A 108,068-nucleotide genomic window follows, 5' to 3' on the forward strand; every position below is an offset into this window, starting at 1 on the left:
CAGGGGGAAGGAGGCCTCGGGAAACGCCACCCCAGAGGAGCCGCCGTTGCTGCCGGGAGCCTCAGCACTTGGGCCGCGTCTCCCCAGCGGGTCTGCCAAGCCACCGTCTCCCCCCGAGCCACGTTTCCAAGCTGTTTTTTCCTTGCCTCGATTTCACTGTCTAAATGTTTGCTTTTGCAGGACACTGTAGTTAGATTAATGTGTATTTCTTGAGAGCAGGTGGTGAGGGCATGAGAAGCTGCCCAAGGTATGGATGCCCGTGCCCCCTGTTTGCAGCTGCCCCATGGCCAGCGGTGTTTCCCCAGGCCTCATCTGGAGGGTTTTGCCTCCCGCACGCCCTGCCCTTGGCAGCAGGTCTGAGGGCAGGCTGGGGAGCGACGGGACGGAGGTGAGACAGCCCAGCGCCGATGTGACTCCTTGCCCAGGACCACATGATGTTTACGCTTGGCAGTGCACAGCTGCCTGCCAAACATGCCCTGGCCTCCAGGCCTGCCCTCCACGGCAACACGGGGTCGTGTTTTAACTCACATGCTTTGAGTGATAAAGAGCTGCCTGGGAAATGGATTTACCATCCTACAAAGATTTTGGGCCGGGAGAGGGCATCTGCATGAAGCAAGGTGCTGGGCACTTCGCGGAGGTGCTTCCCACCAGGCTTCCAGCTTGGCTGCAGCCCTTCTTCCTCTTTCTCTTCAGATCGGGTAAATGCATCTCAAGGAGTCGTTTTGCAATGAGGAAGTGTTGCACTCCAGAAATGCCGAAGCAGGCAGTTCTCACATGCAAAGCCCCTTCCTCACCCCGCACGGCGAGCAGGGCGGAAAGCAGGGCAGGCATCCGCTCGCCCGGTGGCAGCAAGCCCACGCGTGCCCCGCGGGCTCGGGAAAAGAGCCTCGGGGCTGGGGGGACACGTCTTCCCGGGCCCGCTGGCAAGCGCGAGATTGCTGCCACTCCCCTGGCTAAACACCGCGCCTCGGCTTTTAGAGAGGCAATCTTTGATGCTGTATTTTCCAGTTAAGCCTGCCAGAGCGGTTCTTGTCCTGCCGTCCCTGCTCTGATTTTACACCCAGATATTCTATCAGATTAGTGTCTCCCTTTTAATGCTGCATTACCGCCCGCAGTTGTTACGGCTCGGGGGTCCCCTGGGGGGGGGCAGTCTACGCGTTGCAGGATCCCTCATCCTGGGACACTGTCACACGGCATTACACATCACAGGACTTCTGACCGTCCTTCTCCCGTTCTCCCCCTCTCCATCCCAACCAGCTTATCGCCCCCTGCAACACCCGGGGCGCTTCCGTCCCCGTGCGCTGTTCATGCACCCCGCAGATGCCTGCAGGTACCAGCGTCGCAGAGTCCGGGCTGGACCAGCTTCTCTGGGAGCATCTATTTATGCTCTGCGGGTTGTCCCTTGTCACAGTGAGGGAGCTTTTGATGCCACACAGGAAAGGCAGCCTGCCTTCAGGGTCCCAGAGGGCAGGGGCCACACCAAGAGGAGCAAAAGCCCCTGCAGATGCCCTCACAAAAAAACGTGGGGAGAAAGGTGCCTTTGCGGAGCCCTGCTTGAAGGGCTTGTGGCTTGGACCACTACAGAAGGCACCTGCAAGCCTGAGCAAGGAGGAGAGAGCCACCAGGGCCCTGCTCCCACCTGGGCTTCCCATGCGCTGCACCGAGGATGGGGGTCACCTCTCAGCCAAATGTGTTGGAGGACATTTAAAAATTCTGATTTGGTCAAAAAAAGAAAAGAGAGAGGGAGAGAGAAATGATGAAGTGCTCAGCTGCAAAAACACCCACATGGAATATTTCCTTTTTTCTTTTTTTTTTTCTTTTTTTAATTTGAGGCAACAGAATTATCAGTTGCATTCAAAGGAAAATGTAAAGACTAGTGAAAAACCAGTAACATCCGAAAGCCTCCCTCATTTGGGATTCAAGAAAATGGTTTCTTGCATAATAGTAAATGACATTATTAATTTATTTGGAATTTTCTGAGCCACCGGAAAAGTCTGAAGAAGCACTATTTTGTGTTGACACTGACACAAATTAACCATGACAGGTCGTTCTTACTTTTCAAAATTGTCAGAGGACCAAAAATGCAGTGACTTGTTGATTTGTCCAATTCTGCACCCTGCACAGTGTTTTCCCAGCAAAACCAGGATTGTGCTGAGGCAGAGCCTTGGCCTGGATACTGCCTCTGGGTGGGGGCAAAGTACCTCTTTTAAAAGCAATTTTTACAGACAGCATTTATTCGGAACAAAGCAAAAAGCACTGGCTTTTAAACTTTGATTTTTTTTTTAATAGGAAAAAGGCTTATGGCTTTCTTTTCAAGAAAAGAAAATCTTTGAAAAAGCAGCATTTATTTTGCTGTAATATCTCCAGCAAGACCTTTTGGAGTTCAAGGTATCTGGCTGCCGGTAGACCCGGGCTGCTGAAGGGAGCTCCCATGAACCGGCGCTGCGCCGGCAATCTCGGCTCCACTCAAGGGAAGATGAACTCTACTGCAGGCAGCAGGGAAATCTTGAAGTGCAAGGGAAAAAAAAATACCCCAAAGATGCAAAAGCAAATCTCCATGAGTTAAAGCAAGAATTAAGAGCAAGTTTTCCCAGCCTGGCAGCATCCGTGGGGAAGAGGTGTTGCTGCTTGGCACCCCATCCAGAGGCACTGCACCACAGTGGGTGTCTTGGTTTCAGCATGCTGGCGGGTGTCATGACAGAAATGTCCCTTCTGACAGTGAAATGGGCTCCTGCCCAGCGCTGCAGCCAGCCTCCCTGCCCACCCATCCGTGCTCGTCCGCACGTCTGCTGCTCCTTTTGCTGCTTGCACCCGCTTTTCCCCTTCGAGGGTCAGCGCAGAAAGCAGAGCCACGGCGTATAAAATGCTCCCACGGTCATTAAGCGAAAATTAGTGTTACATAAACAGCTGCTGTTTAGAACAAGCAAACAGAGAAGTCAGGAAAATAATTGCTTTGAAGTGTCCCCGAGACGTTTTATGGAGCTATCATTGATGGAGAGCGCGCTTCACTATCCACTCGTGTAAACGCCCCATTTCGGCCATCAGGAATAATCAGGAGTGTGCCTAAGGAGCTGCCGGGCGTTGTGGGCTCCCCGGCTCCCCAACATGGGGGCTCGGAGCAATCCTGCTGGGCTGGTGGCAGTGGGGAGCTCCCTCCTCAGCTACCTTTGGGGCAAAAATGCTGTCCGCTCCTGTTTTCAGCCGTTCCACCCATCCAGCAGTGGAAACGTATCTCACTATGTCTCTCACCTGTAACAGCATACACCAAGTCCCATTCAGCTTTTTTTTTTTTTACAAAGTTCAAACACTCTCTATGAGCTTGACCTTTCCTAGGCCACAAAAAAAAAAAAAAAAAAAAAGAAAAAAGAATAGAATAGAATAGAATAGAATAGAATAGAATAGAATAGAATAGAAAGACCTTGATCTGTTGAAAAAAGCAGTGTTTGCAGATAAAACAGATGTAGTAAAGCAGGGTAGAGCTTCCTGGACACCTTTTGACATGGTAGTTTGCTCCGGGGCTCTGGAAAGCCGGCGTGCCAGCCGGCAGCTCGTGCCTCGCACCCGCTGCAACACGTGCTTTTCGCACTGAATGCGGCCGATACCAGCAGCGGGAGCGAGCGCTGAGCTTGCCCCAGCAGCACGGGCTGCTGCCATCTCGCTGAGGTTTCACAGCGCCCATTGGCGGCTCCCACCGGGTAGTAGTGCTCCGCTCTCTAATAACAACTTCCAGGAGATTGGGACTCTAGCTATGAAAAGTGCTATGAAATTCATATTTCGTTAGTATTTTGCTACTGAGTGTTTGGTCAGACACTGCCCAACACAGGGGCGGGGAGCACGGTGCCGGACCTGGCTACTCCCGGGGCTTGAGCCCCCCAGAAGCCGCTCGGATGCAGTGCTGTCACACTGGCACAGCCGCTGCCGAGGCTGGATAGCCTTTTCCCCTTTCTGACGGATCGCGGGGTGCTTTTTCTTTGGCTTGGAACAAGATGCACAAAGCTTGACAGATAGCGGGGAGAAAAATTTCTCACTCCAAAAAAAATCATTTTTTATTGCAATTCTTTGCTGCGCCCTAGAAGTCGCTGGGGGATAAACATCGCTCGATGGAGATTATAACAGGCGGAAAGCTTGGGCACGCTGCTGCACGAGAGGCAGCCGGGTGCAGGCGCGGGGCTGGCGGGCAGGTACAGCTCCACCAGCGCCTGAAACGGCTCAGATGCGAGAGCCGGAGAAAAGGCAGGTGCCTGCAGGCACTGAATAGCCGGGCTCCTTCCCACTGAGTGGCTGCGAATGTCCGCCCACGTGTTGCTGAAAATAACTTCGCGTAGTGCCCGTGCACCGGCGTCTGAAACACTTCCTGGGCTTTGCCCTCGGCTCTTGCAGAAGGGGACGGGGAAGCCACGTGGGGCTGTGACAACTCACATCATGCTACATCTCTGTCTGGGGGCGGGAGGGCTGGGGACGGCTGTGTCCCCTTCTGGAAAATGGCATTTTCTTCCTGAAATTTCTGCTGCAATTTCAAGGGGATGGAAACTTCCCCAGACGTCCCTCTGCGGAGCTGTGCAGCCCGGCTCGAGGCGCAGGACACCACCTTCCCTGTGTGCCGCATGGGGGTGATTTGTTAAAGCCTTTGCAGTGCTCTGGCGTTGGGAAGCATGCAGAAATAGCAGATACCATCAGTATTTTCGTGGTAGTTTATCACCGGGAAGTCCAAGGGACACTTCAGGTCATTAGAGAAGGCGAGAAATCGCTTAGTAAGAAAAGTCAGCCTGCTGCTCCTTTGGGCAATTATTCCCAGCCCTTTGGACGTGAAAAGTCAAGGACCAAGAGCGGAGGGCGGAGGCAGGTGAGCGGAGCGCAGAGGCGCCTCCCCGGCTCCAGGCAATGCTGTGCTGTTGCAGCGCTTTGGGGAGGCGGTGGGTGATTCCCGGAGCGGCAGGACCACCGGTGTCCGCGGCTCGTCCCTGCTCCTGGGGCCGGCGGTGGGTGCTCGCCGCGTGCAGGACCACGCGCAGCTTTGGCCTGCAGGAGCTCTGTTTTCGGAAGGGATGCGGGGTCCCATCTTCAAAGAGGCTGCAAGGCCCCTCCATGCCACCACGCTTCTAAGAGCCTCGTGGGCTCATGCCACCAGACAAGAGGAGGAGCAGCGAGGATTAATTAGAGCCGTGAAATCAGAGCTATCTTGGCGCGCGCCGTCAGCGGGACTTGCACGAGGACTGGCCGGAGGCCCCCAGGCACAGGCTGCTCTGGCGGGTGGTGCCGGAGGTGCTGTGCACGGGAGCCCACCTCCGAGCCCTCTGCCCGCGGCGTGGGGGACCTTGGAGGCCTCTGCTAGGTCTGGGGCAGAAGTGGGTGGTGACTTCCTGCTGACGGCAATCTCCAGAGGCATTTGCCTGGCCAATTTTTCTGCCTCTTAGCAGGGGTGTTATTGATGGTCAGCAGAGCTATTTTTTAAAACCAACATGTCATGTAATGCCCAATTCAAGCGTGGCACAGAAACCTGGGAGGCTAAATGCAGTTAATTTGCACAGTAACCTTCCCCAGCCAAGCCCAGTCAAAGACTGCAATCAAGCTGCAGCTGTGGCTTTGCTCAGCAGGGGAGCAGAGGGGGTTGGACTGTAGGTCCTTGGGGCAAAGAGACGCTCAGGGCCGTGGCAGCACTGAACAGCCCAAGCGCCACGGCACCGGAGCGATGCCGGCGCGTGGGACAAGTGTCCCTAGGGGAGGCCCGCGAGGGTGCTGCTGCAGGGCGGTCCCTAGCAGCGCTGGTCGGTAGGAAGGCAGCCGGGTAGTTTTGCGGGGTGCCCTGGGTGGGCAAGCCCTGGGAGGAAAGCAGCTCACCCCTCCCCGCGCGCAGCCGGGCGCTGCTGCCCGTCCCTCTGCTGCAGCCCAGCACTGTCCTGCCGCGGGCCGTTCGCAGCATCTCCTCCGCTCCGCTAATAGGATTTGGGAGCTTAGCTACCTCTGTGCGATAATGACAGTTCACCCCAGAGTCTTTCAGGCAGGGCTGCTTGGCTGCCTAAAAGCCTGTAAAACTGCTAATGAAAACTAATTCCTGCCCGGAGACCGAGGCACACCGCGCACCTCGGGAGGAGTGCTCATCGGCACGCACGGCCACCGCGCTGGCACGCGCTGCCTGCAGAGACCGTGCGCTGCACATGCCGGCGCCGTCCCACTCCTTCCCTGCGGCATGGGCTCCGGCAGGCCGCCCGCGCCAAGGCCGCCCGTCCACTGCGCAGCGCTTTCCCCCGCAGCGTGCCAAGGAGCTGCGGGAGAAGCGTCAGGATGACTGACTGCTGGCTGCAGATCCCGAGCGAGGAGGAGATTTCTAACGGCAGAGGGGTTTTTAATCTCATAGAAAAGGCTTAACAAAATTTAAAGGCTGGAGCATTTCATGCTGGAAATAAGGATGATATAGGCATGCAGATACCTTTGGCCCTCCTATGCCCAAGGCCTGGCATCCATCCTGACGCCCTTGCAGCCACCCATGGAAAAGCTCGCCTTTTGTTTAGCCCTCTTGGACTACTTCTGAAGCCAGTGTTTCCTCTGTCCCAGCTCCCTTCCCACCCGGCCGTTTCCTTGCTGTCTCCTTCGATGGTTCCCTGAGCGCCGAACTTGCCTGCTCTTCGCACCTCATCTCTCTGCTGCAGGCACGCGGGGCTACAGGCCTCCTATCTCTGCTGTGCAAACGCTGCCGGCTCTAGAGAGAGTGGATTTTTACAAAAAAAGATGATGAACTGTGCAATTATTATCCTAATGGATGCGACGCGTTCTCCCCGTACTGACATATAACATATGGCACAAGATTACATCCCTCTAAATGATTCATGCAGTTCATCACCGCTGCGACTATCTGCTCCTTTCCAGAGCACTGCCTTCCCATGCCGCCACGTCCCACGACCTGCCCCCCCACACCTCTCCCCAGCTCCAGCCGTGGGGGAATTTGGGCAGAACCTGGGGGGAACACAGAAGTTTCCAGCTCCTTTGGCCATTGCAGTCCTGGGTAGGGGCCAGGCAACTTTGTCTGTCCTACCAGTCACCTTCACCCCTGCTAATTCGGCAATGCCCCTGGCTCACAGAGCAGTTGGGTCATTTGTCTTCATTCCTTGCCTTTGGGCAGCACCCTTTGACCAGGCCAGAGAAAGTGGAAAAGAGGGTGCAGAGCTTAACCTGGAGGAATGGGCGAAGCTGGGAAGCTGTTAGACTAAGTCCCTGGGCTCTGGCCGGACGCCAACTTGGGACCCTGAGGAGCGCGGCGCTCCCGCACGGGTGCAAATCCCAGATCGGAAGGGTGCCTCTGGCCAGGGCTAAGCAGAGGGAGGCAGGGAGAGGTCATCTGCTCCTCAGCCCAGCAGAAGGGACCAATATGTCGAGAGGAGAGAAATGAGACTGTAGGGGAAGAGATGAGGTGGTTTCACTGAGCTAGGCTTTGCCTAAACAGAGAAGAAGCCAGGAGAATTTTAGACGAGGGAGAGCTTTGCACAAGTCAATGCAGCTCCCAGGAGTGCATCAGTCCCTCCCAATCTCTCCCCCTGAGGCCACCTTTCCCCCTGCGTTGGGGTGTCGTAGGTAGGACTGGAGAGGAAGCAGCTCTGTGCTACCACGCAAGAGCCCCCACTCCCTGGGGGTCCCTGCGTGCCAGGGTAAGCAGTAAAATCAGGCAGGGTTTCCCTGCCCCCAGCTCGGAGGCGGTGGAGAGGCCGTGAGGAGGGAGCCCTTGTGCCCCCACAGGTGAGATGCTTGGAGCAGTTTGCCCGGGAGAAGAATAGATTCGTCCTACAATGGAAAATTCCTTCCAGGAAAAAGTAGTCATTGAGATGCAAATTAACCGTCCTCTCCCTGCACAAAATAAACTCATTTTCCCTGCACAAAGCTCCAATAACCTATTTGTAAGAGCACTGCTCAACAGAGATATCTCCAGCTCCCCAGGAAAACTACCACACATTAGCAAGGAGCAGCGTATGGGAACAAAGAGCAGCATCCCGGGCTTGCTTATCCTTGGGACATTTGAGCAAGGAATTAATACAACCTAACTTTTTAAATTCACACATTTTGCTGGGGAACTTTAAATAGGCTTTTAATATAGGAGCCTGGTCTGCAGCATGTGAATCCAGAGCGCCTCTTGGGGCATATACCAGCAACTCTGCTTTAATAGAAAAGCCATACTATGATGACACACAAAACCTGGTGTTAGGGGAGACAAAGTCTCTATGTTATATACTGTTCAGTTATAACCAAGATCTAATTATCCCATGAATTCTGTGATAATAGAACTGATATCCAATTATACAAGAAACTATGGACAAAAAGCTCTGTTAAAAAGCTATTGCTCATGCTGCAAGTTAAGTACTCAAATGTTGGTAAAGGCCAGATTTGTGGTTCCTGTGCAACTTTAATTTTGCTCCATGTGCACCGAAATGAGAGAAGAGCCCCAGGAGAAAGGAGTAAGTGATCATTTAACTAAACACTGCATCATAATGTAAATGGGGGCAGAATGAAGGTCAAACAGACTACCATAAAACTAGCATTTCCTAATTCCTGAAGCTTGAGCTAGCAGCCTTTTAACGGAGACTTTGGGGAGATTTTCCATCCTTTTTGTCCCCCCCCCCCCCCCCGATGGCTCTAAAAGAGGAAAGGCACAAAGAGCCTTTCTGTGCCACTGTCCCGTCACGCTACAGGTCCCCCGTGCTGCTGAGCCCCTGCCGGCTCCTGCCCGGGCGGAGGAGCAAGGCTGGCAGCCCCAGCCCTTGATTACCTCGACAGCCTCAGCTGGGGTTTCTGATTAATAAACCTTAACTGACAGATCTACCTCCTCAGACAGAAGTTCTTGTTATCCAAATTGCTCCTCTGCCGCTCCGGGCCTGAATCATTTGTCTCTTTCTAAATCATCTCTAAAGGCCATCGGTTGCCTTCAGAGCCGTTTCTAGCCGGTTCGTCCTCTGGGGCGTGCTGCTGGCTGCAGCCCGCGTGCCACCCTAAATGCCACTGCCCTGTCCAGCGCTGTGCTCTGACACGTCTTGTGCTGCAGCCGCTGCGGGCTGCCTAACCTGCTCTTCCTCCCAGCCTTCGTCCCGCCTGGAGCAGCCACTCCTCCTCGCACGGCCGTCCCAGCAGAGGGGAGCAACCAGCACGAGCCCAGCTGCCTCCGAGAGGCCCCGCGGGTACCCATGTGCTGTCTGCAAAGAGCCCGCCAAGTACCCAAACGGCATTTCTGTTAGCTTCAGGCTCACGTGCTCCCAGGGATCAGCCGTGAATCATTTAGGTGCGTGAAATTAAATACAGCCCAGCCTTGCAGCTGCCTGGGCTTCTGCGGAGAGCTGCTGTCCAGCCTGCCTCGTCTCAAGCTGTGGATGTCTCATACCAGAGTTGGCCTCTAACCATGAACTGCACAGTGGGACCCAGGTCTCGCCTCAGCCCTGGTGAGTTTGGGTAGGAGAGAGAGTATTTCAGGCTATGGCCAGCTGCCAGCTGGAGCTACAAGCCGAAATGGCCGCCAGAAGCTCACAGTGCCCAGGGAAGGAGGGTGGAGGGAAGAGCTCCCCATCCGAGCCTGGGCATCTCATCTGCTCCACCGGGCTCCTCAGAGGAGGACCAGGACTTTGCAGGCATGCTTCAGCTCCTCCAAAAACACAGCTGGGCTCACCGCCTGCTTCTCCCTGCCAGGGAAACGTCTCTCTGCACCTCCCCAGGAGAGGAGCGGAGCTCGGGGAAGGGGTCTGCGTGGCGGGAGCCCCAGCCGCAGCCGAGGGGACCCCCCGTCTCATGCCGGCGCTGGGGGCCTGGAGCGCCCTCACCGCGGCTTAGGGGCCAGTTGGCCAACCCTCAGTCAATCTGGTGGGTGTTTTATTGATACCCATCGGGTCTTCCTGGCATCCAACAGGCATCCCGATCCCCACGAGGGCTTGCGCAGCCCCAGCAGAAACGCCTCGCAACCGGGGGGCTTCTCGCCACAGCTCAACACGGGAGCTGCTGGAGGAGGGTTATTTTCCATAATGCAGGCCAGACTTCTGCCAACTATACCACCGCCTGTAATCCTTTATTAATCATATCCCATACTGTGTTGTCAAGTGTTTTGTCCAGACCCATTGATTTAAAAATATTTATCTCCAGTAAATGTTGTTTAAAGTCTTTCTCAGTTAAAAACAAACTGGGAAGAATTTCCCCCAGCAGAGAAGTGAGAGGAGTAATTAGCAATAAAAAGCAAAATACAACAACAGCCAGAGTGGGAAAATAGACAGCAATCGATGTGAAACGTAGAAAATTGATCTGGGAAGGGAAAGCAACCAGCAGAAAAAACTCTCTGGTCCAAGGGGCAAGAAAACAGCAGAGAAGGGATTTTTCAAGCCTGCGGTGCTTCAGAGGAGCCCGAGCAATGGGATGTGCTCTTGGGAGCTAGAGGCAGTCGCCGAGAGCGACGTTGACTCAGAAGAGGCGGAGGCGGACAGTAACCATCGCTGTTTTGCTTGCAGGAAGCAGGCAGAGCGCCCAGGCCAGGCTGGACTCGCCGGCTCCCCAGTGCCAGCCCCAGCACCCGCAGCCGGCCCGGCCCCTCCACAGGCTTCCCGCAGCCCGCTGACCTGGCCCCGTTTGCTCCTTGGCAGCCAGCTTCACCTCCAGCCATCGCTCCGGATTCAACAGCACGTGAATCCTCCAGCAATACCTGGGGCAAACTGAGTTTCCACCCCAGGAGCAGGGGACACAACTGCTCGCGCGCCCTTTTGAATATCACTTTTTCCCCCCTGCCCCGAGCTGTGGCAGGAAAATAATCTAAGCCCGTCATGGCTGGCCGTCTCTCCCGTTTGCACCAATTAACATTCAGGAAAGTCTGCCCTGGGAACACGCCGAACGCGGCACTGCTGGCGCCTCCCCAGCCATTCCCCTGCCTGCTCCGGCGGGGCCGGCGTGCCATGGCTCCCAGGACCTCGCCGGCCACATCATTCCAGAAGTGGGGAAGCCTTCTCCGGAGGAAAGGACCCACCTGGTGGCCTTGCCATGAATGCGAAGCGCAGGGCTCACACCAAACCAGTGAAGCACCCTTCTCCTGCGGGGACCATCTCTGCGCACACCAGCACCCGCCAGCTCCTGCGCGCCACCCACGTGCAATTGGCTGTTCTTGGCACTATAAATAATCTTTCTCTCCACATATACCTTTCTCATTGCATTCCCCGGGATGCAGAGGCATCTTTGCTTCCCGATGACTCACCCCCGCAGCTGAGCTCCCGCACGCGCGGGTGATTCCTCGCTGTCCCTCGGGGCGCGGGAGTGACTCCGGCCGGGCCGGGCACGCCAGCCGAGCAGGGCATCGGGAGGCTTGAAACGCTCCGGCTTCCCTGGTGCCACGGGGTGCAGAGGGCCAAATTCCCCACGGCAGCTTGGGGCCGTTCGTGTCCCGTACGTGGCAAGAACCGTCCACCCAGGGCACAGTCACCGCCCGGAGAAGTGGAGATGGGTTTGGAGATGGGGAAGAAATTTCAGGCAGGGGGCTCTTTTTAGTAATTTTCTTTGCAAAGAGGAGAAAAGAGGAAAGAAACTAAAAAAAGAAAAAGAAAAAAAAGATAAGACAGAAGCACATTTTCTCTTCCCTCCTACCAACAGGAGAAAGGAAACCTTGCCGTGATTTATCTCCACATTTTACAAGTCCAGGAAGAAAGCACCAACATACTGCTGTGTTTTCACCAAACGCTTCCCTCCTTCCTCCTTAACCCCTTGCCATCTGAACGCATTACTCGGCTCAGAGCGTTTGTGTCCCTCGTACAGTGAAAAAGGCATTGGGAAACCCGTGCGCCCCTACCCATGAGGCCTGACGTCCCGTGGTGCCAGGAGCAGCACGGAGGAACCGGCTCCAGGGGTTTCACCAGCACGGATGTAGCACAGGCAGGCACCGGGAGCGTGAATAAAAGCATATTCCCAGCACTGAAGGCATCTTGGAAGCCAGGATAACGCAATCCTCCCCATTATCTGCTTATATAAATGCTATATATATATTTGTAGGTATATAATATACATAATTATATACATATCATATAGTATTTATTGTATGTATTTGGCTATTTATAATGACAGCCACTAGCAGGCACGAAGAAATGTCTTGATGGAAATATTGCACTCAGGAGAGCCACTCTTTCAGCAGCAGCCGTGAAATTCAGAGCCATTTTTTCCCATTCCATTTAAGGAGATACCAATAAAAAACAAGCACAAAAACACATTGTGGTCCCATTTTTCAGTTAGATGAAAGCAAGAATTACACCATTTCCTAGGAAAGTCACAATCCAAATGCCCAAGGTTTGAGAAAGAATTTTTCCCCTGAAACTGGCTTTTGGAAAACAACAATTTTCATCAGCATCACCTGGGGTTTTAAATGGGAGAAGAACATAAGTTTTTTCAACAAATTTTGGAAAAATCAGACTTGTAGATCATTCCCAGGCCTTCCCAACCTACCTGGGAGCACCAGCCCAGACACCCACCACCACCCCCAGGCCAGGGCCGCCCAAGCTGGCTGCTAATTGGGAGCTAATTGAATCCATCTGCAATTACCCTGTCCCTGGTTCTGCTTCCACCCTGGACGGCTGCGCTGCTTCAGGCCGAGAGCAGCATCCGAAATTATCAGCATTGATTCCCTACGGCTCTGTTTATGAGGCCAGAGGGCTTCCCCAGAGTAATCAAACCGAGCCAGAAATCGCATTAAACCCACAAAACAAACACTGGTGTTTGCAGCACAAAGCCCTTCCGGTCTCATTAAGATCAATTAGCCTGTCTTGAGCAAATTTCTCCCCTTCGTTCTGCTGCGCCTGGGCCGTTAAGCCCATCCTCCACCGAAACACGCTCACCAGAAGACGTGCAGGTGACAAATGCCAGTGCATCCTTGCGGCTGCTGCTGGGCAGGCAGACCGCTCTCGCCCAAGCTGCTCGCGAAGATGGCTGCAGCGGGAGAGGCGTCCCGGCCGCGGCCCTCGCCCCCTCCCCTCCCTGCCAGGGACGCGCACGCCTCTCCTCCTCCCGCCGCGCTGGGGCAGCTCGGCCCGCGCGGGCTGTGGGAGCCCCCTCGCCGGGGCTGCGTTAGCGCCGCGCCACGTCTGTCTGCAGCCGCAGCACGGCCTGCCAGGGCCACCAGTCCCAGCCGGAGCGGGGCAGCCCGGCTCGTCGCTGCTGCTGATTTACACCGGGCATCTGCTGCGAGTGCAGAGAGGAATACATTCAGGCAGCATAAATCCATGCAGCGAGGTGCCCCGGCAGCCAGCGCCGGCTCTCCAACCCGCCCTGGAGGGTGGGCAAGCTCGGGCACCAAGCCAGGAGGGCTGTGCGCGTCGCCGCTCTCCGGGCCATGAGGACCCTGTGCAAATTCCCAGCCGGACGTCAGCGCCCAGCGGCTGGTGGTAAAGCAGGCACTGCAACCATAGCTCTTGGGTCTGCAGCCTCCATCCCTTGCCTCCGTGCTGTTTAACACCGGCCTGCCTCCAGCCGTGGCTGAGCATCACGCAGAGCAGGGCAGACGTGGCTTTCCTGAGAGCCGGCAAGGAAAGGAAAGACGTAATTAAACTCCTGACTCCGGCTGCAACCGCTGCATAACGAGATTAGCCCCGGCCCCGGACTGCGAGCTTCCTGCAGGGCGGGCAGCGTGCCGGTCCTCTGCGGCCGCGGCAGCGCCGCCGGCTCCCCTCCGCAGGCGCTGCTCGGCCGCGGTCGGGGCTGAGCATCCTCTGAGCACGCTGCAAAACATCCCCTCCAAGGGGCGCGGGCCGCAGGTGAAATTTGTCAAGGCACAATTACTGGCAGAGAAAGGATGTGGAGGCCTGACTGCAGACAGGGCGTCCGAAGATGAGCCAAACCACCTTCGTGTGGCAGTGCAACCCTTCAGCGCCGGCGTCAGGGGACAGACGCTGTGGAGGAAGGACTCAGCGGACAAGCGCTTGCGTTTCCCCGCTCCACGCTGCTTGGGTGTCCCCCCACATTGGAGCCAGCAAGGCAACACATGCAGCAGCCTCTGAGCTGCAAGGCAGGCAGGTAACATAGCAGCGGGAAGCACTTTCGGCTTTGCCAGGTCTCCGTCCTGGCTCTCACGCCACAGGGATGCCCGGGTGCCGGCTGCGCGAGAGATGCCGAACTCCAGACATCATGGACCCCTGTGGATCCGCAAGACACAGCGGCTGCTGGCAAGCACCCGGCCCTTGGACCCAGCTCAGGGCGTTGGAGGCAGCACCCGTGGGACCCTGCAAGCACAGGGACCCTGCAAACAGCCCCACCGGGATGTTGGTCTTGCTGTACTGCAGCCAGCAGAGCTGGGAGGGAATCGCCCTGTCGGCTGCCAGAGCTGCCGGCAGCAGGAGACCCCCACTAAGCGCTCAGCCCGTGCAGAAGAGCTGCGCTAACGACCCATGCCTGCACCAGTCCCGGGAGAAACCCGCAGGGATCCACACTGGAGGGTGAGACGCGTGAGGCCTGTTTGCAAATGGACAAAACCATCAGCTGAAAAATTGAGCGTTTGCAACTAATTATTTTCAGTTACTGACCAGCTTTACGGATGGTTGAATAATATTCATCAGATAAATTATTCATGATTACTTTCCACTGATCAGCAAATCAATTAGCCACAAACCTTTCTTCAATTATTCATCCAGCTCCAGAGGGATAAATGGGTGGAATTACGACACGGGTAATGAACTAATGTGTATTTCCAAACAGGGACCCTTGAACTCCTTATGCCTCATTCTGGACTCGCTCAAATGACCCAGCACTTTGCTTAATAGTTGAACTCTCCTGCGTTCACATCCTATTGAAGGTGAAGATGAAGGCGCGAAAGCCATAGAAAAACAGAGGGCAGAGTGGGAAGACAGAGAAGATAGAATGAAAAATGGAGATTAGAGGGAAAGAAAGTCTCTGGTGAGCAGGAAATGCCACGTACTCCACGAGAGCACCAGCTCTGGAGGAGGCTGGGAGCGAGTAGGCTTGCCCACATCTGTCCTGGAGCACATCGCTTAGTGCCCCCGTACGACCCTGGCAGCACACACCTGCAGGCACGAGGCACGCGGCCATGCTGTCGGACACGCGCCTTGCCGGAGAGATTCTGCAGGGGTCACTGGGAACTGAAAGCTGGGACCGAGGCCAGGCCAGCTGAAACCAGCACCCAACCGTCGCGCTGCTGACAGACGCCGGTGCCCCTGCCGACGTCCGCTGCGGCCAGGCACGCTGCATCGCACGCGAGCTCTGGGCAGCAGTAACGGGGTGAGCAGCCTGCGGGGCGTTTGAGGTCAGACGTAGTGACCTGCAGATCTCTCTGGCTGTAAACTCCACGGATCTGGGCGTATCAGAAAGCTGTATTTCTGCAAATGAACCTCTACAGTTATAATTCACTGTGCAAGCACTCTTAAGCCAAAATTAAGGTGTGTTGACAATATTAAGCCGCACAGTAAATGCAAGTAAGAGTTATTAGACTAATGAATAGTCAGATTAGCATAAGAGCTGGCTTTGCCCGACTGGAGTAGTGTGGCATAATTCAGCGTGTGATGAGTGACCAGGAGGGCACAGAGAGATCTCTAAATTGCTTCGCACTGCAACACTTCACATCACAACTGTGCCGGTGCTCCAGCTCACAGACGTGAGGCCTACCTGTCACAGCTGGTGCGGTCATGAGCGCCTCACAGCAATCTGTGGTATTGCTCATTAATATAGCTGGAAATTAAGGTTATGGCCGGCCTGCAAAAGTAGAGCAGGTCCAGATGCAGGAGGGCATGCAGAGCTCCTTTTCCTGCAGGGTTGCAGGGACAGGTGCAGGAGCAGCAAGGCACCAGAGGGTCTCCTGGTGGGAGTCCCTGCCTCTATTGCCCCGGCTCTGGTGCTAGGCACTGGCACTGGTTCTCCTGCCAGGACTCTGTGCTCTTGCTTTAGTTTCACTGTGTGATAAACCTTATCCATAAACCGCATCCCCCAGAGATGCCCTTTCCCTGGTGGGACACTGCATCCTCTGTTAGCAGAGAGCAATCATCTCTGCCGTAAAGGCCACCAAAACACACACCACTAAATCCTAGTACCTTGGGCAGCACAATCAGTGCAAACTGTGGCTCAGGCTGCAAGTGCCATTCCCCCCGGCAGGCATTGCAGGGACGAGTGATACCCTGCCCTTTTCCTCGGAGCAGGTCAAATGCCTGGAAATAGCCCGTCCTGAAGCAAACTCCGTCCATCCGCGCAGCTCAGGGACCCAGCGCGCTGCTGCTCGGCAATCGATGCAGCGCCGAGGGCAAGCCGCTCGGCCGCCTCTGCTCAGCGCCGTGGGGAGGGCTGCCTTCAGCACTGTGTCTCTTCGCCACCTCTGCAAACACAATCTTTTCTGGGTCCCGCTAGAACCGGGAACCCACTTAACCGCTGGCGAAAGCTGCGGTTTGTAAGGATTGGGCGTCTGGCACTAAAGCAAGGCTGAGGAGTCGCATGTGATGCTGCTTTAGCGCTGCAGCAAGGCAGAGCTTCTGCTCGGGGTGTCATTACCCCGGGGACCACACAGGGGAGCGAGCAGCCTTGTCCAGCGCTGTGTGCTGGAGCCGCCCGCGAACAGCAGCAGCCCGGCCGGGGAGGGACGGAGGGAGGCGGGGGGATGCCCTCGGCCAGCCTTCGCACCCCACTGCCGGGTGTCATGGCCCCGGCAGCATGTTACTGCAGGGAAAGCAGGGGGTGCTGCGGGGAGGGCCAGACTCGAAGGGGTCGCTCCGAGGCAGCGGCCACGAGGCTTCCACGCTGCCCTTGCCTTGGGGCAATGCCCAGTCTCCACCCTCGCAGCGGAAAATAAAGGCGCTGCATACTTTCCTCGAGGTTTGTAATTCTATAAAGCCACCGCAAACACAGCTGAGCACCTTGCCTTCACACTTCAAGGCCAAAACTCTCCCTGGAAATGTTGTGAAGGAAGCAAGCTGTTTTGCAAAGTGATTAGAAGTTACGGAAAAGGAAAGATTAAACACAAAATGTCACTAGACATCACCACTGGGAATGGACGCATCTGTGTAAAATACCAGGAAACAAAACCTGCAAAGGTGAGCTCGTTCTGGAAACGCAGGGGCCTGCGAAGCTTGGCCTCAGGCAGCTGGGGTCTGGGGGCAGAGGGGCAGGAAGGTCTGTGCCCACATACTGCTGCAGCTGGGCACGTGAGCCACTATCGACAGGGAGTCGCATCTGCCAGGGGAACGGTGGGGCAAAAGTGCCTTCAACAAGCCATGAAATCAGGGCCCGGGGCAAACGCAGGTGGCTGAGTCTGCTGTCAGGGTGGTGAGAGTGTTAAAGGCCCTGCCGATGGTCCGGGTACATCTGAATCCCCTGCCTTCCCCGTGCCTGCTGCGGTCCTTCGCAGTGGCAGGGGAAATGCCTTGTAAAAAGAGACACAGACCAAAAAGACAGAAAGGGGTCTGGAAAAGGAGAAGGAACAAGGCACAGGTGGAGCTGTGAGGGGACATACGTGATGCTTCACATGGGTGGGTTTCACAGAGCTGAAGCGGGTGAGGAAAACTTGCACCCCAGGGTCCCCAAAGAGCTGTCCATCCACTGGGGCTCAGACCCTCTCCCAGGGAAACGGCGGTTACAGAGTCTCGTCCCCAGTGATGAAGGCAGCACGCTGACCTTGGGACCGGCTGCTTGTGGGTTACGGGGCTCCGCACTGCCGGAAACGCACAAACCAGGCCTGGTGTTTAGGATAGGACTCACTGCAGTTTAACCACTGCTGTCAAAAGCTGAGTTGTGCGGACTGAAGAGATGGTCTCATGGCATCAGTTATACAGGTGAACGCAGGTCAGGGATTCCTGCTGCCCCTGATGTCCGTATGAGTCTCCAAAAGGAGGTTCCACAGAAGGGCAATGGTGATGGGGGGTGAGGAAGAGTTTCAAGAGCAGGTACAGGACCAGCCAGGTGTGGAGGGGAGAGGAGGGAAAAGGAGGTAGTTTTATCCACGTGAAAATCTTGAAATGGGTCTAGATACAGTGAGGAGTCAGATGGGATCCAAAACCCATGCTGTCTGTGGCGGATGTGAGACTGTGCCGTGGAGCACAGCCTGGGAGAGGGACAGCATCCTACACTCTGGGGCTGATCACAGCTGCCCAGGATGGGGGTGAGCATGGGGGATGGGGGGTCCCAGACACCCGGGGTGATCTCGGCTCCCCAGGACTAAGGCAGGAGTGAGGGGTCCCAGATGCCAGGGATGATCTCGGCTCCCCAGGACTAAGGCAGGAGTGGGGGGTCCCAGATACCCGGGGTGATCTCGGCTCCCCAGGACTAAGGCAGGAGTGGGGGGTCCCAGATGCCCAGGTGATCTCGGCTCCCCAGGACTAAGGCAGGAGTGGGGGGTCCCAGATGCCAGGGATGATCTCGGCTCCCCAGGACTAAGGCAGGAGTGGGGGGTCCCAGATGCCCAGGTGATCTCGGCTCCCCAGGACTAAGGCAGGAGTGGGGGGTCCCAGATGCCAGGGATGATCTCGGCTCCCCAGGACTAAGGCAGGAGTGGGGGGTCCCAGATGCCCAGGTGATCTCGGCTCCCCAGGACTAAGGCAGGAGTGGGGGGTCCCAGATGCCAGGGATGATCTCGGCTCCCCAGGACTAAGGCAGGAGTGGGGGGTCCCAGATGCTAGGGGTTAGCTCAGCTCCTGGGGTTGGGGCTGGGGCCCGGGATCTGGGGCTGCTCTCGGCCCCGCGAAGGGGAAGGGGGGCAGAGACAGGACTCGCGGGCTCCGGGAGGCGTCCTAGCTCCTAGCAGTGGGGATCCCCACCGTGGGGGGGGCAGGCTCCGGGGCGATCCAGCCGGGGGGGCGAGGGACCGGGGCTCCGGGAGGCAGCGGGCCGGGGCGGGCGGCGGGGCGGGCAGCCCCCGCGCTCCCCCCGCTCCGGCGCGCCCGCCCCGCCGCCCGCCCCCAGCGCGCCTCCCGCGGACGCCGAGCGCGGCGCGGGGCCGCGGGGCGGCGGGCGGCGAGCGGCGGCGGCGGCCCGCAGCCCCCGACGGCAGCGGCGGCGATGCGGCGAGCGCGGGCGGCGGGCGGCGAGGCGGGGCGGCGGGCAGCGCGCCGGGGGCGGCGGGCGCCGCGGGGCTGAGCGGCGGGCGGGCGGCCGGGGCTCCGCCGCCGGCCCCGGGAGGGGGGCACCGGCCCCCCGCCCGCCCTGCGCACCGCTCGGCGCACGGATTCACGGCGCGGACCGCAGCCTCCCCCGCAGGTAAGGCACCGCCGCCCCCGCGCCGCGGCCCGGCCCGGCCCCGCCGCGGGGTGCTCCGGGCTCGGCCGCCCCTGCGTCAGCGCCTCCCCCGGCTCCCGACCCGGGACAAGTTTCCCCGTGGCGGCGGGGAGGCTCCGGTCCCGCCGGGCACTGCTGCCCCCCGCCCCCCCCCCCCGGCATCGGCTGCCGCAGGAACGGGGCTGCCCCCCTTGGGGCTCCGGGCGCTTCCCCCCCCTCCGCTCCCCCGGTCGGCGGCGACCGTGATGCCGGGGCTGCCCGCGGCTCCCCCGCGGCTTCCCTGCGCCGGGGCCGCTGCCCGCCACTGCGCTGCGGCGCCCGGCACCGCCGCCTCCGGCCGCGCGGGCCCGGGAGCGGGGAGCCGGGTCGGGGCGCCGCGGGGAGAGGCGCAGCCTCGGCGCCGGTGCTGGTGCGGGGTTGCTGAGCCGGGAGCAGCCGCTGTTGCTTTCGGACCAAACTTGGCTCCGGGAAGCCTGTGCGCGGCCGGGGAGCCCACGCGTGGGGCCGGCGGTGCCCGGGTCCCCGCCGGGCATGGCCCGAGCCGCCCGCGCCTCGGGGGCTGGCGCTGCCGGGGGCCGGGCGTCCCGGCCGGCAGCGGGCTCGGGCTAGGCCTCGGGCAGAGGATGCCGGAGCGCCCCGGCTCATCTCCTATCCCCCTGAGGGACTCTGAGCCCCTCCAGCCCTCCTCAGCCTGGCCTGGGCACCGGCGGCTGGCCGCGCTGGGAGGCGGCTGCTGCGGGAGGGATGCTGCAAGCCCGGTCAAAACCCTTCCCCTCTGCAGCCGGCCACCGAAAGTGAGCCGGGGAGAGGTCATACAGCCCAGCAGCTCCAGGCTCCCCGGGCATGGGGGAGCGAGGTTTCAGCCCTCCCTGGTGGATACCCAGTGTGCTGGGAGCGGGACTGCTCTCCGTCCCCTTTCCTAACCAACGGGCTGAGGTGCTACCCACTGAGACCTGGCTGTGCACATGACATGTGTGGGGACTGCTGCGGGTGGTGGGTCTGGGGAGAGCCTGAGCAGAGCAGCCCGAGGTGTGACAGTGCCCGGTTGTCACGTGCGGGTTTTACTCGGGGACTTCCCTGCTCCTGGAACATCCCTGTCTGCAGCCTTTCCCCCTCTGCCCTGCGTGGTGGCAGGCTGTCCCCGTGCATCGGGCAGCTGAGCCGTGCAATGGGGCTGTGCCTTCGTGTGGGCTGGGGCATCGCTCCACAGCTGCGCCGCGCCGCTGAGGAAGTCGTGCTCAGGCTGGCGCATTGGCAGGGGATCGTGATCCAGGGCTTTGGAGGAGGTCCAGTGCTGGCGTCCCCGCTCGGCACTTGCCCGAGGGGCAACAACCGCGGGAGGGGAGCCAGGAGCGCCTGCTAGAGCCGGGAGCTGCAGTCAGGCTCACGCTGTCCTCACGGCTCCTGGCAGTGAGGTGTGAGCGGAGAGAGGCCGGGTCCCCTTCCTATTAGGGGGCAAAGGGGAAAGGATGTAGACAGGACAGTTTGAAACCCCTGAGACAGATAACCTAGTGTCTGTCGGGCCGCGGGGATGCTGTCCTACGGTCCTGTGGCGCACCAGCTGCGAGAATCCAAGCGGCATCGTTTGGCGTAACGTGTGGGACCCGGCTGCTGTCCCTGCGGGAGGTCCTCCCCCAGAAATCCCCTTCTCTGGAGCGTCACAGATGTAAGATGAAGTAAGCACAGATCCTGCAGTTTTAGAGCTCTCTACAGGTTTTGCTGCAACCCACAGTAGACTGGGCTGAATATAAAATGGGTTTATCTCCGTTTCCCAATGCGAAGCTTTTGCCGTCAGAATGAAAACAGATGTTTGGCTGCCTGTTTAAGCCAGTTTTGCAGAAAATCGCCACTAGTTAAGACACTAGCGGCACTAGGGACTCGAGCCCTGTCCCGTTTAACTCCATGGCCTCAAAGGCTGCCTGAGCATAACTGTTCTTAAAATTCCTCTGAAATTTGGCAAAGCCAGGATTTCTGCTGAAATGGTTCTCCCCCCGTTAAAAAATACTAAGGGAAATAAATATAAGGCAGTACACAGCAGCGCAAGGGGGGTTTCACAGCCGTGGCGGAGGCTGCGAGCGTGGCTGGGCACCGCTCCGCGCTGGTGCTCCCGCCGGGAAGCGAGTGCCCTGGCAGCGTCCGTCCCGGTCCCTGCGCTGCTGTGCGCTGCCGGTGCTCCAAGGAGCTCTTCAAAGGGAGGCGGAGGAGGATCTGGGCCCTAGCTTCTCTGTCCTCCTGCTGTAGAAAGGCAGCGGTGGGATATCCCCTGGGAGCGCTGCGTACAAACACATGCCAACTTGGGGAGTAGCACTGGTTATTGAATTATTTAGCGCGTAGATCCAGAGAAAGAATATTTTCCTATTCCCGTTTTTCTACTCTAATAAATTGATAGATTGCTACTGATGGTTTGCTGTGTGCCCCTTCAGGGCACAGCCCTAGCGGTGCGTTGTGGCAGAGCTCATCCTTGTCTTGCTGGCTTCCCTTTTGCTGGTTGCACCGTGCTGGTGCCGCAGGGCTCCGGCCAGGACGGGGCCCCATTAGCCCACGGGCAGCGTTGCGGTCCTGCAGCAGGCTCACGGTGCCCCGCGTCGTGTGCAGGAGGAAGGGAGCCAGCTCGCGCCGTCCTGGAGAGCAGTGGCATTTGCTGAGTTTGTTGACTCAAAGCTATCTGGGTGCACTCGCTCTGCTTTCACAGTTTGCTGTTGTTGCTTTGACAAGTAGCTTTGTATGTAAATAGAGATTTCTGCAAAACTTCTGGGAGGAGCAGCTGGCAGTTGAATGGCCATGTGGCAAAAGTGCACGCGCATGTGTGTGTGTGCGCGTGTGTGTGTGTGCGGGCGTGCATATCAGTTGCAATCTAACAGAAACAGGAAAACATGCAGCGTTAGGGAAGTAAGGCAGATCTGGTTGGCTTTCATCTCTCCCCATCCTTTGTCAATAGATGTTTGCATTTCCCCTAAGGCAGTTCTTCCCTACCTGTCCCAAAAGCAAATCTGAGGCGGGAGAGCAGAGGGTGTCCTTCTCACAAAGCGTGGGGTGTCTCTGCAGGTCTGGAGAGAGGTCAATTCAAAATATTTGGGAGGGAAAGCTCTTATTTTGAGGTAGCAGCCGTGGGCCTCCGGAGGCATGCCCGTGCAGACCGTGGCATGTCCCGACTCCTGAGCGCGGGGATGGGGTCCCTCCGGCTCTGCCAGTGGGCCAGCCCGCGCGGGTTGTCCTTCTGGAAGGGCGGGCAGGAGGCGCTTGCAACCATCTCTGGTCGCACCAGGTTGTGCAAGCAGGTGCTTGAAAGCGGTCCAGCATCGCCCACGTTCGACGTGGTCAGGGACCCTCGTGGCTCCTGGCTACCAGCCACCCGAGTTTGGGGCCTGCGCATCCTTCTTCCCCCCTGCCCCGAGCTGGTGCGGGAGCTGCTAGCGCCTCGGATTTGCAAACAGCCCCCGGTGTGCAGCAGGGTGGAGGACTGCAACTGCTAAGGACGCCTCCAGCCCCGCGGAGACGCAAACAAAGCAGGATTTCACGAGCACTCTAGCAATAGCTATTAGCTGTGCTAAAGAGATTACCAACTCTGCAGGACTCATCAAGTGTTTAAAACATAACTCAGGCATCAAAGGCAGCTCTTACAGGCTCGCATTTTCACATCAAGTAACTGAAAATTCCTACCCAACTTAATTAAAACATCCACTAGGCTTCTTAAATGCAGAAAACAAAGGCTTTTCATTTTCCTTAAGCACCAAGCCATTTTAAGAGAGGAGTTTACAGAAAAGTATGCAGACTTCTTTGTTAGTGAATCACCTCTGCTGAAGTCTCACATCCCCAGACCACTGTGTCTGATTAATCTCAAGCTTTCCAAAAAGAAAATAAATATGTTTTTTTTCCTCCTGGCTAGAGACCACAGAAGAAAGATGAAAAAGTGAGAAGAGCTTTGTAGAGAAACTTAGACAAGAGGGTGGGGGAGTGTCAAAACCAGACCTATAATAGGAAACAAGTCACTGAAGAGCTGGTGAAAGTACCTTTCATCTTGAAGGATCCAAAGTGCTCTGCAGCGCATGAATGCACACAAGAGCTGGAAAATAATCAACAACAACTAGCATCATGAGATGAAGTCACCACCCTTCGTGGCAGCAGAATCACCGCAGGCAGGTCACCATCGCGTTGGTTTTGTTCTTTACCCACCACCATCCCTGATGGCCTTTCTGGTTGCTCTCCATGCTGGCTTTGTTGGCCAAGCTCTTCTGCAATACCGTGGCTGTCCTCTGCCCCTGCTGCGTGCTCGGTCTGTCCCTGAGAGCAGGGCAGTGCCATCATCACCTCCCATGGTGTCTTGATTTCATTCTCCTTCCCCGTGATGTGCCCAGGCTGGTTGCATGGTCCCCGGGCTTCAGCGTATATCCTGCCTGGACACTGTCCCCTGGCTTTCTGCCTCGGAGGTCTTACCTGTTTTGGATTCCCTTACCTATTTCAGGTTCCCTTACCTATTTCAGGTTTCCCTGGAGGCAAAGGAGCACTCTCTGCACAAGGTGTGACTGGGATAGTGATACTAGAGCTACGAGCACATTAAATACAGTATTTAAACTTTACTAAATGCTTTTATGGCATCTATAGAGGCCTTGAACATTTTAGGATTTTATCCCATTACGTTAATTTTGATGGTTTTGATCAATAATGAGTTAGCAGGGAAAAAAAGTATTCAATAGCTCATCTCTCTTCTAGTGTGTATGGGAGAGATCGATACCTGCCTTTGTCTATGTCCCGCGTGGTCGGAGGGTCTCCGGAAGGGCAGTGCTGAGAGGTGCCATCAGCAGCAGAGCTGCTTCAACTGCATCTCGCCAGGCGAGTTTGTTACACACCTGGCCTCTTTCGGCAAGTGGTTTGCATGTGGCGGGGAGGGGGCAACCCTGGCTGCGTTGGCCGTCCCGTGCCGGGAGCGTGCCCGGGAGGAGCGGGGAGCCGGCAGGGCCGGGGGCCGCGTGCGTGGGGGACTCTGCGAGCATGGACTTTATGCCTGTGCGTTCAGGGCATGGCTGGGATGCGAAACGCAGGAATTAGGAGGTAGGCAGGGTTTTTACATTAAATGTTTATAGCACCTTCCTCGCTTTGTGTCTAGACATAGCTATAAATGAGGGAGAGGGCTATTACCTAGGAATAAAACTGTTGAAACCAGCCCTGGAGAGCTTGTTGTTCTCTTTCCAAGGAACTGGGAGATTCCTTATGATTAATGTAACGGTATCGGGGGCTATAAACTCACCACAGTTGGGTACTGAGTCAGGGGACACGCTTACAATGTACCTGCCACTTGCAGCTGAGACTATGCATTAACTGCGGCCTCTCGCCAGCCCTCGGCAAGTCCTAGGGCTGCGGCTCGCTCACAGATCACTGGGTCAGTTCCTCCGACTCCACCACCAGCAACGGTGAAACAAAACAGGCCAGCAGTGGCCGAGGTATAATTTATCATTGCAGCGGTACGGAGGAAGAGAGGAGAGGGGGAGGCCGTGAGCAGAGCCCGGGCCGTGTAGCTCGGTAGGAGACTGCACCTCCACTCCCGCGGACTCCAGGAGCCCTCCTGCATGCGCAGACGGCCTGTGCCACCGCCGGTCGCGCGAGCGAGCCTGGGGTGCGGAGCTGCACGGCAGCTCCTGGGAACTGAATCCAGGCTCCCAACCCCTGTCCCAGGCCTGAATATCAAGAGTTCTCTTCATTCCCGGTAAATACAGGTGGGAGCGCTTAGACTATAGGAGTCTCTGCTCTTTTGGATGCAAATTCTTCTGCCCAGGTCCAGCACAGCGGGGTCTCTGTCTCTGCTTAAGGCTTTGCAGTACTGTCGTAATAGCAGCGAGAGTAATGAAGAGGATAGACTCGCTGGAAAGATAGCGTAGCAGCGACTCGCAGACAGGCTCCTGCCAGCGTCTGCAGCTTCAGCACAAAGCTGCCTGCAGCTTATCTTTTTTCTGGCTAGGAGAAACCTACCGACAGCAGGTCTGAGTGATGGAGTGTGGCAGCAGGGGATGTCTCTTCTGGGTCCTTTGACTGCAGGGCTGTCATTCGAGGATGCAAAAGGGAAGGAAAAGGGTCCCACCAGTAGCTGGGGTTTGTAACTCTGTGAGGAGAGGGGGCTGCAGTTGTGACCTACAAGCAAAGGACTCTCGCTTTGTATTAGCTGCTGGCGGCCTCCCCCCAGGGCCATTGCATTGCTCAACGTCTCTCTTTTTTCCAGTCCTTTGAACCACTTTTGACCTGGAAACTTTTTGTTTTTCTGAACGCTGACCTCTCAAGTCACAGAGGTTAGCTCTAGAAAAAGGACGTGGGTTCAAATCCCCCAGCGAGGGCCCGCTGGGAATGAAACCCCCAGACGTGGATCGAAGGAAGACCCTGGTGCAGGGACGGCTGCCACTCTGGAGGGCCGGCAGCAGCACTGGCTCTGCGCTGGGCTGGCGCTGCTTTCACGGAGGCCTCCCAGGAGCTGCCGCCAGGACTCTCAGTCGCCCTGCTGGAAAGGGCGTTTCTCCATACTGGGGAATGCAGAAAGACGGTGGTGAGTTTCTTTGATGTGAATTTAACAGCTTCCCATCTCCTCACCTCTCCTTGTGGAAACACGCCACAGGCTCCGTGCAGAGGGATGGTTTGGGGCAGGCTGTTGCAATCTGGATGGCCCTCCCAGTTGATCCCGCAAAAGCCCAGGGCACGTAAAGCTGTGGTAGGTGCCTCCTGACTGAGAAGCACTTCAGCATGGCCAGCGTGGCCTATTTTTTCCAGTTAAACGTGTGCACCTTACCAGCCCGCTGCAATTACAGTAGTTAAACCAATATAACACCACTATCTGGTCACCCTGAGGCTGGTATCATAGTGATTTGGGCTTAGTTCAGATTGCTTCTGGGCAGCATAAACTATCTGCAAAGAGACATAGAGTGTAGACACGGGCACAAAGCCACTGTAACCCAGGGGTTTTGAGTTCATCCTCCTCTTCCAGACAGACAACGCTTTGAAGGGGGAGCTGAGGCCCTTCCAGCAGGATCTTGAACCACTGGACATTGAAAGAGGGCTTTCCCTGTGTCTTAGACACCTCTTGGGATGTGGGAATTACCACTCAGAAGCGCCTGGTGCCACCAGCTATAGAGTCAGTGCGTACAACTGCCTTTTAGGTCACCAGCATCAGGGGTGATGGAACCCACCTGTCCCTGCCTGGAGTGTGGGGTCTGCATCCACTGCAGGGACCCCAGGGCAAAGGGTTCATTTTCAGAATTGTGGAGCTGTCAGAGAAGCCAAGAGGAGGGAGACTGAGCATGAAAGCACAAAGAAGCGAGCAAAGAGGTGTCAGAAACTGCGTGCAAACAGCAAATTTGCGTGGCAAACAAAAGCGAGCACAACTGTTGCTTAAGCGGTTTGATGGCATGACAGGAGTTCCCTGACGACCCCACAATCGTTTTGTTGTTGAAAGCCAGCGAGGATAACTACATGGTTGAAAATAAAATGGCTGTCCACTTGGAGCCACACTGCAAAAAAATTCTGAGCTGTACAGTCGGTGCTTGATGGACAGATAGACTGAGGGAAAAAAGGAGCGTTGGAAAGACAATGAACTGGCCCTACTCAGTATTAAGGGCACCTCTATTAATACCTCAGAAAACATTAATAAATGATTCATAGCTGTTTGCAATCACTCATTAAATGCAGAGTAATGACCCTTAAACATGACCTGTCGCGCCAGATGCCCGCAGCCCTCCTGGGAGGGCATGGAGCAGCATCTCGCCCTGCTCACAAGCCAAAGGGGAGATGCGCGGGGCAGCACGGAGGACAGCTGGCATGATGCAGGCTGCGCGGGGGCGAGCTGGGTGGTCAGCCACGGGCAGGGAGCCTGCGTCATGGATGGGACTGTTGACCCTGGGGAAGTTTTATTGTGCAACTGCCTGCTCTGAACTGTATGAGTGATCCTGAGGGCCGAGGGGAAGCGAGCCGAGTCCTCTAACCCAGAAGGTGACTTGTGCCTTTCTGTGGACCCAGGAGTCCTGAGCGTTTGAGGGTGCAGTGGCACCATCCCAGTAGGAAGGCAGAGGAGGATGCTGTGCTCACCCTGCTGATAAACCCCTCGGGTGATGGAAGCTGGAGCGAGGCCACCTGAGCACTCAGCGAGGTCAGGTGCTGTAGGCTCCTCTGGCCACATGCCATTGCAAAATTAGGTGTCTTCTTGTCAGAAACTCTAGGTGCCTGGGGGCACCTCATCTCAAGGCTTCAGGATTTGCTCCCCTTAGCAGAGTTGCCTCCGTCCCCACTGGCTGTATTTCGGGGCCACGGTGCCGTTTCGGATCTCCCTGTGCTCGTCCCTGCCCATAGCACGGGGTAGCACTTCTCCACGTGCTGTGCTCCAAGGAGAAACACTTTCGAGATTAGGAGGTGCTTGGGTCATGCGGGCCTCATGAGTACCTAAGAGCTATTAAAAGCTGCTCTCATTTGACTCCATAAAGAATGCCGCTAGGAATAGAGCAACACTTCTTGGATGTGAGTAAATATTGGCCTTGAATGAAGTTGCTGATAACAGAAGATAAGTTATCAACAGCTGTTTAACCTAATATTACTTCTATACAAGATAACACTGAGCTTTTGCAAGAGGTTAATAACCAGATGCAGAGTCCATCACTGCATACAAAGACACCTGACAAACTGTGGCCTTAATTTTTCCTCTGAAGCTTTATTACAGCCAAAGGAGTCCGTTCCAGGGAAATGCACTACTGGGTCAGTCTGGCCTCTGTCTCCAGCAATTGCCAAGGTGATGCTCTTGAGCATGCGGTTCTGCACAGTTGGCAGGAAGAGCATGTCTCCTTGTGGTTGCACCTCCTCAGATTGGAGTTGGGACAGCATCATGATGTGCAGAGCTCTTGCTGCTCTTTGGCTTGAATTCCTGTGCTGGGCACTGATAGAAAACTCTACATTGTGCATCTGAGCAATAGTAACCTCAACCCAGAGAGTGTAGGTTGTAGCTGGCTTTAATATAGACGTTTTAGAGGTGGCATCAAAACATGAAGTGTGCATCAGCTACAGATCACAGGATCCCCACTGAGGGGAATGCCACCTCAGGCAGGTGCTGATCTCTGGTATGTCTGTTACAGATTCCTGCAGGACCTGTAATTCCACAGGGTTTTTGGAAAGAATGGGTTGGCAAGGGCCAGAAGCATCTCTGCAAGGTGAATCGGGTAATTCCAGTGAAACAGCCTTCCTGCTGAAGGAAGCAGCTGGATGCAGAGCCAAGCATTGCTCACTTGCAGAGGCTTTCCAAAGTACACAGTTGAGGCAAAGGAGATGTCTCTGGTCATGTCCTCAGCAGCTGCGATGTAGGACTATGCTGGCTATTTTCATTAGGTTCTTCCTCACTTGATGTCTGCTCTGGGTGCCCTAGCCTTTCAGCCTCACAGAGCAGAGGCCAACTGCTAGGGAAAGAGATGAGAGCTGGACTGACGGTGCAGACCGCCTGCCTGATCTGCGCTGGCTAGGAGAACATGAAATGTTCTTAGTACTTTCCCCGGGCTCTGCCCCACCACAGCATCAAAGTATAGTCCGTAGATTTTTTTAAAAGCATGTATGTTTCTTAGCACTGTCTTGTCCGCCCTGCGAACTTTCTGCGTATTGGTAGAATACCAACTGACGATGCTTGTAAGGGAGTCTGCTGCTACAGCCTTCAAAACTTTTTGGCAAGATATTCCCTGCAGTCGCTGTGGGGTCATGTTGCGCTTTTTCAAAGACGCTGTCTGTAGACGTAGCAGTAAAAGACCTAGAGCAAGCTGTGTGCTGCAGACAAGCATAGCCCATAACGCATGCAAGGCACCTTGCAGGAGAATCGATCCTCACAAGAACTTGCACGTGCTGACTGATCTCTGCAGCACCAGGCAGACGTGGGATCGCTGGTGTCCGACCAGGACATGCGTTGGGTGTCTCTGAAGACGCTGCTCAGCTTGACCAAGCCCTCACCGGAGGTTGCTGGCAGGAACTGGGCTGGCTTTTCAGTGCTCCTGGCTTTCAGCGCTCCTGGCTCCCAGCCCCTGCTTTATCCAGCAGACCACACTGCTGCTCGGCGAAGCTGGCTGCAGTTGCTAGGACGGCAGCTGCAGTCCTATTGATCCCTGTGGGGATGATGAGCCGAAATGAAGACCCTTGGGAAATCAGCAGAGAATATAAAAACCTGGCTGCAAAGCAGAGGCTTGGGCTCTGACAGCTCTGCAGATAAACCAGTGCGCAGAGCCCAGCTGGGCAAAGTGTTCACAGGAAGCCTGCTTCAAACTCCGGTTTCATGCTCAGGCTGCATCAGGAAATTCTCATCTCCTCCCATGAGCCCATTGCGCCCTTCCCTTTTCCCAGATTGAGCATCTGGAAGCAGATCCACATGTGGAGGGGCCAAGTCCTTGCTTCCCCTGGGACCCAGCAGTTCCTCCTCAGGGTGCGAGGCAGGAGGTAGTGAACGGGTGAGCACCTTGCAAACATGCTGCCCCAAAACTCCTAAGGTCTTGAGCCCAGGAGGCAGATCAAGACATGTATATTCCAGGCCATATTGCACACCTGGATTTCAAATCTAGCACATTGGAATAGCAGGGCGTGGGAGCTGCGTGTGCCAGAAGGCTGTCTATCCTTGCACAGAAGTGTAGTAGAAAGCTGTGGTACCACCAGCACCCAGCTCCCAGTGTGTTACAAGAGCTGTGTAGTAACTTTTGGGCTAGCCACATTAAATAGTTCCTGATGCTACCTGTTTAGACAAGCCAGTTATCCACAACTTCGGGGTCTTGCCAGTAACTCCGGTTAAGAAGAAACCTACTATTACTAGTCCTTATGTGTGTCTGCGTTTTTACAACTCAAGCACTTTAGCTGAACTCTTCCCCCTGTACTGTTTGCCAGCCACGCAGCATGTGAGCATCCCCTCTCCCTTCCCACACACAAGACACAGAGCAAGATAGTGAAAACAAAAAAAGAAAGAGAAAACCCAGGGCCCCTGGCTGCCCTTAGCAATTACCACATAGCTCAGACTGAAGTCTGGCTCGGAGCTGCATACCCTAGGATGGCTTATTCTGGTTCCTGCGGGGTAATCTCCGCAGCAGCAGCAGAGCTGGATGGTTTTTTTGGTTAGCTTTTCTGTTCCCACAGCCTGCCCTTGCCATTCATTTGCATTACAATGTAGTCTGTAAGAAACGTCATTGTCAAAGATCACGAGGTCTTGCCTTATTAAAGTCCAAGCAGCCGGAGTTCACCCCTTTTGACTGCCATGTGTGCATTAAGAAGGCACAAGAAATTCCTGTAGACCTGCTTGCGGTGTGAACAGGCTGTAAATGATTCCCTCGAGCGAAGGCTAGGTTAATTCTGCATCCAAGCAACAGCACCCTACTGTGGACTGCAACCTTGTGATTTTCTTCCAGAGCTGGATTTTAAGCTCCTGCTGCAGCTTACCGCTGCTAGCCAGATCCCAGTTGGCTCTAGCTTCCCTGGTTTTCTGCATTTCCTGGAAAATCTGCTCTATAGCAGTTCGGCCAATGAACACCTTGTCTTGCCCAGAGCAGGCTGCATGCCTGCACTTAGGCTTCCCAAGCTGCTGCTGCCATACAGCAGTTGTGCTAACAAAGATTGTATTGCTGCTACAAGTCCTTTCCCTGGGCAGCTTCCACATGTTTCCTTAATTTATTTTGCGCAGTCTCTGGCTCCTATTTTAAAGCTCTGTTTTAGTCCCTTTGCAAAATATCCAGCCTCCGTTTTGGTCTTCCAGTTCCCCCGTGAACTGTCTTTGGTTTCTGTGAGCATTGCCACTGTTCCTCACGTTGTTCCACAGCACTGAGCCACCTACGGTTCCCAGGAAAGGGAGCCTCTTCCTTCCACTCCTCCTCATTCCTGTCTCCGTTTTGCAGTTCTCGTAACATAATCACTGGTTTGTTCGGTTCTAGAAAGAGAAAGTGATGAAGACCTCATTTCCCTAATAAAAATCAATCTAATGTTTCCTTTAGTTTCTCCTTTGATTTCTTAGTTTTTTTAAATCTTTCTGCATTTTTGGCAGCTACACAAGTCATCACACATAAGAGACAGCAAAAATTTTTTGGCTCATATCTGTGTCGTGTGCACTTTGTCTTTGGGCAGTGATCGTACCTCCCTGGCTTTGGGTGGAGACCATGGTAGTTTCAGTAGTTGGGGTCCACAAAGGGCTTCATCACTTCTTATGGTTAAAGACATCCATACTGAAGCGCTGCAAAAGGTGCTGGAGCTAATTAATTCTCCCTTGTCCTCTTGTGTAACCAGGCTTTGGCAGTAAAGCCTAGCAGTCTTATGCAGATCTTGTCTCTTAAATTCACAGGAAGAGAGGAGTGTTGCTTTGAACTTAGTCTTCACACGTAAATCTAGCAGGTGGCCAGCAGAGTATAGGAAATTTGTAGTTGCCAAAGAACTTTGCAGAGCTAGGCTACAGCCTGATTTCTTTGGCAAAGGAAAAATAAAACAATCCAAGGAATAGGGAAGAAATATTAGACAAAAAAATGCAGCAGCTAGGAGACATCAAAGGAGAAAATGCTGAAAGGAAGGGGAGAAATAACACACTTAATTTGGATTTTGAGGGAATTCATAAACCTGTAGTCATGTAGTGATAGAACACAAGTAGTCCAGGTCACACCACTGGGAGACACTGCTCTTTGTTAACCTTCAAGCTACCTGCATTCAGTTGTCAGTTCAACATCAAACAAGAGCTGATTAAAACTTTTCCAGTTTTCAAAATTGCTGGAAAATTGGGTTTCCAAGTGCACGAATGTGATTCTATGAGGCATCTGCTTTCCTCAAAACTTTTAAATCATTCAAGACCAAAGATCTGAAAACTTATATGTGGGCCAGAACAGCTGAAAGAACAGTGTTGCATTCATTTGGAAGGGATAAGTCTGCATTTTTCCCCAGGCGTTAAAGCGGCTTTTTCCCCGCCACCTCCTGCCATGGGGTAGGATGCAGGGAGGCTGCAAACGGCTGCAGTGCAGTGCTGGTGCCCGGGGCAGACCCTTGAGGCAGTTGCTGCCTTGCCTGGGGAGCAAACAAGAAGCAACTTTGATTATTTCTATAGTGAATAGCTGCGTTTCTCACCTAGCTCTGCAGGTCATTTATTTGGTTTGGAGATAAAACACAAGTGGGTCCAGGCAGCAAAGGAGGCTGTTGCAGAATAGCGACGATAATCAGGGGCTGAGAGAGAGACTTTGTGCCAGCCCCAGGTCTTCCATTTTATTACTGCCTCACCACTCCAGAATACAGAAATTACTGCTGAAATTACAGAGGTATCAGAGGAAAACTGCTGAGTGAGACATTATTTACAGTGGATGCTCTGTGAGGAGTCAATTTGCCAGATGCAGAGAGCATCTTGGAAAATGCCATGAAAGCCCAGATGAGCAGTCTGACTAAAGGCAAAGTTACTGAGCTGAGGATCAGCTGAACATGCTGATAACATACATTAATCCCTGCATCAGACTTATGAAGTGTCAAAGTGCAGGTGTTTGAAAGGATGACAGGAGAGTGATGGTCCATAGGAGGGAGTGGCATTTGTCCCAGCTCAGTGGTCCTCATCTGCTGGTGGTGCAGTTTTAAAGATGAAAAAGCAGTTCCAGGCACCACAAGGAATGAAGTGCTACCATGCCATTGCAAAGGGATTCTGGGGCAAAAACACAATGAAGGAGAAAGCAGTATCATCTTCCATAAAACCAGAAAGGGCAGGCTCCGTGAAGTCAGCATAGTGGTGGCAGTGGCGACGTGCAGCGCGCCAATCACGGATATAGATCCCAAGCACCTGCAACACCCGGCATGTGGGTTGTGACAGCTTCAAGAGCCATGATGTTATCAGAGAGACCTTGGCCAAATGGCTCGACTGACCTCAGATCGCGGAGGCCAAGGCCACTGATTGCACTGGACTTGCATTTGTGTTATTTTAAGTTCAGTCGGCTCTGAGATGCCCTAAAGAAGCGGCGATTTGTCACATCAAAGGCATCTCACCAAGGAACTCTGATCAAGGGCTTTTGGTTCCACCGTGGCCTCATAGGAAATTCAAAGCCGCTGTAAAACACTGTTTCTGGCCACAGTTTTACATCACATTCAAAGCCAAACACAATGTTCAGATTGAAAAGGAGCCAAAATGTCTCCACTCAGGCATGAAATGTTATTTTGGCATCTCAGAAATTCTGTGGCACCCTGTAACAAAATGACTAATAGGTTCACACAAAGGGGGAAGTTATGGGTCCTTCCTAAAACTTTCAGCCTGGTACAGCATACTTAACAGGACAAGCTCCTGACTAGTGTTTGTGGTACCTCGCTGTGTTGCGACATCCAACTGTACCTCCTTCTCTCGGCATTTTAATCCGAACACCCCGGGACCTTGGTGGTTGTTGCTATAAAGGTCATAGGGGAACCTGCAGTGCCACCAGCCGTTAACTCCAGGACGGCAGGCACAAATGCAAAATCCCACCGGTAGCTGCTTCTGGTCCTTTGCATCGTGTTGTCTTGTTTAATGTAACGTGCCTGCAAGCCGTCACCAGGCAGGAATTCGTTGTCAGCCAGCTGTCAAGCTTAATTGGGTTGTCCTGTAAAATATCTTGCATATAAGTAAATCAAAAAGAGTGGGGCCCATAAAAGGGCCAGAATGTGGCACATTCATGTTATTTATAGCCTTCTCTGTGGTGCTCATCACCATGGCAGCTATGAAGGTCGATGCTGACAGCTGTGCAGAAATACCACATATGTATTAAAAAACATGCGTATGAAATCAAGTGGGGCTTACACTTCCCAGCGAGGCTTTGAGATGAGCATGGAGAGCCGCCTGCGGACACACTCCGGCACGCGATCGTGTGACGCGTGGAGATGTATGGGATGTAGTCCACAGCCCTGGCGCCCCTGATGTTGCGCCCTGTGATCACTTTGGAAAAGTTAGCAATAAAACCCGACCCCCTGTCTCTATATCTGCTTGGGGGCTGGCCCAAAGCTTCATCCTTCCCATTTCCAAAATTTATTCGTAGCCAGTTTATCCTCGTTTGTTCTTGTGACAGCACTGTCCTTTGGCTTTAAGAGCCCTCCTCCCTTGCTGGTGGTGATGACTCTGCTGTATTTACGGACAGTCAGCACTGCTCATCTGGCCAGGCCGATGAGTGGGGCAGCGGGACACAGCACACCACGGCCCTCCTGCCCGAGTGGGCCGTCCCTGGTGGCACCACAGTGCCTGCGTGGTGCCTGCCGGCAGCCCCCTGTTTTTGGTGAAATGAAGGCTGAAGTGTGCAGGATACACCCGTATGCCTTCATCCAGCTTCTCCTCTTTAGGATGAAGCCTATTTGTAATAGCTTTGTTTACTTATACTGGTTGTGATCACTCACTCCAAGCTTACTTTGTAGGGCTGGCTTTTCTATAACTTCTTACTATTTTAAGAAAGTCAGCAAAGGTGGCGTTTCCTTGTGTCAGCTTGATACCTGGCAGGTAAAGAAACCTGCTGCAGCTGTACCCGGTGTGAGCGTTCGCCTGCAGCCTCTGCCGGGAGGGCAGCTCTTACGTAACCGTATCAACCCTAGCAATATCCATGTCTCCAACGACTTTACTGCAAAACAGTTTCCAGGAAGATTTATAGCAAACCCTTAACAACATGAAACCGTTCTTTTCTAGGCTCACACAGCCTCCACCATGGTCCTTTTATTCTGAGACTACCCGGTTTCTTGTCTAATACCAGTGATCCTAATTCCTCTGTATTTCTGGTCAAGCTTTCTCTTAGTGGACAAATCTCCATCTTCTTGCTTGCACCAGGTTACTTCTTTCCCTCAAGGTACCACGTCCCGGCCTCAGCTGTAGAAACCCAGCACTTTTAAGTCAGTCCTTCAAGGATCTTCCTTTTCCTGTGAGAAATCTTCCTATAACCCCAAATCTCCCTTCTAACCTTTAGCTACCTGTGGCTTTTCATATCTTGCCAGGATGTTTTTTCTACTTCTCCAAAGACTGGAAGAGGTCTACTGAAGATGGCTATTTTTTCAGCAGCGTCGCTGGTGCATGCAGACTCTTTCCCATCGTCTTTGCTCTGTTCCAGTTGAAATCAAGTAGTGCCATTTTTTCCTCTTACGTGAGGAAAAGTGGGTGCTTCTTTGCCCTGCGTTCCTGTCTGCTTTCCTCGCCCTCTGCAGACCTCTTAGCTCCGTGGGTCCCACTGGTGATGGATCTTTGGTTCCCGGGAAATGAATGCCTTGTCCCCTGTGGCCAACCTGCAAGAACACTGGCTCCATCTCTGATCCTGAAGTTACAGCAAGTGGAAAGCTAGCTATGTGGGACACATTCATCACCTTGTCAGGAAGGACATAAAGGACATAAAAATTGTTATTAAAATCACTATTTCTGCCTGTTGCTGGTAGCCATCTTGCTACTTCCAGTCCTGCAGGGGCACAGAAGTTCACGTGTATGCATCTGCAAGTGTTCACCTTATGGTTTCGTAATAAGAGTAAAGTGCCTTTGCCAAAGACATTTAGTTAAAGAGATGAAGTAAATAAACACATTGGGAATTTTTTTCTGAGGAAAAGAGAAGTCATAGGCTGTCCTGGAGCTTATACAACTGCTCCACTAACATTTACTGCCCTGTCACCCACTGTTAGTCCCACTGACTCGATGGTTCCTGTTCTCCTTAAAATTAGCCCACGTGGGTAACGGCTGTTGGGCAGTTGTTGCAGTGCAGTGCAGTGCAGTGCTTTCTCTGGCTCCTACAACTCCATTCAAAAACTCTTCTTGCTGAGCAAATACATAGCGTCTCTTTTCGCTCCAAGACTTACATGCTTATTATGCTTTCTGCAGCGGAAAAAAGATTGCAAAGCAATTCAGCTCGCTAGCTAGGTCATGAATCCATGTATATGTTATGAATGGCAAGTGTATGCATGTGCCCTAGGCTTTACCCAATCATATCATACAATAAAAGAAGTCAGGATGAAAATAAATCTTAATACTAACTGCCCTACATGAAGCAAATGCTTACTTTACATAAAACCCTAATTTTAGAGCTTCCAGACTGTAGCCAATCCACTTTGTCTCACCATGACTTAGCATAACTATACTTCTTGCTATATATATATATGTTTGCATATAGTTGTACACACACATCATTTTTTCTTTTTTTTTCTGGAGTGGAAGTGTCCCAAGTGCCAGCTCTCTCCCTCGGTTGGTAATCTGCCTGCGCGCTAGCTGCTCGCACGGGGCCCAGGCACGGCTGGCCACGTCTCCCGTGGGGCCGGCGCAGCTCAGCGGGTGCCCTGGGCTCGGCCCCAGCCCTGCCTGCCTCTCTCCTGCCGCGGCTGACCCTGCAGCAGCGAGCTCCAGCTTGGCGAGGCGACAGCGTCCAAAAGCGCTGTAGTGTGTGGGATCAAGCAGTTTGCATGCCCTTTGCGTGTGCCCACGGAGAACGTTTTGGGAATGCCAGAGGTTTCTAGGGAATAACCCAAGGGATTCAGGATGTGCTCAGCATTTCAAGTGTTCTGGAAAAAGTAGCAGAGAGCTTTGCTTTTCAGCAAGAAATCCTCTACCTTTCAGCATTACTGCTTTCCTGCTCCCTCCCTGCTGTCAAGTGTCTGAGTTCACTTCTGCAGCTATATTAACTTTCAGTTCACCTTTAAGCAGTGTTTTCTTTCCCTAAATACTCTTTTCTATTGCTTCCATCTTTTCAATGAAATTTGCAGTCCTTCCCAGCTCCTCATGTGCCTGTGAAACAACATCCCAGACTGGAAGCAGCAGGATTCTTCGATAGTCAGTCACAATGTTGCTTGTGGCCTTGTATTTTTGGATAATGGTTGCAGGACAAGGTGCAATGGTGGAAGTGCACTACTGATGTAGCTTTGAATCTGCAACCATCTCTGCAATGCTTTGCAGATATTTTTTGCAAAGATCTGTAATTTGTCACTGCCCTGCCCCATACTTACGGCTGCAAGCTGCGTGCCCAGCAGTGGGACTGTGTCCGGCAGTCCCTGTGCCAGCAGCCCACTTCCCGGAGTGGAGAGGCTGGAGAGGACCCAACGCTGGTCCCCCCCAGACCCCAAGATCTGGCTGTGTGCATGGCCCAGCCTCCTGCGGCAGGATGGCCCCGGGAGGCCACAAGGCAGCTCAGCAGCGTGGGAACCACTGGCAGGCAGGGAGGCGGATTTCCTCGGCCAGGACCACGCTGTTGCAGTGATGCTCGCTTACTGCTCGCATCCCAGGGTGTCCAGGTGCTTCCAGTCGTGTGTGCACCGCAAAGGGCTGTTCCTAGCATCTGCTGCTCTTGGGCCCTGGTAGCTCTGCCAGGAGGTGCGTGCTGTGCACTGTGCTGTACGGCAGCAAGCAGCGCTGGAGTCGACGTGCAAGGGCTGTGATACAGAGCTGCTGACTCCTGTGGCTGAGTTAAAAGCCCTGCAAGGCTTGCCATCTCGGAAGGCAGCAGGATCTTCTGTAGTTACATGAGGTTTTTGGCTTGTGTTGAAAACCAGCATGAAGTGTCTAGTGCTCATGGCTGTAGCACAAGGCTTTAAAATGAGCCAAACGAATCTTGGAGGCTTGGGAACCAGAAAGCAAAGCAAAAGGCATTGGTTTGGATTGCCGTTTACAGGGTTGCTGTGGTCGTGAAGCCACTCTCAGGAGAATCTGCCCTGGAGGCCACATGTTTGTGGCTGTCCCGGGGCTTGTGCGAGGCTGCATCACAGCATGGAGCAGCTCTGCAGAAGGGTTTTGTCTTTGTTTTGTAGCTGATGGGATGGAGCAGAGGTAGCTGCTGCCCCTGTGGGCTTCACCCCGTTCATCTCCCCATGCAAATGTACATGGGCGTATACATCCAGCTTCCCCAAAGCTGCTTGGGAGGGTGTTCCTGAGGGTGCTGCTCTCCCAGTGAAGAAGAAAGGACTGTTTTAACCACAAAGTGAAAGAATGAAGAGAAAGCCCTTCTTACCGAAAGAGAAAGGCATCGCCATCCTGTGAAGATACAGTCCTACCTCTCTGCTGGAGGAGCAGAGCCGTTACAGGAGATTAAATGACCTGCTGCTCTCTGCTTATTAAAAGAAAATGGTGTTTCCTGGCAGTGCTACAGATCTGACATCTTGATCCATTGAAACGCTCTCAAAATATAAATCAGGAGGAAGTGATCCAAGCCCGTGGTGCAGGGAGCCAGGAACGAGCCTCCTCCCCGAGCAGGGGATGCGTGGAAGGGTTTTCCGTTCGCTTCCCTCCCACGGTGATATGTGGCCTTTGCACGGGGAGGTCTGCAGGGCTAAGTGGCCCGGGAGCAGGGCAGGGACAGCACGGGCTACGTGGCCCACGGCCGGTTTGCCCCAGGCGCCAAGGGGCCCTTTTCCCCGCGCCTGCAGGCGGAGCGAGAGAGGCACAATCTTCCAGCAAGCGCGCAGGAAAAATCTTATTCTGATTTCTATTAAAGAAGTAGATTGTGCAGTAAATTAAAGCTGATCTGTATGCAATTTCCTCTGCACATATGTTCTGGGATGAACCTGAGAGCAGGTTTTATCCAAATTCTCCTGTCTTTTGTCTTTAATTTAAAAAGTTAGAATCTCCTGTAATTGCCTCTGTGCTCACAGAGAATTGGGGAATACTAAGAAACCCTCTGGTGACTAATTGAATGCCTTATAAATGTTCTGGCTGTAAGCAAGGTTCTCTGTCTTACATTATAGAGATATTTAGGCCCAAATCTGTGCTAGGGTGATAATTTTATGAGGGATTTTCATATCTTTTGGATGCAGTATGCAATGGATCATTACCTTTTTTTTACACTTAATTGCTTTTATCATGCAGAAATATTCAGCATTTAATGATAATAAAGCACTTCTGTTAAGGAGGCCAAACATCATATACGTTATTTCCTCCGATTTCTGTAATGTAACTCCTTAGTGCCTCATTTGTATGTGTCATTATATCCCCCTTTTGCAGATGGGAGTGCTGAGGCCCTGGGGAGCAGTAGCTCACCCCAAATCACCCTGTGGCCAGGGGAGAACCAGCTTCTCCTTTCCTTCCTGTGTGGCAGCAGGGCCAGGCATTATCATCAGCAAGTGACTGATAGCGGTCTGCAAGCAAAACACCATCGCACGCAGCTCAAGAAGAGAGAAATTGTAGAGCTCCCTGGCACAGGGCACCGCTGGGGCCTGAAGCTAGGTTCAAAAAGGGGTTTTAAATGTGTAGCAGAAACAGCTGGTGAGAGCAGGTTTTGGAAGGGGCCCGAGCCCTCTGCTCTGCATGAGCCCTGGACAGGGGAGATGAGGGTTTGCCAGCCACCTCGCTCCTGCCCATCACAGGGTGCCCAGAGCTTTTCCTGAATCAAGGAAATGTCCTGCTCTTCGGGCAACCTGGTTCCCAGCCAAGCTGGGCTCAACCACTCTGCCCACCTTGCTCCTCAGAGGCAGGGATTCAAATCCAGTTACAGACGTTTGCTTATTGTATTTCCCTTAGCTTTCCAAGAATGCAATTTTTGATGGTCTTCTATGGCTTTTAATTAAAAGAGCATGTATCATTTATTCATTGTTTATTAACTCTTTATAGATGTTATAAGCCCATTGCTGACATCAGTGGAGTCCTACTGATACTCATAAGCTCATCAGCAGACATTGTAATTGATGGCTATACGCAATCTGCTGACCTGTTGGGCCCTGCAACAATTGATTAACTATTCATTAAAACATCTAGAAATCATTTATGAACCTTTTATAAACTATTTATAAGTGAACAGGGACTGATGTATTCATTACTGTTCAGGGGCCTGCAGTAGAGGAAAGGCAGATACATGGTGGTTTAGCCAGGAAGGATGGGAAGGGGACTGTTAGGCAATGGGGAAGTTCCTCCTGATGGAGAGATGCTTCTGCCAGTGAGTAAATCCTCCCTAGAAAATGATGGCAGATATTCAGTCATAGATTAAATCAAGAATCGTGAACCCTACAGGATAATTCCTTCTGAAAGCGGTGTCCCGGGGCCCACCGAGTTCCTACAGAATTGGTTAGTGCTGCACTCCTGTAACCCGGACTGTGGGCGGTGAGTGTCTTGCTGGATGAGAGAGAGGAGCCATATTTAAGCTCCAAAGGCACCGGAGGCATCGGGATCCTGCTGAAGCACAGCCCAAGCCTCGGAGAGAGCGCGACCCCCTTTGGAAAAGATAGACAAGGCAAGGTCGAGCCACTGAAAGTGGAAGCTAAAAAATTCAGACTAGAAAGAAGGCAATCATTAAATGGAAGAGCAGGTAACCACTGAAGCAGCTTTACAGTAGGACACGTATGAAATCTCCTCTGCGGATTTGATGGTTCATTTTGAAAGCCACCGAAGGCTTTTGTAAGTCCAGCGGGCTCTAGCCCAGCCCTGAGCTTGTGGGATGGGAACTGTGCTGAGCTGCGTCTCCGGCAGCCCCGTGTTGGACACAGTGTGTCAGTAGGAGATGTGCTCCTTGCCACCCGAAAGCTTTCCGTGGCTCCGTCTGTTTTCCAAAACACATGGACTCCCTCTAGGCCCGGAAGGAGAGCTGGCTGGTGCTGCAGGAGGGGGTCTGTGCAGGGGAGGTCATGTTTCCCGCTGCAGGTGGATGATTTTGTCAAAGGGTCAGAGATGCAATGAACCAGAGAGGTTTCCAGTATTTTGCAGAGTCTGTTAGTTTAGCTAAGTAGGGACTGGCCAGAGTCCATAGCATCTATTTAATATACTGTTGGGCTAAACTCGGAGTGGAGGATGAGCAGGCTTGTTGGTTGCTTTGCTCCTAGCAGGATAGGTTTAAATTACCCATCCCATTCTCCTTGGGATTAATATGCAGGGATATACAGAGCCAGAGGGACAGCTGCCAGGAAAATGCAGTTGGCCGCTGGATGCCCTTAGGGAGTGAGCGGATTCCTGGTTTTATTGGGCATGGACTACAAGTCTCAAATTCCGGACTCTCCTCCGAACATGACCCCAGCACAGGACCATATGTGTCTTTTCGCTCTGGGCTTCCCTCTGGCGTGGGGTGTGCTCTCGGCACATGGGGGTGTGGTGGGGATGCATGTTTGGATGCTGTTGGTTGCCTCCTGTCAGAGACTGCTGGCCAGGTCCATGGCCGGCGTGAATGCCCCACATCCCTCCTTGTGATGTGGGGTGCTGATCCAGCAGGTAGCACGTTGCAGGTTACTGAAGAGTTGAGTGCTGATGCCTGCTCCTGGGGATTGACTGTGAGCTTGGCAGTAAAATAGATTTCCTCCGCTCCCCAAGAGGTGGTTTGCTGCTTGGGAACACGGCCTGCTTGAGCTGAGCAGATAATACTGCTAGCGCTGGCAGTGACCTTGGTCTACTCATACACAGCTCAGGGTTTGCTGCTGAAGGTTTCTTTACAAAGGAATCATTTATCACTAGACTTCATGTCACTGGAGAAAAACCAACTTTGATGAATTAGGGAGGTTTCAAATTGGACTGTTTAGTATTTTTTAACAGGATGAATTTCCAAATGAAGAATGAAAAAAAATCTGTTTTCTACCAGCCAGAGAAGGTCTTTCCAGGAAGAGTGCAGTATGGGAGGAAAATGTTGAACGGCCTTGCTCAGTTTAAACTTCAAGAATCTTTTCCATGTTTCCAAAAATATGGCACTGTGTAAAATAACACAGTAAAATGCATAATGCAAGTAAAGTATCCCAGAGGAGAGGACAGGGGTCTTATGGCTGCTTCTTTTCCTCTGCTGGAACTGATGATATGGAAGAGAAGGGTGAGAGAGACAGTCAAGTGTTTCACATCGTGTCTGTGCTCTGCTTTGATTGTATGTGCTGAAAACTCCTCCAGAAACTCTGTGCCCGTGTTTGACTGATTGTTGGCAGGAAGCTGAGTTCCTTTCTCGTGATATGTGGCATTTGTACCACAAAGTGGAGACCTTCCTGGGGACTTTCTCAGGTGAACACTGCCCAAAATATCAATGCCTCAGCTTCAGTGTATAGAATAAGAAGCTTCTCAGAAAGGAAAACGAGTAATGCTGTTTCTCTTTGTAGATTCCCTGTACATTTACTGATGCTATGGGTTAACTTCTGCCCACAGAAGTGTGTGTCACTTGACACTAAGGAGCTTCGTTTTCACTGTGAGCTCATGATCACTGAACAGAAGTTGCAGACATAAACTCTCCATGTGCTGATGGAAGAAATGACACCTGTGATGGGAACTTAGTGTCTCGTATCACTTCTAAGAGTCCATCTGTAATCTTGCCTGAAGCTGATGCTGTCTAGCAAGACACGGGGATAAGTGATGACTTCCTAGGAGATGATGTTTAGTGTAGCATGTCTATCAGCTAGCAAAAATGGGACAGATGTGCCATGTGTTTGTGGCAAGAGCTTCATTCCTTTACTCCTCTGTACCTGCATTGTTTCCTTGCTGAAGATGCTCAGCTGAGCGCTGTAGGCCAAGCTGTATATAAACTGGATGCACAACTCCTTGCTTGGTGGAGAACTGGATCCCAGCATTAACGACAATTTGATAGTGGCAAATTTGTACGGCTGCACAGAAGAGACAGCAGAAGTGTCTCTCGAAGGATGGTTTTTAGAAACAGAATTCCCACTGCTCCATATGGTTAGTTGTGTTTCTGAGGCCTTGTTTAGATTTACAGAAGGAATATTTTTAAGCACATGTAATTCATTCATGGGAAAGCCTTGAATGGTTATTATTTAGATGTAAGTTTAGCTAATACTGATTTGCTAAGGAATGGTCTTTGATGCCAGGTTTCAGTGGAAATAAGAGCTTTTGTATGGGAGTTTGCACAGGGTTTGTCATAACCAGTTCAAAGCTGACCTGAAATGGAATTAGTGCAAGTCAGTATCTAGGTATGCTCTCACTGACATGTCGTTGCTCAGGGTCAAAATCTTATGGGGTCTTCTGTAGGGTATAACTTAAGCAGCCCAGTGTCAGGCAGAATGGGACTCAGGGGAAAGAGAAGCCAGCTCCCTGCCGTCATTCCTACCTCTTACAAGGGCACTTGAGTCTACTTTGGAGTGCAGCACACAGGAGTCAGGCTTTTAATGGGAAGGAAACACAAACATCCAAAAAGCCACGGGCAATTCACTATTCTCTTCCACCTCCCCTTTTTTTCTTTCCTTCTCCCCCAGCCCAAATCTGCTATTCTGTCAATTCCCAGTAGCTGTGACCCAGCCTTTATGCAAGGTAAAGGTATTTGACACACTCTGTTTTTTGCCAGAACACCATTAAAATGGTTCTTACATTTCAAATGCAGTGATATCCAGCCTCTCCCCACCCGATCCAAGCCTGTGAGGAGGTGCAGGTAGCTAGTGACAAAAACATGATGGACAGATGAGTTTTTTCATCTTCACCAACAGAGGAGTCCTTCTGCCCAGATTTCCTCTTTTAGAGGTTTGAAAGTGCCATGCGTTGGAAAAGCATGGTGCTGTGGACAGGGCAGGCTCCTTTTCTCCATCCTTTTCCCCATCTGCGGGGCGCCCGGCAGCACAGTCAGGTGGGCAGAAGATGACTGGGGCAGAAGCGCTGGCATATGCATTGTACTGGGTGGAGCTGCTCTCATTTCCATGCCGTGTGCTGGGAGAGTGGCCCCCACTCCTGCCAGCTCCGGTGGGGTAGATGCTCGGCGAGGTGCCTGTCTGCATTTAGGTACATTATGCCTAAAAGGGCCTGCATTGCACAGCCCCTCTGGAGTCTGGAGTCATATGGGAACCTGAGTTGGAAAATAAACACCCACAAGTTGAGCTGAAGCAAAAGCCTGGGGAAGACCGAGCCCAAAGAGCATCTTGCAGAGCTGGGGACACTGCCTCTAGCCAAGCGCTCCTCTGAGCCAGGCCCTCTCCTCGCACCCAGCGCTAGCTGGGACTCAGAGGAGAGCAGGTAGAGTGGGGCAAAACTAGTGGAGCTAATAGCTGTCCCTTGGGAACGAGCGCAAGCGCTGCGGTGCCAGCTGAGAGTGGTCCAAGAGGCCAGTCCCTCCTTTGGCAGCATTTGAGTAAGCAGAAAGCTGAGCTAAGTGATGAACTGTTTGAGGGATGCTCTTGTCAGCAGCAAGGTGAAAGCAGGGTCCCGCCATCCCTGTGCCCCGTGGGGACGCGCGGCTGGCGGGCATGGCGAGGCACCCGGGCAGGGGGGCCATGCAGCCAGGTCTGCCCTCTCGGTGTGCGGCTGCAGGACTAGCCGCTAACGCCCGGCTGCCTGCAGAAGCATTTGTATTTTGCACTAGCGCAATTCACTGAAGCCTGAAATAGCAGAAATTGCACTGAAAATCAGCCCCCAGGGTCCTGGAAATGCTCCGTGCCAGGAGAGAGCGGGTAGCGGCTGCTGTTTTCACTGGAGGAACTTCTCAGCTGCGGTGTTTCTTTGACAGCTAGAGAGACCTGAGTCTCTAATGCCAGTTTTTCCCAGGCTGGGAGCACTTTGCAGGGGCAATGTGTCTTGTGATGACCTCAGTGAGAGTTTTTCCCGCTGCCTTGTTCTTTACACGGCATCAGCGACCTGCTGCGCGGGGGCCACTGGGCCAAGCATGCCCAGCCAGGCAGCACGGCGGGGAGCGCGAGGAGCCCCGCTCCAGCCCAAGTTCCTGCAATGCTCCCTAGAAGGCAGAGAAATTTGTGATTTTCTGCCTCTCTGCAGCTTTCCCAGTTGCAGACATGTGCCGGCGTCTCCTGGAAGGCTGCTGCACATTCACACCCTGTGCCCATCCGGCGGGCTGCGCGGCATGCATTTCCTGAGGCTCGCGTGGCGGGTGCTAGATAGCTGATTGCACACGAATTAACTACCCAGAGCGTGCGACTGGCTGTCATGCAAAGAGGTAAGTGGAGGGAAGCAGCTTTGTAATGAATGAGAACGTAGATCAGACCAGGCGTCTGCTGGGCCCGGCTGCTGAAACCGCGATTGCGGAGGGTTGCTCAAGCCTCCCTGCACTGGGAGTCAAGCTGCTGTGAATCACAGTGAGGAACATCTGAGTAATGGGAGAAATGGGGGCAGCAGCGTGTGCATGCCGCGCTCTGCGCAGGATCCGGGGGGAGCCGTGCTGTGGCTCAGCCAGCCGGGCCGCGCCGAGCGTGCGGGGCTGGGCAGGGGTAGCGGGGCGCCGCGCGGGGACAGGGCGCTCGGCGTAAGGACGAGCACCGATGTGAGAGAGAGGAGGGGGAGATTGGTCAGGCTGGCTGCTGGCAGGAGAGCTTCTTAATCACCCTAACTGGCCCCCGAGTGCCCTCCGGACAATACGACGCCGCTGCAGCGTGCCTCTGCACCCCACGTGCCCCAGCCCAAACGCACGAGGCCCTGCAAACCCGCCACCGTGAGACACCACTGTTCACGTGTCTCACGTCAGCGCCCAGGTTTAATACAAAAATAGCAGGCAAAGCAGAAACAGCATAGATGACAGAATATCAAGTTGCCATGCGCTGGGAAAGAGGGAAAAAGTGGTCTGTCACCTTGTAAAGGACCTGGTACTTCTCTCCTAAGCACATCTTTTTGTGCACAGCCCGGTGGACCCATCTCTGTGACTTCAGGGTAGCCGGCACGGTCTCTGCTGGGATCCCTGGCACAGGGAAATGCATGGGAATGCTGTGGCACGCTGGAGCATTGGGAAAAGAAAACACATCCAGGGAAACTTACTACGATATCTGGCAAGTTTCTACCAATATACTTTTCCCCCTGTTGCTTAAACGCATTTAGGATACCTGTGCATCCATGCAGCTGCCCAGGTGGCTGCACGCGGCTCAGAGGAGCCGTGGCGGTTTCGGGGAGCTTTGGCAGCGGGGCTGGGGACGGGGCGCCCCGCGGGCTGCGTGGTGGGCACGGCGAGGGGGACCTGGCCGGCCCCGGCTCAGTTTGCAATGTTTTGTCATTACCCACTAGGCACAGAAAAGATGCCCAAATGCTGCTTCACCAATACGTGTTTTCCCATGCCTCTTACATTCGAAGTTTCAGTGGAAAATGCCTGCTCTGAAGAGATGTTTATAACACTTCACCATTTCAAACATTTTCACTGAAAAAATGGGAAATTTCTGATCTGCTCTGCACTTTGTTGTCACTTCCCTGGGAATAAGCTTCCCTCTCCTGTCAGGGGAGAAAGGGCAAAGTTTCTTAACCACCCTGTAGCCATTAGTGACTACAAAGAGATTTTATTGCAGTTTCTTTTGTCTGCGTTCCTCGGGAAGGAGGCTGGAACTCAGTTCCCCTGAAACTGTGTTTTTCAGCAAACAACACAAAGTGGTGCCTTTCTTCTTCATTGCTCCTGAAAAGTCCACAGATTTTGCTCTTTCAAAGTCAATCTGAAGTTAGAAGTGGAGGTGAGGGGAAGCCAGAAGAATAAAATGACCCCAAAGAAGCTAGCTTGAACCCTCTGGGCTTCACCAGGCCCCCTGAGCTCGGTGCCTGAGCGTGGTGAGGTGTGCGAAGGATCCCCACGTCCTGGCAGGGCAGAACTGGAAGTGACTCACCTTAATACCTTAATGGCTGCGACCGCATGAGGCAAACGTTGTGATGGGGAGCTGCTTAATGTATTCACGGTGAATGGTTTATGCAATTATTTCTTTGTCCTGCTCGTGAGACATTGCATTAGCGGCTCTGCGCTTGCTTGGGTTGCTGCTGTGGGTTACTTGGCTGTGAGTGGCCCAATCCCACAGTGCAAAAAGCAAAGTTGCGCCTGTTCCCCCCTTTGCTTATCTAACGCTTTAGAAACAAGGTTTTTCTTTCCATAGTGAAACCCACACACTGCTGTTAAGGCAGCACAGAGCTGCAAGTGCAGCAGTGCTGCTACGCGAGGGCAGCGCCGGCCCTGTCCCCCTCCCGCTCCTCCGTCGTCCCCTTTCCTGGAGGGTTTCAGGGCGGTGCGGAGCCGGGGGTGAGCAGAGGGGCCCCGGATTTCGCACCCTGCCGGGATCCGCTTCCTGCCGCCTTCGCCATGGCCATGCCCTGGCTCGTGGTGCATCTTAATGCACTGGGTCTTAACGCAGGAGGGGGGGCCTATTTTTAGTCCGGCAGTATCTAAAAAAGGGAGTTTGCAAATGCTGTTTGTGTCTCTGTGTTTCAGCACAAGAGGGGACAGACGTGTTTCTTGCGGACAAGCGATACTGCTGAGGTGCGCCGTAACCAAAGTGCACTCTCAGTTGTTAAGTTACTTGTGCTCTTCTCACGGGGCATCGCAGAATATTGCGATACTCTTAGCCATGCCCCAGCTGAGTGCTCCCTGCGGCCAAACTAATTTACTTGTTTTAGGAAGGGCCTCATGCCTGAGTGCTTTAGCTTTGGGGGCTGCAGTTGTTTAAAGTTTGGAGATGTGTGTGAGCCTGTTCCAAGGATCAGCTGAATTCTTTCATCTCCGGGGCGCCCAGGGCTAGGCTCCATCTGTCCCAGGGCCTGTCTCCAACTGCGGATGCCTCCCGCTGCCCGGGCCGCCGCGGCCTCTTTGTTGTCTGTGGAGAGAGGCTCGCCGGGCACACGTCTCCTGGCATCCCAAGCAGGTCACGTGGACCCCCGTGCTGCAGAAGGCCCTGAAAAGAGCCAAACGCTGTAATATCCTCTCTCCAAAGCAGCTTGCTGGGCCAAGATCCTCCATGCGCTGGCTTACACAGGGTAAGCCACGCTGAAAAAGAAATAGGATGATTTTCGAAGGTCAGAGAAGAGGACTCGGGAAGGGACTTTGTTGGGTTCAACTTTGATTTTATTGCGTGGTGTGGTCTGCAGGGACCCAGCGGGGAGCAGCTCCTCCGTTGCATGTAACCTGGGGGGCCGTGTGCCGGCAGGCAGCATGCACTGCTCAGGGCAGCAGGATCCTGGAGCTCGGTGCCTCGGTGCAGAGCAGAAGAGAGCATGGGGGGGGCTGTGAAATCAGCACGTGTGCTACAGCCGTCCCTGCTGATACACGTGGAGGCAGGCTGCCAGGTGCTACCAGAAATGCAAGTGGAATTGCCTCTAACTAGAAAAGGGTTTTTTCCCCCAAACTTTTGCATTGAGCAGTTCTTGGAGGCAACCAAGAGCAGGAGAATGAAGCAGGCTCCACAGGTGACCCCAAGTCACGAGCAAGCCCCTGCAGCAACCGAGGCCGACCACGTCCCAGGCTGGGTTAGCAGGAGTGGCCAGCCAGCCTACGTTTTCCTATAACTCCAAGAGCTGAGGCTTAATGACTAAAGCCCACAAAAGATGATGGCACTCAATTGCAAGATTTGGGAGCTGCAGCTCCTCTTTTGGTGTCTCTGCCTCCTCAAGGTCCTGGACGTCAGCTGCAAAATTAGGGAAAGAGAGAAAGGGGAACGAGAGACTGCCACAAAGAGGCTCCTTCTAAAGCTGAGCAATTGCTTGCTCCCAACTGTTGCTCATGGACAGGCTTGGAGAGGGCCTTTTCTTAAAAATGAAAATTGGAGTGACATCTTGACTTCAAAAGGAAAATAATAATTTGTGGCAAGAGAGTTTCACTTCTTTCCCCTTATGCCCTTTTTATACCTAAAGTTTATAATGATGTGGGTTCATCAATAGTGTAGTTTAATTAATGCAGGTTCAATTGAGAGTTAAACAGAAAAACTATCATGAGTAGCAAGAGTTCTTTCCATATGCATTTTGATTTAAAATGTGAAAAAAGGGAATGAAAAATTAGTCCATTTTGAGCACAGTTAAGAAGGAACAACTTGAAAAGTTAAGAATTTGGGGCAAGTTTTCCTTTTTAAGATAGTTTTAAAATTAACCCTTTAGGCTCAGGTTCCATCTCCCGTACTCTGAATACCCCTTGGGCCATTGCAGGTGAGATCTCAGAAGTGCGTGGGCCTTGGACTTGCCTGCACAGAATATCCCCTCTCCCCAGGGCTGGGAGGTCTGGACCCGTGTCCCTCCCCATGCTCCAAAGAATGCCAGCCAAAATTAGGCGCTCCCATGAAAGTGGGAAATGCTTCCCCTGCTCATATAGCAATTTGCGTGCTGCAGCTCCTGAGTCACCGACGTCTTTGCAGGCAGGATCTTGCTCGGCTTTGTGCCACTTGCATGTTTACCACTTCCTTTTTCTTTTTTTAACGGTGCTGTTATTCTCCGCAAGACTTTACTCAGCCCGTTCCCAGGGACTTGCCTCCCATCTGGCCCCGCCGTGTCCCTGATGATGAGCTGCAAGACTTCTCCCTGCTCTCTGCCCCGATGCACCAACCTCCTGTACTGAAGGGGGAGAAAATAAGCAAGTATTTCCTCATTCCTAAATAGCATCGTTCAACAGTTGGCTAAGCTGCAAAATGGATTAGCGTTGCATTACAGCGCTGTACACAACAATTTCAGGCTTGCACAGGAATTGCATAGCCTTTCCAAGCACAACATTTCCCAGTAAGGCCCCCTTGGTGATTCGGGAGACAGAAGCAGGGCCCTGGGGAAGCGGCATGCAGACGTCAGGGGGCAGGGGACCTGCATCCCGGGTAAAGCTAGCACCAGACTCTTGCATGGCATGGTTTCCACCGTCAGGAAGGGGCGGGCAAGAAGTCATTAGGGGCAGCCTCCAGTGTCCGCCGCCGAGCGGTGAGTCCAGCTGTTGGTGCAAAGGTGACAGCCCGCAGCCCGCGGCACTTCACGCCACCACAGACATCAAAGGCAGGGGCGGTTGCCTCCAAAGCACGTCCATCATGTTCTAGATGTAGACACGGCCTTGGGGACTGCAGGTTTACTCCGGGTCCTCGCACAAAGGTCTCCAGATCCCTGTTTCACATCCAGAGGGCAGCGAGGGAGCAGGCGCAGCCGTGGCCTCTTCTCCTGACACAGGTGGCTTGATGAGGGGCGCCCGATTTGGCGTGCAAACGCCTCTCGCGGCACAGAGCCTTCCTCACCAGCAGGCTGGGCCAGCTCCTGTCTCCCCCCGCTCCCTCCCCCCCTCCACGAAGATACGCAAATACCGAGAGCCTGTTCCTGGGGCTGGAAGTCAGGTTCAGAATTTTAATGATATCCTGTATCCCATAGCCTTTTATTTGGGGAGAAACTGCTCTAAATGACCCATTTTTCTTAGTATAATGATAATCATTACTAAGAGGAAAATGAGCACTGAAGACGGGGGCAAACGCAGGCACAGAAGAGATGGGGCAGCTGATTCTGACTGGCAAAATGCTACATGGAGAAATAAACCTTTTGTAGTTAGAAGGAATGTAAAGATGCCTTTAAACATTCATGTAAATTTGTAACAAATAAGTCAGCGTGGCTTGAAATGGAAAGCACGAGAGAGCAGCCATAAATATTTTATCTCCTTGGCAATGAGCTCCAGCACAGCAAATTGTCACAACCTCCTGGGCGAGGGGATGCCTGCTCATGGCGTCGGACAGGGAAGCGGCAGCATCTCCCAATTTCTGAGCACCTGCCTCATCTTGGACCTGGCAGCCGGACCCCAGGAGCTTTCCCATGGCTTGGGTCCCCAGATTCAGGGAACTAGGCTTGGTGTCTGAGACCAGGGTGTCAGAGCCCTGGCTCTCCATGCCTCCTGGGAAGGTCCCTTGCCTTCAGAGCAGGAGTCCAGAGCCCAACTGCTCACTGGAGACGGCGTTTGGCTGAACGTGCTGCTGACTCTTAATGCTGCGTGAGGGTGTAAGCAGGAGGAGCCGTGGAGAGGTCACCTCAAGACAAAATACAGGGCACCTCATTTAGTGCCCAGACTTCAGGCTAGAAGTCATCGGCTGCTTCTGACCATGGTGCTCAAGCATCTAAATAATTCAATTCGACGTGACCCAAAAACCCCCTGTAAATGTGTAATTGATTGGGTGAGCGAGTTCTGATCCCAGGTAATTGCTCCCTTCCAGAGGAGCTTGCAGCAGCCCCTTGGCCAGGCTCGCATGCCAAGGATGTAGCTGGTTAGGTCTGTGAGTGATATAAGAAGTCTGGTCTCTGGATGCTGGAATTGAATTAGACACCAGCAAGACAGATTTTATTAGATTTATTAGATGGCTGGTAGAAGACAGGCTGAAAACTAGAGGAAGAGAAACATCTCCTTGGCGACCTCTGGGCTGGGATTATTTTTCTTGTACTGAATCAAGACGGGTGCAATGTTCATGTCCCAAGTGAGGCTGGAGCAGCAGATGCCAGTGTTGCCCCCCACCCCGAGGAAGGACAGGGGAGTGACCCCAGGCTCAGTGCCTGCATGGAGGGCCGGCCACAGCCGCCTGCCATCTTCCCGAACCTACGCAGCACCGCGACCTGCTGCCCTGCAGTCCTGCAGAGTGCCTCTCCTGGGGGGATCAGCACAGACTAAAACTGGGGACAGAATGACACTGAGTCCCACCTCCGGCTCCACGGCACCACCAACCCCCTACCATGACTCAACCATGATTTAAGAGCAGACAAGTTAATTGTTGTCTGCTGGAGGATGCGCCACGGGGAGTTCTTGTTCTGCTCAGATTTCGTGATGACTGGCAGGGACCTATTGCTGTCATAATTAATATTGGACTGGCCTTGCAGAAATAGATTCGCTAAGTACATGGCAAGGTGAAGTCCCCTTGATTTTGCAAGTCACCCACTTGTTTGCTCTCCCTCTATCGCTTAGTTTTGAGGTGAGTTTTTCAGCACTTGAACTCAGACAAATAAGTGACATTTTTGGTGCAGTTCATGTAGAGTTTTACATCGACGGTGTCTCACGAGCAGTAGGAGCTGGACCACCTTTTTCTGCGTAAGGACAGGAAGCGCCATGTGAGCGTTCGGCCCCATCTCCAAGCAGCAGGGTCACCAGGGAAGCCCGAGCCCTTGAACTCAGCTCCCACATCAGGCCGGGGCACTGCTCCTGAGCTTTCCAACCCCTCGTTTAGCTGAACCCAGAGGGGCAGCTTTGCCAGGCTCTGCGGGAGCTGCAGCGGTGCTGGCGGATGCACCCTCCTTTTATCACAGTCGCAGAGCTCTGCTCCTGCTGTTCCACCAGAGCCAACTGCAGCCGGTGGCCTTGTGTTAATTAAGAGCAGAACAATCGCTCTTAATCAAAGGTCAGACGGATGGCAGAAGCAGCAGACTGCCCGTCTCATGCTCGGCATGTTGTCCAGCCGATCCCCGCCTCCACCCACACCGCTCTCACAGCAGAGAGGGAGCCACAGGGCGCATAATCATTTCTCCCTAATTGCTCACAGCTGCACCCTACCTCCACAGCCTGGCAGCAGGGACAAAAGCAGAGCAGTGCCAGGGAAGGGTGGAGGAGATGCCCACACCTCGCTTTCTGCCTCAGCTGCCTCCACGCAGGCGGTTTGGCAAGGAGGGCTGGATAGCCAGGCTCAGCACCGCGTGCAGCAGAGGGCACCTGAATGCACCCCACGGTGCCCTTTGGACCTGCCGTCCCTCACCCGTCCCCTCTGGGGTTCGGGGCCATGAGTTGCTAGAGACAGAGTTGTGGGTTCAAGTCTCCCCTCCAGATGGGGCCGTAGAAGAAGAAGAGGAGCCTCTAACAAGCACTGGCTGCCTTTGCACCTGGGGGTGCAAGTGGACAAGTGCCCAGCAGCCCACCCTTGCACCAAAGCTGACAGCACCCTGGGCCATATTAGCAAGAGCACAGCTGTCAGGCAAGGGAGGGAGCCTGCCCCTCTGCTCGGCATTTGTGAGGCCACTGGAGCACTGGGTCTGGTCTGGGCTCCCCAGTAGAAAGGAGGACAGTGACACCCTGGAGAGGTCACTGAGGTGGCTGGGGCTGGAGCACAGGACGTACAAGGAGAGACTGGGAGAGCTGGGTTAGGTCAACCTGGGAGAGATCCTGCACTGCCTGCACAGGAGATGCAGAGGAAAGGTCAGGGTCTTCAGAAGTGCATAGGGATAAGGTGAGAGGCTACAGAGACAGGCTGGAAAATGGGAAATTCCAATGAGAGAGTAGAAAAAAATTATTCTCCATGAGGGGGATCATAGACTCAGAAACTGAAAGAAAAGAGCTGTGGGATTCTCACCAGGGGAAATATTAGACTTGAGCAGATGAGCAACCTGCTCCAGCTGGCTCAGAGATCTCCAGAGATCCCTCCCCACCTGCATGACTCTGAAGCTAACTCCTCTCCTCAAGCACCCCAGGCCCTCCATGTGCCTGGAGAGAGATGAGGAGAAGGTTTCTCCTGGCAGTGCAGTATACAGAGTGTTTACTACCACCCTTCCACCCTAATACATAGCTTCCCATGGAACCCAGCACAGCACCTGCCAAAGCCATTGCTTTGGCAGCCAAACACACACACCCAAAAATAATATTCAGCAAAGGCACCAAGTCCCAGCTCCTTTACCAGTCTGGCACCAAACATCATAGCCAGGCCTACAGAGCAGGGATACCCTCCTGGCTTTCTACCTTGGTGGCTTCCCCATAGGTTCATGGGGCAGCTAGTTTCAAACCAGGATTCAGCCCTTGAACCCTTCCTGCTAACCCCAAGATCTGTCCACATAGATGACTAGATTCAAGAGACCAGAGTGGGTGCTCTCCTGCAAAGGTCACTGTCCCCTAGCAGCCCTGGCAAGACCACCCTGACCATGTTCTGGGACATGGGGCAAGGCACTGCATTTAGAGCAGAAGGCACTTAACACCTTCAGCATCAAGTCATAGGGGTTTCTAGGACTGTGATTTGAGGGTCAGACCCTGCTACCTTACCAGCTCTTCCTTTTTGAGCTTGCCCTGGTTTAGCATGTCAGCTCTTTGCTGCCTGCCACCTTTCCTTGCACCAGATGGGTGAAGGCATAAGGTAAGGGGGTAAGTCCCTCAGCTCCTGCCTTTAGCCTGCCACCCTACCCAGCCTCAGATCAGAGAAACCAGCAGGTGCCTCTCTGCCCTGGTCTCTGGAAAAGGAGAGCCTATAAGCCAGCTTCTCATCCCTTCAGCTGTCTCCTTCTAAATCATCCCCATCTAAATGCTCTCTCTTGTAACTCAGAAAGGGCTACAGAGCTCAAAGATTCATTTTCCCCTGAAAAATTCCCCAAGTTCTGCCCCAAAGCCCATACAGCCTTACAGCCCCTTCTCATACAAGCATGCTTTTAGCACCAGGAAACTCCCACTGCTCTCCTATTTATAGCTGCACAAGCACCAGCTCCCATTTTGTGTTAATTAGCTCACACCCTCTTAATCATGCCTAGATGAGATGAGGGGCAGCCAGAGCTGCTTGGCTCTCAGGCACCTGATGCTGCCAGAGCAGCTGAGAGTGCTGTGGTGCATTGGTTGAGCAGGCCTGGGACATCACTTTCAGGGAAATCTGTGCTTCCCAGCCAGTACTCAGGAGGGTGGGAGTGAGGACAGGGACCAGCAAGAACAAGGAGTTTTCTGGTGCTCTGTGTATTGGGATTTACAGCAGTTTGTAGGGGAAAAGCATCAGTTTGAGATGTGCTGGTTTCAGGGAGACATTTTCCCTTCCCCTAATAGTGGTAATGTGAGGTTATCTGAGGACCTGGCAGTGGTTCATGCACAAAGGAACAGCCTTGAGCTACAGAACTTGGATCCAGGTTTTAAGCCCCTGGCTCTGTAAGTGAGGGAAAGCTTCAGGTTTTACTTGCTGGTGGAGCTTGATGGCCAGCTTGGTTAGACTTAACTATCTGGGAAAATACAAGCAGAGGTCAAAGCTGGGGTTGTATCCATGCCTTTTATTAAGATCAGCTGTGCAAATGCAACTTTCAGGTGCACTGTCAGTCCTGCAATTTGTGGTGGCTCAAGGCTTTCCCTTGCACTGAGTGCCTGACCGCATGTTACATGCCTTGCCCCTGACACGAGTATGTCAGAGCACCTTCAGCCGAAAGCAAAACCATTTTCCTGCTTGGGGAAGTGCTAAGGAGGATGCTTTTCCGCGGGAGTGCTTAGCAGGGGGATGCAGCCCGGCGGTGCCGCAGCAAAACCGCTGCTTGGCCAAGGGTCGGGCGTCCTTGTGTTGTGCAGGGGAGAACGGCAAGGTGAAGGGAGTTATAGACTTGTCAGCTTCATTTCAGGCTTCAGAAAAAGAGCAAAACAAATAAACTGACTGTCTGGGGGCACCTAGAAGAAAACAAGCAACAACAACGCGGGTTTGTCAAAGGCTCGTCGCATCAAGCCCAATCTCATTTCCTCCCGTGACAAGTTAAAAGGTTTCGTGAGCGGGGAGAAGTCGCAGGTGTCATATCCTGGATTACGGTGACGCTGCCACCCGCCGGGCTCATTGTGAGCCGGGAAGGATGCCGAGGCTCAGGAGCAGCGGCCGTGGGGGGAGCGCTGAGCCGGGTGGCCGCAGAGAGGGATGGGGAAGGGGCCGACGGGCTCTCGCCGCAGAGGAGCCGGGCCACGCGCAGGGGACGCTGCCGTCTTGAAAGTTCCCCTGGCTTAGCGATGCTAAACACTCCCTCTAAAAATGGCACGTTTTACTGGGAAAACAGTAAATTGTTTTGATAGTGTCAAAACGTAGTATTATAATTTTAACATTATATGTACAAGTGAAAATGAATCATTTACCTTCTCTAAATGCTATGTTTCAACACCCAAAATGCCTGAAAAGACTTTTTTTTGACACGTCTGTCAAATTTCATCAAAATCAGCATATTTTTGAATGGGGAAATGTTCCCTGCGTCTGCAGCCAGCTGTACCACCAGAAGGGCCCTGGGGACCTGGCTGCAAGCGCAAACGGCCGTCCGGCGCGGAGAGCGCGGGTCTGCCCCGGGCACACGGCTGTGCTCCGGTCCAGCGCGCAAATGAGGGGGTCAAGAGGTGTTTCTTCTTTTTTTTATTTTTTTCTCCTAGACAGGTAACAGGTCTGATACTTTCCTTTTGGGTTTCTCCTTGAGAAGGGAGTCAGAAGTAAAGCTGCCAAAGGCATTAAGGAAATGTTGACCTCTTTCTCCAAAGGCCTTTCAGAAAAATGCATGAGGCCTCGCTTCCAGAAGGCTTCACCTGCCAGCCCTGCTGCACTGTTTATTTTGGGCAGGTTCTTGGACCAGTTTGCAGCCCCCTCCCCCCCAGGATTGCTATGCCTACAGAGTAAATTGTACGTAATCGTTAGCGAGGGGGCTGTTTCCTCCTGCAGACACAATTAGTGAGCAGGGCCTGGAAGATCTTCCTCAGTCTCATTTCCTTGGCAGGATGCACTGGAGATGCTGCTACTGCCTCCGAGGAGGCAGCGAAACACTGCCACCCGGCAGGCGTTGGGGCAAGCCCGAAGCACCGCGCACCCCACGAGCCGCCGCGCAGCCGGGACGCCGCGGGCAGCCCTCGACCCGCAGGGAAGCACAGCAGCATGGGGACAATGGGATTTCTCGCCTCCACACCGGGGAGAGTTTGTTCTCCCTTTAGGCTCCATGCTGGTGTGGTGAACAGAGCTTGCAAATAATTCAGTGAGTTGCAAAAAGCGTAAGGAATTAGCAGCCGCTTCCCAGCCCTGACCGCTGCGGCGAGCGGGTCAGGTCGCCTTGCTGCCCTGAAGCATCGCTGGCCGGATGGCAGATAACGCTGTCGCCTGCAAGGCTGCGCCGCGGCTTCGTTTCCATCCCCGCGTGAGGTGTCTGGGCTGTATTAGCAACCACAGTCGGGCAACGGGGAAGCGAGACCCTGGCTGACAGCTATGGAGAAATCCTGTGCCTTGCTGCGTTTGCTAAAGCCAATCAAAGAAATAACACTCGGTGTGGGAACGGCAGCTAGCAAGGGCAGCCTTCAAAGGACAGGCCAAAGCCGCGGCGTGGGCTTGTTTCGGTGTCTGGGCAGCTCCGGTTGTTAGAGCTCTCGGAGCCGTGAGTTTAAGCCAGGTCGGAGGAAGCGCGTTGAGAAGGACGTTGTGGAGCTCTTCAGGCTGGTGAAGGACTAAATGAAGGGGAGCGTCAGATTTACATCCAGGAAAGCTGAAATAAATCAAAGCAATTAAAGTGTAAATGAAGCTTTAAGCAATGCGGCACCGTAACTACCTGGGAAGTGTGTCGTGTATGCGTTTGCCTTGCTCACCCCCTCTTTTATTTATAGGCAGAGTGGAAATCACTTAAAGGATTTAAACTCATTTGCCAGGTAGCGCCGGGGTTGCCAGCAGAGCAGGGTGCAAGGCAGGATAAGCAGCCACAGAGAGCGAAGAGAGGATGGGCTGCAGGAGGCGCACGCGGAGCTCCGGCGGCTGAGCATTACGGAGGGTGTGAACCGCAGAGCTGGCGGTAATTAATCACTCTGCAACGAGCCACCTGCTTCCTGGGGGAAAACACAGTTTAATTTTCTGCTGCGGTGGTTGGGTTGATGCTGAAGCACAGCTGTGACCACACATCCTTGGATTACCAGAGGTGCCATGGAGCAGTCGGGAGGTCCAGGAATAGGTGCAAGAACAAGGAATAACTCCAGAGTTGGGATGGAGGCACTGGAGCAATAGCCAAGCCCTCCGCGCTGGGCCTGACCCCACGTCTCCCGTTCGTCTCCCCTGGGTGCTGGAGAAAGCAGGGCACGGATGAGGTGAGCCCTGCCCTTCAGTCTGAGCTCGGATGCAGGGATTTTCGTGCCCAGCCTTCTCACTGCAGCACCCCAGAGTTCTTCTGGGAGACTTTCCCACGGCCCCAAATTCCCACCGCAGTCCTTCCCTTGCCGCCGGGAAATGGGGAGTCCCCACACGAGCCTGGGCACTTCTGCTGCCCCCCCAGCCTCCCCACCAGGTTTCACAGATGGACTGGAAGTTGCTTGCGGGCTGCATCTGGGCAGGGGCTAGTGCCAGAGCCGTGTGGGTCTGAGCTCCGGATCCCCTGCAAGAAGGGCAGGATGCGGCCCTGCTGAGCAAGGAAAAGTCCTTTTTCTCAGGCACACGTTTAAGAAGGGGGTGGTTTAAGCAGCCGTGGCCCAGGCTTGCCGCCGAGCCCTGTCTGCCCGCAGCACCGTTTCCGCCAGCCAGTGCCGCCGGTCTGGTGGGCGGCGGGCGTGTGTGCCCGGCCCGTCTCACGCCGTCACCGGCTGTGGGCACGTGCTCGCTTGCCCCAGCGCAACCCATCCTGCCGTTTGCATAGGCTGGTGGTGGAACAACTTCTGCAACACGCTGAATGTGCTCGGGGCAAGCAGTGCCCTACTTGCCGAGAGCGAAGCATGGCTGCGATGCCTGCTCGCAGCCAGGGCTCCAGGGAGGCCTGACAGCCGGCGGGGTGCCAGGGCTGCGAGAAGGCTTCAGCTGCAAGCTGCCCGTCTGGTTTCCTGGCATCCCTAACGCGCCGAGTTCATTACATTCAGGTGAGCTGTATTTTTATTTACAAGGACTCCTGCAGGAAGCAAAAATTCTGCAAATACTTGTCTAAACAAATATTTGCCTCGGAGGTGTTCTTGTGGCTATCTGACAAGCTCGTTTTCTTGTTTATCCAGCAAGTTTCTCAAGCGGTTGCTGAGTGTACTGTCAAGCACAGCCATTTAAAAATTATGAATCAGGACTTCCCAGAAGAATAACTGTTTAAAAACTATGTGGTTTCTTTCAGCACTGTACTCTGAGGTGATTTTTACTCCCCCTCTGGAGGGATAGTCGCACATCATTCACATGTGCCAGCTTTTCTCTACAGATAGGTAGAGACCTCCTTTATGTAAAGCTGAAATGCATAGCATTACATATATATATAATGAAATGCACAGTCCCATGTGGCACAAGGGCTCCAAGAGGTGAGGAAAATACCACCTGTTGCCCAGGTGAAAAATAAGAACAAGGGCTGGCGGCGTGGCAAATGCTTGCAAAATATTTGCAAAAGGCGAGAGGTGCCGGCCCTCGGTAAGGCAGAAGTTAAACCGCGGGAAAGCGGGACTCGAGCCCTGCGATTGCGCTCGGCGCCTGCTGCCCGCAGTCCCCTTGCTCCACTCTGAAAGGGCGCCGTAGCAAACGCGCGCGCTCGCCGAGCCCGTCCCCGGCTGCCGTGAATCATCCAGGAGCGGAGTGAGGGACGCTGCCGCCCGAGCGGCACCGGGAGGACACGGGATATTACCCGCCACGCAGAGGAGGCTTTTTCTGTGCGCTTCCCTGGGGGCGCGATGATGGTTTGGGTTGTAAGTGCGTGCATTAGTAAGAGGGAAAGGTCTACATGGCTGGCAACCTCCCGCGGCTGCTTGGGATGGCGCGGCTCTGAGCTGGGCAGTTTCTCGGGTGGGTTTGCAGAGGCAGCATCCTGCGCTGGGGGCGACGATCTCCTTTCCACCTTGTCTGCTCCCGTTCAGTTGAAATATTTTGTTTCAGCAAAAGGCAGGCCTTTTTTTACACCGGTGCGGAGGGAAGCGGGAGCCAGGGTGGCCGTGTCCGGGGCCCCGTGCCTCCCGGACCCCTGCCCCGAGCCGCGTCCTCGGACGCCTCAGCTCCCGCTGACTCTCTAAAGCAATGGGGTAGAGAAGCAAGATTTACAAGCTGGCTTCTTCTTAAGTATAATCGTGCTGTGAGGTGCTCTGCGATACACCCACTGCCCTTTGAATAACTGTTGTCTTTTGAAAGAAGAAATACATAAAGGGGGAAAGAAAAAACAGCATTCCCTCTTGAAAGACCTAATTTATCTGGAATTATCCGTCCTTGGCCATAAATCCCCTGTAAAACTTGGCACGAGTTTAAAGGCAGTTACAGCAATGACTATATATTTTTATCTGAAACCTCAAGAAGGAACAAATTGCGGCACTAAAAGGCAGCCACAAGCCATCACGGCGAGGCACGCTGGTGCGAGCGGGGCTAAGCGCGGGCTCGGTGGGGGAGCGGGGTGGAGGGGCTGCAGCATGCGCCGTTCGGGGGTACCCGTGGATCCTGCTGCGCGCGTGGATTTGGTCCTGAGCGGTTCCTGCCGCAGAGAGGTTTGCAAAGAGCAAGGCGTGAGGTGCCGTGCGCGCTGGGGCTCTCCCCGCTCTGCGTGCCCGTGGGACCTGTGCTGGGCTGTGCACGGGGAGCGGGCGTCCTCTCACCTGGACCCAGCCTCAGTTGGTTGCCTGGGCCTCCTGCGAAGGGCAAGAGGGCAAAGACCCCGCGTGGCCTCCTGCCCTGCCACGGGGTCCCTGCAGGGGCCACGTGCTGTGTCTGCACAGCTTTAGGCAACCGACTTCTGGATGTCCAAGTGATCCCACCCTGTTGGTATCTTGTGTTCAACCACCTTCCTTGAACACCTGTTGCATATGGATGGCTTGGAGCTTTATAGGAAAATGGTTAAAAGTCATGGTGGGATTGTAACACACCAGTTTTCCCAGATATGCATGGCTGCTGGGCTCAGAAGAGCAACTTCCAGGTCCTGGCTCAGTTTTTAAGTTCGCTGTTAAGGTTTGCTGAGCCCCATGTCCTTGGGGAACCAGGCACAGGCACACACATCACCCCCTGCCCCTGCTCAGGTGCACGTCATGGCTGCTTTGACACATCTGGCTTTCTGTTTTTCCCTTTTTTTTTTTTTTCCTCATCTCCCCTAAGCAAGAAGGAATCCATCTTTTATTAAAATGAGGTTCCATAAACATACACAGTAGTAATACGCTTTCCTGTGCAAAGTAGGGCAGGTTTTTAATGCCTTGTAATTCCTTCAGCTTGTTTTTTTTCCCTTCAACCTCCACCTTTTCCTCTCTCCGTAAAAGATCTGAGCGCCCAGGTTTGTTCCTGCCTGTGTCCCAGTTAAGTCACCCAGCGAAGCACAGAAACATTACCCTATGGCTGAGGTGCACGCAGAGCAAAGGGACAGAGGAAGCCCCCCTGGACGAGGGACCGCGGGGGCTGACGGCGCCTTGCCCCTGCCGCAGCCTCGGTCAGCGAGGTGTTGCAGCCTGCCCACAGAGCGCCTCTTTGCGTGGCCAGGCGGCTGCTTGAGCGGCGGGGAAGCAGCAATGAAGCCGTCTGCGGAGAGCTCTCCATTATTTATTCTTAGCAGGTAGCTGAGCGCTGCCTACTCCTGCCTGCGCCCCAGGTGAGGCGAGTTACCACTTCGTGGGCTCTGCTAAAGGCTGGCAACAGCGAGCAAGGAGCTGTCGGCAACCATTAGAAAACCAAGGTCATAATTTGGCACAAATGCCCCTGCGCTGGGACCTGCGTAGAGCACGTGGGATCCCCCTTCCCTGGCCCATGCAGCAGCCAGGATACAGCTGGGCTGGGAGCAACTTTGCTGCACAGCAGGGCTAGCGGGCATTTGCAAATTTGCAAGTCTCCACCTGGGTTTTGCTCCTCTGCATGAGTACTCAGGACTGGAGCTTGGGATGGGGAGTGCCTACGTAAGAAAGGGGCACTGAGTTTCCATGCAGTCCAAGTCCAGGCTAGGTTCATTTTGAATAAAAAGATGTTCTGCATTAAACCTTGGTAAAATGTTAATTGTGCCTGCGTGCATCCTTGTGCAGGCATCCCGCACTCATAGCCACAGTGCGGAGCAGCTTGGGGGACAACCATCCTCGCGACTCCGGTGCCAGCATGCGGAGGGACCCTAACACCCGCTCTCTGTGGTCTTTTCCAGGACGGCAGGATGGAGAGGAGGCGTGCACGGCTGGCGGCAGAAGGAGCCCGCGCTGCTCATCGCGGGTGCAGCACTGGCCAGCAGCAATAGGTGCCACGGTGGTTCCCTGCAAGGCCGCAGGGAGACCCCCCGCACCCCGGAGGAGTTTGGGTTCTCACTGGGAAGACAGCAGCCTTTCCAGGACCATCTTCCCTGTCTGCTCTGCTGCCTTGTACCTGCAAGGCCAGGCCAGACCTCTGCCCAATCGCCCACCTGATTTCCAGGGATCTGTATGAGAGCTTCGGGCTCGGTGCCTGGAGGTGCATCAGCGCCGTGGGATTGCTGTCTGGCTGGAGAGGCAGCATCTTTCCCTCCAGTTGATGACGATGGGGGACCCCACGCGGAGGGGGAAGCTCCCGTAAGGAGGCCCTGCACGCTTCTGAGCCCTGGCTGCCGGCAGTGGTGGGTGCCTGGGGCTGGTCTGGTCAGCCGGCCCGAGGGTGCTGGGGGAGAGCTGTGTTGCTTAAAGGGCAGAGCGAGCTGGCCGTGCGCCGGCTGGGTCTGCTGGTGGCTGCCGGAGCGGGCACAGCTGGGGATACCGTCTGCAGAGGCAGCTGAGGAGCCCCAGGAGAGCAGGGGCTGCCGACTGACCTGCTGTTCTTTGCAGGACCTGTCTCTCGGGGTGGGGGACGGAGCAGCCCTTGGTCCTCCAAGGGCTCGTGGCTGATGCCTCCCGTTGCCCCGCCAGCGGGACTGCTGCCTTAGTGCAGGGCAGCGCTTGACGCGGCGTGGAGGGAGGCCCGCTCATCTCACCATGGTGCTGCCACCGCCTGACAAGCGCCACGTGTGTCTGACCACCATTGTCATCATGACCAGCATGGCCTTCATGGATGCCTATCTGGTGGAGCAGAACCAGGGGCCCCGCAAGATTGGCGTCTGCATCATTGTGCTGGTGGGGGACATCTGCTTCCTCATCGTGCTGCGCTATGTGGCGGTGTGGGTGGGGGCAGAGGTGAAGACGGCCAAGCGGGGCTATGCCATGATCCTTTGGTTCCTGTACATCTTCGTGCTGGAGATCAAGCTATATTTCATCTTTCAGAATTACAAAGCTGACAAGAAGAACCTGGAGACGGTGGCCAGGAAAGCCCTGACCCTGCTCCTCTCCATCTGCGTGCCAGGGCTCTACTTGGTGCTGGTGGCCTTGGACAGCATGGAGTATATACGGACCTTTCGGAAGAAAGAGGACCTACGGGGGCGTCTCTTCTGGGTGGCCCTCGACCTGCTGGATATCTTGGACATCCAGGCCAACCTGTGGGAGCCGCACAGGACTGGCCTGCCCATCTGGGCAGAGGGGCTCATGTTCTTCTACTGCTACATCCTCCTCCTGATCCTGCCTTGCGTGTCCCTCAGTGAGATCAGCATGCAAGGGGAGCACATTGCCCCGCAGAAAATGATGCTCTACCCCGTCCTCAGTTTGGTCACCATTAACATTGTCACCATTTTCATCCGGGCCATCAACATGGTCTTGTTCCAAGACAGCAGGGTCTCCACCATCTTTATTGGCAAGAACATCATTGCGATAGCCACCAAGGCGTGCACTTTCCTTGAGTACAAGCGGCAGGTGAAGGAGTTCCCCCAGAACGCCATCGCCCTGGAGCTCCAGCAGAACTCCCTCTCCCACAACCAGACCATCCACAGCGCACAGGGCATTCCCCACGAGCCGTCGCCCACCAGCGAGATCCTCGACACATGATGGATCACCCCAAACCGAGCTTTGGTTCAGATAGCCCCGTGGTGAGCGGAGGAGGGCTGCTGCTCTGTTGCTGCATGGGGTGAGCGTGACAGACAAATCCTGGCAGCGAGGGCTCTTGTAGGCACAAAACACCAACCATGTTTTAATCGAGCTACGGAGTGTTCCCTAGACCTCTTCATCTCAGGTATAACCCTAGGAGTCCTCCAGACAAACCAAATGGACTTGCAAAGGACCTGAACCAGCTAATCCTCTCCCTCCCTTCCACCGATTTCTCCCTTCCTGAGCAAAGACCGCTAATGTTGCAATGTCCCTTTTTACTCCTCGAGCACCTCACCTTTACTCCAAGTCTGGAATGAAGATTTTGTTACTGGAGACCTTTTTATGGAGCGGGGACAGGGGGATAGGTGTGTGGGTGGGGGGAGGGTGGTACGTTTGAACCAGTAAATCCTGTGATCGTAGATGTCTCTTATTTCGAATGGTTGTGTTTACAGTTTCCTATTTATAGTGTCTCCTGGGAACTCCCGCTGCGCCCTGGGGCTGGTTTCCTTCTGGCCGTTTCGGGCAGAGAGCAGCCCTGCTCCCAGCAGGAGCCCTGAGGAGCAGTGCCGGGAGGGCTAGCATGGCTCCTCTCCCTCCTGCGCCCCGGGGCCGGTGGCACGCGCTGGGGGACCCGGGGGACTCCACCGCCACCGGTGCACTACACCAACTCTGCCGGGAGCAATATTTGACGAGCTGAAGTTAATCTAATGCTGGTGTTTTATGTATTTCATTCACTCCAAACAACTCAGCACAATATTTCTATTTTTAGAAGGGTCTCTCTCTTTCTCTCTCCCTGGTGTTGCAAACCTTCTTGACTGTAACAGATGGTGCAGCGTGCGCGGCAGCGCGACTGCCCTGGCACGGCTGGCCAGCCGGCGCGGACGCGGGCAGAAACAGGTACCGAGGAGAGCTTCGTAATAAGGATGGCGATGATGCATTTCACTCCAGCATCGAGCATTTATAAAGAGGGCTGCTTTCCACAGCTACTATATTTTTAAAATAAAATATTTCAAAAAAATAAAAAATACCGGGAGGGATGTGCTGCCCAGGGCGCAGGGCTGGGGCTCGGCGCTGCGTGTAGACCTGCTGTGCCCACGTGGCGCGGGGCTCAGCCGACCCTCCGGCAGCGGCAGGAGGCAAGGGCCAGCTGGACAATAAAAGCCCAATGAGAACAATGGCTTTTTGTGGTCTTTGCTCTGGCAGGGGCCGGGAGGGAGGGTAGCAGCGCAGGAGACAGCTCATACGTGGTCCAAATCAGTTGTCTCCTTCTATACCTGTCTTGCACCCGCTCCAAAGCAGGCACTGGGTGAGGACGGCTGGCTCCGTCATTTTGAGTCAATCCTGAATATCACTTAGGGAAGTAATTCAGTCTCTTGGAGAAAGTAGATCCTTTGAAAACCTTTCCTTTTTGCTTCTTTTTAAACAATGAAAAAAGTTGCGAAAGGAGGCAAGCAGAAAAACTTCATTTCAAACATACTGAAACAGGTTGTTTTGCTTTTTCTAAACCAAACATTTTACTTTGAGAGACTGGAATAAAATGCTTGCTGTTTTCTACATTTTTCTCCCATATTTTCTTCTGGCTGAGCTTCCTGAATTTGACCTAAATCCACAAATCACTGAAGTCTCCATCTTTTCAGCCCATCATGATCTGTCCAAAACATTTCACACAGCTCCAATCCAGCCTCCCAAATTTAGGAACAGCCAATCACATCACTGTCAAACTCTTGGACACCCTGTTTCCCAGGGACAACTTTGTGTGGGTTTCTCTCCTGGGAATAAAACCACTGAGAAATAAAATGATATCTTTGCCAACAAAAGTGAGTTTGCAATAGATCAGGACCTAGGTGCCTGATGGAAAAAGTTTCTGCTTTCTTTCCCTCAGAGAACACGGAGGGAAGAGAATAGGTGATTTAAAAGGTATTAGCAGGAATTAATTAAATAGCTAAATTGTTATGGAATGCCTATGGAATTACATATTACATCTCTACTGGTGCCATTAAACTACATGCGATTAGCATCAGTACAATTAACTCCCAAGTATCTAATAACGTTCTGTCACCCTTTTAGGTAATTAATTTATAAGCCTTTATTTTACAGCTCATCCCAAGAACCGAAGAAAGAAAAACCTGCAGGTGCTCAACATCAGTGCCTTGGCGCTGAATGCAGATGTCTGATGCTCTGGTTTTGCGTTTTGTGAGTCTAAGGCCATTCAGGATGCAGATTTAGATATTCTTCTGGGCATCAACCGCTTCAGATCCAACACGAAGGGGTATTGCACTTTACCCCCTCGGTGCCGTAGGCCCCGGGCAGGCTCAGGAGTCCCCAGGAGTCTGCAGGGACCTTCCTCACGGGGTTGCCAGGCTGGTTAATGAAGAAGAAGGAGCTGAGCGTGGGATAGTCATGTGGAGGGGCAGGAGTTGACTTTGGCAGAGGGGGCAGGCCTGGAAATCAGCACGCAAACTCTGTGGGCTCCGGCAGCGAGTGGATTGCCAGGCTGGCTGCGGAGGGCGACTGGTTCCTGTCTTGGCTGTTTGTTAGGGGAAGGTGATATTTCGCTATGGGCAATGAGAACTAAAGGAAACAATTAAAAATAAATAGGCTGGAACCAAACAATTTTTCCGCTTTCCACAGAGAAGGTGTGTTGGCAAACAGCTCCTTTGTGCAATGAGAAATCCTCCTGGCAAACCACAGACTTTTACCTTCTGAAGCAAGAGAAATACATCAAAAATGGAGAAATAACGCAAATTCCCAGCCCGCCAATGGAAAACCCATAAAGGTGTCATACAGCGTTGCCTTTTGAAAACAGACCTAGTGGGGTTTCCACCATCTCTGATGTCTTTGTGCTACAGCTGCTGCTCTGCAAACCTCTTTGGTGCTGCCTGTCTCCGTCCGAAGGGTGCAAGCCATGGATGTAAGAGAGCCGGTGGCCTTGGCCAGGAGAGGTTGGAGGTGCCTTCAGGCCCCCTCTCCCACGTGCAGACCCAGCGATGCCCTGGAAGGAGCAGCCCACTCCCCTCCAAAGAAGGAGCCTTTCGCGGCCTTCCTGCCAGTCTGGTCCCAAAGGGCAGTGCCTGTCCCAGCCTTGCACAGCAGCAGATGAGCTGAGATCACTCCCCTGGCAGAGGTGACATGCTGGGCTGAACCCATCCACTTCCAATTTGGAGGTTTGCATGAGTCTCACCCAAAACAGGAGCTCACAGATAAACAGAGCAGAGCGAGCCAGCCTAGCTCCCCAGGAAGCATCGAGTCCAGCCAAATCCATCTCGGTCCTGTCCACTTGCCAAGCGTTTGGACGAAGAAGCAGCAGAGGGCTTGTGCTGCTGCATGCCAGGCACTATCTGTGAGAAGAGCCTGGACTGGCTCTCCTCACGTCCCAGCAGCTTCACAGCAGCCACTGCACATCGCCCTTTTCCCAGCCTCAGGCCGAATCACCAGGTATGGACACGAGACAGGGCAGTGAGCTCTGCCTGGGCTCTGCGCAGGTGGCACGCAGCAGCACCAGCATGTTGCTGCTGCAGTGACCTGCACATCGGCACGCTCCGCGGCCAAGGACGCCGGGAAGGCAAACGGGGTGGGAGCTGCAGCTATTCTTTCCCTGGGTCCTGGCAGTTCTCGCATGTCCTTGCTGTCCTCTAACGGTTTCCTCTTGGCAGGGTAAGATTGCTGCTGCTGCAGCCCCTGTGCGAGGCTGGGAGGAGGGCAGCTGCCATCGGGCAGGGAGCTGATGGCACCCTGCAGCCCTGCAGCCAGGCTCTCCACGTGACCACGGTGCTGGAGGGGCCCAATATCGTTGTGGGGTCGGAAAGTGCTTAGGAGAATTAGGCACCCGGGAGCCTGTGAACCAGGGGTCTCACTCAGGAAGGGTGGGAAGAAAGGCCACATCTGAGCAATAGCCTTCACGTGATGAGTACTCAGCTGGCCTGGTGGAGATCGGGCTGCCCAGCATCCATCTCCACAAAGGAGAATTTGCAAACTGCATGCCAAGAGCAGGGCATCTGGAGACAGGCTGTTCTCCCCCCCAGCCCAGCATCTGTTCATTTTGCCTCAGATTTAATTACCCTTGCCAATCAAGCAGCCTCCGATCTCAGCACTGCAATCCTTTACAGATGGCAGCTTCCCTGGGGGCCACAGCACAGAGCCGCTCACTTGCCGCAACCCCAAGGCAAATGGTCCCCCACTCCCTTGCAGGCACTTGGGAGCACCAACTCCTAAAGTAACCCCAGCAATGCCGGATGCTCTGCGGGTGTAGGGGGAAGAAGCATGTCCCTGTCTGCTGCAGCGAGTGTGGTGTCCGGCCTGCTGGACGCCTGCCCTGTGCCTGCCGTGGAGGGGGGACAGGGACGACGTCCTGCAGGCAGTCCCGCAGCACTGCACTCCACTCCTAACCCGGAGGTCTCTCTGCGCAGCTCTGAATTCCTCCCGGAGCTCGCTCGTGTGCATGACCCTCCCGCCGCAGGCACCGCGCCATACGGCGGCGAGAGACAGCCGCTGTCAGGCTGCATTAACTGCGGAGGGCAAAAGGCTCCCCATGCCCTCCCCGGGGAAAGCGCGGCCCTCCCGCGGCGGCAGGGCACGTGCACCCGCTGGCACTGGCCCTTGCCAGTGCCCGGCTCCGGGCACCCAGGGCCTGCTGGCAGAGCACGGGCCTCTCTCCTGCCTCGAGTAATTTCTTGCCCCTAGTAATTTCCTGACGCTGGTAATTTCCACCCTTCGAAATTTCTATTTTCCAAGCCCTGTACCAAAAGTTGGAGTTTCTCGTGGTTTTAATCCCAGCTTTGAATGCTCTGGATTTTTAATGTGTGTCTGGTTTTTAGGTCTTACGTCCTTGAAGGACAATCCATTTAAGCTCCTGATTTGTGCTTGCTCATTTAATTTCACCTTAATAAAGATTTTATGTGGTTTTGACATGTTCAGTGTCTCAAATGTATTGATCACAGCAACCTGAAGAAACATTATGACCATAATGGCTCAGGAAGCATTGAAAAGGTCCTGGCAAGGTATATTGATTGCCATCTTTTACAGTTGTTTGAAACAAAACCATTCAAAAGAAACAACTAGTATTGTTGTTTGTTTTTGTGTGAGCTTCCCTGATGTTACAGGATTTTATGTGTGCAAATGGCATTTGCAAACACGTCCTTGCGAGTTCTTTATTGGGGTGTGAATAAGCGGCGGTCTTTGCAGAGGTATCTTTTTGCTAGAGTTTGCATGCTGTGAGGAGGGGGAATTTGGAGAGGGAAAAGGCCGCAGATATTAGGAGAGCCAGTTCTTCGGGCAGGTCCAGTTCCTGCAGCTGGACTGTGGCACTTGGGTCCAGCTTCTGCAAAAAAAGGAATTTGCTGACATGCTCCTTGTGGCCACCATGCTCCAAGGAAGGGGCACGAAAGTACAGATAAATAATTAAGCTAAGAAGATGCCCAGATTCCTCATCACTGGATTCTCCTCAAGAAAAGACCTCAGATGGACCACAGCTCAATGAAGACTGACTATAACATGCTGAGGAAAATGGTAAATCTTCTTCTGAAATCTGTTTTTATAGATGTGGGTTTCCCGATCAGCTGTTCCCAGCTAATGTGCCCTCAGTGTCTGTGTGAAAATGCAAAGACATTATGGGCATGGTACACTAAGTCCAAAGGAGATAAAAATTAGTAGAATGATCCATTGGCACTGTTAGAAATGTACTCAAGACAGAAGAGGAGGATAATTAGCTCTTTGCAGCCAATATTTGCATACAAATATACACCCCGGAGGCCTGTGTGCAGTCACCTGCCCAACTGCTAATGGGAGGATTTTTCAAAAAGACAATTTCCTAATTGCAACCAATTTCCTCCAAACCAAGCAATAGTGACTTCCACTGAAAGGAGTCATAACCCTGTGAAGGAAACCTGAGAGGGCAGCAGAGGAGATCCCCGCCGCGTTAGCCATCCTCACGCCTCCGATCACACGGAGGGCTCTGGCGGGTCGGGCCCTGGCTCGTGGCACCTCTGCGGCCAGGGGCAAGGGGCAGCGGTGGAGCCAGAGGCGTACAGAGCTGTCCTCCCTTTGCTGTGTCTTCCCAGCTTCCAGCAGCTGGAAATTAAGGCACCTATTGAGCTGAAGTAGGTATTTGGACTATCATGTCTAATAGCCTTAGTGAATTTGTCCCTCTGCTTTTGAATCCAGCCATGCCTTCAGCCTCTCCAGCCCCCTTTGGTCTCCAAGGACTCCCAGAGCTCTTTCCTGTCCAGCAATAAGTAATTTAGAGCCCATCACTGTGCATGTGTCATTACAGCTGCTCCTGCCGACCAGCATTGCTCTGTATTTACCGACAAATAATTTCATTTGCTAGTCAGTCAACATCTGTGCACAAAAACTCCTGGAGAAGCAGGGGATGGGCAGAGTTAAGGTTGGCGGAGGCTCAGCCCCGGGCACGGGCCCTGTGGAGGGAGCCGGTGCTGGGCTCCCAGCATGGGAGGGAAAGGAGGCATCTCCAGAGGCTGCTCGACAGGACGAGTCTCATGAGGCGATGGACGAAAGCGAGGGAAGAGGAGTGCAAGGAAGAGCCGTCTTCCCTCACCCCTGGAGCACAGCGCAGCAGCAGGAGGCATTGCCATAGAAACTGGCCCAGAGCCGGCCGGAGGTTCGGGAGCGCCCCGTAGCCACACTCCCTTTTTCTGGGCATTGCCTGAACTGAGCGATCGACCTTGGTCTCTGAGGCTGCCCCAGTTCTCCGCATCTGCCAGGAAATAATAACCTCCCGCTCTGCTGCCCTCCACCTGCACCGTCTGCGGCAGTAGTCAGGGTCCCGGGGAAATCTCAGCTTCTCTCTCAGGCTCGGAGTCATTACACACATGATCTGCCAGCAGGAACATTTTGTTCCACTGGAAAGTTACTGGGAGGGCTCGTGCTGGCCTGGCGAGCTGGCAGTGGGTGCGGGGATGCTCACGAGAAGCCGAGCGCGGTGCCTTGAGCATGCCAGGCACATCGTCGCACACCCCCGGGTGCAGTGGAGGCAGAGATCTAATAAAATAGCATCTCAGCTCTCCGGGCTTAGTACACGATGCTTGTTCTGCCCAGCAGAACAAATACCTAGAGCAGAAAAAGGCACTGTTTCCCTTTTTTGTGCTAATGCCAGGGAGGACTTAGTATTCAAAAAATGTTTTCAGATGTTTCACTTCACAGCTGGCGAATGAACTCTGAGAACTCAATAAACCTCTTTGTAAGAAATTACCTCTCATTAATCTCTCTGGTGAGGCTGGCACCTGAAATAGCATAAATCTTTACCTGCAGATACCAGGACATAGGGGAATGGGCAATAGGCGGTAAGCGAGTTAAACTGGGATGGTCTGGAGCTCCAAATAAAGAATAAATCCTCATAAAATTTTCCTCCTGATCCCCTCTCGGGAAGAGGACACCAGCCCTTGGAGGAGAAGGATCCTTGGTACATGTGCTTACAGCGGGAGCAAGGGCAGCACAGAGGCCCTCGGAGCAGCCTGCACCAGTTGTGGGGAAACCTCTTCTCCTGTCCACCAGACAGCTCAGGATGGAGCGACGCGGCGCTCCAAAAAGGTCAAATGGCTCAAGCAGGGTTATAAACGGAGACACAGGGAGCTGAGCAGACAGTGAGGGAAGCCGGACGCCCAGATTTACTGCGGAGCCTCTCCTCCGCTCCTGCCCCAGCCTCCCTCCAGCCTTTTCCCAAAGCCTCACATGGTGCTGCTCGGCTGGGAACAAACCGCTCCACAGCTCCTGCCAGCTCACGGCTCTCTGCCTCGCCCTGACTCGCTGCTCTGGAGACTGCGTGGTAAGTGCCTCCTCCCCGTCTGCAGCACGCAACGCTGCTGCCGGCTGCGTTGGCTCGCGCACGCCGTGCACCTCCCGAGCTCCGTGTATGACCACACTCCTACAAGCCTTGCAGCTATCAAACTCATCCCCCCTGAGGCAGGACAGTACTGAGAAACACTGTGTGGGGAGGAGAGACAATTTGAGGAAACCTTGAACAGCTTGCCATGGAAATAGCATCTAGAGTTCGCTCCCTCGCAGGGGATTTTTAAGTTTATTTCAGCATCTTTGGGTTTTGTGCAACAGATGGCTGGAGATGCGGTGACCCAGCATACCGATGCTTGCCTCCAGCACGGGTGTCCTCGGAGCAGCTGGCCTCTCCGCGCTCGCGCTGAACACCACGCAGCCTTGTCGTCTGTTTCGGGGCCTCGCTGTTCCCGCGTCAGCAAGGAGCTAAAGCGTACGGGCCTGGCATATAGCAGAAAGCAGTGAATTAAACCTCTCCTGGCACACATGGAGCTCAGCACCCTGACCTTGTACAGGAGTGGTGCCCACCGGCCTGGAGAGGGACGTTTTCAAGTTAGAAAAATGATTAATGAGCTGAGCAGTGCAGAGGTTGGCACCACAGCTATTCGATTAGCCTGCGCATACGATCCATGCACGATCGGTAAAGCGATTAGCTAATATTAGCATAATCCACAATGCGATTAATTCCAGGATCACATGAGCCAGAGGTGGGGGAGGAGGAGAACCATGGGTGAGCTTCCGAAAGGGAAGCGTATGTGCGTGCGCCCTCGTCCCACCTGTGCCGCCTGGGCAAGGGCCGGGCACGGCTCCCATCGCTGCCGAGCAGAACGTGCCGGTGCCGCCAGGGCGCAGCTCCGCCGCGGGCTGGCTCGGCACACTGCCTGGGCATGGAGCAGGCGGCCGACGGGTGTTTGGCACACAGGGGGGAGGCAGGGGGCTGCTCTGGAAGAGGGTCCTGTCCCAGATCTGCTGAGGAGAGACCTGCACGCGGTCCATGCTGCCTCCCCATGCCGTGCCCGGGGGCTGGGCTCTCCCGGGACCGGGCTTCTCCCAGGCCAGCTGCAAAGCAGAGACGTGGCTATGGCGGAGGTACCGGCCACAATGCCTGGATGGGAAACAAACAAAAAATAAAAACACAGTGGAGGAAATCTATCCTGCAACCATAACCAGCACATTGAGCTAGAAACCCTATTCAGCCTGTATTTTAAGAATCTCCTTTTATCGATGCCTAATGTCCCATGACTAGTGTCCAACGAGGAGCAATTAAGCATTTGCTTAGATTAAATGTATGTCTTCAAGCAATAACTGGGCAAAGAATCTTTCACCATAACGCTAATATATAATTTTGCACCATGAAAATTGCAGTGTGTCTTAAAAATTCCTCTGTGCCAGGGTAATCACTGCAATCTCCATGGTTGCCCGCAACGTCAATGGTAGTTTTCTGCCTGTCAGTGCCACCCATGCTGTAAAGCGTTGCAGAGGGGAAAGCAAACGCCTGCAACAAAAGTGAGGCATGTGGGACCTCCCGTGCAGAGGAGCGGGGTGAGGCGGCGCCGGCGTCCCCAGCACCAACCCATTCCAGGGCCAGCGCTGCTTCCCACAGAATAAGAGAGTTAGAAAAGCACCTGGTTCTGAGCAACTGGGACATTTTGTTTGTATATACACTTCCTTCTGTTTACTGCCCCATTTAATTTCTGAAATGAAAATCTATTTCTCACCAGAAACAAAACTTTTCATTTTGTAAAAAATAAAAACAAGGCATCTCAAGAGCTTTGGAGCTTTCTCCTGATGGTCTTTGAAACAGAAATTTAGGGAAACTAAGCCTTTCCCATAGAACGGTGCAGTTTCAGCAAACCTGCTCTTTCATTAGAAAAGCTTTCTTTGCAAAATACCCTGGCAGCGCTGCTAGTCACCCGCAGCCCCAGGGCCAAAGCAGTGTCTCCTGGGGGGGCTGCGCGGGGAGGAGCAGGATGCTTCCCGCCTCATTCGTCGCACAGACCAAACTCGGTGTCTCCCGGCCCTTAAAGCGTCTCGCTTCTGACAGCCTGCAGCGAAGTCCTGCCAGCCATTCAGAAAGGATAAAATTATACAACTGCAAAGCTTAGGAATATGAGCGCTAGCAATCAAACAGATAAATTTAACGGTGACCACTTAGAGACCTGCTGGCTGAACCATAATATTTGACGAGGTTACTGGATAGCATTGCAGTCTTTCAGAGCCGGGGAGGTCCATGCAAAGCAGCGGGATAAAGACCAGCGTTTTGGCCTTCCAGCCCTCCCTGGCGCTGCGCACCGTTGCTACAGCCTTGCAGCTCTCCCTGCTTCCCACAGCCTCCCCTCCCTGGCCCGGCCAAGCCCCAGTTAGGTGTTTTGCAGCTGCACTGTGGTATCCCCTAAGTGCAACGCTACCAAGGGCCCGGCATTTCCCGCTGGGCATGCAATGCGACTGGCTCGCTGGTACCCTGTGGCCGCTGCCGCCTCTGTTTCGGTCCGTTGGGACTTCCTAGCAGCAGGTCCCGTTGCGAGCTACCCGCTGCAGATCCCTCTCTCTGCTGTCTGCATTGCCAGGCAGTTACCAGGGGGCTCACCTCATGGAGTTCTTTCTTTATTCATTTTTCTTAAAATTACTACGTTCATACTATTATATGCAAAGAACGTGAGTGCTGCAGAGCTCAGGATTTAAAAGCCAGCAAGGGCTCACAGCAACTGTGTCTGCGCCATCCTAATACAGGTGCTGTATCGGGTCTGTGATTTCTGTTTTAATTTGAGCCGTGCCTGGCCCAGGGCACAGGCTGGCTGAGCGACACGGGCTTGCAAGAAGAGGGCTGCTCTTTAGCAGTACTGGCACTGAGCTGGCTCTGTTCCCCCTCTTCCACAGGCGGGATGTCGGGAAGGCTGCCGCCGAGGAGCTGTCTGTGCACGCTGAAGCCAGCGGCCAGCCGATACCTGGGGTCTTTCAGAGAAATCGGTGGCGGTGCTGGAATCCCCTGGCTCAGTGGGAGATTGCCTTGCTCCCAAGTTCTACCTTTCCAAAGCACCCGGGGCTTTTGCTTTCCTCAGGATCAAGGTCACAACAGGTTTCTGCTTCTCTTTTCCCAAGCACACCTCTGCAAACCAGCCAATGGCCCATTTCGGATTTCCAGCCTGTCCCTAGACAAATCCTCCCACCGTTCAGCCCCAACTTAAGCCTTGTCACGATGGCCTTTGCCTGCAGGACGCTGTGATTTGGGGTCTGGGCTGGGAAAAGGGAGAGAGGAGGCTGAAGGAAACCCGCGCTCCAGTTCATGCGTGGGGCTGCCTTTCGGGAAGCAAGCGAGTGCCCCGTCAGTGCCCCCTCCACGGCGGCAAGGCAAAGCCGGGCAGCACCGCTGCTCGCAGGTGTATTCCCCCAGCGGGCATCTGAGCCAAAAAGAGACATCACGGAGGAGGAACATGTTCACCCAGCGCTATGCAGATGTGTCTCATCTTGCGTCCCCTTTTATGACACCTACAAATCAAATTAAAGTGCATGGCAAAAATAGTAGAGTTCTACAGTAATTGCTTTAAAAGCAAATGACTTGAAGTCTTGACATGCTTTAAGACATCTCTGTAGCCTGATTTGGGCCATTTATCTCAAAAAATTCAGCCATGGGGAAAGCCAAGCAACGATGAACCCACGAGCAGCGATGCCTTCTGCACGGGTCCCTCGTTGTGCCTGCATGACAAACATATTCGCCATGCGACACGTTAATCTCCCCCTTTGCAGCACCCATGCCTGCTGCCGGGCGGGGAAGGCAGGGCAGAAATGGAAATTAAGGGGCACATTCAGCTCTTCTCAACTTCACATCAGCTCGTGTCACAGCACAGCTCTGAAAGCCAGAGAGCAGGAAGTCACCTGGGACCACAGCTTTCAGGGGTGGAAGCTTTCCCAGACCAGCAGCACCTCCGGGCGCTGGAAGGCAGGGATGCAATCGCTGCCCGGGCACACGCGCTGCCCAAGCCCCGTCTTCCTCCTCCTCCAGGGGCTCCCCAGGCAACGCCATGGACCAAGTCCCACTCGGGTCTTTGTGGGCCATGTTCACAGCAGCACGGCATCCCTGGGAGGCACCTAGCACGGCAGCAAGCTTGGCATTTAATCTGCCGCAGCACCAAGTGGGATTTAGCAAAGCATCTATCTGCAATTGTCAGCACCTAAAGAACTTTTAAATATGCCCTTTAACTGGTTCCTGAAGGACTCGTACTATTTTAATGAGCATCTCAGAACAGAAAAGCTCTCTACAACGTATTAGCTTTGAGAACCAAAAGTAATCTCACCAACACAATATCAAGTTTGATTGACAAGGCCAATACCCATAAACTGCACTGATTGACATTAATTAGTCTGCCAGCCTTTAATTGCTTCTGATCATGTCCTACATCACTCTGATTAAAAAATTAGTCCCATTCCAAAAATCAGTGCAGCAGGGATGGTGGTGGGGAATAGTTTGAGAAGATCTCAGCTGGGGCCTGGGCTGTCACGCTCGATGTCTTCACTCACGGCGCATGGACAGACTGTCTCAAAGCGGTAGGACAGAGCAGGGCCGGGTATGCAGGTGGGGGAAACAAGCCATTTGGCCTTGTAGTTACAACAAGCCTTTGCTGCTGCAGATATTTTTCTTCAGAGGGACCCAAACGCTACCTGGGCCACAGCGCAGGAAACAGAAGAGGCCACAAAGGCTCAAGCCAGACAGCCAAGGCAAGGGCACTTCAGCAAACAGAGCCACGCTGCTGCATGGGGCAGAGGAGGGCCGTGGGCAGGAGGTGGCAGCCCAGCTGTACACCTGTGGGAGGGGAGGGCTGGCCAGGCTGCCCATCACCCCCAGCTGCCCCACACCATGCAACCCACACCCCTGTAATGACCCACCTAGGCAACCCCCATCCCCCATCCCCCATCCCCCATCCCCCATGCACAGCCCAGCATGTGCACCTCCAGCCCAGGTTTGGGCTCTTGTAGCCCCTGATTAGCTAGGGAGTGGCTGACAAGGCACTGGTGAGGCTGATTGCTGCTCCCTTTAAAGATCTGGCTGCCTGGAGCAGGCATGTTTTAGGAGGAATTGAGAGCAGTGCTTGGGGGGGGAGAGGGGAGAGGGTAGAGGGAGTGTTAGGGGAAAAAAAATCCTTGCCTAGGGCTGCTGCACTGAGTGGCAGACAAGCAGCTAGTGTAGGGGTCATGGTGTTTCTAGGCAGTGGCTTGCTTAGAGCATGCTTTTAGGGAGCTAAGCTCCCACATGTGGGGAAAAGGGGGTGCAAGTCACCCCTGGGAGGCAGGCTGCCCGGAAAGGCTGCAGCTCTGCTGGGCTTGGAGAGGTGCAGGGAGCAGCTCACCTAGGAGGGGTGGGAGGACAGTGTGGCAGCAGGCGTGCCTTGGTGCAGAAATTTAATAGCCAGTTTTCTAAGATGGAGCTGGCTCCTCAGTGCCCTCTGGAGGGACAGTGGCAGCTCCCAGAGGTGGCGGGTAGGTGTGCAGGGCTGGTAGCTCTCTGTGGGGCAGCAGCCCAGGCTGCGCAGGGCCAGCTGAGGTGTGCTCCAGCCTGAGGCAGCAAGGGTGCTCCTGACTTGTGGGCCTGGGCATGCACTTTACATCTGCATCCTCCTAGGGTGCTTGAAACAGCAGAGGCAGCCAGGCCCAAGTCATCTTGCTCTCTAGAAGGAAGACTCTTCTTCCTTTGCATTTGCTCGCCTTTGTGCGTTAGAGCAGCCTGGGCTCTCCTCTCAGCTGCGTGGAGCAGTAGCAGGTGTGCTCGGGGTGGCTCCATCCCTGACAGGAGCGCAGGGCAGAGCATGCAGCCTTGGCCCTCCCTTGCTGTCCTGTCCCAGAGCTCATCCGCCCCCAGGGCGAGCTCCCCTCTGCGCACCTCGGGAGGCGTGCTGTGGTGGGGCCTGCAAGGCAGCGTGGCAAGCAGCTCTGCCTCCAGCAGAGGCACCTGTCCAGGCACAGCAAGGGCTTGTTCCCAGGAGCAGACCCGGCTCAATTCAGTGCTCGAGCGTGGAGTGTGTGGCTCAGCAGACAGCCCTCCCTTTCTCTCTGCTGCCCCTTCATCGCCCTTGCTCCTCATCCTGCCTGTGCCCGTGTTGGCTGGGTGAGCAGCTGCAAGGCTATCTGCAGCCCAGTGGTGCCCTGGTGGTGTGCTGGGGGGCTTTCACCCAGCCTGGCCGCAGCAAGGAGGACGGGGAGCATGGGACAGCTGGAGGCTGGTGGGCAGCAGGCTGGCAGGAGGTGGAGATGAAGTGCTGGAGAAGAGCCTTGGCCAAGAAAGAGGGGTGAGAAGTCCCAAGGGATGAGTCTGGGGAGAAGGAGGCATCAGCCCCTTGCAAAGCAAGGCTTCAGATCCCTTGGTGGAGCTGGCACAAGGCTGCGAGACTGCTAAGTTACATCCTTTGACTGTCTCTTCAGTGCGATGAAAAGGCTGGGCAAAGAGAAGCTGCAAGAGGTAGGAGACTGTGGGGGCTCACCACCTCTTCCCTTGCCTTCCCTTCCCTGGTATGCACGAACCAGAGGCGAGGAGTTATGTGAACCACGCGGTTCCCATGGCAGCCGGCAGCAGCTCCTGGACCAATAAAAGCCAGGATATGATCACACTCTATTAGTCTGATAATATCATTTAGAGTTGACTTAGAGCTGCGCCCCATCTAATTAAAACGGAGCCACTTGTGAAAAGCGCAAGAGTGCAGAAAGGCACAGCGGATCCTCGCCCCGAGCCCCATGCCTGTGCAGCTGTCTTGTTGGTGAATGGCTTTTTATTTCCACTTTCACATTGGAGCTAATTTCATCCATCACCAGAACCAATGTGATTCATGCCCCCAGGAAGACGGCAGTGCGAGGAGGCGGCGGCAAGAGGGAGGGGAAAGCGCGCTTCTCTGGAGCGAGTGTCGTCTGGAGCTCGGCTTTCCCTTCATTACGCTGTTCTGGCTCCTGGGATTTTTAGAGTCTCTTGTTTCTGCAAATCCAGGAGAAGGCAGACAACAGTAGTCAAATCGCTAGCAGGCAAGTGCAGAATCCAGTCCAAATCCTCCTCCCCTTCCTCCTCGTTACAACCGTGAAAGCGGAGGGGAGCAGTGGCTGTGCAGGGCTGGCTCAAGAGCACTTGTTAAAAGGGTTTGATCTGGAGCTACAGGCGAAGGCAGGGATTTGTAAGAGAAAATGCCTTCTTGGCAAAATATCAACTCTCATGAAAGTGTTGCATTTTCACATACAGCCAGAGTGTCAGAATTCCCCCCAATGCTCCTGAGTTTGGAGAGGAAAATAAGCAGCTCTGTACGTGAGGGGGACATAGCTGACCCAGAGCCTATTTTCATCCCAGGACAACTCATCCTCTGAAGCAGTCTGGATGCTGCTGTGCTCCCTGAGCCATGCAGGTGCAGGTCAGTGGCCTGCATCAGGGCTGTGCTTCTCCGACACCCGATCAGCCTGTGCCTGCTGAACTCCCGCCAGCAGTGGTGGCTGTCCTTTCGCATCCACCTGCAGGTAGCCAGCAGCTAAAATGTACCTGGAAGCTCTCTGGAGTCCGCACGAGTGGGACAGAGGACGCTCTCCGGCATTTCACAGAAGGGCTCTGCAAAGCTTTTTCAGCATGGCTGAATGCAGCTGCTTTGTTAAAAAGTCGTCTGGAGCAGGAGCATATTTTCACCTTGTATTTTAATGCAGCAGCTGCAGAAGGCCAGAAGAGAGTAACGATGCCTTGCCCTTCTTGCCAGGGAGCGGAGGAACCGGCCTCCTCCCTGGAGACCAGGTCTGCAGGTGGCTTCATTTCCTGGGTCTTTTGCCGGTGTTGCAGGGCGCTTGTGCCACTGAGGACTGCCAGGCACACACAGGCTCCTAAATTATTTTGGGGGCTTTTGACAGACGTGTCCTCTGTCTCTGAGCAAAGGCATGTACAGAAATAGCAGCCTGGAGGATCCCGGGCTGTCACAGCAGTGCTCACTGCCGGGAATTTCCTGGTGCGGCAGCGCTAGCGAGGAGCTCCTCTCCCGACACCCAGCTGGCAGCGCAACGGAAAATCCCCGATGCCCTTACGGAGGCAGCAGTGCCAGCAGGAGCTGCTGCCCTGACCTGCCCCAGGGGATTCCTCGCAGCGCTAATCACGGCTCTCCGCCAGCGGGGATACGAGCCGTTGCTTTCCCTGAAGCCTTGCTAGCAGCGGCACTCTCCAAGGAGAAGGTTGTTCGGGATGCTGGCTGCAAGCTCTGGGATCAGGCCTGCCTGGAAAGGCCCATGGAGGCGTTGGAGAAGGGTGTTCACAGCCAAGGGGGACACAATCCCTCATCTACTACTCACCGTATTTGGGGACGGGTGCAGGCCGTGATCCAGGTGGGCTCCGAACAGTGCTGCAGCGCTCCGGGCATGGGGATGCTGGTGTGGGAGCCTTCCCTGCTGCCTGACATTTCTCTAGTTAAATTCATAAGCTCTCTGCTACATTAAAGTCCTTTTTAATTTAATATTCCATCAAATCCATGCTTATACAGAAATACAGGGCAATCACTCTATTTCACGGTTCTGGCGACCCGAGCTTCTCTCCCAGATTTACGGACACCACTAGACTTCATCAATGGAATTACAGCCTCCAAATTCAGTCATTTATCCTTTCTATAAACCTCCCCCTACCTGGGCTTTCACCACGCTGCCGCCGAGCTCCTCCTTGCCCATAAAATGAAAACCTCTGCCTGGGCAGGGCTATGTCACCTCCAAACACGGCTCTCCAAGGGGTGGTTGTTTTGTCCATGAGTCATGTATCAGACAGACTGGCTGGATGCTGCAGCAGGGTTTCGGGGCTCCCCCGTCCACGCTCTCGGGCCCAAGGTGCTCGATGCAGGGCCACGTCACTGCTGTACCGAACTCCACCGAGGGCAGCCTGCTCGGGAGAGGGAGAGGAAAGTGAACTCCGTTTTAAAACTGCTCGTGTTTAGTTGAGTTGTAAGGAGCCCAAAGGCACCGACTGGCAGCCCAGTGGGAATTTCAGGTGTGCCCAACTTTCTCATGACCTAAGCAGGGTCCCTCGGGGATCAGAGCTGAGCTGTCCCCCCGCCCCAGCAGGTCACCATCTCCTGCATCGCCTGCAAGCGGCCAGAGCTCAGGCCTGTTCCCAGGACGCGGCATGTAATTTGCATCGTAGGAGGGCTTTCAAAAAAAATCATTGCATGCAAAAAAGGCCAGTAATGAAATCACAGAGAGCAAAGCCAGGGCAGCCCAGGGGAACCAAACTGCTTCAGGCAGCAGAAAAATCCCTTTGCAGAAGCGAGGCCCTCAGCAAAGAGCAGCCCCGCAGCCTGCTGCGTGCCGGGCAGGGAGCTGGGCGCTGCTGCCGTCGGTGCCGGCATCAGGAGCAGAGCTGGTAATTGGGACTGATGAGCTGTTTAAAGCAAAGATTCTGCTTCCGTGTTAACATAGTCCACAAAGAGGCAGGAAAATTAAGCAAACTCATGAAGCAGAAGCAGAATTATCTCTAAATGGGTTTTCTTCCCAGCATTACCTAAGAGGTATTAGTCTGCTTTCTAATTACTTTCTGTTGCTGGGGACGATGAAGGACGATGCTCGGATAAAGGCCCCCTCTGCTCGCTGCCACGTGCCAGCCCCGTGTCTGCTGTGCCCTGCAGGCAGGCGATGCCAGCATCGGACCCCCCCCGGCACAGCACTGGGGTGGCGCAGTGATTAATTCCACTCAGCACGGTTTCATGCAAGATAAATCCTGTCAAACCCTTTATGTTGGTTTTTTTTTTCCATGTGGTTACAAGCTTGATTGATAAATGTAAATATGTTGACATAATGCACTTACACATTGGCACCTGCCTCGGTATCACCCATCAGTCTGATTAATGCACGCATGAGGTGCAGACTTGCAGTTTGAGAATGGGCTTGCAGGTAGATCTTGAAGTGCTTGGAAATGGAGAAGCATCACCCATGGGCAATAATCCTGGTGGCATCCCAGAGGTGGCTGTCCCAACCTGTGGTGGGTTAGTATTAACTTTTTCTTGGGGTGGCTTAAAGTGAGCCTGAACACAACTTGCAGTGATAAACCAGGGCCAGCACGTGGCAGGAGCAAGAGCGGCTTCTCTGCGTGGTGCAGCCCAGTGCTGCTCTGCCCGCATGGACGGCCTTTTGCTCGCCACCCCGAAACATGTCTTGAGATGGGGGCTGCGGAGGCAGCCCGCACAGGTGCAAAGGCTCCAACACAGCCTGGCAGCCCAAATTGGAGCGGCTGCGTCACAAGGAGCGATAAAGGAAGGCAGAGGAACCTTCAAAGGCAGCTGGGCACTGGGACAAAGGGGATTTATCTTTTATCGTTTTGCCCTGAAAGGGAGAAGATCCTGCTGGCGGTGCTCAGTCCTCCCAGCTGAAGACATGAAGCCGGTTGGGGCAATCTCTGCCATGCTCTCGGGCCACCCTGAGCTTGAGTGAAGCAGGAGAAAGCCATGGCGAAGGGGCAGGCAGGTACAACGCGATTGCCTGGGCCAAACAGTGGTGAGAAATGAGCTCCCGGTCCTCAGCAAGCCTCTGCAAGGAGGCACAGGGACGGAGAAGAAGGAGGTACACGGGCGCTGCTCACGGCCCCCCTGCAAGAACTGGGGCTCGTGCTTCGCCCTGTGCAGGCGGGTCAGTCCCTTGGGGTCCCAGGACTTAAGTGCTGGCCAGGCGGTGGTGTCTCCCAGCGCCAGGACGAGGACACGGGGCTGGGGAGGAGCCAGACAGCGAGGAGGGATGTAAACCCACAAAAATGAGGCCCTTCTGACTTCAAAAATCTGAGCTATGAGGCAGAAGATGCCCAAGCCAGGGTTCTAGTGGCTCTCGAGCCGACCTTCTGCACTGTGGAGCTTCGTCCTCATCCAGCGGGGTGAACCACAGGGAATGCCTCTGCAACACTGCTGCGCAGGCATCTGTCCGGTTCGCCCGCTCCGTATTTATGACCCTTTTTATTTATGAATGTTCAAGAGCATCAGCTTACTCATGCAAAATGTTCGTGGAAAGGAAATGCATCATGTCCATCTGAGAGCAGAAAATAGGGAAGGGATTTCCCTGCCTTTTGGAAAAGCTCCTTTTGTTATCTGCATAATAAAGGCACAGACTTCTGGCCTGCAGAGAACTTGCAAAGAGGGAAAGATACTCTCAGTAAGGGAAAAAACTCATTTAAAATAAACCTCTTTTGCCACAAAAGTGTTTAATTTGAATTTGGATCAAGATTTCTAGCCCATGCTGAGGGCCTTTGCAAATCACACCCCACACACATGGTACCAACTTTACGATGATCAGACTTGAAAGAGTCAAAGACGTCCGCGCCACGAGGGTTCAAAAGGGCTCTTAGTTTTCATCATTAAAAATTTTCCCAGTGATTTTTCAGCTGAAATATGGGTTCCTTGTAAAAGCTTGATCTCTTTGAGTACAAGACCGTTCTTGCAAGGCCAGTGATTTATTTCTCAATGGCCATTAGGCAAATATGCCCTGGCATCCAGGGCCCGTGCCCTGGAGCACCACCACGGATGACAAGAGGCAGCGCGTTTACCAAGAAGGCAGCTCAGAGGCTCTGGGGGTTTTACAAGCCGGAGACCGGGGCGTGCTGCAGACCGGGGCGTGCTGCAGGCTGGCCATGCGCGGGTGCAAAGCTGCCCAGCACAGCCAGAAGGAGCCTGCGTCGCGGCTGTTGCAACGCAATGGTAACATGCAGATTTACTCCTTAGGCAGATGAAGGCAAAACGAGGCAAATGGAAGCAGCAATTCGTACACGATCCCAGCAGCAGAACTGTTGCGTGAAGCACGTACAGCCGCCGTGCAGCGTGCGAGGCCAGGGCTGCTCAGGGACTGGTGCCCAATCACTCGTCGATTGATTCGAGCCCATCATGTGTGTAGTCTCTTCAGTAATGATGAACAGCGCTCATCTCTCGTTGTGTCACCAAGGGGACGGGATCTAATAACTTCTCCAAAGTAATATTATTTTGTTTATACTTTCTCAATTATGTAATGGATAGGGAAAATATTGGTGCGGCAACAAGCTTTCAGGAACACAAAGCAAAGACTTTCTTCACTGCGGCGAGGGAAAACCCTTGCACGCTGAAGTTGTCCAAAAGGTAAACTGAATTTCCCCCTGGACATTTAAGGGGAAATCTGAGATGCTTCCGCACCGTTCAGCAAATGGCTATATCCAAAAGCCGTGTGAAAATCAGCAGCCCTGGCATGTGACACCTGACGTTATGAGTGGGCCAAAGCTGGCAGCACTGTCTTTAAGATATTAATGATGAGCACTGTCCAAGCATCGCCAGCAGACACCCTCCGTTTTGTAGCTGCATTGCTCCGTGAGCCATGCCACAGCATCGTCTTGCTGCTGGAAAAGCCCAGGCACGCGGGAGGCAGCACCAGGACCTCAGATGGGGAGAGGGACCCTGCTCTCACCCTGAGGGCTTCACTGTGGGCTTGGTCACTTCTCTGTCACACGTCTCTGGCTTTGGAAGTAAACACCAGGACGGTGCAGAAGGGGGGCTGCCTTCTCAGATTGGGGCAGCGCCTGGAGGTTGCACCAGAAGAGAAAAGCTCTTGGCAAATAAGGCGCTACCCTGCCCAAATGCAGATTTGCTTATCACTTAAAAGCAGGAGAGAGAGCCAAGAGGAATTAAAGGACAAGAGAGAGACTTGAGGTCCATGCATAGCCCCTGGCCGGGGGTTTTCCGACAAGCAAAACCACAGACCCCGAGCTGGCAGTTTTAACCTTTGCACCTTGCGGGCAGCCACGCTTTCAGAAGCAGCTAGCTCCCTTCGACTGCAAGATTGCACAGTTCACTTGAGTATTTCGGACCTATCTTTTCTATTCTTTTTTTAAAAAATATATTTTAAGCCCTCATTAGATAGGATTTCTCTCACTTGAGCATTTTCATGCAAGCTAAATTCTTGATTTTACAAGGAAACTGGTGTGCTCTCTGGAGTTGCCATAGTTACTGATGCATGCATTTCTGATTTCACAGTCTGATGACTGTCCCAACCTCTTGTTTGTGGAACAAATTGCGTAACCCTGAAAGCAAAATAAAATGAAATATTAAGGAACTTATGGTTCAGAGAGCAGACGCTGTGAATCAGCTATCAGAATTAATCACATTATCAAGCTTGGATTAAAATAATCCAGGCCCCTGGGCCAAGCAAGAAAGCAAGACAACCCCCAAGCTAGATTTGCAGGGCATGCTCCAGAAACAGGGGACAGCGTGACGTTATGGAAGCTGTCACCCTCCCTCCTGCGTGCCAAACCAGCCGGCCCGGACGGGGCGGCACGGGTGCGGAGCAGAGCTCCCAGCCTGCTCCGGCAGCACAGGTGCTCCAGAGCAGCCCAGGCCACGGAGCGAGGACCGCACCTGGAATACCACCTTCGCTGTCAGGCCTTTTCTCGTGCCTGAGGAGAAGCAAATGCCTCCAGGGCAGCTCCCTCAGCTGGGAGCAGGCGCCCGCGCACCGGCCATGGGAACAGCTCACGGCCCTTCCCCCAGGAGCAACGTGCATCTTGTTTGTCAGTTCTCTGCAGGCTCCAAAGACTCCCAAGGGTGATATATTGGCCTGTTTCATGGTTTGTCCTCCAGGACCGCAGCTGGTTGCCTGCTGCGCCCGGAGCCAAGACCTGGAGCGGAGAGCGGTGAATAAACCCAAGTGGCTCCAAGACCGGCACTCGACGGGGAAGGTGGCCCAGCTTCATGCGGAGCGCTGGGTTTGTTTTCAGGCGGCAGACAGACTTCCAGCTCAAGAGCCATGTTGGGTTGGAGAGGGGTAGCTAAGAAATGATCCTCAGGAGAAGCTTCCCACATTTTTCCCCTGAATCAATACCTTAAATGTGAAATGTTTCCATCTCCAGGTGCTGCTGTGGTGTCACCCTGAGGCAGCAATGGGGCTGCCCCACAGCAACGGTGACGGCAGCCCCCTGGGGATGCAGTCCCACGGGGATGAACTGAGTGGGAGTGAGAGGGGTGGGAGGGGTTGTCCTGTGCCGGTGCCGCGCCGCTGCCAGAGGTGCAGCTCCGCTCCGCGACCACCCGGCAGCCAGCGCTGCTGGCTCCTCTCCGCTTCGCCCACTGTCATACGTTCAACAGTGCAAAGTGAAGGTAGCAAAGAGGGTTTTTTCCCCACTTCTGCCGTGTCCCTGGGTCTCTCCACGGCCAGCTATAGGCCAGAGACTGACGGGCCCTGAAGGTGAGGCTGTGCAGCAGGACCTTTGCGCCAGGCTGTCGGGGTAGGACCCCGGCGTGGCACTGCTGGTCCTGGCCAGGCGCTGGGTGCGGGCGAATCACCCCTCATTCCCGCTCGCTGTTGGTCCTGTCGAGGCACCTAGTCCTGGGCCAACACAGCAACAAAACCAAGGGTCCCTCCGGCAGGGCTGCCACTGCCCGGTCGGGGCTTGCTCTCTCCACCAGCATCTGCAGCCCAGGGAGCCCATCCTCCTTGGCGACGTGCTCGCCTGCCGTGCTCCCTGTGATTAATTCCTAACCGATACCTCCCTGGGCAGCTTGCCAGTCCTTCGCAGGCCTTGCGAGAGGTGTTCAGCAAGTGTGCAGCTAACTGGAACAACTGTGGAGCAAAGCCCCGGGGTGCTGTGACCACCGTGTCCTCCCGGGGGCAGGTCCAGAGGCAGATGTGAGGACATGTTTGCACCCCACATCTCAGTGGCACCAAGCTCTAGCAAACGTGGCTGCGACAGGCTTAAGGGAGGAGGAGAGAAAGGACGGGACTGACAGACGGACGGACGGGTGACAGGCAAACAGCCCTGGTGCATGATGCCTTTCCCCTTAGGAAGCCAGGCTGAAAAACTGTCACTTCTGCCAAGCCGAGCTCACATTTCTTTGCATCCGAGCCCTGTTTCCAAGATAATAAGCTCTTTAACTGTCTTTACACCAATGAGTGATTTAAGGAGTGCAATCTGTTTAGTTTATTAAAGAAGTGGGTAAGAAGAAACCTGATCAGTCCTTAAGTACCTGTGCAGGGAGATGATGTTTGATATTAAACAGCACTTTACTGCAGCTGATAAAGACATCACAATGTTCAGCACCTGAAAATTCAGCAAATTGCAAGCTGAAAAATGCAATGTGCACTTTTCTCGTAAGAGCTTTGGGTTATCTCAGAGGTTTTTGAGAGATGCGGTGGGCTCAGCGCCGCTCGGAGTCAGACCGCGCACAGACTGTTGCTGTCCTCTGTGGACGGGCAGGGAAAACTCCCTCGCTTGTGCTCACAACGGTGCTCGAATGAGAAGACTTAGGCGACCCACTCAAAGCCCCAGAATGTGCAAGTGTGCACAGCAGCGCAGGAGAAGGGCTGTCCGGAGGCGGGGTCAGTGAATGGACCCTAGGGTAAAGAAAGAAGTGCACGGAGCAGGAGGGAAAGCCTAGAGGTGAGGATAGATACAAGGAAACCAGAGCTAGAGAAAGAAATCGAGCTGAAGTCCTTAAAAAAAAAGAAAAAGAAAAAAGGCGCACAAGCCTGGTGTGGAGGAGAAGATGGGGGAGAAGGAATCCGAAAAGGGAGGTGAGGGGTAGTGGTCCCTGGCGAGGAGCGAGCTCGCAGGAGGGGAAGAGCGGAGGGGATGAGCTGCAGCTCGTCCCAGACACACGCACACCTCGGAGGCTGCGCTCTGCTCCCCACAACCTCCCCAGCGGCCTCTCTGACACAGAGCCTTCCCTGCCAGCGCGTAGAAATTAAATTGCTTTCCCTCATCACCCCTGTGCGCATGCACGTCCTCCTGAGTTCTCCCATCACAACTTCAAGCTCTTCAGTTTCCCTCTGAATCACAGTTTTAACCTATCTTTAGAAGCAGGGCACAGGAAAGAAATTGTACACTGAGGAAAGCAATTAAATATGTACATTTTTGGTAAGTTATTAAAAGACGAAACCAGCCTCGCTTCTTAGCACATCATGTGCTCCGGAAAAACATACTTTAGGGCAAGAACATAGAAATGGGTGATCAGTACTTCACCTTCAAGACCCGGTAGCATGAGGTTGGCCAAGCCATATAGCTCCAAGGCCAGCAGCTTTCCCTCTCAGCCATGGAGATGCAGAGAACCTGAAGGAGAAGAAAAGCAGCATTTCTAATGCATAAAATTTTGAGGGATTTCTTATTTTTCTTAGCTCTGCTCCCCAGGAGAATTTGTTTTGAAATGATGCCACAGTTTGGGACAGGACCTGCCCAGGGCCTGGGAGGCTTGGCACAATCTGGGGTGGGGATGTCCTTCTTCGTCGCAGCTTCCCGCTGCTCCCTGGCACTGAATACTGAGCGTGAGGGCTGCAAACGTCTGACCTGGCCTGGCAGCGCCCTGGGGACAGCGTCCGGGCACAGAGAGCATCCAAACACTTCTTCTACTACGTCCCCCGTGGGTCTTCACACCTGGCTGGTCGCCTGGTTGGCGACGGGGTCCAGAGATTTCTCAGCAGTTCCTGGAGGTGTTTACTTTACTTTCTCGTGCTATGTATTTGCATACATCCAATTTACAGCTCCCGTCATCTAACTGCCTTGGTAATTGGGCAGCTGGTCTCAGAAATGCTGATTTACTGCTCTGCTGATGACATAATGTGTGTTTGTATTTGTGAGACGCAGCCGTTAAATTCTTCCCTCCTGAACTGAATTCCACTATTGATTTTGCTTTATTGGATTAATATCACCACGATCTGCTGTTTTACTCAACACGTTTAATACACTCACAGGAATTTACCCACATGGCTCTTCCTCCACGAGCTGCAGGCAGATGGAAATTTCCTCCGCACTTCTCATATCTCATCGCGCCCTCGGGGGACAGATCCAGTCCCCGTTTTGTGAAACTCTCTGAGCTTTAGGCTCTTGAACCCTGCACGGATTGACTCCCCAAATTTACCACTCCTGCTTAAACGAAGGACTTTATCCCTGGGTCTTTCTCCCCCTGACCCCGGCGCCGGGGCAGTGCTGCTCACGCCGCTGCAGAGCCCGGGGGAGGCCAGGGCACGGAGCACCCCGGGGTCCGTTGCGTCGGGCGCCCGCTCGCCTGCCGCCACGCGGAGCCGGCCCGGCAGCCCGCTGACATTTCTGCAGCAGCGTGCACCCATCGCCGCTGCCTTCGCAGGCCCTCCTGCTCGTCCACCTCGTGACCCCATTATTATTTTCCCGGTAAGTGAAGGGCATGCTGGAGGGGAAAAGCACGGCAATAACAGCTGGCTCAAAGCTGAGAACGTGCAGGACCAGCGAAAGCGGTAATAAAGTGTTCCCGGCGCACAGCAAGAGCACGCTCAAAGCCAGCTTCCCACGCAGCCGGCTGTTTCGTGCACTTTTCACGTCTGGTTTCTGTCCAACCTGAAATGAGTGCAGTCTCCAAACCAAAGGCATCTGTCACTGCCCAGGAGGACTTGCAAGCAAGGTCAGTCCCGACCGGCACACAGCAGCTTTTTGGTGTCTTGCATCAAAGAGGGAGAAAAACAAGGAGCAAACCCACCCCAGAGCAGCAGGAGGGACAGACGGAGCACAAGCACAGACCGACGCAGCAGACCACTCTGAAAGGCCTTTGGGAGAGCAGCAGAAAGAGGGATTTCCCCTTGCTACTAGCTGCCGAAGACTGCAAGGTGCTGGGAAATTAGATCTCAGTGCCCATTTATTCCTCCCGTATCCAGCTTGCTCTAAAACTTAGGACAACCCTCACAAATACGGTGAGCTACCTGCCTCCAGGAAGTTTCTCCTGCCAACCGGAATCAAAATTTTGCCAGACCACTTGGGTCGAAAAATACCATCACATAAAACAGCCGATAAACCCCACCTGCGGCAGCGTAACTGCGCCTCTCCAGACAGCCAAACCTTTATTTAGTCCCCTTTGGAGAGGTCCCTTCCACCCCCCCGCCCCGTGTCTACTGCCCCCCAGGTCCTCCTTGCCCCGCTTGCAGCAGCCTCCGGGCGCACATCCAAGGGAGCAGCTACAGCCCGGCCTCAGCACAGGTAACGTGCAAGGAAGGGATTTTGCCTGTAGGCACCTGTGTTCCCGCAGTCCACGAGGCCTGATTGTTTTTTCCCGTTGCTCGTAGTTGTGGCATCTGCTGGTTTCCTAACGGAGAGCTTTCGCTTTAAAAATGGAAATGACAGATGCCAGGGTTGGGTTTATATAGTGCTTCTGAGCCGTGGACACCCCCCTGCAGACCCCACGGCAGAGAGCACGTGCCTGCGGGGATGCAGTGTCGCTCTGCACCATCCAGCGGCCCGGGAAGCGCAGCGTACGCTTTTGGGTAGCACGAGAAGGGGGATTTGCAGAGAGCAAATAAGGAGGAGGATGTCACAAAAAGCGCCTGCCCCCCGTCCCCCTGCCCGGCTCGAAACCTGCCCGTCCCACGCTAACCGACCTCCGTGCCTGCCCCCGGGCCGCGCGGCGCCAGCAGCCCCGCTGGCAGCCAGCCGCAATCAGAGCCCCCAGGGCGCCGCGGAGCAGCTCCGCGCTGATGAGTCCCAATCACAAACTTCAGGCAGCAGGTGGGGTTTAGCATATTAAAATGCCAGTCTGCCAGTTTCACCCATACTAATTTTCCCCTGTCTCTCAGTAACTGGCTGTTACAGGTTATGTTAATATGGATTTAAATTCTCCAAAGAGCAGAAAATTAAAAGAAATTATGAATCAATTTATGTTTCATCTGATTCATAAACCTACACACTCTACAAAATGAGTTGATTTGAAATAATTAAGGTTAAGAATGTCCTCATCACCTCTTCAATAATCCTGCTAGATGCGCTGCATTTTCCCCATCTTTACTCCCGCTCTCTTTAGCATTTCAAATCACACATCTTCCTTTGTTTTTCCAAGCTATCGCAAATTTAGCGGGCAATTAAAAAGCGGTATGTAATAATAATAACAGCAGTAGCAATAATAATAGCAGGGTGCTGCTCTTGCAGTATGAGGAGCACAGCGCCCAAGGAAGCACGGTGAAAAGGAAATTCCTGCTAGACGCAGCGGTCCATGGAGCAACTCCAGCACACGCTACTCATCCAGCCATGGGACCTGATTATTTATAAGTCCCGTATGCCCAGCACACGTGCTACCTTAGCGATGTGCACCTCTGCCTGGCCGAGCACAGGCATCGGGAACGCAGGGGCAGAGCGGGCGGACACCAGTCCCACGGGCCCCAGGAAATAACCCAAAGCCTGGTGGACCAGGATGCACCATCTCTTGCTCTGCAGACAAGGCTTGGAGCTCCAAACGTCGCCCCAGTGCCACAGCCCCCGGCTTCAGCAAACGTCTTCCTTCACAGAGCAAGGATGCCCGCACTTCACTGTAAGGATTTATTCTGCGCAGCTATGAGGACAATCACTTCAACCCTTTTGAGGATTTCTCGTTAAGCTAATTTTTTTACTGGCAGGTTTTATTGTCAGGATGATACATTTAAAAAAGCTCCACCATAACTGACTCACATGTAAATAGCCCCTGATGAGGAGGAGAAGCTGCTCGTCACACGGAAGTTTTACGACGAAACGGAGGGGTGATTTTTCCCATTGCTTCCAACGCGTGCAGCAGGTGCCTGGCAGCACGTGCCCCTGGGTCAGTCCTCCTGCAGCGGTGGCACGGGGACCCGGCCGGGTCAGACCCCGCAAACCAACGCGACAGGGAAAAGAGGGTCCCAGCAGGAGGCTCAGCTCTCACCATCACTCCTGATTTCCAGCTCACGCCAAGTCTCAGGCACTCAGACCATTCAGGTGGTAACTGAGGTGGCCAAGGTCTCAGGGCCCCCAGTCCCCTGCTTATCTGTGACCCCTCGCTCACGTGCTGGAGTGAGAGCTTCCAGCCCTCCCGAGGTAAATCAGATCTTCAGGTTGCAAACATTTCATGCTTAAAAAACAAACTGAAAATCAGACGAGACCAACATTAATATTTATTCAGAAGCTTTATTATTTGGGAGAAGATAACTCTTTGATTCTGCATGTTTAGTTTTGGCAGTAGTGCTTTTAGCTTTCATGGTTTTAATTCTTTTTATCTAAAGCTAAAGGCATGAGACAGGCTGTTTTCACAGAAATGGGCTGCATTTCCCCAGTCTCAAGCACACGTTTGCTTCCATTGCTGCTTTTTACCAGTGTTTATAGATTTATAAGTGGCCACAGAGATTCTCTTCCCTGGCAGATAAACCCCAGCTACATGCAACACCATGGCAGCGGTGGTATTTCACCCCAACAGACGACTGCTGTCCATCCAGATTGCTTCAGTGATAAAGCAGAAGGAAAATGTCATGCCGCCCAAACAGCGCTTCCAAAAGTCTCCGGGGAGCAGCAACACGTCCTTCCCCATCGGAGCGCAGACGGGTGTTATGGCAGGGATTTGTGAGCAGTAATTGCCGCAGTCCTCTGAGGGGCAGCTCTGCTCACAGTCAGGAATTAACAGGTAAAAAAGTCCCTCCTGGCACCAGCTCAGGAGTTACTCGGTGCCTGGCTTGGGAGGAAGCCCCATTTCGCTCCCTTTGAAGCGACCTGACCTGCCTGAGCGTGGGGGACTGCCCACTCCAAGTGGGACATTTGCAGAAGTCTACTGTCCCACCGGTGCCGCAGTGATGAGTGTCAACGTAACAGACCCTTGTGGTCCATGGGTGGTTTTCTGTAGTCTTGGGGAAGAGATGGGTTTGTTTCCTCCCCATCAGAAGAGACACGACGGCCTCCACAGCCACCACAAGATGTCTGGGCTCCGTTAGGGGGAGCGTGGCCAGGAGACGGAGGGGAGCTATTAACCCCGCTGCTTGGTGCTGGTGAGGCCACTCCTGCAGTAGGGTCCAGGGTGGGCCCCTGCCCCTGTCCAGGAGGGACCAGGAGAAACCAAAGGGCTAGGGAGGGACCCAGGGGATGGTCATTGAGATGGTCAGAGCCAGCCTGAGGGCTGGCAATAGTCCTGCCCCGAGCAGCAGGCTGGACTAGAGGCCAAACGACGCTCCTGTGATTCTCTGGTTCGACCTGCAAATATTTCTTCCCTCCAAGAGGAGCTGCAAGACTTCTTTGGGAAAACAAGCATGTCGGCTCTCGGCACGCTACAGAAACCAGATGAAGATATTGAACCCTCGTGAGACCGTATGCTGAATTTCAGCCTTGCCACGCAGGCTCCAGCGGCGCACGAAAGGCGAGAGAAATGTCCATGGGCGACGTCAGCCCCTGGGAAGTGCAGAGCAATTACAGTAACACCTACTCAGACAAGCATGCGACTTAAGAGAGTGGCTTCCAGTTTATACGGCGTTTCAGTTGCTATTCCCCCCTCTTCCTCTCAGCAGCGTGCACTAGCAACCTGGGTCCCGCTTGCTGACACTGCTGTAAATCACTCTTGACAAATTTAACAGTGACTCAAGGGCAGCAGAGGAACAGAGAACAGCAAAGCATGAATGCCGCTCCTGCAAAAAAGCAGCGCGAGCCACCTGCACCTGCCCCCACGGGGCACAGGGATGCATTTGTGGCCGTGCCACCACCAAGGTGCGGCCTCAGAAAGTCACGCACCCGCACGTATAGTTAAAAAGACAAATCACATCTGACATTTAATTTAAACTCCCCTTGCCAAGTGCATTGCTTTTCCCTGACCAAGCACCCTCGCCCGTCTCTGACCGGTCACTTTGGCACGTGTTGCACCCTGCCCCGTGGGTGCACCAGGAGGACCTCTCCTCCCATGCCCTCCTCCACCTCACTCTCTGTCCTAACTCGTCTTCATACAGCTTTACTAGGTGTAATCCAGGCTGGGTTTAACAAGTCCCAGCCTTGCATCACGGGCTGATCTTGCCTCAATTTTGGTCTCAGCCCTTCTGCTCTGTAGCCAAAACCCTCCAGTCACTTCTACGCCGTGGTCTTCTGCGCTCTCCTTAGCCACAGCCCAGAGACAGCACCGAGTCAGTGGGGGAAGCTGGGGGGTGGGAGCAGCCTGGAGGGCTATTTACATTGATAGCGGGAAATATGATGAGAGCGAATATCAGACTGTCATCTCCGTCATCCTGTGGCCAAGGTAACGGTGGGAAGTGGGCTCGTCTTGCTGAATCCCTCTTCAGATGAAAAATAGTTAGCATCAAGCTGCTCTTGTTCACAGATTCCTCCTGTTCGGTTTCTAATATAACGATCCAATTTGCTCAACACAGCTGCAGTTTTTGGGTCTGTTCCAGCTTCCTTGTCTGATATAGAAACGCTGCCTCCCGCGCGGAGCGAGCTGGACGGGGACGGGATCCTGCCCGCGCGGCTCCCCAAGGCACGGTCACCCTTGCTCCGGGGTGCGGGGCAGAAGCCGGCGCCCGTGGGAACCGTCGCAAACCCACAGCTCTTCCCTGACGGCATCGGCAGCCCTCTTCTCCTGCTAAGGCTCTCGCTGGGAAGTCAGCCTGAATTTCACTCCCCTGACAGCCCCAGCATCCTGCTAATTTCCAGTCGAAGCTAACTCATGACCCATTTGTATTTGTTCCTGTGCCAACTTTGCCTTTATCTCCAGTAGTTCTTTACAAGCGCTCTGCATTTCAAAGAGAAACGTAGGTCGCTTCTTTAGTGTGGACGGTCTTCCCTGCGAGTCCCTTCACTGCGAGGTAAAGGCTTTCGCCAGAGAAGCAGAGCCCCCGAAATTACAAAACTCCACCTCTCGCTTGCCAGAAAGCAGCGCCTGGAAAGCAGCACTGGTGCCAGGGGCATCCGAGAGATCCCTCCGGCCTCCCTCAGGTATTTCTCATCTGCATGGGCAAAGCCACTGTTTCCTGACCAGTTCCTCTTTCTCCGAGTTATCCTAATCCAGCAGCGGAGGGTGAAAAGGAGAGAAAGCTCCTGGCTGCCCACCGGCTGGGACAGAAGGTCTCCTTGTCTGTATGAGCCCTGTCCCAAAGGGATTAGCGTGGTCCCAGGGCTACAGCGCTCCCTGGCAATAGCTGCTCCTGTGCTGACCAGCACGGTCCCGCCGGCCGCCCGGGTCCCCAGCTCGGCTTCTTGAAAACGTTGTCCCAGTTATTTTGCCTTTCGGAAGTGTGCCTGGCAGGTACCGTAATGTGTGTGAGCGCAGCGTGTGCTATCGGGCTGCAGGAAATTAAATGCCTTCTGGTTGTCTCTTAGGGTAGTAAAGAAAGAGTTCAGGAGACTTATTAAACTTCATTTCCATTTTTATCCACGTTGAAGCCATACTAAATAACTCCATCCAGGTGGATTTGGAGCATCTGTCATTTGCTTATTCACAAGACAGGCAACTGTGCGGATTATTACAAGTTCAAAATTGTAAAAAGTCTCACTCATTCTCTCATTTACTCCACATTTTTATTTTTTTCATGTCTATCATCCTGCAGTAGTAAACAGCTTAATCAGCTGAACTAGTGCTTCTCCTCAATTTCACTTCCCGATTCCCGGACACTGACACTTCAAGGGAATACTGAAATCTGAACAAGAAACTGTTTCCAGAAATTTTTATGCTGGGGTCACATTTCTGTAACCCAGCATCAGGACACGCTGCTGCTGCAAACTCTGTCTCCAGGAATAAGGACATCATCTTTCTTCTTAATTCTGGGCTCAGAAAACTTTTTCCCTTATATGTGTGGGATCCACTTCTCTGAACAGAGCAGCCTGCGGAGGAAGAAGCACAGACGAGCGTAGGATGAGGGTGGGGGAGGCCTGGGCTGCCACATCACTGAACCTCCTTTTGAAGATGGTCCCTTAATTTCTTCAGCAGGGTCGTTGCCTTTATGCGTCCAGCCTTTGCTCTTTGGCTATTGCATGTGTTCAAAGACTGATCCGAGACACGCGCAAGCAGTCCCACGGGCACGGGGCGGTGGGGCTGACCCACTTGTGGGGCAGGATCCCCATGAAGGATATGTGTACCATGAAGGCCTTTACACCACAACTAATTTCAAACTTTTATAATGCCTGGGGAGGGCACAGAGGGAAAAATACGCTGAAAAGAGGCTGCTGACTTTCAACAAGAAAAGGCAGCCTTCCCTTTTCCTTGATGCTACCCCAGTGCAGCATCGCTTCACCCTCCAAATCCAGCTACTGGGCAGGTCGCAAAGTGTGGGGGTTAGGGACAGAGGCGGATGTAATCTGGGGCAGAGAACCGGGTTTCTGTGGACCTGTGAAGGAGAGGGGCCCCTTCTCGTTTTCATAAAAATAGCTCTTGCATTTGCAAAAAGCCACTTGGTTTGCTGCAAGCCACTGAATTGATGCTCTTTGGCATTTCTGGTTCTCTGGGACATTTCTCTTTTACATTTTGTGTATTAAAATACATTTTAAATGATTGCTATGTCACAGGGAAATGGCATAGCTATTTTAGTAATTATCCATTTTATAGATTCATAGTTTTAAGGCCAGAAGGGGCTATTACAGTCTGCAGAGCAGCGGCCAGAGAATCTCGCCCAACGACGCCTCCGTCAAGCCCAGAGTTTCTGGCCGAGCTGCAATCCATCTTTTTGCAGAGCGAGACCCGGTGGTAATTAGAAAGCATGAAGTGCTGGAGAACTTACAGCGCTTTGGGGTGCACCGTACCTGGCGGCAATCCCTCCCGCGCCCGCGCCGGCTGCCTCGTCTCCCACGCGAAGGCGTGTGGTGCCTCTTCGCAGCCTGGCTTGCAACCCGCCGCGGGGCAGCAGCAGTGCCCTGCGACCCACAGCGTGGCTCCCCCCGGCCCTGCGGAGGCAGCAGCGATCGCCAGGCTGCAGAAACGCTGCTCGGGGCCTGGAGTGGGTGCGCAAGCCTCCCCGTGCGGCTGCTTGACCTCGCTGAACGCAGCTTATACAGCTCTGCTGCCTTGCTTAATTAATAGCAGGAAAGTGCTGCGAGCCCCTTGCCGGAAGGTGCTATAGAAGAGCAAAATGTTTTAATTAATAGAAAAAAGTGCCTCCTTCCCAGGACACGGCTGGCTGCCTCCGTGCTCCCTGCAGCACATGGGACAGTGTCACAAGCGGCGCGGAGCCGGAGGGCACAGGGAATACGACCCAGCAGCGGTGGCCAAAAGCCACGCAGAGCTCTGGTGCAGCCGGCGGCCACGCGCTGTTGAAGCGTGGAAGAGCAGCCGATGCTCTCCCGGAGGCTCTGTGGTGGCTCGGCCCAGTGGCAGAGTGGGACACGGGACAGACCCGGCAGTGAGTACGGGCCTCGGTGGCACTGAACATGGGGAAAGCCCTGGCCTTGAGGCACCGTGCTCTGCCGCCTCTCACGGCGACGTGTGTCAGCTTGCACCGCACACTGGCCTCTCCGTGCATCCCCAGTGGATGCAGGAATCAGACACCGCCCAAAGCTGGCCATTTTCCTGGTGCCTTCAGCCCCCTCGTTCGTACTGATGTTAATATTCCTGGTCCTGCCTGTGTCACCTCCATTTCTTGCAGGGAAACCATGTTTCTCCCCAAACTCATGTTGTTCCCAGCCAACCTCGGCTCACCCCGCGCGAGGCTCTGCAGCCCGGTGCACCTCCCATCACACAGGGCCCGAGGGCTCCAGCAGCTTTCCTGGGGCAGCACCCAGCCCGGGCACCCTCCCCGCCGGCACTGAGCCCGCAGCGGTCCCCGGGGTGGCTGCGCGCCGCTGCCTGCACTGCTGCCGCTCTCCACCGCGGCCGCCTCCCTGAGCCAGCGCTCCATCTATGCAGGGAAAAACTCTCTGCTTCACCTGTTTCTTTCCTTCCAAACGTCCGGAGCAATTGCAGAGAGGAGACAGCCCAGCCCGCGCGGCCGGCAGGAACCCGGCCGGCTGCTGCCATCTATGGAAGGAGGGCAGCGTGCGTGCAGCGTCGAGCCCCAGGAGAAGCCCCGCGGCTGCCCGGGCAGTCTCCCAAAACCAGGTGTTACAAACTGTCCGAACCACCCAGCCTGCCATTATCACCATTTCACTTCATGCAGGGATAAATAAATGCCTAGAGGTTGGATCCGGCTGGTGTCCTTCATGGGAGGGGTTCATCCCGAAGGGGGCTCGTCTCCCGAGCAGTCGAGCTGTGGTTGCGCCGAGCCGGGAGGGGGACGGGGCTGGTTAATGCCCAGCAGCCCCGGGGCCGCCCCGGAGCGCTTGGCGGGTCCCTCGGAGCAGCCGCTAGCCCGCTGCCGGTTGTCCTGGCAACGTGCGCCGGCTCACCTGCGAGCCACAGCGGGTGACGAAGAATTAAGTCGACTCTAATTTTATCATCAGGGTTCATTAGGTTAATTAAATAGTGTGGACGCACTCTGTTAATCAGCTTTGCAACGGGAGAGCGGGTGCGGCAGGAGTCAGGGAGCTGCTCAGAAGCCGCTTGGCTAATGATGCTAAATCCCATTTCATGTGACGGCCAGCATGGCGACGCGGAGATGATTAACGCACTTCGTATCCTCCCGTGTGCTGCGGTGCCCGAAGCCTTTGCTGAGGACGAGGGAGCGGGACGGGAGCAGGCAGCGGCACGGGTCTGCGCACCAGCCGTTGCAGCGGAGAGCACTCCAGCGCTGCGTCAACACCGGGCAGTGGTTTCGGAGGCTGCTACGAAATTGCCCATACAAATACATTGCTGGATTTAATGATCTAATGCCACTTGGAAAGGATTTGCATTTCCATATGTCTGAGAATATTAGAGACAGCACCTCTGAAAAGGCTGTTAGGGGCTATTCCCTCCGCTCCGCCTGGTGCGCGAGGAGTGACTCTGAAACACACAACCGCCTCGACTGCAAATTGGTTGCACTAAAAACACCCATTACATCCCCCAGTGGGTTCTTAGTGGTGCACAGTATCACGCGCACGAGGAGGGCGATCGGAGCGGCCGGTGGCATAGGGAGTGGGCTGGGGTCCTCCATCCGGCGCGGCAGTGCAGCCTTACCATGCCGGTGTTCCCGCGGGAGAGCTGCGGTGCCGGCATCTGGCCTACTGGACACAGCTTGTCCCGCTGACGGGCTGCGGAGTGGGAGGCAGAGACGCTTCGGGGAAGGCAGGTCTCTGCCGGACAGACTCCTGGGCAGCCCTGACTCCGTGCCCTGCTCTGCCCGCCCTTTGCCTCCTGCCTCTGCGCGCACGCAGAAAGCAGGAGAGGCGCGAGGAGGAGTAAGGACATTTTCCCGAAGCTGAGGAAAATAGGGAAGATAGGAGAAATAGTCAGACAGAAAAAGTAGGATGGAAATAAAGAGGATTTCCTTTTTCAGAGAGGGTTCATCACGCGGTCAGGAGTCACAGCTCCAGGTTAGGAACGAGCCCAGCCGTGGCTGCCTGCCCTGCCGGTCTCGGGGGAGCAAAGACTGAAGTTAAAAGGAAGAAAAAACAGGATGGAGGAATGCACGAGAGGAAGAGCAATTAATAGGAATTAGAAGTGTAGAGAGTTGCTAAGGGAAATTAAAGCATTGGAGAAAAATCCGGTGCAGATGAGGACAAGAAGGAGGATGCCTCACTGCGTGCAGACTGAGCCCCCGTGCAGTTGCAGACCTGTCCCCGGCTGAGGCCGAAGGCTGTTGCTGGAGGGGGAGAAAGGGCTTAAGTGCTCACTAAGTATTTCAGAGTGGTGCTTGGGGAGAGGGTGGTGATGCACTCTATAGTAGAGCATCACCACATCCAAGAGCATCACATCACATCCAAAATACGTGCTCACAGTTACAGCAGTGGGGAGAAACGCACTGGAGAGCCCCGGAGGAGCCAGCTGGGGCTCCTGGCTCTCCGCTGCCCGGCCTCCGCCCGGGAGCTGCAGGGAGCCCGCGGCACCGCCACCGCTCTCCACCCACATGGGCTGGCCGCTTCCCGCAGCAAAGAAAGGGGATTCGACGGGTTTGGAGGGGAAGATAGGACGATGCTTGTCAGATAATTCTGATGTGGTTCTTTGATGAGATTATGGCTTTGGCTGATAAAGGCGGCGGCACGGATGCGAGCTGCTGGGAGCGTGCTGGCATTTGAGTCAGGTCGCATCACAATCTGCTTTAAAAAGTTATCAGCAAAACACACATGAAGTGAATTAAAAAGTAGCCAGCAAGCTCATTTCAGAAAGGAAACGTCAGCAAGAAATCCTCACCCCGTGGGCATTTCGGGGGGTGCCGCGGAGGTGGAGGTGTGACATTTTCATCAGGTGCCAGCCGATGTGACACTGCCGCTCATGGCACTGGCAGCGGAGGGGATGGAGAGCCGCGCAGGTGGCCACGGCGAGCGCGGGGCCCGGGAGGCACAGGGCACATGTGGTCTGGCCCTTTGCAGGGGTCCTGCCCTGAAAAACCCCCTAACGAGAGCCAAAGGCGGGCGCCTGAACCCGGCAGCGTGCAGACTGGAGGCAGCCCTGCAGCAGGAGCACCCTCGCTAGCAGGCTTCCCCGCAAGGCCTTCCTGATTTAATCCTGAACCCTGCTTAAGATCCCGCCTGGGAGTAAGCAGAAACGCTGCTCTCCGCAGCTGCTAACGTGCATCTTCCCCCCATCGGCTCATGAACTTGGATGATGCTATTTTAAAAGCATAAATACATCTGTGTGTGCTTCTCTTATGGACGGTAATTTCAGCATCTGCTCTGGCTGCCGAAGCACCTTGTAGCACCAGAATGGTGTGCTCGAATATTTGTCAAAGGACAGGATTATTTTCTGTTGATTTCAGGCTAATCACACAAAGAAAAGCAACATCTGCGCCGTGAATAGGCTCCTAAGGAGAATTAACCACTCTCCGCAGAAAAGAATGGGAAAGAGTTGAACCAGCAAGATTCGCTTTGGGAAGAAGCACATTTATTTTTAGTGCTTCGAATGCCTCCCCCCTTCCTGCCGGCGGCTGGCCCGCACCGTCGGAGACGTGCCAGCGCTGCCAGCTTTCTGCCCTCCTCCCTGGCCCTGGCGCAGGGGGCCGTGTCTCTGGCGGGGCGCCCGGCCCGTCTCTCCCCGAATCTGTGCCAAGGCGGCAGGTAAAGCCCAGGGCAGCTGCCCAAAGGTGGGAGCAGGAGCGCTGGTGATAAGACGTGAGCAATATAGAAAAGCGCCCTAACAAGAGTGCGGTAATGAGAACCGGGCTCGCTGTTGCCCCCGTGCGAAGAGGCAAGCCATAAATCAGGACGGCACCTGCCGCGCCGTCCAAGGGCTCTCCAAGCGGAAGGAAAAAGCCATCCATCACAGTTAGCAGAAGTGGGATTAGAGTTTGCATCACAGCGTCTCTGCGTTTGCACTTGTTTGGAAACAGAGTCCTCTCCAAGCTCGCACCCTGCGCCGCGCGGGCTCAGCCAGCTGCAGCAGGGCTCTGCCGGCACCCACGTGGCCAGGAAGGGAGCCGGGCAAGAGGAGCCCACGCGGACCCCGGGCCACGCTGCGGTGCGCCGCTAACCCCTTCGGATGGAAAGGGAGCAGCCAACACACACCGCTTGCTCCAGGTTTAACCAGCTCCGGCCACAAGCTCTTTCAGCCAGGCCAGCTCCTCGCCTCCAGCTTTTATTTCTGCTGTCCTACAGACCTCCATGGACAGTTTTCTTTCCCGCTATAAGGATTTTTCCACTTACATTATGTTTCTCAAAATACTGGTAAGCCAAAGCAGGAACAATCTCAAGAGCCTTTTACCCGCTGAAAAAACCAGCTCACATTTTCCCCTGCCCAGCAACCTCTGGGTCCTCCCACCTCCATGGAAAACTCCTGCAGCAAAGCAGACCCTCAGGGGATGCGGCATTGCTCGTGGAGCCAGCAGCTTCGCACAGCTTGTAGCAGTCATCAGATCATGTTTTGCTTTGTTTTTAATTCAAAATTTCAAATTTTATGCTATTTCAGAATGTCCAGATTTTAAAATTCTGAATAATTTCTGCTTACTCGCAATTTAATATTTAGAATTTTAATTTGCACAGAACTTTTTAAAATTTTATGCTAGCCATAAGCCCCCAGTGAACGAACCAGTGTCTGCCCCTGCCTCTCTGTACAGGATCCCTCTCGGATCCTGGGTCTCACCCCGTTCGCTACAAGCCTGCTGCCAGCAGCTGGGCTGCACTGCTGCAGCCCCACTTTTGCGGGGGATTTGTGGCCAGGGCCTGTGCTGTGCCTCGCACGTCCCCCCAGGCAAATCCCAGCAGACCTCCAGCGCTGCCTCGCTCGCAGCCCTGCAGCCTACCCCACAAACCTCGTGTCCTGAGGTTTTGGACTAAGGACTATTTGCCAGCTGCCTTCTTCATTTGAGACTGTCAAAATGGTTCTCTTTGGACCCCAATGCCCAGCTTTTCCTGCAAGGCCTGGTTACCTTCCCTGCACCCATCCCTGTCCCTAACCACAGTGTGCAGCCAAATCCCCCTCTCCTCTTGCTCGTTAGCTGTCAGTTCCCTGGCCCCGATCCCGCTGGGTGTCCCTGCATGCAGCTGGGAGCAGCCTTCCCTGGTGGGCTGTGATGGCCCATCCCTGCGGTCCCACCCAAGAGATGTCCCTTGTGCTGGCATGCCCAGCACATCACCTGCATCTTCTCATTGCCCACATCTCTGCATCACCTATCTCTCTGCACTGCCCACATCTCTGCATTGCCCGTGTCCCTGCATTGCCCACATCTCCTATCACCTACGTCTCTGCATCGCCCACGTCTCCCCACCACTGTCCCCGTATTACCCACGTCTGCGGGTGTGCAAGTCGCTGCCCGGGGACATCCTGCGTGCACCTACTCTTGGTGGCCTTCCATCTCCCTCTAGCGGTGCTGGGGATGCTGAGGACACAGCTCCAGCACTGGCACCGGCACCGGCACCGGTACCAGCACTGCCAGCCCTGCTCGGCTTCCCGTGGCCCCAGCGCGGCCCCCCACTCGGCACCCACCGCAGTCCCGCGAGTGCAGCGCTGGGGGCAGGGGGACGGCCCGAGCACGGCCCGTGCCACCGCCGGCCGTCCTCTCCCCAGAGGCCCCAGCCGGGCACCCTGCTCCCCGCCGCGAGTGGCACAGCCCTCGCTCCATCACCGTTCAGCTGCGGGTGAAGCGGTGCAACGCGCCGTCCCGGTAATTATGACAGACTGGGCTGTTAATTGTGGTGCTTTAATTTTCCCCCTGACATTTTGAGTTACTGGAGTTTGGGGGTTGATTTTTTTTTTTTTCCATATTAACACATCTCCAGGCAAGAAAGTCAGGCTGCAAATAGAGAAATGCTCATCGCTGAGATACGAGAGGTCCCTTAGGAGACTCAGAGCGATGGCAGTAGCATGTAAAGCATGTGCAAGTCGGAGTGAAGTATGTGCTGCCCGTGCCTCCGTCTATCAATGGGCTGCGTGGCCGCTCACGCAGGACGGGGCCGGGGGGCCGGGCGCGGGAGAGGCCCAGCTCCAGGCGATTTCCCGGGCGAGGGCAGGGACAGCACGCTTTGCCCGGGGCGTACGCAATTTGCGGTGGACTTTGCCTCGGGGGAGAAAGGCTGGACGAGGGCGCCCCGGCCCTTTCTTCGCCACCCGCACAAGCCATTGCACGTCAGCCTGCAAATAAACACTTGCCTGTGTCAGAATTAATCATTCTGGCAGTTTACAAGGCAATTAAAGGAAGGGACCGTGTGTCTGATTATACAGCAAATAAGCCTTGCCAAATTACAAACATATCAAAAGCAGTTCCAATTAGCTACAGTGATGCAGCGGGGGAGAGTGCCCAGGAGAGCAGCTCATCCCCACCGCGGTGTCTTGCATCTGCGAGCTGAGCAATACCGTGTCTCAGGACCATAAGCCGTGTTCCCGAACCAAGAACGCCAAGTCTCGTGTTTGTTTATCAGCCGCGAGTGAGGGATTGCTACAAGCAGCATGACAGCGAGACACAGCAATTAGCATATTGTTCCAATATGGCTAATTGCCTGTCACCCAAATGAAGAAGCTGCTCTTCCTCCTTGCTCCTTGTTACAGAAGCTGAGATAAACTGTATTTCTCCAGAATCCTTCTTGTCTCTATTTGATGCAATAAGAAAACTATGGCCAAAAACAAGTTCTCCAGACAGGAATCATATGGATGAGGTGAGCCTGGAGTGCTGGGCACCCAGGGTTCCTCCTGCAGAGAGAGGAGGTTTTGCTCTGCCACTTCTCTTGCATCTGGATGCAAGTAACCCTGAAACTTTCCTTCTGCAGCAATCCCACCCTGCACGCAACATCACGATAAGCCACAAACATGTTTCACATGGCTGGAGCCCACACGCTGCCACCCCACATCGCCGTGCTGCACACCGGGGTCTAGCAGGCAGCACAGCCCAGCTCACTCGCTCGCACGGATCCTGGGCACCTGCAGAAGTGGTGATTGAAGCACAGCTGGTTTGCTTTGCAGGGAAATAAAGGAGGGGGTGCAGGGGAGGCAGGCAGCAGTGAGTGGTGGGAGGGCAGCTGGGAGCTCCTAGTAGCCCTCAGAGCTGGCTGCTGGAGCACTTCTGGCCACGTCTGGGTAGGGCCTTCAGGCTGGTAGAGGCAGGAGAGGAGCTGTGCCCCGGGGCTGTGGGCTGCTGTGAGGATGAGAAGCACGGTATGCAGAGGGGTAAGCATTGATCCTGGAGTGGCCAGCTGCTAGTGCTTTTAGTGATAGGGGTGACAACTATTGCAACTGATCATGTTGAGATGGGTTAAGTGTTGAGTGTGTGCAGTGTGTCATGTTCTTTGCAGCATCATTTGGGCATACTTGTCATGAAAGGGCCAGTGAGGTTTGAACAGGATCAATGAACATTCCACTGGATGGCTGCAAAATGTTCTGTAGGCTGGTGCATTGCATCAGCCTGGTGTGGGAGTACTCTTGCTGCTGGTCCTAGGTAGCTCCCCTCCCACTGTCCCGGACTCCCTATGGTGGCAATGGGACCCTGAAGTCCCCAAACCTTCCAGGTTTTCAAGGCTTCCAGGCTCCTTCCTGTGCAAGGAGAGGATGGGCTGCCCCTGGGCCAGGCAGGACTGGCAGACCGTGGAGGGGTCTGGCTAGGACTGGCAGGAATGCTAATTTTAGTCAACACCTGCTCTGCTTCAGGGAATATATTTATTTCAGAAGCACCATGTGTTTGTCTTTCTGAAATAAAAATGCTTCAAGACTTGGGGTTTGTGGAAATCTTCCAAAAATCTGGGATAATTGCAAATTGAAAGGGAATTGTGTTGCAAAGGCTCAAAATGTCTATGAAGACAAAACCTGAGTTTTCAGACAGTTCCATTAACAGTCCATCTGCACCCCAGCAAATATCAGAGGCTAGTCCATGGCTTTTACAAACAGCTCTGAAACTGTTCCCAGTTACACCTCTAAAATAAATACATATGTACATACATGTATGCCTGATGAGAATGAGCTCTGCCAGCTCATCAGAATAAAATGTTGGAAAATGCCAGTAAGTTCCTGACCTTAATTCAAACAGACTCGCCTTCCTCTCCTTTCTGGAGTCTTTGCTTCCTTCCCAACACTTGCTATTTGCTATTTAGATGTTAATCTCCAGTTTTCATTAGGCAGAAAATGTATTGCTTGTTGTGCCAACCCGGGTGCCTTGCTTAGCACTTCCTCCACCTGGGACGGTGCAGGTGGCTGGAGAGACGACGTGACTCCCTGCCTGAGCTCAGCAGGGCGGTCACGGATAAGCCGTATTGAACTTTAGGATGCCACACAACAACCAGGTCTTAATGGTACATAGTTGTACGCACTAGTGCCCTGCTTAACTGCAGGACTGTGACTGGGTGAAGGCACCCAAATGGACTTTGCTGCTATTGGAATTTGTGGAAGGATGTTAAAGCAAAGTGGAGCACCAAACCATGGCCTGGATCGTACCTTTCTTGTCTGAATGTCTGACTGAGAGCTCATTTGCTTTACAATTTATTGCTTGGAGCTGTAAAATCTGCCATCTGCTCACTTCCTCTTGTGGCCATGCTCAGTGATGGTTCTCATTTCCAACCACCCCCAGTACAATAAAAAATATTTGCATACCTGGCCAAAAGCCCTTTTTGTCATTGCCCTTTGGAGTAGGGGACCTCCAGAGCACAAAAACTTCCCATAACAGCTGTGCCACACTATTGTGGTGGAAACAACCTGTGCATTAGGAACAGGCTAAGGATTAACTCGTTGTGGTGTGTCAAATGTTCTGAGAGTGCTGGTAGCAAGAAAAGAGGGACACTGTCCTTGCCATTCTGTGGTGCGTGGTGATCCATCGCCGTTGTCTCGGTTTTGGATTGCTGCTTGATCCTTCCTCCTGCGATGGTGTGGTATGAGAGCTGCAGGGAGCGCTGCTGCTATCGAACACCTTGCGATCCCTGCACAAAAGGTGCAAGATGTACCAAGTGCTGTGCAAACATCACTCTTTCCCACGTCTCCCTGGACTAGACAAAAGGTTGCAGGTGCCTTCACTTACAGGCTGTGAATGTTACAGTAACAGACATCTTTCTGATGAAAATACCTCAGAATCCAAATAACTTAAGCGCAAGAATAAACAATGCATGCTGATGTTTTTAGGCCAGTTTGTTTTTATAAAGCCTGACAAAGCTTCATGTTTGTTTTTCTTTTGTTTTAAATCACTATCTGTGATTCAAAACACCCCTTGACCAGCTTTTCCTTGTTTTAGACCAAGTCGCTCAGTGCATAACAACGCTGGAGTCTGTAGCCCACCCAGGTGGGTAACTGGCTCTCCCTTTTGCTGTGGGCTGGGCTCAACAGCCTCCCTCAGACCCTGCAGATCCAGAGCCCGGCACCTGCATCTCGCCACCCCCCGGCCACCAGCAGGAGGAAGAACACCTAAACTTTCCAGATTGAGAAAAGGAAGTCTGCAGATGGCCCAGTGATGGGTGCAAGAGCACTGCTGTTTCATGCCACGGCCTCACCGCACACCCGGAGCGCTTGCAGGGTGGACAGGCTGTGTGCAGGCTGTGGTGCAGCCCCAGCCCTTTCCTGGGCTGGGAGGGGTTGCGTGCTGGTGTAGAGTGGGATCCTGGGGCAGAAATATAGGATAGAAACACAAGAAACTCCAGCCCAGGGCAACTCTGAGCAAAGGTGTGGGAACACTGGAGAAGGGCACAACCTTCCCTGCCTCGGTGTTTGCAGGCAGCAGCAGGCTTGTGGTTTCTGTGCTGCATTTCGTTCCCTTCCCAGGAGATGGCAGGCCAGTTTTATAAATCTGCGATCCATATTTACCAGTCAGCAGATGCAACCTGTGCCCAAAAGAGGGCTGGACTAGACCTCACTGATACCAAAGTGCCTGAGGAGGAGCTGGGAACTGAAATACATTCACACACTAGGGCTGAAGTTAGCTGAGCTTCTAACTTTGCTCCATCCACTCTGTTCTTGCTTATATGTTTGAGAGTATTGGAAATGGTTATGGAATTGTCCTTGAAAATGCCCCTGTGACTCTCTCAGGATCGCACAGGCCACGTCCCCAACATTATGTCTCCTTGACTTTGGTGACGTCTTTATCTGCTTCTGTTGGTGTGATACATTGGACCTTTGTCTCCGCCTGTCCCACAGACAGCGCATTGTTCCACCGCAGGTCCTCCTGCCAGAGCGGAAGCGCAGGGAGCTGAAAAAACAAGCAAACCGGTTACACGACTTAAATACATAATTCTATGACTTTTAATTATTGATCCTTGAAAGGGAGGAAACAGCTTCTGGACTTAAGGGACAAACGTGAATGTAAAGGTTTAAACATCTTCATGCTTTTTGGGGAATCTCATGTACTTACTGTAATGGCATGGTTGCCTGCTTGGCGCTAGATCAGACTTGATGTCCCAGGAGAGCCCTTCCAGTCTCCTGATCTGAGAAAGAGGTGGTGGATGGCAGACATGGTGTAAGGGCAAGAGGAGTTGGGCATTGTCTCTCTTTCTTTTTTCCTTTTTTCTTTTTTTCCCCTCCTCCTGGGATCACAGCTGTGTTACAAAAATCAACAGGAATGTGGAATCATGTCCTTATGTGACAGGTATCCTAAACTCCCTGCAGGGTCTTCAAGACTTCATCTGGAGCACTGCCTGTACCGTGCAAATCACTCCTGGAGTGACAGGTCGCTCCAGCTGGGACAAACCCGTTGTAGGAAGAGCTGCTGCCCCTACGAGCTGCTGCTTCACATGCTGCGGCAGTACCGAACTGCTGAAATGGGAGGCCCCAAAGCTGAGAACAGAGCTCAAAGCGACAGCAGAGTGAGGCCCACCCTTTGGTCGAATCCCAGCATTTGAATGGCAGTCTCTGGGTGTGCTCTGGGTTGCTCTGTGATGTTTATGTCCCTGGACTCGGCAGTGCTGCTAGGAGGATTACGGAAAGTGCTGGGCACTGCCACAGTCAGCGAGAACAGCCATCGTGAGGGCGGAGAGCAGCCAAAGGGCCAGGCTGCAAGTCCTCCTGCCACAGGGCATCACCAGCCCTGGAGGCCTGGCAGCGGTGTCTGCATTGCTAGGCAAAGCCCTCAGCACGGCCTGAGAGGGAGCTGCCCCCTCCCCTGCCTGGTGTGAGTAAGGGTGGGAGCAGAGTCCAGCTGCCCCGACAGCTCCCCCGTTTGGGGTCAGCAGACACGGCTGCCGCAGCGCTGCATTATCAGCAAGGCTTTTCATTAGGCAGCTATGGCTACGGCTGGAGTAATGCAATCTCCCTCAAGATCCCAGTCACTAAGAGATGTTTACCACCCCTTCCATGTGGGAATCCAGCTCTTAACCGCATTCACAGGGTTTGGAAACTGTGGAAAACTAGAAATCAGCAAGGCCATTTAATCAAATTTAGCACTGGAACTGGGCTCCACAGAAGCTGTGAGATCTGCATCCCTGGAGATAGTTACAACTGGTAACACCTAGACTTGGCCCTGAGCAACCTGCCCTCCTTTTGGAGCTGGCCCTGTTGGAGCAGGGATTGGACTAGAGACCTCCAGGGGACTCCTCTTACCCAAATCTTCCTGTGGTTGTATGATTCCTAGAGCCCGGGACTTCAGTTTTGACAGCCAAACCTTTGCTAGAGGTAAACTGGTACATGCAAAGAGAGCCCAGACCACCAAATGCAGCAGAGTGGCCCAGGCTTGAGACTGTCCAAGCAGTGGCTTCTGCCAGTCCCAGACTTGAGACAGCTCAAGTTCCTTGTGGGCCTGGACTTCCTTGTGCCTTTTCTGCCCATGTGGATATCTGCAAATGTCAGTCAATAAACAAACCAAGCACTTGGACCGTGGGCTCTGCTGTGCCCACCAGACAGGCATCCCACCTGCTTTAGAAACTCTCCCTCTGGGTGACAGCTGATGTGTGTTGCTGTGGTCCTGCTGCTGACACGAAGGGGGGAAGCTCTATGCAGAGCAAGAGAAAGGCAGGCTGGCACAAGGTGGAGCGAAGGACTTGCACCTCTTGTGCCCAGCTGCGTCATCAACCCTGGTGTGCCTGTAACCCTGAAATAC

The 108,068-nt window shown here is 54.0% G+C and overlaps 1 protein-coding gene and 1 long non-coding RNA gene across 3 annotated transcripts; both read left to right on the plus strand.

The window, feature by feature from the left end:
* The first annotated feature begins 18,867 nt into the window (after nt 1-18,867).
* Nucleotides 18,868-64,345, plus strand: TMEM121 (transmembrane protein 121). Of its 2 annotated transcripts, XM_064515731.1 has the most exons (3): nt 18,868-19,170; nt 61,400-61,840; nt 62,046-64,345. In XM_064515731.1, exon 3 carries the CDS (start codon nt 62,193-62,195, stop codon nt 63,129-63,131), a length of 939 nt encoding a protein of 312 aa, XP_064371801.1. In that variant the 5' UTR covers nt 18,868-19,170; nt 61,400-61,840; nt 62,046-62,192; the 3' UTR covers nt 63,132-64,345. The 2 variants fall into 2 exon arrangements, with proteins under 2 accessions (XP_064371801.1, XP_064371800.1); XM_064515730.1 differs by having other exon boundaries at nt 61,400-64,345.
* On the plus strand, nt 24,876-26,836 carry LOC135329105 (uncharacterized). The gene is made up of 2 exons (XR_010390322.1): nt 24,876-25,717; nt 26,153-26,836. It is a non-coding gene; the product is annotated as an uncharacterized LOC135329105 (long non-coding RNA).
* Nucleotides 64,346-108,068: the final 43,723 nt, after the last annotated feature.

This window comes from Dromaius novaehollandiae, chromosome 8, assembly GCF_036370855.1.
Source record: "Dromaius novaehollandiae isolate bDroNov1 chromosome 8, bDroNov1.hap1, whole genome shotgun sequence".
Taxonomy (NCBI): domain Eukaryota; kingdom Metazoa; phylum Chordata; class Aves; order Casuariiformes; family Dromaiidae; genus Dromaius; species Dromaius novaehollandiae.

What these genes read in the sequence shown, in the direction of transcription:
- TMEM121 (XM_064515730.1), top strand. Translation starts at nt 62,193, where the DNA reads ATGGTGCTGCCACCGCCTGACAAGCGCCACGTGTGTCTGACCACCATT.